This window comes from Chanos chanos, chromosome 12 (genome assembly GCF_902362185.1).
Source record: "Chanos chanos chromosome 12, fChaCha1.1, whole genome shotgun sequence".
NCBI classification, from domain to species: domain Eukaryota; kingdom Metazoa; phylum Chordata; class Actinopteri; order Gonorynchiformes; family Chanidae; genus Chanos; species Chanos chanos.
In genome coordinates this window covers 14,300,381-14,435,350 of record NC_044506.1, presented here as the reverse complement: position 1 = coordinate 14,435,350, position 134,970 = coordinate 14,300,381, and the positions used below count along the sequence as shown (strand labels likewise).

Genomic DNA, 134,970 nt, shown 5'->3' with positions numbered 1-134,970 from the left:
CTTGACTGAAAAAAGCAGAACCCTCGTCACTTCACAAAAAGCATTCGGTCAGTGGACTAGACTGACGCTCTTAAATCATGGGGACGAGCATAAAAGACATCCACAAGATCGCACCGAACAATACTTGTATAGATATGTAGGTTAAACGCGCTCAGAATCGTAGATTTATCATGACCGCCAGTCACAAACGCAATCTCAATCTCTGCCTCGTGACGGTTGTTAGGGTACTTTGTTGCTAGGGAAAACTGTGAGAGGGAGGAGGAGGAGAAGAGGGTGAGGGGTTGGCCTTGCTTAATGAGTCAATCCGGAAGTGGTGTGAAACGCTGTATACATTCAGCGGTGTCAAATGAAGATTACCGTCGGGAAGCAGTCAAAATACCCATACTGAAGTGCAGGGGATTTGGGAGTGCAATTTGTAACGGGCACCTTTTGTCTGTTTGAGTAGCTGTATCGGTGCTAAGGTAGCTACATTGCACATATCCAGATGGCGGATCCCAGATAGAGAGAGGTAAAAGAGGGGATATGGGAGATAGTAGGGGTGGAAAACAGGAATGTTGACTCCGATGAAGGGGGACTAATGAAGAAAAGTCGAAAGTGAGAGTGAGGACGGACAGTCTGAATCACCTTGCCACGGCAAAGCGATTTTGCAGGTTTGTTCTCGAGACTACATGGTCGGCGGAAAATGAAAGGTGAGGACAAAATCATGGTTGTGGTCGTCCGCATGACTGCATTCGTGGTAGCTTACATTAGCCGGTAGGACAGATGTTAGATCACATAGCGGGTTGCTAATTAGCACCCTTTGAGACCTTTTACGAAGTTATGTTGTAGTAGCAATGCTAGTTATAATGGCTCGAGATAAAGGGATTAATATAAAGAAGTACCCTATGCTGGGTCATGAGTATAGAGATCAAGGTAAGTTGTTCGGCGCTTCAGTGAATATCGTAATGTAAGTTAAAATAATAAAACGGTCAGCTCGAACCAGGTGACTTCTTTAATCAAAGTCAATATACACATCACAACTGGGTCCTGACATCTGGAATATCGATTTAGTATTTTATCTGTGTGAGGAGACACGTTGTACCTGCCTTCACATTACGATTGTTGATGACCGGTTATGCCACTCGTAATGATCCATGTGGCCATTCCTATCTGAAGCCAGTGCCACGTCATTTAATGTAGCCGCAAATGTATTTAATCTCTGATAAACAAATGGTGTTTCGAAGGTCTCTCTTTAAAAAGAGAAATAGACATTTTCAGATGAATAACTGGCCCTACTGTTTCCCATCCATTGTATTTCACGTGATGACCGATTAAGAATTAACTTGTCACAGTAAAGCAGATTAAACAGATATTTGTTCGTTTTGGGCCACTCCAATAACCGACACATGTGATACTAACACCCCCCCCCCCCCCCCCCAAAAAAAAACATGAACTTCGACCTTTTGTCTCTGGAGCACTAACCTACCAGTCTGTCACACGTTATCAGAGAAGGGGTGAGCATGAGAGAAGGAGGGGGTTAAAAGAGGTTGGAGTTTTAACTGGCAGTGGAACTTCGCATGGGTGCAATATTTCCCTCCCCTTTCTTTCGTCCTCCTCCCCCTCTCTCTGTGTTGTTTCTCGCTGGTCAGTTTCGTGAGAGTATGTGGAGAGAAGTGGAAAATCAGACTGTCTTGAGACCAGGTACTATAGAACAATAATTCTTGTGCTTTAGAGCTGTTCCTTCCATCCTAAGCCTTTGTACTGTTGTATTTTTTGCATTCTGTGCTTTGTTATAATGAAAGTTTTCTTGCTTGCCTCTTAGAACTTTGCAGAATGTGCTTGTAGTTTCCACCATAACTCATCTAAATCTGCTTCTGTTACCTCGTTCTCCTGTGGGTTTCTCTTTTCTCGCTCTCGTAGAATTCTTTCATCATCTGCTCATTTTCCACTGTGAAGGTGATTTACACATACATGTTAGAAACCATATGTTCCTGAGTCTGAACCTTTTCTGTGTGGGAACAAATGTAGAATGGGTATGTTCTTTGTCTTATAAGAGCCATAAACGGTCGATGGCAGAATGTTGGCCTTACTTGTCTGTAAAAAACAAAAAAAACAAAAAACCTTTTTCATCTCAAGTATCTCGCAAAAGCCAAGGTTATTCTGAATGAACTGTCTCTACTCTGTCATTTCACTAATGTTATAGGACATTAATAATGTTTTTCTCGTCACAGAACAGTTAGAGAGCATACCAACATAGTAAATGGCATCTAAATTAGACATGACAACTAACAAGAAAGCATAGAGATTAGTAAAGCAGACTAAAAGATTATTGTTGGTATTATTATCAGGGCTAATTAGTTCCGACACCTCTCCTGTGCAAAGTATCTTACGAGAGGATACCAAGGATTCTGTGACCTGTCTTCGTTTTCCAATCCCCCTCCTTTGTTTCCTGTGTGACGTCCTTTTTCTCACCCCATTATCATTTCTGTAACCTGTCACTCACCCTTTTTTGTTCTTTCTCGCAGACTCTCACTCCTAATCTTGTATTTCATTTTCTTACCCCACGCTTACACTCCTTCCTGTTGGTTATTTAATAATGCAACAGCAATAGTTAGGCTTCAGAGCTGATGCGCTGGTAGTTATTGCAGGCTATGTTCTCACATGATGAGAATGTTCATGAAGAGAGAAGATCTCTCTTCTACAAGTACTCAGCTTTCATGTGCTAATATAGACAACAAAGTAGGTGAGTGGCAGAAATTTGACTTGATTTTGACTTACTGGTACAGGCCAGAGTATGTCACAGGGAATGATGGACTTTGTCATTTCAAGGTTGTTGTTGTTGTTTTGGGTTTTTTTTTTTTCAGCCAAAAAGTAGTCTAGTCACTTTCAAAGTAGCAGAGGAGACAGGGTTTTGACAGTTTATATGGTATGTGAAAATAAGAAGTATCATCGAATAATGTCTTTAAAAATACTCTGTTTTGTGAGGAATGGTTTCTAATTAGTTTGTCCTTTCTTCACTGGAATGAGAGATGCGTCATTTACTTTTAATCACTCTTCCTGCATTTTTATAAACCATAAACTGTTTAAGTTTCTAAAGCCTTTGTTCTGTGACTTCCCACTGCATGTCATAAATTGGAAGTACAGTTTTGCTTCGACTTATAATCAAGTTCTTTGTGATCTTTTCAGGGCCAAAGTCCGTGTCGGTGAGCTGAGTTTCTTGTGTGTGATAGTTTTGTAACCCAGACAGATGTTTACCCATAATGTGAACTTTTGTTCGGTGATGGCTTTACATTAGTAATTAGTGTTTTCATTCTCAGATTATTGTCAGCATGGTGCGCGCTGTCATGTAGAGGCTGCCTGATTCGTTTTTTATTTTTTATTTTTTTTGTCTTTGTAGCTGTTGGGAGGAAAAAGTGCTTACACTGAGAATATTTACGAGTCTGTAAATCCTCACAGGAAAGAGGTGCCAGTGCCACGTTACTGTTTCAGGATGAGGGAGGGTTCAGATGTTACTTTAGTTTCACCGTAGTTTTAACTATAGTCTGTTGAAATGCAGACACTGCTGTATTCAGTCACATGTAGGGCCTACATGATTCTATTTAAAATGGCACAGAGCTGAGGCCGGGAAAACTGGCAGCAAGTTTTTGACTGCTGCTCTTCCAATTGTAGACAGTGATTTAAGAACATCTCATATTTAGGCCCGTGCTGTACGCAAACCATGTAGGCCTGGCCTACATAGAAGAAAAAAAAAATAGGCTGGCACTTGTTGAGAGTAGACAAACCCCTTTGTAAAGAGATGAATTAATCATAAAGTGTATAATTGGATATTTCTTAAAAGAACACATAATTTTTCGCAAATCTGCTGGTGCATTGTAACAAGAGGTCTCTTAATTCAACTTCTATGTCTTGGGGGGGAAAAAAAGTACCATTCACTGTCACAGTAATTACAGAGTTCACTTTCAGTGTGATAGCAAGAGGCAGTCTGATCAAACTGTCACTTTTAATTACTTTAGTGTGCGACGAGACTGCCAAGAAGTGGGTTTGCTATGTATTCACCAGTGCACGCTGAGAAGTTTGTGCTTCCAAAAGCCCTCCCATGGAGCTGGGTGAATGAAATAATTTGCATGACATACAGTGTGTTTGTTTTTTGGGGTTTTTTTTTTTTCTCTCTAAATGACTCTGAGGGAGTTCTTGGCTTAAATAAATGTTTATGAAGGCTGCGGTAATATATTTGTATGCAGAACAAAACAAAACCATAGTCTAGATGTGTTTCGTTAAAAAGATCTATTTGACATTATCCTGGAGGAACAGTGCCTTGAATTTTATTCACTTTTTTTTTTTTACACCTGGGTCTAGAGGCCTCTGTTCCTGTTGCAGTTGAAGAAGAACACGACTTTTACTGCAGCCTCTATTAAAGACTGAATGGCAGCCGTGTTGTACTGTCATACCGTACACAAATAAACTTGTTTTTTTTTTATTCTGTGGTAAATATAAGGAAATGGTGAAATATAAGAAGGGAATCGTAAATCTACCCTGCTGAGTCGAATTTATTATAATGACGTCAGATTTTTTTTTTGGTGCCTGTTTGCCAGAGCCAGTTCATTCACTTTCCCTTTTATTTCTGTTTTGTCTCTTTTGTCTCTTCAGGGTCATGGCAGAGGGATAATGTTACGGATTTTCATCCCCCTACACCCCAAAGTTACCCACGCAGTCCCTTTTTAAACTGGACCTAAACTCTCTCACCTCTGGGGTGGGGCAACGGAGGCGCTTTTATTATCCTTCACTTCCCTCAAACTCAGCCCTCTCTCTCAAGACACATTTTCACAAAGGATATCTTGTCCTGCTCTAGAAGATGTAAGGACCAATAGTAACTTGTCTAGGCGTGCACTCTGTCTATAGTGGGGGGGTGTGTGTTGAGGTCTATCATGTTTCTTAACTACAATTATCTATTCCTGCTTGTCACCAACCCCTCCTGTCTTTCACATGCTTCATCTGATAGTATTTTGACCAGTTTATTTCCTCTGGCTTGACTGTCTCTATTGTCCTGCTTAGTGGATTATCTTTGTGTATGGGTTTTAGGTATATGTCTGACTTCTCACTGTTTCTCCTCCCTTACTGTAGTCTTTTCTTCACTTCAGTCCCTCATGTGGTGTCATTGGGCTATGGTTCGTAAGAAAGGCTCCCTTATCCTGTGTGGAGCTTTTCTATTTGTTGCTTGGAATGCCCTGCTGCTTCTGTTTCTGTGGGGGCGGCCTCCCATTGGTCGACTAGGAGATGGAGGTGGAGCTGAACCAGGGGGGAGAGAGGAATGGGGAGTTAGGAAAGGGGGAAAGGAGGATTTAGCTGGAGAAGTGTTCAGATTGGCAGAGGAGGTTGAATCAGAATTAGAGACTCAGAAACAACTCCTCAAACAGATACAGAGTCACAGATCGCTATGGGAACAGCAGAAAGCTCTTGGAAAAAGAGAAACAGAAGACATTAAGGATGAGAACAATGATCTTGAGCATAAAAAACCTCAGCAGTTGCCTCAGTTACCTCCACAAAAAGATGTCTTAGAGAAAAGTAACGAGAAAAACGCAGAGGATGTCGCACACCCTTCAGACACAAAACTTGAGGGTGACAAAGAATTGCCTAAAAGTCAGCTGGACAGTACTAACCCTAGTCCTCAAGTGGTTATACCAATCTTGGTCATTGCCTGTGACAGAGTGACAGTAAAAAGGAGTCTGGACAAGTTAATACAGTACCGCCCCTCTGAAGAACTATATCCAATCATTGTCAGCCAGGATTGTGGCCATGCAGAAACAGCCCGGGTAATTGGCTCCTATGGCAGTCAGGTGACCCACCTTAGCCAACCAGATATCTCGGATATTCCAGTGCGGCCAGAACACCGGAAGTTCCAGGGCTACTACAAGATCGCTAGGCACTACCGTTGGGCTCTTAACCAAGTCTTCAGCACCTTTGCCTACTCCACTGTGGTGATAGTGGAGGATGACTTAGAGGTAAGCATATGCATGTTACATGCACAACATTTATCATAAATGAAGAGGGATTACTGGGTAACTCAAAGCCTACGAACTCACTTGTCTGAAATGGAAGTCCAAGCTTTGAAGCACATCTGAAAGATATTCAAAAAGTTTCTTTTCCTCCTCATTTATTGGGGGGGGAATGAAAGGAGTTGTCACAGTCACAGAGGACCGTCTTTCATCTATAACATTTTGAGTCCTGTTCCTTTGAAACATTTTACCGCTCAGCTTATTACAAAGTCAAATTTATGCCTGAGAAACAAACGACAGGTCTACTATAAAGATCCAGTGGCACAGACTCAAGTGTCTGGTAGGGTGTCCAAGCTTTATTATGGAGACAAAAGAAGGAGCCTGTACTGTTTGGCCGTTAGTTGCTTTCTGTCCATATCATTTCAACTTGTTTTGTTTTAGAGTTTTCTTAGATCAGTCATTCTACATGTTCAATCTCTTAGTGATCCTCAGGATGCATTGTCATGTTATTTTATGTCAAAGCACAATAAGAATGAATTTAAAAACGAACATCACATTTTAAGGCCTCGACGTGTGTTTCTACCATTTAACACTGTAATGTTCAATACAGAGCAGAGTCACTATGAAGGAGAGTTTCTCTGTTAAATGTGTATTCTTTTCATGTGGCCTCAGGTCTTGTGGTGACTTGTGGAGGAAGCCAAAGAAGTGAGAGTGTTGTTCAGTATGGAGGGATAATTTTTAAATCCCATTCTGTAATCCTGCTGACAGCTGTAATCTGGGTTTGCTCCCCCAGATTAACACATTTAAGTCATCAGTGGATTTACCCCATTGGCACCTTTGGAAGTAGAGAGCCATTTGGGAATCCCAAAAGCACTTTTCAACCCAAATTTGATATCAAATTAAAAAAAAAAATGTCCAGCTGGTTGAACAAATGGCCATCATTTCAGGGATTTAACAGAAACGAACAGGGTCACCCTCAGGAGGCTTCCACTGTTTGCTTAGAGTATAATATTCCTGTTGTGTTCTTGTGAGTGTGAATCAGAGAAGTCTAGACAAGAGAAGATAATCATACAGTTGGAAACATTCTTTCAGTATCTACAATTGTGTTCAGCTGGTTGTAAATTACAAACCTTCTTCAATGTCCTTTTAGGTTGCACCAGACTTTTTTGAATATTTCCGTGCCCTTTACCCCATTCTACGGGCTGACCCGACTCTTTGGTGCGTCTCGGCCTGGAACGATAACGGACGAGATGGGCTCGTGGACCCGGGCAAGGCAGACCTTCTGTACAGGACTGATTTCTTCCCTGGATTGGGCTGGATGCTGCTAAAGGAGGTGTGGGCGGAACTAGAGCCTAAATGGCCCAAAGCGTTCTGGGATGACTGGATGCGTCAGCCAGAGCAGCGGAAAGACCGCTCGTGCATCAGGCCTGAGATCTCTAGGACCATGACGTTTGGCCGGAAGGGCGTTAGCTTGGGTCAATTTTTTGACCAGTACCTACGCTACATTAAACTCAACACTGAATTTGTGCCTTTCACCAAAAAGGATTTATCTTATTTGTTCAGGGAGAGGTATGATGAAAACTTCGTGAAGGAGGTTTACAGTGCCCCTTTGGTAAAGTTGGAAGAACTACAGCAAGGAGGTTTGAAAGGATCGGGGCCGTTCCGGGTGCAGTACTCAAGCAGGGACAGTTTTAAAGTGCTGGCCCGTAATCTGGGGGTGATGGATGACTTAAAGTCAGGCGTCCCTCGTGCGGGTTACAGGGGTGTGGTCAGCTTTCTGTCTCGTGGTCGAAGAGTCTACTTGGCACCCCCTGAAGGTTGGACAAAGTATGACAGCACCTGGAGCTGAAAAGGACCTGGGGGGGGGGGGGGGGGGGGGGGGCTCATGAGAAAATGGACTGACAACTCCGATAACTACATAGGAAGAGAGGAAAGTCCTCTCAAACCAAAGAATTTAGAAGCAGAACTGAGACAAATAACTGGTCTGTTTTTAAGAAGTGTTTTTAGAGCACAGCAAGTGGTTCAGTGAAGTTCGAAGACTGAGGATGGGAGCATTATTGTCTTAAAATGATATATAACCACAGGGAACAACATAAAAGGTAAAACTTGGCACACACACACAATAATTTATCTCTTGTTAAAGACATTAACAAGCCCACGCTGCTTCAGTTTCTCACTGCTGGTGAGAATGACCTTTGATAAGGTTTTATTCCATAATGTTACTTCAGATTTGATGAATAGCTGGAAAGAAATGCCTTTTGTGTTGTTTCTCGTGGTGAATTTCAGTGATGGGAGTGGTGGTTTGTTTAACCCATCTGTTTTTTCTCTGACAAAGAACAGTGTGACAGGTGATCTTGTTTCAAAACTGACAGGTCTTGAAAGGTTTTACCGGTTATCGACCCAATGATGAACAATGTCACTGACATTTCTGTAAATGAAGTATTCTGAATATAATTGTTGTCTAATTTGATTGATGCATTGAAATTAGATACCTGTTTTCTTTCTTTTTTTTTTTAATGAATTCTACCTTTTACGTAGATCCCTTTTATTCTATTAAAATCACTTTTGTGCCAGGAAAGATTTCAAGTTCACTCATCAAGAAGTACCAAAACATAAAACTCATACCCTGTGACATCATATTGAAAAAATGTACTTGAACTTTTCTTTGCTCTCCCAAGACTGGGATATAAATTTTCTGAAATTCCATTGCACTAGATGGTCATAAATGTTTGGTTTGTTGCAAAACCACTAGGAACTAGTGTCTCTTTTAATTCACATGGTGGATATTCAGTAGGCAAGATAAGAAGGAAAATTATAATATAATAAATTGTACTGTATTGAGATTCTGGGAGAAGAAATGATCTGATGAAGTATAAAGAAACCACTGCCCAATGTGTTTATAACTTTATTACATTGAGAATAAAACAGACTATTTTGATATTTGTCCATATACCTTTGTTGCCTCTTGCTTCTGCGTGTCACTGAAGCCAACATCAAACATAACTTGCTCATGACAGTAATACGAGAGGGATGTTATTTCCCAATGTTCAAAATATTTGAATGTTTGAAGAGATAAACAAACCAGTAATCGCTGGAGGGCAGAACACAAAATTCAATTACACCGAAATGCTTTAAGACGTTATTACATGCTAGTTTTATTGTAATGAGGTGTACATTCTTTGGTCATTTTGTTCTCAAAACCAGCTTTGGCTGAAATGTTCGTCATGTTTCAGTGAAAGAAACATTTTTCAACCATTTTCTATTTGCCCTTCTCTGTGACAGCTGCACCGGATACGTTCCGGATACTTCACAGTCCTCTCTTTTCCTGTTGACCCCCCTGTTTTACTCATTTCCTCTTTTCTCCACACACTGTCTACTTTCACACTTTGCAAACCGATTGACAAGCACCCGAAAATTAGCCTTGTGGACCAGTCAAAAATGTTGTTGATAAAGAGAAAAAAGGGTAATCAAAATCTTGAATAGTGACTAAGAGCAGAAAGGGGGGGGGGGGGTGGGGGGTGGACCTGGGCTGAGAATATCAACTATGTCGTTTAAAAGCACTGTAAACCATCATCAACCTCAGGTAACTGCCAAAATAACAGCAAAATGCCAAAAAAAACCCCAGCAAATTAAATGGTCTTAATTGGCTACTGGGCCACCAGGAGCTATCAGAATACCTTCAGTGTGCTTTGGAAAAGAGCATCAGGGGAATGAAATAGCATTCTTCTGTGAGAAATCCGCTTTTTTGTGTGTGTTTTGTTAAAGGCGGTGGAAAAAGACTCTTTCGGGCATCGTCCCACAATTCCAACACATGTTCAGTTGGGTTGAGATCCAATGGCTGACGTGATATGGTTTACATTTTCATGCTCACCAAACCTTTCAGTGCCCTGTAGGTGACCCCTCCCATCATGATAGAAATGCTTGACAACAGGATGAATGGCCTAGTATTGATTGGCGTTTACCTTGCCATGGAAGGTGGAGAGTGAACTTCAGAAATATCAGGAAAATACATCCCACACTGAGACAGAGCTGCCAGCACACTTCACTGATACCCCTTTTCCACCAGCAGTGAACGGGGTCTTGCACCATTCAGGATTATTTGAATCTTAGTGCCTTCTAGCGAACCAGCCCGCGTTTCCACCAGTTTTGAGTGGAACCATTGCAATCAAGGACGCGTCATCAACGGAGGACGTTGCACAATGTACAACGGCAGTAAAGAACAGCTCGCACTGGAAAAATCAGCTATCTTTTGGTTCCATTTATGGCCGAAATGCTCCTACTGGTTCCAAATTTGGAGCATGAACCAGAATGGAACCCGTTCGCTGTTGGTGGAGAAGGGGTGTGAGGGGAGTTCACACTCAGATCCATAGGTTTCTTAAATGATCTAGCATATATGCTTGTGGAGGACATGGTGAAGGTGGCTGGTCTTTTTTAGTTCTTCAGCAGACCACTACACCTTTGTTCTTTGCATCCATTTATTTAGGAACATCCATGTTTTAGGAATAAAGTTTATTCATTACAAAATAAACCATGATTTGATTTATCTTGGTTAAACTGCTGGCTAATTCCCTAGACATCATACCTTAGGTATGACTTCCATTGTCTTGTCTCACATACTGCTCCTCGTAGATCAGCAATGTGTGCAGTCATCATCAATGAAACCCCTGTTCGTCCTTCTTCACCCACTGGCACTTTCTGAAGGATCAGAGAGCTCTCCTCCAACAGAGATGACAGCTAAATGAATGGATGACTGGACACGCCCAGCATTTTCACACATGATCCTAAGCCTGACAGGATGTTGCTTTCTTATTTAACTTAGCCCACTCACCTGTGTGGAAGCACCTGCTTTCAGTATAGATTGCAGCCCTCATCTATATTACTGTTTAATTCATTATGATAGATAGTCTGTATCCAGATGAGCTAAACATAGATGGGACTTCACAGCTGTGAATGATCAGTTACTGAACTGTAAGCCTAAATGACACAAATCATTGCACAGCACTGCACAAGAGCAATTCAACTGAAAAGGCAGTTCTAGAAATAAGGCCCATGTGCATGAGTTAATTCCATGTGGAACATACGAGTACGATAATAAACCACTTTATTTCCTTTTTCATGCAGTTAAGGGGCAGGGGAGTGCCTTCCTTTCTTGTTCAACTAGACGTCAGAACTCCTTCTACCTGCTGAATAAAAACACAAAGCTTTGTCTGTCTTACCCAGGAGCAAAAAACCAGTTGATCAGATCAAACAAATACCTTTTATTTATTATCCAACAAGCACTGAACGCAAAACCACATTTAGTGTCTAACTCTACCAAACAACTGTCCCAGATCCATCGACTCTTCCCGTTCTACTGATCTCTGCTACCAAAACAACTATTGTTTGTAACTAGTGAACTATTATACATCGATGTGCTGTTGCATTCACAATCCAAACAACAAGAGCTATCCCCACTCCAATCCCAAGCAAAAAAAGCATACTCTACGACTCCACTTAAACAACAAAAACCCAACAAAACATGTGTTACACATCAAAAACAAACTGTCGCTGGAAAAAGGCATCAAAAAACGGTAAGTCCTTGACAGTTACACTTATTGTTTTGACATATTTGCACCAAATCTAAAAATAAACTTCAATGTTTCTTTCAGTAGGACAGCATCGTAGTGATTGCACAACCTAGGGATTATTCTTGGAAAGTCTCCAGTGGTCTGGGATCTGGATATCACTGCACTCTGAGAGATTGAAATGAATACTTCCAATACTATCAGAAAACAATAAGTGTGAAATTCAAGATCTCAGTTGCTACTGTATACTAATCTTCCATGCATTCTCCACAGTTAAAGACTTCTTTCCCTCTTTTCTCCGTGTTCGCCTTATCGGGTCTGTTCAACTGAAAAGAGCAAGATGTAGAGGAAGAAAAAAAAAACATCAGCTAAGGGGTTAATGCAAAACAATAAATACCACATGCAAAATAGCAATTCAGACCAAGAGAACAGGCAACATCTGATGTATATCAAGTGAAACAGAAACAGAGAGCATTTTCATGCAGAGGAGCTAGAGAACACACAAAGCGGGGAGAACACTCACTGTAGGACGAGATGTCGATCTCCTCAGGAAGCTCGCTGATGTTCACCTCAAATCTGTCCTGCACGTCATTCAGGGTTCGAGCATCGCTCTCGTCCGACACAAACGTGATGGCCAGGCCTTTTGTTCCGAACCTTCCTGCTCTTGCGACCTGAGAGACAAAGCAATCAAAAGAGAGGGAGAGTTAAAGAAAAAGAGAGAGAGGAAGATGTATAGAGCAAGCAGCGGTGGACAAAGGAGGCCAGAGCTGCTCACATTTAAACAACACTGATTTTCAAAGCTTCAGTGCTGCTGAGCTGTAGATTTCAGTGAGGTATAAGCAGTCAAATCAGTGATCATGATTCTTTCTGGTTGGATGGGACTGACCCTGTGTAAGTATGTATCAGAGTCCTCAGGCATGTCGTAGTTGAAGGCAATGTTGACCCTCTCAATGTCCATCCCTCTGCCAAACAAGTTAGTGGCCACAAGGATGCGTCTCTGGAAGTCCTTAAACTGCTGGTAGCGAGCCAGTCTGGAGAAAACAAAAGATCAAAACATGACACTTCTAATCACAATCTCTCTTTCTGCTGGAGACACTATAACTACACACATAATAAAAACAGTTTTATTAAAAAGGCGCACACACACACACACACTCTAATACCGTTCTTCCTGTGGCATAGCTCTGTGGATAGCGATGGCCGGAAAGTTTTGCTCCACCAATAGCTGAGCCAGAGCAATGCAGCGTTGGACTGACTTCACAAAGATCACCACCTTCAGAAAACAAACATCTATTTACGTACGAGGGTTCTAAGGTTCCACAAATAAAAGAACAAACCGACAGGCCATACTACAAGCTGCGTAAAGGTCTGGCATTTGTGATGTTATTATGCTGGGACTGACTTACCTGGTTGAACTCCAGCACGTCCAGCAGGTCAAACAGCTTCCTGTTTTTCTCATTGTCCTTCAACTTCACATAGTACTGCTGTAGCCCATGCAACGTCAGCTTGGTCTCATCATCCACAAAAATTTCCATCGGCTAAGGCGGCCAGCGGACAGAGGGGACGGGAGGGATGACGGTGAGGGGGTGGGAAGGGGTGAGTGTTGTGAAATGTGGGGGTGAGTTCAAAGGGGATGTGGAGGGGTTAGGGGGAGTGTCATAAGACAGGGTGAGGAGAAGGGACTCAGGAAAAAGGGAGGGGTTTGTGATGTCGTAAGGAAAAATGAGGACCAAGCAGAGATTGCGATGAGCATTTGGTGAGGTTAATACAGGCAGGGGGTATGATGGGGGGGGGGGGGGGGGGTTTGGGGTGTGGAGGTGCGGGGTGGGAGGTAGGGGAGCATGGCGAGATGTCAGGAAAGAGTGCAAAGAAATAGGGAAGAAAAAAATGAGAGAGAGAGAGGAAAGCAAGAGAAGGGATGGGGGTTAGATACACCCTCCCCACCCATCCCACACGACTGAAGTTACAGACACACATGCACACTCTTCCACACAACATATTCTACAGCTCTAGACTCTCTACAACGACACCAAGACTAAACGCCCACTTATAACAAACTGATTCTATAAACAGACACTATAAACAATGAAATTCAAATTATGGTCATAATATTATAATTATTACACAACCTACAAACTGTGATTCCTCTCCTGAAGTTTGTCCAGTCAATATAAGTTAATAACTAGTCAGCTCCCATAAAAATGCTACAGTTCACAACTATGGTTTTTCTCAAAAATACTTTCAAAATCTATCTGAGCAACTGCAGTGCTAATTAACTCACACACCAGCACACTTTCTACTCTTCGCAAATATATCAGATTTAACGAGAAGTGAACAGTCTCTCATTTGTACGTAAAAAAAAACAAAACAAAAAAACATCTTCATTGCTCAACTCTTTCTAGCTGCTATACGGAAAGCTGACCATTTGAACTGAATCAGTTATCTTTCTTTTGCCAAATGAGATTAGTCACAGCTCCAAGCTACTAACGTCAAGAGTACTGTCCACTGCATCGCCAAATACTGACAATTACACTTACCTTTCCAGTCAAAACTATGCATGTTGACTATCTCACAGAAAACCTAGGACTTAATCTATCATTTAGCTCTGCAGCTAAGAGGTGCAAAATTGGCCCGAGGCCTGATGACATCCAAACTCCTCTCCTTGAGCCGCACTGACTGCAAGTAAATGTTCAGCACGTGAACACAGACTGGAGATCAGTGTTTTTCAAGAGAGAGTGGCATTACACGGAAAGGCTCTGAACTGCACCCGTGTCTGATGTTAACAAGCTATCCTTATGTGTTGGCAAAGGTGTAGGGTGGATAAAAGTCTGATGGTATGTTGGCAAGTGTGCGTGACTGGGTTTGTGGGCTACTGTCCGTGCGTGAGTGTGTATCAGTTTGTTTGTGCATATTATGCCTAAAGACTAAAGAGGACCGGAGCCAAATATGATTGAGTGTTGTGCATAAGGATTTACTCAATTAGATCTCGAAGGTCCTACAGGAATTGCAGGAAAGTAGTTATTTTCTTATTTATTAACTGTAGTATCTATATTGGGTTGGGCTAAATTACCTTTTTAAAACAGCGCGACGGCTAACGATGTCTCTGCCTACACTCGCGCGTCTCTCTTCTTCTCCCTCTTTCTAAGCTTCTTCATCATCTCGTCCCTCCCGCTCCAATCTTCCGCAACTTAATCCTCCCTCGCTATCTTTTCTTTTGTTTTTTTTCTTCACACCCGCGCGTTCTCTATCTTTTGGTTTGGTTTGGTTTGTTTTGTTTTTTTATCAAGTCTTCATTATTTAATGTAGCATCATTAAACTTCTCTTGGACTTCTCCTAAGGGCCGGTAGCCACCGTTTTCTATTGACTGATGAAAGACGTCAGCAAGTTGGACGACGCCGGTCTGTCTTGAGGAATCCGTCCCTAACTCATTAGCTTTGCCAAGGGGTCAAAAAGTAAAAGAGGCCGTTTTTTTTTTTGTTTTTTTTTCACAAAAAGAATTTGGGCAGCGCTCAGCCTACAGCAGATCATTTTCTCTGTTCTCATCTGCACTGTTGAGAATGTAATTAACTACAGGGGCCCCCGAGAGCCAATTTCTGACACTCTCTTGTCTCAGCTCACCTCCCTATCCGTTATTCAACCTTGTCTGCTTTGTTTGTTTGAGGTACATTATATATTTCACTTAATTAGCTTCCCCCTCAGGAGTCTCACAAAATTGCCAACCGAGCGCGTATGGTTCTTTTGAGAACTTGCTCTATTAATTACTTGGCAGCAGGTTTTGAGTGGTGAGGAATATGAACCAGGCTGAGTCCTCCAGCTGATGGAAAGCCTAACAGGAAATAAATTGGACATTTTTAGATTTTCTGAGACTTAGTTAAAACTGATGTAACACCATCTTGGTGAGTCTCTGAAATCCTTTTTTACTCGGTGGTTTGCTTTTGGTGACCTCACGCCATGAACAGAGGAGGTTCTGATAGATGGGCTTTGAACACCAACCATTTTAAATACTGTGAGACTCCCTCTAATACTGAAGACTTAAAACTTAAAAGCTTTACTGTGGTTTTCTACCCATCTATCATAACTATGGACTAATCTTGATGACTGAGCTTCTTCGAAAGAAACATTATCTGTTCTGTTAGGGACCCTCAACTTTACTGGCTATTTTGTGCCAATACAATCGCACGGGTAAGTGGCACGCCCAAACTGTGCTGAGATCTGTGGACTAGTCATCGACGACTTGGAATGTGCGCTTGTTGTTTAGTGGACATCTGACTGTAGATACACCTCTGTAGGTGTTGTCACTTTGAATTCTTCTGATTGGCCAGTGACTGGTGATGCAACAAGATCAAGAGGTTGGTAGCCCATCTCTCTCTCTCTCCCTCACATCTCTGTATCAGGGAGGCCGTGAGAGAGCCCCAGCCCTGGCCCCACTCCGTCTGTTGTGTAGAGTGGGGTTTGTCGATAAGGGAAGGAGCAGTGGGAGGAGTAGTGGGCATGGTAGAAGGAGGAGGAGGAGAGGCGTAATTACATCTTGCATGAATTTGCGGCAGACGGGACGTATCTCTTTGCTCAGGGTGGCGCTGAACATCATGACCTGTTTCTCGTGAGGGGTCATGCGGAATATTTCTTGGACGTCCCGGCGCATGTCTGACGGAGGAAAGGATAAAATAAATAAAAAACAATATTGTGAAACTACCGACGAAAAATGAACTGTGGTCAAAGCATCATGTGGTATCAAGGTTACCAAAAATCTGAAAGCTTGAAACTGGTTGTTTTCAGCTATTTATATGAAAGCCTCCATACCGAGCTGCTCCAGCATCTTGTCACACTCATCTAGGATGAAGTGTTTGATGTGGCGAAGGTTGAGGCTTTTGTTGCGTGACAGGGCCAGAATGCGACCCGGGGTCCCGACCACCACATGGGGGCTCTCTCTCTTCAACACCTCCTCGTCTTTCTTTATCGACAGACCACCGAAGAACACTGCCACCTGGGGGAAGGAGAGAGAGAGAGAGAGAAGAGAGAGAGAGAGAGGTTCAGCAATATACAACAGAGGAAAAGAGAGAATTGTAATACGCTCGAAACATGATGTTAATCAATAATGGACAGGACAAAAACAGACTGAAGTACCTTGACAGTAGGCATGTACTTGGAAAAACGTTCATATTCCTTGCTGATCTGAAATGCTAGCTCCCTAGTATGGCACATCACCAACACGGATACCTGATGGGGTACAGAAGAATGGTATTATGTAAGCCACTTTGAGGAAAGGCATTTTACAAATGAGTTTACATAAATATAAATCCATTAGCAAATCCTCAGAAAAGATCTCTGCTGTCATTAGAGCAGACAAAGACAAAGGGTTTACCTGCCCAGTTACTGGCTCCAGTTGCTGTAGTGTAGCCAACACAAAGACAGCTGTCTTCCCCATGCCAGACTTAGCCTGACACAACACATCCATGCCCAGGATGGCCTGGGGAATACATTCATGCTGAACTATACATGTTAAACAGAAAGAGAGAGAGAGAGAGAGAGAGAGAGAGATTGATTCAAGTCATAATATCGTTTAATGTACTGAAAAACATATATAAACTGTACACTCCATTTCTTAAGAAAACTATTTTTTTTTTTTTTTGCAACATCTTCAACTTACACATTAACTCCCACTACCTCGTGAGTGATTTTGAAAACACTGTGGGCCTTTTTCTCATATCAGATGAAAGGGACAATTCTGACAGTCCAGACCTAACATCTACTGGACTGGCATTAATCACTAATGCATTAGTCTCAATGTCTCACACCCTCGTTCTGAAAAGCTATAGATGTGAGCTTTTCTTCCTGCCCGAGAAAAACACACCTGGTTCAGCTTACCTAGGTCTCGATAAACATATGACTGTGAGTAGAATCAGCTGTGTCATACTGGGACTGTGAGAACATTAGTGAGCTACACACTCCTGTCCTGAATCTCTGAGATGGGTTTCCACGACTCTGAATTTCTTACTGAAAACTGTCAGATCAGCTCCTCACCCTCAGATGGATGCTCAAAGCCACAGTCCACAATAGCCCTCAGGAGCTCAGGTTTCAGGAGAAAGTCCCGGAATCCTGACGAGTGGATGGACACGTAGGAGCCTTTCACCCCTTCCTTTCTAATGGACATGACATCTCCACCGCCTCCAAGCCCTCCATCTCCCACTCCACCCGCTGTGTCCACCTCATCCTCTTCATAGTCTAAGAGCTCGTTTTCGACGTCGTTTTCGGTCATCGTGCTGAATGAGAGCAGATGACAAGTTGGTGAGGGTTAGTTTTACTTACACTGCATTACCCAGTGACACATTAGTGCTTTGAACTACAACTTAGATTTTCTTAAATCTAAGACAGTTCTTAAGACAGAATGCCATGAACAACCTTTCTAACCTCCACATTCTTGAGGCAATAAAACACTTGTTTACAGCCGAAGCCAGTTATTAAACCCAAGCTGGGTAAAATGCTTTGCTTACTCTGGAAAATCAATACCCTAGAAACAGGCCGAAAGTGATGACAATATACACAACGAAAACATAACGTACAAATGAACAACTTGCATGTAAGATTTAGTAGAATGACAGTCTCGCTAGCCAAGTAACTGAATAACTGACGCTGCCATACTCGCCACAGAAGGGCGGGGTGCATCACTGGTGGAATTTAATGTAAATTGGGTGACATATTGTTACTGTATTTTCTGTGACCACTCTTGACACTGCTAACAACTACAATTAGATCGTATGATATAATATCGAGCACAACCATGCACCTAGCTAGTTTAGCATATGGCTATGGTTAGCTGTATGCTTCTCTTGCAAGTTAGCAAGATGAAAGCTCTAGAAAGGGACCACGTGAACGTCCAAACAACGCAAAAACGCATTAGGGTTTCAAATCTGTTATACATTTTCCAATTTCAAAATGGTACTTTCAACATTTACCTCTAAGTTGTTATTACTGTCACTAAAGAGGATTGCTACAGTTGCTCAGCCCGTTCAGTCTTCGTCATAAATCTGCGAAGCAACACTGAAAGGACCCAACAAGTAGCCCCAAGGCTTGCCTGTGAAAGCATGACATATGACATGCGTTTGTCTTGATGCAGTTGGGGAGCTACAAAGCTTGAAACAGCCACGACTCACAAATAAATAGTCTTCAGCGCTTTAAGTCGGTGAGATAAAGGAAACGACCTCATTATTTGGTTTGCTCCTTAGACACTCTAGAATACTTGATACGTAGCTAAACACGTGTGATACTTAGGATAGAACAAGTTACCTTAAATGCAAGTTAACTGACCTGAGACCACTCGGGCTAGCTTGACATAACAAACAAGTATCGATGTAGTAAGCATGATAAGTACCTATGTTTTAAAGTACTGTTTTAAATCAAGCGAGTGTTGATGTAAACAACTACTGCTTGTAATGAGCACAATAGTCGTTTATCATAGCTTACTCGTTTCGGTCATTGTGTCTACACAGTGCTATTAACTGAATCGATTGTGTCATTGCAGTTATGTCTTGTTTCTGCGGAGACCCAAATTTCTGTCCAGAGTGCGGTAACGTGCTCCCGTTACCTGGCCTACAGGACACTGTAACCTGTCCCCGCTGTTCCTTCAACATCCCAATACGAGGTGGGTTCAGTTATCCCAGCTGAACAATTGCAAACAGTGTTTTGTTCTTTGGCTGCTTACAAGAATAGAGACACATACAAATGAAACAAATTAGGCAGCTGGTCAGCTGAACCTTTCCAACTAAAGGTTTTTGTGGTCTTTCCAGAATTCCTAGGTCAAGTTATTACCTCATCAGTGGTGTTCAATCCATTAGAACAAAGCTCTACTGCTGCAGACCAAACAGAAGACTCAGAACTCAAAGGACCAGTGGTAAGTCCTGTGAATACATATACATTTCAGAAGAATGACTGGCTCAGAAAACAACGGCTGTAGTCCATATATGGATTGTTGTTGTGAATGTGAACATCCCTCAAATTCTCCCTTCCCTTAACACCCCTTCTTCGAAACTCTCTTAACCCGTTAGATTGACAGGCGGTGTTCACGCTGCAATAAAGAGGGAATGGTTTATCACACAAGACAGATGAGGTCTGCTGATGAAGGCCAGACAGTTTTCTTCACATGTATACACTGCAGGTAATATAAACAGTGTTTTGCAGGAGAAGATGTGTTGAACTAAGAACACCCTTCACTTCGCTCAAATATATGCTTTATCAAATTTTATTGTTAGCAAAAAAAAAAAAGAAAGAAAATTTTAGTTAATTGCATTGTATTGTAAAGATAGGCTGTAGGTGTCAAGATTTTTAATTTCTGTTTGGATTTGAGAATTAACAATGTTATTTGACTTCTTTACATCTCAGATACCAAGAGAAGGAGGACTCATGAGAAGAATTTTTGCAGAATGCCCCACTTTATCTGGTCTACTGTGTTTGATGTCTGAGGACTTTTGTATTGTCCAAAAAAAAAAAATCTGTATTCTTGCAACAGTTTATTTTTTCCATCATGTAGCTTCATCTTGCCAAATGAGATGATCTGAATACTGCAGTTCTGTTTATTTTATCATTAAAATGTGAATAGGACCTCTTGTCTGTTGTGATTTTATGACAGCTGTAGAGCAGGATAAATTAATATTGACTGTTGCATTCTGCAGTGGCAGTAACCTTGAAGGAATGGTATGCAAGAATGTTGACAGTTCAAATAAATAAGGACGTGCACTATTGTGTCTCTCAGGACTTACAACAACCTACAAAAACCATATTTAAGCGTTATAAATAGTCAAAGACGAATACATCATAATAAACGCAAACCCACGTAACCATGAAAAAATAATGTTACCAAATGAAACAATACTATACAAGAGGTAATATATAGGAATGTTGGCCCAACGTTTTGTCACACATGAAACAAACAGAAAACGAGATTATTGTTTTGTCCTGTCTTGTGTCACACTCTGCCTCTAAACGCCGTCTGGGAATGGTGAACGCAGCAAGTGACGCAGCTACATCTCAACCAATGAAGTCAATCTCTTCATATCACATGATCGTGCAACATGGCTCTTTCCGAAATACTGTTCATTATCGCAATGAACAATAAGTAGAATACTGCATGTTTTTTTTCATATGGGTAATAGTATACACCTCAAGGACTTAAGGTAAGACTTCGCAACAGTCGTCAAATAAATGCTCTAACAATACCAGTATAGAGTTCTGTTTGTATTAATAGCGAGTGGATGCTGAACTGAACGCTAGTTAAATCAGCTGGAACACCATGCTGTACATTTTATCATTAGCTGGCTAGCGGACGGCGTATTACATATACATAAGAACATAGCACACATTTAGATATTTTCAGTAATGGTTGCTTTCGGCGAAGTATAATAACCCTAAAAACAAGTACTTGATTTCCTGACTGGAAGATAGAACAGTACTATAAGTCACCTTTTAATCAGAGAAGTGTATGCATGCAGTGTGATAAAGCAGTCTAACTTAAAGTTTTTTAGTACACTGTTTGTTTTAGGGCCCAGTAAATGTGACTCGGAGCTTAAACGTCCGTTTCAGATACTTTTTTTCCATTGGGTTTTCAGCATTGTATTCAGCATCTGTTTATGAGTTGTATTTGGTATCTTGTGTTCAAGTTTCTTAAGCATGTTCGGAAGAAGCGCATAAACCCTTCTAATTTTCTGTACAGATGAAGCTTCGGGTGCAGTTGCAGTGTAAAAACCTTCATGAATACCTGAAGGAACTGAGCCCAGACATTCTTGACAGATTATACAACCATCCAGCAACATGCCTTGCTGTCTACAGGTACATCATCCTACATTGTATATATATAATCAGACTGGTGTTGTTTCCTGTGTAATTCTCTTAGAGCGGAATCATGTCTTTATACTATAAAGCATACAGTATTGATGTGACATGCAGTTTGCTCAGCACAATATTTACTGAGGCCTACGCACTATTTCCATTGTAAACTTGACTTTTCACCTTCCTTTGCTAGGGAGCTCATGCCTTTGGCAAAGATCTATGTAATGCGCATGCTGTTCCTTGATCATCCCCTCCCTCAGGCAGCTGTTGCTCTCTGGGTGAAAAAGGACAATCAGAAGTGAGTAAACAAACAATTTAATCCAAATATAGGAGCAGTAGATGTATTTTTGTCCTCATCACTGTTCACATGCTTCATTTTTTTTCTTTGTCTAAAGTAAAGATAAACAGCTTAGCTCTCACAGTTGGATGTCATGAAAAATTATAATCAGAATAATGGGGGTTTTATCTGGAACCTACAGATGGTAACCAACACTTAGATACTGTATCATTTATGTGGGCTGAAGCATCTTTGAACATTTGAACATGTTGTTCTTACTGTGAATGCTGTGAAAACACAGCATTCACAGTAAGAACACTTTTTTCACAGCCCCCCCCTTTCCACCTGGAGGGGTTATTTTATGTATATATGTGTGTGGGTGGGTGTGTTTCTGTGAAGTATCGCTTCTTTCTCTCCTTCTCCATCAGAGACAATGACCAGTGTGTCTCTGTGTTGATGGGACTACGGTTATGGCACAGTCAGCAGCTTCAGGGTGGCCTTCAAGGCATTGTGCTGAACCCTGTCTTTAAGGAAAACCTGAGAATAGCACTGTTAGGAGGGTGAGAGAAACATTCTTATTAGAGATGCATTTCAAAGAGAGAAACAGATATCTGCAATATATACATTTAGTGAATTGCAGTGTATTCTTTTCAAAATTCAGTTATCCTCTTCCACCCCACCATTGTCTATGCATCTACAGCTCTGTCCAGCCCCTCTTGTGCTCTCTCACCCTCTCTCTCTCTGTCTTTGTCTTAACAGTGGTAAAGCTTGGGCAGACGAGGGCAGCAGCCTTGGTCCAGATCGTCATGCGAGAGATGTGGAGAGTTTGGACCGCTATGCCATGGAGCGATGGGAGGTCATCTTGCACTTTATGGTGGGCTCTCCCAGTGCAGCCGTCAGCCAGGACCTGGCTCAGCTCCTCATACAGGCAGGACTCATGAGGAGGTGCTTCCCTAGACTGAGTTTTAAACACCCTGTCTCAGTGAAAACCTATTGTACCCTGTCTTTAGTCATTATTTGATTCTCTTTGTACTTGGTTAATGCAATGCTCACTGCACCCAGGTTAACTGATTCATCTCTCTAAGATCCACCGAACTTTAAACGTTTCTCGTTTGAAACTATTTCTTCACTTTTGTATTTTATCCCTTTCTCACGTTTTCTTTTTTTTCCCGCTCTCAGTGAAGCAGGAGATGCTCCCTGTATCACTTCAGCGGGGTTTCAGTTTCTGCTACTGGACACAGCCTCCCAGCTCTGGTACTTAACATTACAGTACCTTAACACCGCACAGGTCAGTGTCAATGGCACGTGCTCACGGTTTAGAGTTCACTCCTGTGGTACTCTTTGCATTTTAATGTGGTATCATTCTTTCCTGTCTTTTTTTTTTTAGTAACAAACAAAATATCACAATACTTTTTTCTTTTTCTTTCTTCCCCTAGTCTAGAGGAATGGACCTAGTGGAGATTCTTTCCTTCTTATTCCAACTAAGTTTCTCTACACTGGGAAGAGTGAGTACCTTAAAAAAAGAAACATTCTGAACAGCAACATTTGTATGAAATAAATTAAATGGATGAAAACTGCAGGTGACATTTGTTAAAGTGTGGGTGATGCAGTTTGTTACACATTGCGCCCAAGCGACTTGTTTATCATTGCAGGATTACTCTGTGGAGGGCATGAGCGAGTCTCTGCTCACCTTTCTGCAGCATCTACGAGAGTTTGGCCTCGTTTTCCAGAGGAAGGTCAGACACTTGGAAAGGGCACAACCATAGACTTTTAAAATATTTTTAGAGTCCTTATTAAAAGCTTAGCTTGCATAATTTATATCTAACTCAAAGTCTGATTTTTTTTTTTTTTTCTTGGAGAATTACAAAAAGAGATGTACCAACACATGTAAATTTATGCTTGCTTGTGCCTGCCTTTTCAACTGCTTATGTCGACAGAGGAAGTCTAGGAGGTATTATCCCACCAGGTTAGCAATAACTCTGGCAGCAGGCGTCGCAGAAAACTCCACCTCTCACGTCAATCCCACCTCGTCTGCTGTGGGTTCCACTCCAGGGACTGGTGATTCAGGCTTCATTGTTGTGGAAACTAACTATCGCCTATATGCTTACACAAGTATGTAATTCAGAGTACCAGTCGATATTGAGTGCATACAAACTTTAAAGTAATTACATGTTGATCCCTGGGTGATTAGGGTGTATGTTGTTATATCACAATTCTCAAAATCCTCCTATTTTGTTAGACCTAAGCCACCATGCTGGTTCTTATCGTTCTTTCCATCTCTCTCTCTCTCTCTCTCTCTCTCTCTCTCTCTCTCTCTCTCTCTCTCTCTCTCTCTATCACTCTCTCTCTCTCTCTCTCTCTCGTGTGCTCTTGCTCCCCCTCCCTCTCTCTCCCTCCCTCTCCCTCCCTCACAGACTCTGAGCTGCAGATTGCCCTAGTGGCCTTGTTCAGTGAGATGTTGTACCGTTTTCCTAATGTAGTGGTGGCTCAGATCACCAGGGAGTCTGTACAGCAGGCCATCACTAACGGTATCACAGCACAGCAGGTACTGCAACATGCTGTGGACGCACATCTGTGTCATATTCGCCATTGTGTTCAAGGGCCATAGTGTAAAACAAGACTTTTTTTTTTTTTTTTTTACCACGTACCCCTAGTAATTGCTTGATTTTTCTCCCCTCATGTCAGTACTGGATTTGATAGACTGTTTTCTTTGTGTGACCTTTAGATTATCCACTTCCTGAGGACCAGGGCACATCCAGTCATGCTTAAACAGGTCGCTGTATAGAACTGTGTATCCTTTTTCCTCTAGTTCTCTTATTGATGGCACGTTGATGTCTCCTCTGTCTCCAAAAAAATAAGAATATATCTCTGAATTTTCCTGTCCTTCTGTTATTTCTAGACACCTGTTCTTCCACCAACCATTACAGACCAAATTAGGCTGTGGGAACTTGAGAAAGATCGTCTGCAGTTCACGGAGGGTGAGAGAGAGAGAGAGAGAGGATGTGTGCATTTGTGTGTTTGTGAGAATAGTTATTTCTTTGAATCTGTGAAAAGCCCTGTCATAACTAAATAAGATGAGACGTATTGCTGGAGCATATGCTAATAAGAAGATGAAGATGCCAGCAATTATTTTTGCCTTTGGGGTTACGACTCCACAACCTCCCACACAGTTGAAGGTGAACAGGCTTCTGCACATATACACCTACCAGTGTGAGAGTGAGCACTTGTCTTATTAAAACAGCTTGATTCAATTATGTGTAATTATCATAAATTCACTAACACTGAATAACAAATGCTGAGGAGAATTACAATATCTCTCATATATTTGTAATATTAATACAATGTTTAGGGCTGGCATCTGTCATAAAAATTCAGTACAGTTATCTATGTAATTGTGTGATGTGAATGCTCCTATAGCAATCCTCTGATCACACACTTTCTCTCAGTGCTGCAAGTGCCATTTTTATCTCACAAATACAGGGGAAAGTAATTCAGGGGAATTTAAAATGAATCGCGTGTTTGGGCAAAGGTTGTCTGAGCCTTGGAATGAAGTCTGACCCAAAGGTGACCTGAACGGCAGATTAATGTGTCCGTTTGACCTCTTTTTTTGGCGCTCTTACTTTTTTAAATACACAAGCTGACCCAAGGGCATTCCATGCAGAAGGATTTCTCTGTTATTACTTTCCGAATAACTTGTGTATGAAGACTGAGCGGTCCAATAAGGGAACAGCTCTGGAAGATGTCTGTTGGACATTATACCACCCTGGACACACTCAGTGTTGCCAATGCCCATAAGATGTTTAATACATATTCTTATGCATGTGGTTTTAATGTCAATAAAATCATCTAGTCTTTCTCTTCCGCTCCTTTACATCACTTCGACCACTTCTAAATGAACTGTGTTTCATTCTCTCTTTCTCTCTCTTTTCTCCAGGAGTGTTGTATAACCAGTTCCTCTCTCAGGCTGACTTTGAGGTACTGCGGGATAGAGCTCAGGTTAGTAACTATGCTTTTTGCCCTGCCCTTCCTGCTATAGATGTAATGACATACTTTCCTATCAAATACCTGTCCATAACCTGCTGTTACCTTTTAAAAAAATTTTTCATTAACATGGAGAACGTGGGGTTCAAACTGTGTTCTGTGCTAGAACTTATTAGTAAGTGCTGTTTAGTAAAGTACTGAGGGCACGCTGTGTGAGAGTGTGCGTGTGTGTGCGTGTGTGTGTGTGTTAGCTCACTGTTGACTTTTTCTTCCCTGTACAGGGCTTAGGTGTTCTTGTGTGGCAGAATGCCCCACACAGGGTTATGGTGGTCACTCCGCAGGGACACTCCGAGGTCAAGAGGTTCTGGAAAAGACAGAAGAGTCACAATTAACACAAAAAGAAATGCAGTGCAGTCAAGATGGGAGGACAGTCTGTTCAGAATGATATAGAAAATGTTGATGGAGTATTCTGGCTCCAGGGCACCAGGACTAATGCGAACATGCCAGTTTGGAGAGTATGTGACATTTGACATGCAAATGAAAAGCAACTCGTTAAGAAATCCTTGCTGATTTAGCAAAAAAAAAAAGAGAGAGAGAGAGAGAGAAAGCTTATAATTGCATTTTCTGTGATATCCAACAAAGAGCTTAAAATGTATCAGATATTCAGTGGAGACTTTAACAGTGTAGAAGTCCACGGTTTATTCTGCCATCCTGATTACCAGCTGCTGGTTGTTGGGTTTTTTGGGGTTTTTTTTTTTTTTTTGACATTTTATGCCTGTTTTGCTTACTTTTCAGAAAACGACGCAAAAAATAAATATATTACGATTGTCATCTGTGTTGATTTCCTTCCTTTATTTATTTTCTTTAAGAAATGACTGAAATTACAGCCTTTTATTTACCCAGAAGTACAAGAAAGCGAGAGCATGAACTGCTGCTACTGCTCTTCACTTCACTAGAGCATACCGTTATTTTTGAAAGGCAAGCACCAACTTGAGGGGAGAGCAGGAGCAGGGTGGGCAAGAGGGGAGGGAAAGGGAGAAGATTCTCTAAATACAGTAACCATCAACATATCAGTACTAATTGCTGGTTTTTATTGCTTTTAAATATAGTAATATTCCCTGAACTGTTTAATTTAACGCTTTGGCGACGATAGCGTTTTACAGAGACCGTAATAACAATTAATAGCCCGCCTTGCGTCCTGTAGTTAGCAAATGCCGAACTGCTAACATTAGCTTGCTCTTTTCATTAGCTTCGCTAACGTTTGCCAGCTCGCAGCATATTGAGCTGGATCAGTTTTACAGCTTATTGCCGGTTTGTTCTGGAACTCTCAGCGAATGATTGACTTTCATTAGACATATACATGTTACAGTGAGGTATTTATGTATATTGCACATTTCAACACCGTATCTGTGATCGAGCAACCTGCTCATTACCAAGGCCACGTATGGAACCAGGGAGTCTACGTGAAAACCCCCCTGGTTCAGGAGACCCTGAGTCAGTAGATTGGAGAGAAGAGACCCCCGGAGTTGAGGCGGAGGAAAAGGATGGGGAGCTCAAAGATCGAGGCGGAGATGGAGGCAACGAGATAAATGATAAATCGAAGGTGGAGTGTGCGGGCAGTGGACTTGTGCAAGAGAATAGGGCAGAAGAAGATGAAGAGGATGATAACCAATATGAAGAAGAACTGGATCCGAGAATTCAGGTAGGTTAAATATCTAATTTGAAAACCTAATTCAGTCTCTGGTGGTCCCAAATTTGCCTGATAAATAAGGCGCCTCATTACTTCATCAGATTTTGATTGAATCGGTCTAACTATCATCTGTTTTTCTAAGCTGAATTCATGATGCGCGATCTAAACAATGATTCATGTTTATTCAGGAGGAACTTGAACATCTTAACCAGGCCAGTGACGAAATCAACAGACTTGAGCTCCAGCTGGATGTGAGTGTCCCTCCCTGTTTATAACCGGCAAGACCCTTAGAGTTCACTTCAGCTGCCTTTACAGATAAATTTACTTAGCAATACATACACAACTGGCTCTGTCTTTCTTAATTACAACACTTGTCTGGGTTGCAGTGCGTCTAAACGTAGAACATGTTACCATGCCCAATAGAAAAAAAAAAGAATGTTTTGTTATTTACTTCTGTTTAATTAGAAGAAGTAAAAGTGAGTACGCCGTACACAAATGTATGGATAACTCTGTTTTTACCATTACATTTAAATATAATGCAGCGATCACACTTTTTTAACTGTGTAGGCATAACAGCGCCCATTCCCTGTGCCACTGGTTTATTATTGATCAGACCATTTGTTCTTTCTCATATTCCACTACTGTGTCTGTCTCTCCCACTATTTTAGGATGCGAGGTCTAGCTACAGGAGGATCCTCACCGACTCAGCGCGGAAGCTAAATGCCCAGGGCTCCCAGCTTGGTGCCTGCATTGAAAAAGCCAGGCCTTACTATGAAGCCCGAAGACTGGCCAAAGAGGTTTGTCTATGAGATAGAGAGAGAGAGAGAATGCTTGACCTTCCTATGGATTCAAAGATGTGTCCTTGTACAAAAATTGGTCATTAACTCATTGGGATTGAGCCTAGCAACTCACCATTCATGAATGCCAATAAGGTGTGCCTGTGGCTAAAATGGCCCTGAAAATACCCTCGTAGGCCAACGGCCATTATAGAGCAACAAAGAAAGAGCTAATTAACCCTGATAACGAAAGGCATGGTTTAGCCATCACTTTTCATTTGCGTTATTAACGCCTAATCTCAAATTATAATTGAACTGATCGAAATCATTAAGTTGAGGCCAGGGGAGTGTAATTGAAAACAGTTGAACCGATTTTGAATTGAAAGGTTAACCCGGTATCGTGGTCTTTCACCCATTGTAATGTGAATGCATTTTTGCAGAGGCTGAGTAGAGGCCAAATAATATGTCCACTTCAAATAACTGATGGTTTTCGTGTCAGCCCCTCCACAAGTATAGCCAGTATTCTTGGGCAGCAGGGAATTAACATTCTGGCCACACGACTGTTTACCCCCTGCATGTTTGACTGGTGCTGGGGTGAGACGGTCAAGGCGTAGCATCCCGAAAATTATACCTGCTCTCAAACAGAAGCTGCCATCAATCTTTTAGCGACGACCTTAAACTTTGGGCAACCTTGTCTGTCCATTATGTCCCTCCCTCTGCTGCCTTTCGGTTGTATTTCTCTCCCCTTCGGTGATTCTGAATCAATCTTCATCAAGAAAGTGTCTTGTCCACAAAAAGTTTGACATCACCCTTGACAACAGTGATATATTCTCAGCGTGTTACTCCTCCAGCTTCCACTGATTGCTTGATTTGATCTGTATGGGGCATCTTTCTCTTGTGTTGTTAGACTTCCTACATGCTGCCTCATTGGCTCCAACATTTTCAGTTTACATTTTATAGGATTTCCCACTCTGTGTATGAGTTTAGCTATCGATTTGAAATGCTTTATTGTGTGGAATCACTCCACTGTCATAATTAGTACCTGTTTGAGAGATAATGAATAACAGTATATTTGTAACTGACTTATGATTGATATGAAGGCCCAACAGGAGACTCAGAAAGCTGCCCTGAGGTATGAGAGGGCTGTCTCTATGCATACTGCTGCTAGAGAGATGGTGTACGTGGCTGAACAGGGGCTTTTGGCCGATAGGAACACACTGGACCCCACCTGGCAGGAAATGCTTAACCACGCAACAGCAAAGGTACAACTGAACACTCCCTCCCCTCTGCATGTCATTAGAGTCAATGAGCAGTCACGATCCAATGAACCCATGTTCTCTAGCTCTGAATTTAAAACCAATCTTTACTGTGAATGTAACTGCAGTTACAATTATGAATTCATTACTCATAGAACCTTTAAGAGTGTGCATGCTTTGTCTGGTGTGAGTGTTTAATGTGTAACTTTTAAATTGAGATAAATACAGGTTAAGTGTTGTGTAGCATTTCATTACCCATCTGTTATGGATTCTAAAGACACGCTGTGGCTTCAGTCGCTGCTCTTAGTGACTAATCAATGATAGTGATTAATGTGCAGAGACTCTGAAAGATCAAGGTTACATGTCTCTGTTTGGATTCAGTTCAAGCAACGCTGTTGTGCTGTGCCCAAATTGCAACTCTTAAAGAACATTGCCGAAGTTTAAATGTCTACCAAGCAGTTTTGCTAAATAATAACTCGGCGTCCTTTCTTTAAATTATAACTGTGTCAGCACTCAGTAAAATAAAATGTCAGAGAAGAATTGCAGACACATTTCAAGTACCCACGTGCGTGATGAACGTAGGCCAGGAGTGATTGTGGTTTCGATGAGAGTTTAATGCTAAGGATGGGACCGTCGGAGACGCTGGCTGATTGACACCACACTTTTGTCAGGTAAACGAGGCAGAAGAGGAGCGTTTGAGGAGCGAGAGAGAGCATCAGCGCGTCACTCAGTTATGCCAGGAGGCAGAGGCCCGTGTTCAGACTCTGCAGAAGGCTCTTAAGAGAGTTATCATCAAATCCAAACCTTACTTTGAGCTCAAAGCCCAATTCAATCATATCCTGGAGGTAAGAGACGTGCAGCCAGATGTGTGCTGGGAAACTGTTTGTCATTTGATAGCGATAGCTGATATACAGCGGTATCAAATGTGCTGAGTTTTCATCTGCCCAGAGAAACGGCGCCTGTCCTAGATGCTGGAGATGAAAAACGTATTTATTCTCCCAAGGAATGAAAGTAAAAGTTGAATTCTTGATGCAAATTCTTGATGTGCTGTGACAGATACGCTTCTAGCTTTGGAACGTCTCGGTGTAAAACAGTCGAAGCATAGCAACAAGCTGATAGAATTTACATTAATATGTAACAACAGTACACATTACATTGTAATTACAGTCGTAATGCATCAATGCACACAGCACTGAGCTATGCTAATGCCATATTGAATTGTAATTTGTATTCATATATATATTTACAGGAGTTCAAATTGAATTGTAATTGGTATTCGTGTGTATATTTACAGGAGCACAAGTCAAAAGTAGTCCAGTTGGAGGAGCGCGTAGCTAAGGTGAAGACCCGCTATTCTGTCGCCCTGCGCAATCTGGAACAAATCAGCGAGCAGATCCACGCCCAAAGGGGGCGTGTCCGTGCCGCCCGAGAGCGGAACAGAGCCCGTGGAGGTCGGAGTTCTCCCGTGGGGGCGGAGTCCGAGGGCATCATTCAAGCCGGGGCTTACGGCGGGGTCGGGGTGAGTTTGATGGATAACGATTGGGCGGACCAGGAGAAGACCAGGCAGTGGGTGGAGAAGCACAGGGAGACCGGGTGGGGCCAGAGGGAGAGAGCCGAGCAGGCGGGGTCCGACTCCATGTCCGTCATCAGCCTCCAGACTATCGCGTCCGACCTGGAGAAGTGCGACTCTGTGGAGCACCTGGGGGACCTGAGCGATGTAGGCAGCCTGATAGGGGAGGAGAAAGAGGAGGAGAGAGAAAGACCAGTGAGAGCAGAGGAAAGAGCGACGGGGAGGGAGATGGTTGCCACGTCCAGGCAGGATAGAGCGGAGGGCGAGACAGGTACCTCAGGGACAGACAGACAACAGAGAGACAGAGAAAGCTTTGTCAAGCAGCATCACAGGAGCGTAAGCTTGTGAAACACAGAAGCGAGAAGCTGGGTACTCAGTCCCAAGCTGTCTCTGTACACTTTTTCCATCAGTCTCCCAGCCACCTACAAATCGTTATTACACGCTTAAACATCCTGACCGTCACTTCACACACAAACTCATCCTCCCTGCTCTGTCACTAGCAGTGTTAAAACAGCCTCACAACAGTACCAACTAGAGCCTGAAACTGAACAGAGTTAAGCTATTCCAGTGCTTTGGGTATTGTAGCATGCCGGTTGAAGCTGAACTAGAGGGACTATTTTTTACTTAGTTATTGACGTAATGAAAGAAGAAAGACGGTGGTAAGGCGGGAGAGGGAAGAGTACATGAGTAGTTTTGTGCGACGCTGACACTGATTGACACCGCATCACTGTAACTCTGCACTCAAGCCCGGAGGGATCCAATACTTTCTGCACATAAATGAATTACAATGAGGACACGAAAGGGGGGGGGGGGTGGCTGTACGGCGTGTCCTTTGGGAATTGTAGGTCTCAGACTCTGATTTACCTTTTTTCACGCAGTTAACCATCGGTCAGGAGGAGAGAAAGACAGGGGGGAAGAGACTTTTTTTTTTTCCTTCCATTTTTTTTTTTTTTTTTAACTTACTAGTTAGAGAAGGAAAAAACAGGACCAAGATGGCCTGAAAACTGAAAAGTAGATACTGGTATGCATCATAGATTAGCTGATAAGAATAGCATCGGCTGCATTGACCGTCTCATCTTCTCTGTAATTAATGGCTCCGTGTGTATGTGAATGAGTGTATTAGATGACTAATCTGCTCTCTCTCTCTCTATATATATATATATGTATATGTATATATATATATATAGAGGGTTTTTTTTCTTTGAAGAAATATGCTTTATCTGTGTGATGTGCACTCCAGAATTATTGGATTCACTTTGTCTGTTTCATGTTGAACAAAGCAGACTTCCTGTTGGATGAATGGAATAATAGTCTCCTGACTGAATGTGATACAGTTACTCACTGTTTGTTCTTCCGCAGAGACACACTGTAAAGACATGTTTCACAAGGCTAATGGAAAATGGATCAGAGTGCCTTTGTTTACATTTTCAATCAAAATAATAAGCTGTAACTGACATTGCTGAGTATCTTAATCTGTATGAGTATCAAATATCAATATACAGTCTCTAGTACTTTTCTTTTTTTTTAAATTCTCAGTCTTATGATTTTTTAAAAATGTATTTATTTATTTATTTATCGGCGTTGAATACTTGAGAGATCTGACATTGCTGTAGTGTTCTGGCCCTCTTTTTCATGCTAACGGAGGTTATCCTGAAAAGACAGTAAATACATGTTTACAAGATGTTTTATGTGCTGGGTTGTTTTCAGAGGCGAAGAAAGAGAAAGAATGAGTGAAATGGTGTAAACAATAAAAAAAGGATGTCAGTTTAGTTCTCATTTTGCGTTTTCGTGCTATTTAATGGATTCAGTTTTAAATGCTAGCTATTCAAACCAACTGTACCACGTAGTGCAGTGTTGTTACCTCAGTCCAACCCCTGTTTTAGTACTGGTTTTTGTTGTTGTTTTGTTTTGTCTGTTTTTCCAAACCCCATATTAAATCTGCTCTTTATGCTGTTATATGCTCCCCATTTCTCTGAGACAAAAAGCATTTGTCCTAAAGGCCTGATCTAGAGTCTGTAAAATCCTGCTTTGTCTGCATATTCCTCACGAAATCTCTCTCTGTATATATACATGTGTGGATGTGTGTGTGTGTGTGTGGGTGGGTGGGTGAAATATGTCTGACGATGATAAAAAATAACATTGATCATACGACTGAGAACTTATCGATGTTGTAAATGTTAATTTATTGGCTAACTGAAGTTATTAAAACTTTTATTTGACATTATCCCTGAGCGCTGTCTGAATGTGTTTGCGTTTTTGTCCACTTTATTTTATAAGTCTCAGACTTCATTTTCTGAGGTTTATTCATTTCTTTCAAAATGTACTGCGTGGAACCTGTTATCATCACGCAAAAAGAGTTCAAAATCCAGTCATCCCAAAGAAACATTAACCAGTTCCCTAAAAACGTCCTTAGAGGACGGACACAGTCATGAGCCATGGAATATTCCACAGTTTTTTTTATAGAAGTGCTACTTTGTACAGTGAAGGAATAACAAACAAACAAACAAAAAGTGGAATGGTTTGTAAATTTAAAAAATTTCAAACTGTTGATACAGAGTATTAGACATAGATTGAGAGGTTTGTATAAGGGAGCCAGCCTGTGGAACCCAGACTTTCTGGTTCTTTATGGACTGATGAAGGTCTATTAAGCTGGTTGAATGGTTGGGCTATTGTGGCTGACTGAGATTGATCGGATAATGCATTGGTGAGGAGCAGACACATGGTTAATGAAAAGACGGAGAAAGGGAAGATTATCCTCCGTCTCTGAGCTTCAATTATTCAACGGCGATATAAATATAGAGAAGAGTGCACTTAGAACCAGCCATGGGGGGAGACTGGGAAGGAGGAGGAGGTGGAGGGGAGTACAGAGAAGGAAAGAAAGATGGAGAAGTGTGATAATTGTAGTAGTGAAAGGGAGCAAAAAGGGTAGAGGAGCTGTTTGAGGTGAGAAAATTGGCGCCAGACTACTATTTTTCACAGGCCTCAGAGAGTGAAGGTGACGTTAGATATGGGAGGTTATTTGAAAGAGTAAAGATGATGACAGCTCTGCTTTGATTGCAAACCAAAGACCACCAACCCCCCCCCCCCCCCCCCCCCCCCCCCCCCCCCCCACCCCACCCCACCCCCAAACCCTTCTTTTGTTAGGTTCTAGCGCTGAACTTTCTGCTTTATTATTTCTGTTATGTGGAAGAAGCTCACCATCGGTTTTTATAATTGACTGAAGCATGGTGGTGGGGGGTGGGGGGTGGGGGTGGGGGCGGGGTTGATTGGTAGCTATTGGTGACACACAAAAAAAGAGAGCATCTCCACTGGCGTACAGCACTAGAGCATGTCGTTAGAGTCTCTTTATCTTCTTTCCCTGTCTTTGATTCATTCACCTTCATTTTGTCTTTTTCCCTCTCACTTCCTCTGCACTTAGCTGTACCTGGACAACCTTTACGCAGATTGACTCCAGCTGAGGGCTTTGTTTTTTCGTTAACATATGGATATTAGGCAGGGAGTAAGAGAAATGAGATAAGTGGAAAGAGAAAAAGGAGATGAAGAGAGGTGCTGCTGATTAAAGAGATGTGTAAAGGAGACGTTTAAAAAGTGATGTTTAAAAGGTGCGATGTTAGGTTCAGCAGAGCAGACAGGCTAATGGAAGACCATTCATCAAAACGGATTAAAGACACTGAAGTGGTCGGAGAATTTTTTTGAATGATGGAGTTAACATCAGAATAGTTTGGTAATTTACAATATGCAGGATCTGTATGGACACAAACTTCATTTGTGCTTGTTCGGGGTGGGGGTGGGGGGGGGGGGGGGGGGGGGGGGGGGGGTGCTGGAAGCTGTGTTGAAAATATGAGATCAGTTGAAGTAAGTGATAAGACAAAAATCATTAGTGAGTAAACATATTTTTGCAGAAGTTGCACATTTGGTAATACTGCTGATGAACAGATGTTGAGCTATTTTAGATTAATTATTTTTATAAAGCTGTTCTTGGAGCCAAAGCCCAAAGCACAACAAAGTAATTGAAACTGACTCAGCTTTGAGTAACACAGTGAATCTGTGAGTAATAGTGTGAGTGAAACTTAATAATCATTTGATTAATTCAAAATAGCTCCCACTCTGTGAATAAATATCATTTAATTACTATACTGAAAGAGAATATGTGAGAATTTTACAATTCTGGATCTAAATTTTTGTTAGACACTTGTATAACAGTCTCAATCATTATAATATAGTTTACATAACATCAGCCATATTTATGGTAATATACACTTCCTGGCTGTGGTGTATGCATCTGACTTAGTACATAAGAATCCCTTCATATTAAAAGAGAACAGTTATTTATAGAGAACAGTATGTTGCATTTTGTTCTACGGAACTCCACTATTTTGACTGAATAAAGACAATGCAATTATCATTTAAAACTGGGACCACTGAGCATTGGTCTTACCCTTATTTTAACCATAATTTTCAGACAAAATTGAATGTACCAAATTGAACAGTATTTGAGGAAATGTCTCTACTTGACTAATGGAAGCCTGACATATTTTTGGAGATTTGGCCTTTTTATGATGGGCACATTCTGTAAAAAAGAAAAGTAAATTGCGTAGAGAAAATAATACTATACTTAACTCAAATAGCCTTAATGAGTGTTTTGTTGTCTCATGGAAGATTTTCTCCTGATTTCTGTTCTGAAATCTCCACACCCACTTAAAATGTTTGTAAGATTAGTTCTCAGTGAAGTCCTGTGGGAACGCAGGGTCCAGGCCTTGCTTTAATCTTGTGGTCCAGTTAATCCCAAATTTGTTCATCTGAGTTGAAATTCTGTGGCCAGACACAATAAGGGCTTTGTGTTACTGAACATTATTAAGTCAAGACCAGAATTATTAAAATTATCATTACTGAGCCGACAGAATTACTCAGATATAAGCGTTAGACTCTTGCAAATTTGTGTATGAAGATTCAAGCTCATTTTAAAATCATGATAACTAACAATGGGGTTGTTTTATGATTAACCAGTGACGCACTTTGAGATTGCCATGTTGGTGTCATCAGAAGTTTGGACAAAGATAGTTTTGCAAACTATATCTGTTCCTTTCATATTTTAACCAGTTCATTCATAGGTCAGTTGAAAGCCTTTACTTATACTCCATGTATCCAAGCCGTTTCAGTATCACATGCTAAACGCTGGTCTAATTGAATACTGAGATATATCCATTTCAGCTTGCATGACTCATCCACTCTGCTTTCACTGCCAAGAACAGAGCCATGGGATTTAGTGCAGTGCTCTCGCTGTGGATGACTTTTATAGCCCAAACTAGAGAAATAATGAATAATAAACTGGATAATCCTTACAATGACAATAGCGGTCCAGCACTGATGAGCCTTGTCGTTCATGATAATGGGATTTAATAGGGAACCACAGGCAGCATCAAGCCGACAAAGAACAAGTATATTATACTCATAGAATGACTACATACATCAAACTGACACTACATGAAGGCAGAGAACAAGAGACGGTGAGCTTTCATTGGTTGGTCCCTCTAAGCCATCAACTCGGCGTAGGGAGGAGGTCTGCACTATTTATCTAGGATGTGAGCGCACCATCTGTCTTTCCGTCAGCCAATGAGCGTTCTACTTCTCGCTATACTACCGGTGCTGTCTTCATGTAGTGTACCTTATGGGCTCCCAAGCGCGAGGACTGCAGATGAGAGCAAAAGAGAGAGGGGAAGAGTTAACGTTGCGTCTCGCTGTGTGACGTCGTGAGTGAGGGAGAGAGTGGAGAGCGAGAAGAAGGAAGGAAGAGAGGGAGGGAGGTACCGTTGATCTGTCGTCGTCGTCCGTGTGTAGCTATCGTGTGTGTGTGTGTGTATTTTTTTTCAAATCGCAATTTCCACCAGATAGTCTAAACATTGCATTAGATCTTTATCATTCCAAGCAGTTTTGCGCACATACCTATTTTCGTGTACATCTATCAACAACAATTTAGTCAAAATACATTAAAACCAACATTTTCTTTGCTGTCGATAGACCTTATTTATTTTTTTCCTGCAACTCCTAAGCGTCGGAAACATGGCATTAGCAGTGGCGTCTAGTATTTGTGAGTATGATTCCTAGCGGGCATAACAGTCTGTCCAGCGTCTGGTCGTACGCGAACGTTGGCTTTTAATTCAACTCAAAACGGCTTTTCTGTTTGCATATGCTCTGAATTATATGTTGTTAATCGTGAGCCGCTGAAATTGAGCAATATATTTACCGAAGCACAACTGTATGCTCTGCACATAGGAACTGAAACTTGGTTGTCAAAAGATTCGACTGTTAATGATTTATATGAATGTTTGATAGCAATTGTACAAGGATAATCTTTGCACTTTGAGCCGCTACATTTTAATACGCAATATTAATTGTATCAGAGCAATTTTACGCACAGACCCAGTTTGCACAGTTCCGAAGTTTATCAGCCAGTAATCGGACCGTAGATTGCGCCAATAAGTATCTGCGTGTTCATTTTTTCTTTAATTCTTTTGGCTTTGGCCACACGCAAGTATACACACACTCCCGCATACACATACACACGTTGGATATACAAAGCCTCTCCTGGAGACCATCCACATACATAGACAGTCCAGATCCAGAAGCTAAACATCACAGTAAGTTGAAAAATGTTTGCATTTCGATATTTTACTTATCTGAATCTCTAATCTCAGATGTTTGTCATGTTTTGCACTGTAATTTAAGTGTTAAGGCCATTTTAACTGATAGGGTTGCAGTGGTGTCACCGTAAGCTACCGCTGAATTTTCACACCAACACACTGACAAGAGATACCAGCTCTGTGCATAGTAGAATCCATATAGCACTCTAAGGTTGCTTTAATCTACAGAATGACTCTATTAAAAGATTGATCAGGGCCTAAGGGGAGAGCCATAACTCAGCCTGAAATAATTCGCCAGTGGAACCGATTTTCCATAATTTGGCTGAAATAGAATAATTTACCAATGCTCTTAATGTAACATGTTTGGGGATCACCTCAACGACCGTTACGACAACACTATACATGTTCTGCACCTGTAGCGCGGTTTCCTTGTGCGTAAATAATCTGTTGACAGGTTTGCCATCGCCCCGTGCGTGACCCTGTCCATGGTCCTGAAACCGAAATCGTTGCGATTGTTAGTTGTAGTAAAAGGTAATAATAGAGGTATTTGTGATTAAAATTTGTGGCACTCAGCAGTGGCACAGTTTTACACATTTTTGTGTACATGTGTGGGTGGCTGGGTGGGGGTGAGGTGGGGGGTGGCAGGGAATAAGCGTGCTAATGGCTATATGTTTCTTCCCTTAAGTCAATGAAAACCCACAAAGTGTACACTTGAGGATACAGTATATTTTTTGCATGTTTATGTGGGCCTGGTTGAGTTGAGATCTTTTTTTTATGTTAATGAAGACATATGTGTGTGAGAGTGTATGTTTATTAACAGGTGAGGGAGTTTGGTGTACTAACACAGCCCTGATGGGCTATATCCTGACTGCGTGTTTTAGTGATGAATTATTTCCGTAGTGTGTATTGTTTTGTATTATCTAATGCTGTATAGAAGAAGTAGTTCAGCTGTTTAGCCTTAACTACATGAAGTGATCATATAAGTCATGTGTCATTTTATTTAATTTATGCATGTTTAAGTATATAACTTGCATATTTCATTGAAATTGCTTGAGCTTTCATGTGCTCATGTCTGTGTCTGTGAGAATTGTGATGGTAGGATATGCGTGAGTGTTTTTGTGTGTATGCATATGGGTTACATGAGCGTGTATGAGTTGATCTGCTATAGCCACTATTCATATTGCCTATAGCAGTACATAATTCATGTTTCATTACAACTTTGCTTCACTGGAGTTGCTTCTTATGTCTGCACATGCTCCTGATATCAGGTATCTGGAGTCTTAAAGTATCCTTTGTACCAAGTGTCTGTCAGTGACTGCAGGTATTCTGGTTGCATAGAATCGGTTTATGCAGGTGCATGGTGGCTGTGAGTGTAAATGGGGTTAATTGGCGTTTCCGTGGTGAAGCAATGTGTTTATTCCTCAGCAAGAGAAACTCCCCAGGGAAAATGGAGTGTGCTAACGAACTCTCTTAATTAGGGGAATAATGAATCATGGGGTATTTCGCAGTGTCTGTGTATGTTTGCTGATGGAGCAATATATATTTGGATCTGATCAAGAGATGCACACAGAGAAAGATTAATTTAGCATACACACAGCCATTGTCTCAGCACTGAGATAGAGAGAGAGAGTGAGAGAGAAAGAGAGAGAGAGAGAGAGAGAGAGAAGTTCATTTGCATAATGTTCTGAGGCAGGAGGTTTGGAATGCACTGCCTGAAAACCCATAAAGCTTTCACAGACACAGAGTTTGTGATGAGATTCCCCATCAATGAATTCTAGGTGGGGAAAAAATGGCTGTAGTATGTTCACAGTATACTGAGAGAATACAGTAAGAAACATGACAATGACACATCTTGCAAACAGAAGAAAATGTGTTTCAGTTATAGCCAAAAATCTATATATTTACAAATTGTTCCCCTTCACAATGACATAAACTATGCATAACTACACTTATGTCTGAACACGTAGTATAATTAATAAATGACAAGTTTACTGTGAGCATCTTAAAATGGATATTTCTCAACAAAAATATATTTAAAAGATTGATAAGCTCCTGAAGTACAATTGATTTTTCATTTCATATATTCATAATTAAATAAAATGTACCATTTTAAAGGCCAATTTGTTGTTTGACAGTGAAGTCTGGAATTGATTGTGTCCAGCAGACACTGAATGAACAACAAATGGCCAAATACAACTTCACTTTGATGCACTGAATCATCACTCTTCCATTCTCTCAAAGTCTTCCAGACTAAATAAAGAGAGGCTCATTGCTGAGACACACACACACACACACACACACGAACACACACACTGTATTGAATGACAAGATAACCCAGGACAGTGAGCGAGATCAGCAAAGGTTGTTCACGAAAAAATCACTGGACTCTAAAAGGAGACACTAGAGAGGTTGATATAGTGAGGGAATTCAGAAGGTGATTCGTCTAACACGGGCCATTACAATAACATTGGTCTGGGAGCTGTGTCCTGATGGACAGGCTAATTGACTCCTTCTTCACCTCCCTACTTTGAGCCTGTAAGTGATGCAGTTCCGCAGAGAGGTACGAGGTGCGTATAAATTGTTCGTGATTGACAAACGGAACTGCTTTAGGTAGAGGTGTGCGCACAGTGGGTTGGCGGATGGACTCCCTGATTGACACGCTGGCCCTTGGCTGCAACCCTGTGAGGTTGTAAAACAGACAATGCTCTGATGAGCCCATCACCTCTTCTTCCTTCTCTCTCTCTCTCTCTCTCTCTCTCTCTCTCTCTCTGTCTGTCTGTCCCTCTCTGTCTCTCTCTCTCTCTCAAAGGCACAGATGCTCATAAAGGACACTGGCGACCGCTCATAAAGATTCATTTCTCTCTCTCTCTCTCTCTCTCTCTCTCTCTCTCTTTCTCTCTCTTTCTCTCTCTTAGCTTCTGATTCCAGCTCAGTAAGCTCTAATGAATGACTACACATGACTGATGCAATTTAACGAAAGCAATGAATAGCAATACCAACAGTTGTTTGAATTTCATTACAACTCAAATATCCTATCCACCAGAACAAACTCCCTGGCAAATTCCAACATGATATAATTACACATTATTTTGCGATAATTACACATTTTAACATGATTATTTTACACACATTACGTACTTCCAGGACAGGAGAGCAGCTTTAGGATGAAAATTAAAAGGACTTAGTATCACACGGATGTAGGAGAGGATAATTGGACAGATTCTGACAATTTTCGTTCACGATTCTTTGATTTCGTTCCAGTCACATTTGGACATGATTAAGTAAAAACAGAAATGGAACTATTTAAAAGTGGTACAGTTGGCAGTGTGAGTTGAATCAGAAGCTGAGAAGCAGCTCTGTTGGAATGATGTATCTAACTCCGTGTTGATGGACAGAGCTTTGCAGGAACACGTCTTGCTCTGTACTGAATCATAACCATCCAGGGAAGAGGCCATGCTGCTTTGCTGGCCAGAGTTACTGTTTTCTTCACTATTGTGGTGTTGACTTTTGACGTTGACATCTAAACCCCATGCTGCAGTCATTATCATAGTGGGTGGGATCTCTTTCTATCATACAGGAGTGGAAAGCAGTTTGTGTCAATAAAGCAGCAGCTTACATTACACTTCTTTTTTCTTCCACACATGTCTCTCTCTCTCTCTCTCTCTCTCTCTGTGTCTTTTCATCTTTTTTCTCACAGAGCAGCATATAGTATTTGTAGATAAGGAATGACAAATCGTCATTTGAATAAATAGGAAAATTTCATCATTCAGTGCGTTCGTGTTTTGTTTTGTTGTTTTTCCACGAAGCTGCCTGTTCAAATACAGACAACTAGGAATGCTACACGCAAACTTCCCTATATTGTTTTATGCTTTGCAAGTTTTCCCCTTCTGAAGGGAAAAAAAAAAAAATATTTTATTGTGTTTGAGAGTTTTATTATGTTTGAGAGTAAATAACGGTAAACAATAGAAAGATTAAATTCAAAAATCAATGAGAAGGAACAGCGTTAGTGGGTAAATTGATTGGACTCCATCAGCTGTGTTGAAGTGTTGCACGCTGTCTAGGACGTGCCTCCTCTCAAGGCGCAGTCCAGAGAAAGGACTTTTTTTCACGGTGACATTTCACCATTCTGTGGGAAGTGAGAGGGCAGCAATTTGCACCCAGCCCCGAGACTGTTCCTCTTTTCTGGCCGCTCTTTAATAGCATTTTGGTGTATTTTATTTGAGAGAGTAGCTCTGTCCACATCGATATCAAATGCATCTTATACCCTATAGACGCTGCTCTACATTACAAAATTCATTACGCTGTTGCAAACAAAACGATATGAAGAACTCAGACATTCAAAAGGGGCTTTGTACATGATTGATAACGCTTTGAAAGTCCATTTAACCCTGGTATGTAACCCTGGTGTGTAACCTGTCTGGAGTCACATAGCACAGGTTTGTTCAGTGTCTGCTTTTCATTAGTATGCCTGACCAGTGAGATTCACTCATCGGTGATGCTTCTCTTATCGGTGCTGTACACCGAGCTGCGAAGGATTGTTCTGCATTATGCTTTCAACATGGCAGATAATAGGCTTTGGTGTGTTTTCCCAACCTAACCATTTTGATTTATGGCAGGTTAAAACATAGGCTGTTTTTCATTTTCTTTGTTACAGGATGACTTTAATGCAGCATCTTAACAAAAACAGCATGTCCACTGAGCTAGTTTGGCATGCTAATTGTCAAGGCATTTTCTTTAGATGTGTTGTTTTAAAACAATGGGGCTCATGGCATTAGCTGGCTGTTAAATTCAGAGCCAACGGCTGACACTAAGAACTCTGAGCCAGATGGAGATCAGCAGCAATGGGTGAAAGAAAAAACGACTTAAGGAACCAGAGAGTGAGCGTATGACTGACATACAGTGTGCTATAATCAGTCAGGCTGAGATATGCTAGCTCTGAAGGACCATAAGACTTTGCCAGCTATTGTCAGAACAAAGTGTAGTAATGACCCATAATGCCTAGGGTACAAATAGTGAAGAATGAGACCAACAATGACTATAAGTAGGCTACTGGAGTGACTGTTCACTCAATTTGTATTAACCTCAAAGCCAGGGAGTGAAGAGAAAGTACTGGTGAATTGTTTAAGTTTGACCCCAAAGGACTAAGAGAGGAGAAGAGATTGCGTGAAAGAGGGAGACAATGAGATGTGAGTGTGGGAACAATGGACTGAGTGAGTCAGTGCTGTAATGAAGGAGAGAATAAACAAGAGTTAGAGACTGAGGGTGTACATGGGTCTTGACATGGGTCTTTGTCGAAGCATGACGGTATCTTGGCAATTCAGAGGTAAAAATGAGAGTGAATCATCTCTCTCTCTCTCTCCCTCTCTCTCTGTCTCTCTCTCTCCCTCTCTCTCCCTCTCTCTCTGTCTCTTTCACTCTTTCACACCGTTTACAGACGGGGTGCCTTCAGCTTTGGTCCTAACACCCTCTTGTCCAGTTACAGAACCTTTGCTCTGCCATTTTTTTCTGTCTAATCTGTGGAGAATCCAGAGATGTTAATCCAGCGAAATGGTAGCTGTTAACAGAAGTGGTGGTCTCGTCAACAGCTGCCTGGGTGGCTCTTTGAATCGCTCTCCCCAATCCGAGGGGACCTCATCTGAGACACGGCCAGGATTCGAGCGTTCTCCTCCAAATGCTCATTATCAATGGCTCCCGGCCTAATTCTGCGCTGAATTAATTAGCTCATGTTTGCTGTTTGTGCTGCATGTGTGTACTCTTTTTTTTTTTCTCCCTTTATTTGTGTGTATACGTGTGCGTGTGTGTGCGCATGTGTGTTTCTGTGTGTTTGTGTGAGAGAGAGAGAGAGGGAGAGAGGAATCTTTGTGGGCAGAATTTCTCTTAGATCCTGTTACTATAGCTCCTCCGTTGCTGACGGAGTGGACCCTATTTCCTCATCTACATGGCACACAATAGCGTTGATGGCAGTGCTGGAGTGTTTAAAGCACACCGTAAGCGCTGCATTTATGTCTTTGTGTGAAGTGGAAAGTGAAGGCTCTCTCTCTCTTTCTATCAACGCTACAAAGCTGTGAACGCACAGCTGTACGACGAGCAAAGCTCTTGTCCTGCCCGGGGGAATCGGACCGAGCCACATTTGGTTTCCAGAAAACTGTTTCTGAAAAAGCACAGGCTCTTGGCAAAGATTGAATCCTCATCACCTCTGGCCCTCTGGACTCTAAAAGCCACCAACAAGAGCTTTTGAAGGATTTCGGTGGCCAACAAAAGAGCCCCTCTTAGGGCCGAGCAGCAGCGGGGAGGGGCTTCCGTCAGGTGCTTTTGTTCGGGCTGACCCAGCATAAAGGGAGCTGGGGCAAGCATTGAACAGCCAGGGCTGAAATGGGAGGAGGAGAGCTCATGACAGCACAGCTGCTACCTGAGTAATGCACAGTCCGTGCTGAGACAGTGTAACTTCAGACTCTTTCGCTCTCTCTATCTGTCTGTCTCTGCCTCTGTCTATGTCTCTGTCTCACTCTCTCTTCCTCTCTCTCCACACACACACACACACACACGCACAGTGGAAGCAGGGGCACAGGAACCAAGGTCTTTAACAGTATATACACAGATTAGATTCTCAATATTTGATGTTATATGATCAATATTTGATGCTAATTGTTCCTAGGAAAATTGGAAATATAACTAAACCAGCCCGAGTATTTGTGTGCCCCATGGCTACTTAACACCTGTTATAGATATAGTTGTAGCTGGAGTCTCAGTTATTAAATAAATGTTACCGTTTGTGTATTGGCATTTTTTTTCTTTCTCGTGCGCTTTCTCTTGATGAATTTCAGTGCCTTCATTTTTCAGTCATCTAAATTTAAATATACAGAAATGAAAGGTTGAGTTAACAGTAGAGTTAGTGTATGCCCTGTGTGTGTGTGTGTGTGTGTGTGTGAATACATAGTCAAAGAAAGGACTTAAATGGCAGCTAAGCCGCAGGCTCCAGGCCTGTGTGAAAAACACTGTCAATAAGCTGTCTGTTACTTTTCACTCTCTCTTCACTGCATCGATTTAAGAATTATGACAGAGAATCTGCTCCTCCTCTCTCTCCCTTCCTCCATACCTCCCCCTCTATACCTCTCTCTATTTCTAACTCTCTCTCTCTCTCTCTCTCCCTCTGTCTCTTTCTCTCCCACATAGTGCTCTCTCTCTCTTTTCTCAGCAGTCTGTCTATCTGTCTTTGATCTCTCTGAGAGTTTATCACAGCATGCGTCTGTGGTGTCCCTGTGTGTTATTTTTGCCTCTTTGTGTGTTTCAGTGTATCTTTGTGCTATAGTGTTTCACAGTGTTACATATAGAGAATGTACTCATATTTCAGATTACTCATATGTGCTTCTCTGCGTGGTTTAGTCCTGGTGTGTGTTTGTGTTTTTTGCCTGCATTTTACGTGTAAATGTGGCATTGCGTGTTTACTATCGACTATTGCGTATATGCATTTTGTTGTTTGATGTATTAATGCTATGTAATTATTTGTTTTTGGGTTTTTTTGGAGTCTGTCACCTTTGCTCCACTCTTTGTTTTTCTTTCTCTAAAGTGCCTCCACACACACACACACACACGCATGCACACACACATACACACACACATACACACACACACACACACACACACACACACACACGCACGCATGCACACTACTCTCTGTCTCCCCCCAGAAAGCTCTGTTTTCATCGTCCTTTTTTGTTGGAATATCATTTTGAAAAGAAAATGGCATTCGGTTTTGTCCTCTGTAAAATGAGCTTTTTCTGAGGGTTCAGCGGATCAGGAGCAGTGTGCTTTAGAATGTCAGGGGCTCATGGGATTTTGAGTTCATTTTCTAAAATGTACAATAGAGCACTGGGAAGATGAGAGAGAGCCTGATTCTTTTGAAGTGTAAACTTCATAGAGTGTATGAGTATGCGATTGTGTGAGTCTGTGTCTGGGTGAGTCTGTACACTATTGTATGTGTACAGTAAGAAACAGATGAGTGTTTTATGTGTGTGTATACTGAAATTTTTTAAAGGTTTTCTTTATGTGTATACGAGCGTCCAAACTCAATGTCCCATGAATGTTTTGGGTGCGCCACAGACGGATGTTCCTGAGTTTACGTGCTTTCCCGAATGTATGTGCCTTCATGAAAGTGTATTTTTGTGAGTTAACGTGTGAGACAGAGAGAGGGAGAGAGAGAGGAGGGGGGAAGAAGTTGTCGGTTTTATAAGTGGGGAGAATCCTGTCTCTGAATGATTAGTGGCTGTGTAATATGTGTGAGCTCGCTGGATTCACGTTTGGCCAGCTTGCATTGCATCCACTGACGTCTGGTCACGTACCGTATCAGCCCACTCCCTTCAAAGGCAGACGTCTCCTGCGATTTTTAGGCCGAGAATTAGAATTGACGTCTCCGAATTTCCTTTTGAATCCTTAGATTTAGTCACATTAGAAGAGAAGGGAGAGAGGGCGTACGTAGAGAAATCAGACTTAACAGAGAGGGGCGGGGGGGGGGGGGCCCAACCTACAGCTCCACAGCTCTGGTTTCAGCTTCTCAAATGACTCTGTTAGCAAATACACCACAATCCTCTGGAGACTAAATGTCCTTCATTAGAGAACAGAGACACACAAACACTCACTGGGAGGTTCCTGTGCTCCTCCCTCGGAATCTCTGAGTGACACAGAGAGAGAGAGAGAGAGAGAGAGAGAGAGAGATTTAGATCAGTCTTGCCACCAACTGTTCTGTCAGCATTTTGATTGGTCAGTCAGCAAATCATGTGACTAATGCCAGACACAGATTTTTTAAATATTTTTTTTTTAATTGTTAAAAAAGGTTCTGCAAGAGAACCCTTTCTTTTGGTTGTGTTATATTTAAAAAATATTTGGGGGCGGGGGTGTAAAGGATTGGATGAGGTGATTTCTCTTAGAGCTGTTAGCTTCTCAGCGGATTGGGGAAGTTGATTTGGGGAGACAGGCAGGAGACGAGGTGTCGTCAGGGGTTAAAATGCGAGAAAAGTCTTAGACCAGTCAAAGACACGCAGGAAAGCGGGAAGAGAACAACGATACATGAATGGTTGCCTGGCAACAGAATTAGGTTTTCAGCTTTGGTTACAGTCAAAAGGAGCTGCGACTGCCTTCTTTTATGTGTCCATACACAAAATGTCACCTGTCACTGTAAGCTGGTGTGTGATCCTCAACAGTATGGAAATACGTGTTTCAGACTGTATACAAGTTTACCTGTGTGTGTGTGTATGTTTGTGTATGCCGTGTGTATGTGTGTGTGCGTGTGTGCGCGCATGTGCATGTGCATTGAATGTGCACATTCATCATACTGTGTACTGTATGTTAATGTTTTCTCTCAGTGCCTCATTTAGATTCTCTCCATAAAAACATTTTCTAATCCGTGGGCACTGTAGCTGTGTGTATGAGAGGGAATTTGAGTGACATCTCCATTGTTTTTAAGAGGCATGCTAACAACAGTGCGAAAGAGCTAGTGAAAGAGACAAGGGATGGTTATGAAAGTGAGGAAAGATTTAAAGTGTGTGTGTGTGTGTGTGTGTTTGTGTGTGAGTGTGTGTATATGAGAAAGAGAGAGAGACAGAGATAGAGAGAGAGAGAGAGAAGGAGCGGAGGAGAGAAAAGGAGCTGTCATCAGTGGTGAGTATGGTGCCTCAGGTATAGACTGACTCTTCATGCTTGCATGCCCACATGAGTGTGTGAATTCCGTGTGTGGGTTTCTCTGTGCAGTTTGTGTGTGTGCTTATATGCTTTTGTTAACCCTGCACTGCAGTAAAGCATTTCCATTAGCCACCACACAACAAAAACAGCGGTTCCATCCCTACAGGCATTCCCATTTACCTGATGATGACAGGGGAGCGGAGCCAGAGAACAGAAAAATATTCCACTATCACAACTCCCTGGTGCTCCCACGTCGCTTTGGTCAGGTTAATCTTCACACATGCACACAACGCGCGCGCGCGCACGCACACACACACACACACACACGCGCGCGCGCACACACACACGCGCGCGCACACACACACACAGAGCAGGCTTCTGGCACCTCATGTTATCTGTCTTTAAATGAACAATCCACGCTGAGCCGTCAGCAGAGCCGTTACCGAAAGCCTCATCCACCTTAAGTGTTGGAGATTGTGTTATGTGTGTGTTATGACTCTGTCATTCTCCGTGCGCTGAGCAGTGAAAGTTTGTGGAAATTGCTTTTCGTTGCGAATACAGTGTCAGCCTGACAGGTTAGCAGTGCTAAGAGCTTGTTACATACAACTGCACAATCAGATAAGAGAGCATTCAAAATGTGAATGAATTCAACCCTTTCTCAGCATTGTCCGTAAATAAATTCTTTGAGTTTTTTTTTTTTTTTTTTAAGTGTGCAGTAATACAACTGTCCTGAGATGATTGTGTGTGTGTATCTGTGTGTGTGTGTGTGTGTGTGTTTTGCACAGTACATATCTTTGTGGATGTGTACGAATACTACATTCCTGTAGTTGTGATGCAGCTTTGAGAGCATTGAGAGCAGGCCTCGTTGTCTCTTTCTTGTCTGTGTCCCAGATTCTCCAGGTTTGTTGATGTCGTCTTCCTCCTCACACTAACATTCTTTTCTCCCTCCCTCTCTCTGTCTCTCCCTGTCTCCCTCTCTCTCTCTTTCTCTAGTCTCGACAGTTTAAGCGCTCCACTGCCTTTCCTCACTGCTACACTTTCCTTTCATTCCCATCCTCACGTACACACACACACACACACACACACACAAAAAGAAACCAGCAACAAAAGTGCAGTCCCTGAAAATCACTCAACCTGTCCACCCCCTCTCCGTGAAGCCTGTGGAATACGCGTACAGTAGACACGGCCTAGCGCGTCTGAGTCACAAAGCAGTCTGTCGTAAAGTGCATATTGATGAGGAGGGTGGTTGGGCTGTGCTATCACCTTGATGCTAATACGAAGCAGAATCTCTAGGCTAAATGAGTGAGCGCTCCCATGCTGAGGGTGACTCATTTTGGTGGGTAGTGCGAGACTGAAAATCTGGGAAAAAAAGGAAGCGACTGTTCTAGGATTTTCAAAAAGGGCATCTGTCCATAAACGAAGCCTTGTTAATGTTCCCCTCTTTTTACTCTTTCTTTCTTTCTATCTCTCTCTCTCACACTCTCACACACACTTTATTTCTGTGTCCTCTTTCTTCTCTCTTTTGTTCTCTATCCCTCTTTTTTTTCCTCTTGTACTCTGCATACTCTGTCTCTCCCACCCTCCTCTGCCCTCTGTCTGTCTTCTTCTTTTTTTTTTATTTGCTTTCCCTCCCACTCTGTCCCTCTCCATATCCATCAAAACTATTATTCTCTCTCCTCTCCCTTCACGAAACTATCGTTCCTCCCTGTCTCCCGTTCTGCACTCATTCTCTCTCTCTCTCTCTCTCTCTCTCTCTCTCTCTCTCTCTCTCTCTCTCTCTCTCTCTCTCTCTCTCTCTCTCTCTCTCTCTGCAGGTGGAGGAATGGCACTGTCATTTGTTCTTTTGGTACCCTTCCTGTTTCCTGTTTTCACTTGGGCCACACACAATAAAACTGCAGGTAAAGAGTGATTGTAGGTGTATACACACATCTGTTTGTACATGGAATTCTTGTGTGTGTGTATGTGTCTGTGTCTGTGTGAGTGTTCTCTTGTTTGTGTGTAATAATGTATTCTTCTATTCTCCCCGTCTCTCTCTTTCTCTCTCTCTCTCTCTCTCTCTCTCTCTCTCTGTGCGTGTAGTGGTGTTTGTTTGCTTTGAGCTCCTCTCTCTGTTTGAGTCACTCTGTGTTTGTATTCTGTAAAAGTCTGAGGTCTTCTTTCACCGGGCACATCAGTCAGTTAGTCTTACACTGGGATGTGTGTCACGTCCAGTCGGAGCAGCACTAATTGGCCCTGTCCTATCTGAGACATGGCTTGTCTGCTTTGGCCAAATGTTCAAAACACAGCATCTTGTCAAGAGTTTCAAAGTTATATAACTGAACTATCTCATCAAAAATCTCTGGACAGTTGTAGTTAGGAGTTCATTTTGATACAAATATTTTAAAACAAATATTTCAGCCTGTCTTTGGTTTGTGTGACTACCTTGAGGCCTCATACATTCTGCGAAAGACCTGACGAAAATCTCATTGTTTTGCAAGCCATTGTCTTTTTCATTAGCATTAACGCTGAGTAGAGTTCATTTTGGGCCTTGCCCCAATTCTGTATTTCAATTCGTCCAAAATACTGTCCATTTGAGATCTCAGGTCTGTGCCGGTCACAAACCGGTATCTTTCAGCAGCCACTTTGCATTCATCAGGATTTGTGGTATGGTGTGTTATGTAACCATAAAATTGCCACGTAATAGTGAGATCCACAGAATTCAGAACATCAACACAGATTTCAGCATTCATGTCTGTTTCCCATGTGACTACGCTAGGCCTCACAGACTGACCAATCAGCAATGTTGCTGACTGTTTTTAGTGTGACAGGATATAGTAGTCATACATTATCACCTTCAGCTTGGTTGTCCAAGTCCACTGTAAAGCAAATGTGTGCAGTGTGTGTGTGTGTGTGTGTGTGTGTGTGTGGTTTTTATGATGTTTCTTGTGGAGGTTGTTTTGCACACACGCGGCTTCTTTAATTGAATTCTACCCATATCTATAATGTAAAATCTTCACGGAAATGTCAGAAGTCTCTTAATTTATTTTTAGTGTTGACATTTATAGCAGAGCAAGACAGATTGTTTCATTTAGAATAACTGTCATGTGAGAGCATTTGTGTGTTGAACATGTGAATTAATGCACGAATGTGTGTGTGTGTGTGTGTGTGTGTGTGTGTGACTTTCATGATTGACATCCCCTGTGCTGTTCATACACACTACACAAACACACTACACACACACACACACACACACACACACACATACACACACGTGCACAAAACCAGACTCACTCACCCTCTCTCTTTCTTGGCCCCTCGGCGCTGGATTTGGTGATGACTGTAATTAGCTGCTGACACTGAGAGTGAACTCAGCAGTAATAGCAGGGCTAAAGCAGCGCTACCCTGCCAGTCCAACACAAACTCACAGAGGAAAAACCTGAGAGCCTCAGGGGAGATTCAGATTTAGACATTTAACAATGATTGGAAACACTTCAGACAAACACATTTGTGAGGTGATATTGAACAGCGTTGCTCTTTGTGTAGCCGTTCAGATTGCTCCGCTGAATGCCTCAGGAACGTAATTTTTTTAAGAACCTGGGGTTAAAACACATCTTTTCCATTCAATTATACAAGCAGGCAATATGTCTAGAGGATTAAAGTCTTGACCAATTTGATTCAGTGCCTTTTGTAAAAAGCCCAATGGACCACCCCTTATAGCTTTCACTGTTAGTCTTTTATGGACTTGCTCTCCATACGTTGAAATGGAAAGTTCTCCACCTGCTGGCCATAAATAGTACTGCAGCACTGTCCTTGTCCAGGCCAACAGCCTGTCAGCTAAATTAAGGTAGAGACAAACAAGGCATGACACTACAATCGTTGCGTTGCTTATTGGCGTGTCTTGTTCCTCAGGCTGTGCCATAATTCGCCCACCCAGAGAAGGAGGGATACGATACAGAGGCTTGACTCAGGAGCAGGTATGAGCCTGTGTGAACATGCAGTGTGTGTGTGTCTGTGTCTGTGTCTGTGTCTGTGTCTGTGTGTGTGTGTGTGTGTGTGTGTGTGCGCGTGCGCGTGCGTGCTTGTATGTGTGTGTGTGTGCATGTGTGTGCGTGTACGCAAGCACTGACATGCATTTATTTCTCTGTGTGCTTGTGTGTTTGTACATATGCTGAAATAGTTGAAGTAGTCCTTTCTAACTCTTTCTCTCTCTCTCTCTCTCCTTCCCTCTCTCTCTCTCCCTCTCTCTCTCTCCCTCTCCCTCTCTCTCTCCCTCACTCTCTCTGTCTGTCTCTCTGTTTCTCTCTCTCTCTCTTTCTCTCTGTCTTTTTTCTCTCTGTCTCTCTATAGATCCGCAGTGTCCAGGTCTTGCCTGTTGACTATGAGATTGAGTATATCTGTAGACAGAACAGGGTTATCGTGGGGCCAAAGGTCAGGAAATGTCTCCCAAATGGAACCTGGACGGACTTAGACCAGCGCAGCCAATGCTGTAAGTCATGTGCTCTCTTTCTTTCTTTCTTTCTTTCTTTCTTCCTTCCACATAGTCATTACCTCACTTGCTCAATAACCCTAATCACTCTTTCATTTTTTACTCATATATTCAGTCTCCATCAATGCTTTTCCTTTTAAGGCAATGAAAGGTTCGGGCTCTGCTGGCTCATGGGAAACTGCTTAATGAATCACTTGTGAATTACTTTGCCCTCGTCAAAAAGTTTCACCTTGACCATAAAAGGTATAGGAAGTGAATCATACAGGGACTGAAACATAAATGGAAAGTTTGTAAATGGCACATATGGAAATGATGTAAGGACGTTTTGATCCCTGGGTTTTACAAGTCTGTCACAACTTGTTCCTTCCTCAGTCACATGTTCATCATATCCTTCCCTCTTTATGTTTGCTTGTTTGATGATGTTTTGGCTCAGCGTGTCAGTGCTACTGCGTAGTTCATTGTAAACGTTTGGATGGTAAATAACATAGAATTTCACGCAGCAATGAAACAAGAGACAACCCTCACATAAAACCAAGCGCATGTACATGACGGTGCATGTGGACAGATGCGTGTGTGCATGCATATATACATGCATGCACACAAACATGCGCACATATGCCACACACACAGACAAACACACACACACATCCTGGTTGTAATTCTGTTGTAATTCTGTGTGTTTGTCAGTGTTGCCGTGTCCACGCGTGTGGACGTCTCTGGAGAACGGACGTGTGACTGTGTGGCCGCCTGGGCCCCCGGTGGAGGGGACGGTGCTGCAGTATGGCTGCCAGACCGGTTTCATCCTCATGGGCCGAAACAGCACACACTGCACCAAGCTGGGCAAATGGGACTCACCCAAACCAGTCTGCCACTGTGAGTGGGACCCCCTCTAGCCTTTCTCTTAATCTCTCTCTCTCTCCCTCTTTCTCTCTCTACCTCTTTCTCTCTCTGTCCCTTTCTCTCTCTCTCTCTCTCTCTCTCTCTCCCCTCCCCCCCACTTGTGTGTGTATTTCTATGCCTGTGTGTGTATTTGCTTGATTCAAATAAAAAATGAAAAAGACGAAATTTGTAATGTTATTTCGTTTTTCTCTTTGTGCATTCAAAGATGACAGGAATAGCACAGGTAAGAATGCGCTCTTTTCTACTGCATGTTACAAGTAGTAAAACCTGTGAAATATCGTATTCATGGAATATGCATTATGTCACCATTCTCAGAATTGTGTGATGTAACCAAAAAGCTTTTTGACCCACAGCTGATCCTCCCAACCGTAAGGGGGCAGTGTTACATTATACCACAGGACCAATGGCATTTCCCAAAGTTAACACAAGGTGGCAGCATAACATTCCAAAGAATAAAGGGCCTCCTTTTTCATCCCTAAGGAACAGCGTTCCACAAAATCATAACAATCCTCGGTTTACTTCCTCAACTCTTGGTGGTGCTATAAAGCAAAGAGATGTGAAAGATGCAGTAATAACGTGTTGCCAAAGAGAGGCAGTATTGAGCAAACAGCGAAGGACTCACTGCTGATACCTCCCTGTAACTGGAGGTGTCAGTAGATTCCTGTTAGATCCAAAGCTCTCTACATCCTTTTGATTAGGAGTGTGAATGTAAAACGCTAGATGGTGCAGTTGAATTACCTGTGGGAGAGCTCAATGTCAGAGGAGAAAAAAAAAAAAAGAAAAAACCTTACAGAAGCGAAAGCTAAGTATTTCATTAATGGAACGCAACAGACAAAGGCTTAAAGGAAAAGACGGGATGTGACGTTGTTTGTTCTGGAGCACGCGGCTGTGTAATGAGGGTCTGGATGGAGATGAATGTGTTTTTGCATGTCCTCTGTGTTCTGGTATCTGCGCTGCATTCTCCGTGTCAACCTTTCACTGTTTACTAAATTGATTAATGACAGTGCCTGTGTCTCAATATGGCAGTGACGTCCTTACCCAGTCAACGCCTAGCAGAGCAGGGGAGAGGACGGGGAGGGGTCAGAGAATGGGGAATGAAAGATTGAGAGGGAAGGAAAGAGACAGAGAGAGAGAGAGAGAGAAAGGAACAGGAACGATGGCAAGCTGTAGAGATGGAGAGAGAGAGAGAGAGAGTACAAATGGCTGGAGGTAGGATAGATGGTGGAAGGGAGAAAAATGATTGAAGGTTAGGAGAGAAATCGTATAGGATAACAGAACCCAGAGAGTAATGAGAGAAAGAGCCTGAGTGGATGGCGGGGAGGAGAGGAGATACTCGGAGAAAAATGGAGGGAGAGCAAGAGACAGAGAGACGGAGAAAGGAGGGGTAACGGGAGAGAGATTTATGCTCTTCATCCTTTCAGTAAATGGTTTGCAGTAGCTGTTCTTACCTGGCTGAAAATTGTTTCTTTAGGTCTTATTACATTCTTGTCCAACTGCCCCCCCGTGTCTCCCATGTGCGCCTCCACAACATCTTTCGCATTTTTACATTTGCATTTTTTTTTTTGCAGTGTTATTGGAGATGTAGTTAATAAGGTTATTATATACAGCGTTTTTTAAGCTCAAATCTTTAGGAGTAAGTACAAAGCACATTTTGAAGATTTTCATCATTAAAACCACTCACCAATAAGTGGTTTCACTGAATTTCAAAGAATAAAAGGAATCAAGTTTGTGTTATCAGGTCAATCAGGTCAAATGGTGTCGACCCTCATTATTGTATCGTTATTGATGCGAATGTTTTGGCTCCATTCAGGAGTCCAAAAATATGGATTATTGATTCAGGCACAGACTCAAAACGCTTCCCTAATGTCCTTTAAACTTCCACTGCAGTGCTGTGCTCCGCACGTCAAAGAATAAAGAAGCTCTGAATATGTTTTTTTGTGAAGCAACATTATTTTGTTGATTTGAAATTGCCCCCACTGACACAGAATATTCATAACACTGTTGTAACGCTCTCTACTGGGGAAGGTCTATAGAGGAATGCATTCACTATGAATAAGTGTTTACACTGACCCCAAGGTTCCGCACACACACAGAAACACACGGGCTCACACAGCACAGGCTCACACACACACATACACTTTTGAGAGGTAAATTGTTAGTCTGTTCATTTCTGTCTAAGACACGGCTTAATGTGGTAATAGAAGGCAGTCTTGTGTTGGTGTGGCTGAATGAGTTGATGACTGTTGGCTGGCAAACAGTTGAACTTGTCTCCCAGGGACAGCATTAGGTGCTGCTGCTTGGTATTCTGCTTTTGTTGAGCGAAGGACTAAGATTGGTTAACTCCCAACAAGCAGCAGGAGGCATTAGAGGATTTTAATTAAAAAAGGACACATAGTGGGTGCCCCCCACCTTCCTTCTCTCTTTCTGTGTTGTGGTCTATCTCTACCTCCTACCTGTGGCACTCACAGCATGGAAAAGGTCATTAGAACGGATAAACGCATGTATGTGAGTGTGTATGATTTTAGAGCCGTGTGTAAGTGTGTGTGTGTGTGTGTGCGCGTGTGTATGGTGATCTCATGGGGTTCCAGAAAGGTCTCCCTCAGGATCAAAATGCCATCTGGCATTTCTATGACATTCTGCACTGCCCACACAAATCTACTATTGATATGTGCATCAGAGGACCTCATCTCATTTTCAGCGGAGCAGCTAATGAGTGTGTAATTGTGTGCCAGAGAGTTAGAGCAATAGAGAGAGGGAGAGAGAGAGAGAGAGAGAGAGAGAGAGAGGAGGGAGCGAAAATTAATAAGGATGAAATATAATCTTGAAATAAGACTGCCTTTAAATAATAAATCATTTTCATCTCAGAGAAGATGGATGGGAAAGGTTGTGAGTTAAAAGGCACTATTACATATATTAGCATTGAAATATAAGACACTACTTACTCTATTCATTCTCACACTGTTCAGTTTCACCAACTAACACCCACTGGAGCTGCTGTAACCTCAATTTCCATCTCTCATAAACACAAACAGCAACTCCCACCAACATGTTCATGAGCCAAACACATCTGGAAAGTCACACACATTGCCAGTGTTGTCTGAAAATAAGACTATGCACACACACACACACACACACATGCACGCACACACGATATCCACATCTGTGGAGTGTGTGTATCAATCAAATATCGAGCAACACCCAACCAGCTGGCGCAAATTCTTCATACCGCTCTGAGCTCTCCACAAGTGTTCTACCACCAGAAAACACACACACACACCCACACACACATACAGACATATCCAAATCTTGTACTCACCTGTTGACGTTTGTGTGGTGCGTCGGTTACGTCCCATGCTGATGACCTCACGGGTCAGGCTGTCTGATAGTGAAGGGGTGAAGGGTTCTGTCGGTGCTGTGGTGCAGCTGTGGTGCTGGTGTCATTAGCTCAGTGATTTATTGGTCTGTCAGCTGACCCCCTCCACCTCCATCATACTACTACCTCGTCAGCTCAGCCCAGGTTAAGTGTTTCGCCTGAGGGACTGAGAGAAAACGATCCACACAACATCCTAATCCCCCACGCCTGGCTCTGCCTGCCTGCCTGCCTGCCTGCCCTGCCCTGCCTCCCTCTCACTCTCTCTCTCTCTCTCTCTCTCTCTCCCCCTCTCTTTCTCCTCTGTCCTTCTTCTCTCCCCCTTTTTTATTTCTCTCTCTCTCTCTACCTTCTCTCTCTCTCTCTCTCTCTCTCTCTCTCTCCCCTCTCTCTCTCTCTCTCTCTCTCTCTCTCTCTGTTCTCTCTCTCTCTCTCTCTCTCTCTCTCTGTCTCTCTCTCTATCTTCTCTGTGCACATGTGTAATTGCCAGGGCTTTGACCGTAGATTTGAATACATGTATTCTTTGCCTGTGAGGGAGCTATATGGTAATAGGGACTTACTGTGCAGTGAAGGCTTGGCTGTTACACAAAGTTGTGAATGATTGGATTAGTCTCCGGTACGCCATCAGCATCGTTTATGAAGTCATTTATATGCCTTCCCTGTTCCAATACTTGGTGGAGCAAGTCTGTAATAGAACTATTCAAAGGTTTAGTTTCTTTCTGACCCTATCTAATAGACTTTACAGCCAACCCAGCATTGCACATTTACTGCAGCCGTGTGAGGAGAGAAGATGCTGATGCTACCAGATCTGACTTCTCGCATGTTTCATCAACGTCTTCGCTCTGTTTCTCACCCTGTTTTCTACCTCATTCCTTTTTTGCTGTTGTTCTTTTTCATTTTTTCTTTTTCTTTTTTTTTTTTTTTTCATGAGCACCTGGAAAATGACTGAGCATCAATCCCTCTAATCTATTTACCCTCCATTCATCAGAGGGACAAAAGTGTGAAAGGGAAATCGCTTTCAAACAAAGAAATAAGCGCTCCAATGACAACAGAATCATAAGAAATGCATCATAAACATGAGAGATGGCACAGCCAGAAATAGCAGAGTGGGCTCAACTCCTCTCTTAGACAGCCAGGCAGATTAGAGTGTGTTTTATGGACATGCTGCAGATCACATTAACATTATTACATTGAACGGGAATGAGCGGTGAGAGGGAGGAGGGAAACAGGGGAGACAGAGAGAGAGACAGAGAGAGAGAGAGGAAAAGGTAGGCACAGGTTGTATGGTGGAAATATAGAAAAAAAAACAGAGAGAGAGAGAAAAGAGAGACAGTGAGGGGGAAGATGGAAGAATAGGGAGAAGGTAGCAGAATAAGGCAGAGGCTGAATCACAGATTTTTGTGCGGAACCAAATTCTGCAACCTCTTGTAAGCATTGTGGTTTAACCACTGCAGATCCAGACAGAACTTTGATACACTCATAACTCTGTGTAAAGACTCTGTATTCATTTTTAATTTGTGACCAATGAACTCACGTCAAAGAGAAACTGAGCTATGTGTGATGGGCCAACCAAAGAGCCTGAACCTTTCTTTGTTTCTAAATTAACAACAGTAGTTCAGCTCAAAAATAATTACTAAGCCAGTAAACAGATGAAGCAGCAGATGCGCAGATGAACAGGGAAGCAAGAAATTAGTAATAACGCCTACTGTTCTGCATTGACTCCAATGCCAGCTAATAGTACTCTCTGCACTGGCCTGCTGGTAATTAGGGTGTGGAGTGAGAGTTATAGCTTTTTTGTTCCTGCCTTCTCTTTTCTCCGTACAGGTTCACTCTACACAGTGCCCTAAGGAATTAAATGAACGCTAAACAGTAGAACGTGGATTTACCGAATGAAGAGGGTCGAACGACATCGCAGACGATGAAAAGTTTCAGCGTAGTGAAGGATAAAACGTTGTAGCTCAGGTAGAGTTTAAGTATAAATATTCAACAAAGTGATTCGAGCAAAGAGGGTTAAACGTTGACGTGCTGGTGTGGGATTTAGAGGGACAGACGCTCTTAACAGCAGGTGTGTTATTAAGCAACGTTTGGTCTTATTTCACACTCCAGTTCAGCAGAGCACGGTGAAAAGCAGAGAGAGAGACAGAGAGAGAGAGAGAGAGAGAAAGCAGCTCTCCATTCATTGTTCTCCACCACTGACATGGTCTTTTGTTGCTCTGCTGTTGTCTCTCATATACGAGACAAATCAAGAGATGCTTTTATATCTGTCAAAGTGCAGAAAACAGCAGCCCCCCCAACCCCCCACATCCCCACCACCCCCCCTTTGATTTTTCTCTTTGCTGTCATTTCTCTCAACAGGTAATTTGTTCTCTCACCCTGCATATGCATCCATGCTGCATTCTGTCAATTACCTTTGGGAGGGCTCAGAAACGGGCGCCGATGCAATTTTGTATCCAGGAATTTAGCAACAAATGAAATTTGGTGTCAAATTGAGCAAATCTGCCTGGAGAATGTAGTCCACGCTAGGCAAATAAAAGGATTACGGCAGTGATGAGATGAGAAGTGTGCGGTTAGCAGCAGAAATCACACCAAGGCAACTCTGAGGAGGAGTGGGTAGGAGGAGGGCGTCAAATTCGACAACTGCTTTATTTGTGCAGCTGATGTTCCTTTTTTCATCCACCAACAAACATCAATGCTCCTTTTTATTTACATAATTATTTACTTAGAAAATGGCCTAGTTTGGATGAAGTGAGAAATAAGGCAACTTGTTCTTCTTCATGCTCCCGAATTGTTAATGCTCATCGCTATGCCTCAGTGTGAGGTCTGTGGTTCTTTCAACCCCCCCCCTTCCACACCCCACCCCACCCCACTGTGACCTGGCACTCTGAACAGACAGTTGCACTGCCCAGCTGTGACCGAGCAACCTGTGTAGCCAATCACGGTACCCCTGCTGTTATCTGGCAACCTGCTGGGCCAATCACGCAACCTTATGCAACTTGGCAACCTGTTCAGCATTTTCCACATTTCTGAGTGGTATGAACACCAGATAATATTCACCTGGCACTCCATGTATGTTGGTCAAGCCAACTGAAGACAACTATTCAGAAAATTAAACAAAAGATTCCAGACATAAATCCATATCTTTAAAAATTGTGTCTTTGAGACTACAAAACAACATGCAAATGGTGTTGTGGTTTTTAAAGGGTTCTTTAGCCAAACAAAATGATGAAGTTAGAACAGTTTGGCACCACTCAATCTTATTATACTTGATATATTAACTTATACTTATATACTTGTACCTTTATAAATTTGTTTCTACCAAAAGGAGTTTATATATCGGAGATAACGACAGAGTCTCTTTAGATACTAGATTAGCTAGATAATCTAACATCCTGTTCATGCTTGTTTCATATCTCTAGTTTCTGGGGGGTAACACAGACACTTTGTCTGCTTTTTATAAAATGCTGTTACTTCCTGCAAGACTCCCAACAAAATCCTGTAATTAAGGCTTCGTCTTAGTGCCAGCGTCCCCTTTGGCAAGATGATAATGCCTCTTAAATGGTTGGGGTGGTGCCATTGGCTGAGCCCATGATTGGTGTCAGGTGTCTCAGTCTGGTAAAAGGAGCCAGGCTGGCTGACTGACTCCCCAGTCAGAGGTCTGCCTTTTCCAGGAGCAGTGGTGTGGTGAACACTGGCATTTGGGTGTAAATGTTTTCCTTGTAACTGCCTCAGCAGACTATCTCTGTCTGCGTTTGAGGACTGAATTTGAATGCGCCGAAGAGCCTTGCTGTTTGCTTTCGAAACCTTTGCCATCGTATGTGGTAGACCCTCAGGATAGGTTAATATGGACTGAAAGGATAATCGAGTCCTTCTCTAATTAGCATTTGAAAATGGATTAGTGTCTTTATGCCGGAGTATATGGTATTTGAGCTATAGCCAGGGCATGTCTCAGCATGTCTACAGATGCTATTTCTGATCCAGTTAGAAGAGATGTACAACCCTAAATATATGGGAAGGGATTTGTATGGTCCCTTGAAAGCTTCAACGGCATGAGTCAAATATTTAAATACTTGGTCAAGAAGGAAACATGTCCCTGATGTTGGCTGTTTGTGGGTGTAAACGGAGGATGGGATGACCCTGCTGTATACGTCTCTTTCACAAAGCTACACGTGACGGTGGATGGATTTCTCTAGAGAGCCTGTTTGGCTTCGTATTTTCTCCCAGTCCCCGTCAACCTTGACATTCCTCTCAAAAAGCCATGTGTGGATATCCATACTAATTTTCATCACATGCAGCCTTGTGTGACGTGATCCCTCTTTGAGAGGCAGGAGGAAGTGTGTTCTGTTCTGTGCTTCAAATGCAAATAGAGAGAGAGAGAGAGAGAAAGAGAGAGAAAGAGAGAGAAAGAGAGTGAGAGAGAGAGAGAGAGAGAGAAAGAGAGAGAGAAAGAGAGAGAGAGAGAGAGAGAGAGAGAGAGAGAGAAAGAGAGAGAGAGAGAGAGTGAGAGAGAGAGAGAGAGAGAGAGAGAGAGAGTGAGAGAGAGAGAAAGAGAGAGAGAGAGAGAGAGAGAGAGAGAGAGAGAGAGAGAGAGAGAGAGAGAGAGAGAAAGAGAGAGAGAGAGAGAGTGAGAGAGAGAGAGAGAGAGAGAGAGAGAGAGAGAGAGAGAGAGAGAGAGAGAGAGAGTGAGAGAGAGAGAAAGAGAGAGAGAGAGAGAGAGAGAGAGAGAGAGAGAGAGAGAGTGAGAGAGAGAGAAAGAGAGAGAGAGAGAGAGAGAGAGAGAGAGAGAGAGAGAGAGAGAAAGAGAGAGAGAGAGAGAGAGAGAGAGAAAGAGAGAGAGAGAGAGAGAGAGAGAGAGAGAGAGAAAGAGAGAGAGAGAGAGAGAGAGAGAGAGAGAGAGAAAGAGAGAGAGAGAATGAGAATAAGCAAGATACAAGGGAGAGACAGAGAAAGCACTGTTAAGCAGTGCGATCGAATCAGATTTTTTTATTAATCAAATTTTCTTAAATCATTGAGTCATATTAAGTGGAGATGTGAATTAATAAGCACAGTCTTCGGTGGATAATGTAGACTTAGTGAACTGAATGACAGCTGAGAGAGTCAAGCCATTTGCTGGCAATGAACCGAGGCAATGAGTGCCGCTCTAGTGGCTGATTCTTGCTCTGCACAGAAGAGTTTCTGGAACAAGGCTGAGGCCAGAAATTTGTCGACACATTGTCCCTGGGTACAGCAAGGTGGGCATGGGTTTATAATTCTTTGTCAAATGCGTGCAAAATAAGTCAGTTTGCGATGTTGTAACTCTAGCACTGCAGGATGCTAACCTGTGTAGTGTTCCTGTGTGGCTGCGAATCTTAGCAGTTTCAGTGAAGTAGGTGGCCTGTCAACAGAGGACAGGTCAGTCCTTTCTCACCTGACACTCATGCAGACACGACAGTATGAGATTTCTCGTAGCCACTGGGGATAAGATGTCCTGGCAGATTAAGTTTACATTGCTACCTTGCTGTGGCTCAGAATACTTGGCTAAAGAAGGGATTTTTTTTCTCCAGTCCTGGTTTCTTGAAATATTGACCAACTGAGCTCTACTGTGTCATTAAACTGAGCTGATTCACAAACCGGGGCCACACCTCTTTCAGGACTGTATTCTAATAACATCATTTTTTACAATCTTGAAGGAGGCATAAGCTTAAAAAATAGAAATCCTTTGGAAGTGATTCACTTGCCCTGAAGAAAACCTTTTTGTTGCTGGATGTTGACTGTTTATTTGTTGACGTTTAACTTGATTTGATTTGATCTGGTTGATTTTTTTTGGATATGCCAAGATAAAAAATACTTTTTGAATGCACAGTTTTGCTCTTCCACCCTCTCTCTAAAAGAGTGCCTTGATCACTGGCAGTAAGCTCCGTTTTGCACTTTCCAAGCTATTCCTTCATATATTTTTGACCTTAAACTTCTTTCTACTGTGTTATCTTTTAATTCCTCGAGTTCAAAGAGTACCTTGACCATTTTTTTCTTAATGGGGTTTGATCCAGGAGAGCACACAGTGTTCCTTTAAGCAGTTTTCTCAGCATCACATAAGTGATGTTAGGAAGAAATATCGGAGGACGTTATGATTCACCAAACCAAACAGATCATACAGATATGCAAACATATACACAACAAATGTTTCTGATTGGGTGGACCACATCACCATATGGGTGGGACTGGACTCACCCAGGTCCGTAGCTTTGCTCCTGGTCCAAAGTATGTGCGCCTCTTCTGGCCCAACTCCAGACCACTGGCAGGAGCAGCAGCTGGTCTGATATGAACAGTATAATATATGAGCTGGGCCTTTGAGCTTTTATATTAGAGAGTATGTTGAAATTTTAAGTATTCACGACACAGGGAGTGTGTGGGGATGAAGTCATGGAGAGAGAGAGAGAGAGAGACAGAAGGGAGGGGAGGTGGTCGGGCTGAGGTTTTTGTAGCTATTCCTTTCCAGCGAAGCACTTCACCTAAAGTGCTCCACTTACAAAATTAGCCCGTTGTTTAAAACGGAGTCTAGAATTGCTGATCCGCTTTGCACCAAAATGTCGCCTGACTTTACAGAGCCGCGTTTCATCGCATGCTTCACGAAGAAAAAAAAAAAAAAAAAAAAGAAGCACAGCACCTGATCACAATAACACAGTAATGCATTCCCTCATGATCTGTAACTTGGACCAAGTAGAAACGTCATGATTCTATTGGCAGTTAGACTGATTTAGAAGTTAATCATTGTTATTTCATTTCTCTCCAGCGTAATGGCTTCGTATTCCTCTGTGAATGAGCCAGGGCTGAATAAGGGGAAGAAGGAATGCAAAATCATTCGATAGTGTGAGTCAGTAAAGGAACCGGAGATAGAAAAACAGATATGTAGAGAGATTTTCATCAAGCCCTAGGAACGAAATTGGAGTGAGCTTCTAGATATAAAAAGAGGACTGGATGAAGAGATGGAGGGAGATAAGAAGTAATGCCTTGTATTCCAAAATGAGCAAAGAAGAAAAAACAGAGGAGAGAAAAGAGATGAGAGAGATAGAGGGAGCAAAACAAGAGGAGGGTAGGATCGGTGTCAGCCCATCAGTTTTCAGATACATTATTAAAGACACACTTAGACGCACATACAGAGAACACACGCGCACGCACACGCACACACACACACACACACACAGGCGCATGCACACACACACACACACACACACACGCAGACACGCACACACACATACCGTGCAGCTTTTACAGGGATTAACAAGCATGTTTTCTCTCTGCAGCATATATCCACAATGCGTGAGGATTAGTGAGAATTGTGACTGGAGATTGGAAGGAAACAGTGGAGTAGTGATGAAGATGTGTGGGAGTATGTGGGAGAGAAAGGCAGTGCATGATTCATGATACAGTGTACAGCAGTGCTCAGATCTGCTTAATGATTCCAGCCTGATGAAATGCTTTCATTGATTGGCAGATGGAGACACAAGGCAGAAGGAAAAAGTGAGAGTTAGGAGAGATTGGAGATGATTAGAAATAAGTAAAAGTGATTTGTACATCCATGCAGAAAGACTGGAGTGGTATGTGTGTACATGTGTCTTTTGTATGAAAGGGAGAGGGAGCGAGAGAGAGAGTTATGTGGTCTGCTATGATGACTAAATGATGTTCATAATTAATATGATTTCTTATGAAAGAGGGAGGTAGAAGTAAGGATAGAGGGTGTGCAAAGCTCCAGTTGAAAGGTTGAGGGAAGGAGGTAGCGTGTAGTTGGTGGAGAAAATACAGGGAGGGGGAGATAAATGAGAGAGGCTGTGTTAAGGGATTGCAAATTCAAAGTGGTTTGTGAAATGGAGAGGGATAGAGCGCAAAGGCACCCCCCCTCTCCACACACACACACACACACACACTCACTCCTTCCAGCACTCTCATAGCTCCTGCTCTCTCTCTCTCTCTCTCTGTCTCTCTCTCTCTGAAAACCTGGCACATTCTGTTTCTCTCACACAGTCTCAGTGCTGCAGTCCGCGAAAATACCGTTAAGACCTGTTCGTTGCACATTTGTCACACCGTTACTATTGTTCCGTTTTCTCTGGAGGACACAGGGATTATATCCACATCAAGACCTCGGGAACCTGTATTTACCACTGCTCCATCGGTCGTTAAATAACGACTTAATTCAGCGCTCGTTTTACGATGAGGCATTACGAGGGATATTAGCTTTAGCAGACAGTACTGTTCTTGTTATTTTAAGCAAAAATGTAACGTGCGTTGGTTTGTAATAATTCCGTTGGGACAATTGGTCAGGAAAGACGTGAGTATGTAGCAATGCTGTCCATAGGTAAACTGAGTAGAACCGTCTGATATATTACGCACAAGGGCTCTTGAGTTTAGGTCTTTTTCAATATTTCTTTTTTATTATTTCTATTGAAGAGTCCATCGCCGTTTATTCTTCGGCTGTCTTTCCGTTAACTGGCAGAACTTTATTTTCAGACGACGTAGTTTTAAATTTATAAATATCTCGTCTCCAGTCCTTCTAAATAATACATCAGATATTATTGTAGACCAATGAACAAGTGTTCAAGTTTTAGATCTGCGTCCAAATGTACGATTTTCGCTCTGCTCTTTTGGCTATAATAGATACCGAGCGGCCAAATCTAATTAACCGACTTTGTAACTCGCGCCTGTCTTGATTGACCTGATTAGCCCTTAGTATTTTTCTTAACTTCTGTTCTCTCGTCGGCTATATACATCTCTTGATTCCGTTGAAGAAAGATTAATCCCCTTCTTAATCAAAGGAGATCGTGGTCTAGTATCCACTGAGTTGACTATTTACATCTGGTCTTTTGACCAACGTGTATTGAACAGTGAACAAATTAAACTTTAAATTAAACCGCCGCTCTTTAAAGATGATCTGCGTTGAAGCTTTCTCTGGGTATCTCTCTCCTCATAGAGAAACTCAAGCTGTTATATCTTAAAATTTTCGAAATAATTTACTACAACATTTTGACAAACATTCAGAACAATTTTGTTAATTCCAACTCTTGGGCAAAAAAAAAAAGTTACCAATCATCTGTCCAATTCAGTCGAATTCGTGAAAACCCTCTTTGAGCCATGGAGGTCTCCTGTTTGCAGATCGGCGGCGGCGGACGGCGCCTCAAAGCTGGTTACACGCTTATCTTTACCTCAGTTATTTTATTACTCTCATGGTCCTGTCCGGCCCTAGGCAAGAAGAAACTCTACATTGGTGCCCTCTTTCCCATGAGTGGAGGGTGGCCCGGCGGACAGGCTTGTCTCCCTGCTGCTCAAATGGCCCTCGACTTGGTGAACAACAGGACGGATATACTGCCCGATTACGAGCTTGAATTGATCCACTATGATAGTAGGGTAAGTGAACGGACAAATTGCATGCCAACATGTGAACTGTGTGTGTTGAGTGTGTTAAAGAGAACTAATAAATATCTGTCTGTGCAGTGGTTTCATACAGGCATTGAAAGATCCACTTGCTTACTCCTGAAGTGTTTACTTGCTGGTTGATATTAATAATTTAAACATTATGTGAATGCCATTATTTGTAGTATTTAAGCCATTCTGTTCAAAAGCCTTTCCTCACAAGATTTTTCTTCCCTTTTTATTTAAACTGTTGTTTAAATTGAGGTTTTATAAATTCTTATTCCTTTTTTTAATCACATTTGTTTGGCACCGCCAAGTGGATATTTCCACTATGAAAAAAATATGAATGACTTCATGACCTTTTTTTTTTGATAACATGCAATTACGTGTACTGTAATCAGACACAATCAAAGCAAATTAGAGGAGAGTGTGGGAATGTTTACTCTGCATGGAGTCTACTTTCCTTTATTTGTCTTTCCTTGCCTGCTTTTACTGTAGAAATTACGTAGTTCTGTTCACATATCGTGATTTCATTTCCACATTCTTCTTTCTACTGGTCTCTCTTCATCTCCTTCTCCCTCTCTCACTTTCTCACTCTCTACATGTTTTCCCACCTGCGTCTCTCCTCCCCCGCACCCGAGATGCCAACACACGAAAGCTCACACACACACAAACACACATGCACTCACATGCACACTCATATACAGAGAGAGAGAGAGAGAGAGAGAAAGAGATTCGGACAGACAACAAATAGTTAAAGCTCTGTGACTGGTTGGTATTGCTAAGAGCTTTGCGGTGATTGGTTGAAACAGCTCTGCATTGGAACTCCACTTCAAAGACACAGAAGGAGGAGGAGGAGAGAGATTGGGGGTGGAGGTTGGCATGACAACAGTTACCTAGACAACTACAGTTCAAACAAACACATAACTTCACAGATTTCCCCCACAAGAGAGAAAGAAAGAGAGAGAATGAGAGTGAGAATGAGAAAGAAAGAGAGCGAGAGAGAGAGAGAGAGGGAGAAATGAAGCGAGAGGGAGCACAACAGAGAGAGAGAGAGAGATCATGCCCTTTACAATTATTGCATAAACAGAGACAGATGAATCAATAGATAAGGTGAGCTAGTCAGTGTAAGAATGTCAGAATGCCTGCAGTTAACCAAATCTATGAACTGCTAGTGAGAAGCAGCCATGCATCAGAAACACTTAGGAAGTTACAGTGCAGTGCAGCAGAGTCAGTCCTTCTGATCTCCTGCAGTGGCAAACAACACTGTCAAGCCCTGTAGGCTCTGAGTAAACTCACCCTGATAGAGCTGACCCTCATTACAATTCAGCACCACGGAGAGCTACATGGGAAAGAAAAGGGGGAAAAAAAAAAAGCCTGTGTCATCAAGAGGCAAACCAAGCTGCAATTCTCTACAGAAGTCTAGCTTTAGATATTCTAACCTGAATTTTCTCTGCGGAGCTGAGAAGGACAAAAGGAGCCTCATTACGTGCTGGTCCAGTCTGGTCCAGACCTCATGTTGATTGGAGCTGAGAGCAGTTCTCAGGTTGTGGATGACAAGGGGGCTGAAAGAGAAAGAAGTGAGTCTGTCTGATTACCATGCGGTGGACTTTGCCGTGATGTCTCCAGAGAGGGACGGTTAGATCAATGAGGCACTTGCCATGCGTTCTCCTGGAGCATTACCGTGTTTTGTTTGTTTTGTCTACACGCTGGTTTAAATTATGAAGGAGTAAAGGGACTCAAATATTCCCCAGTTCCTTCTGTGCTGTCTTCCCCAGAGGTTTGTAGCGGTCAATATTAATGAATAACTGCCTAAACATAGCCAGCAAAGGATGGATGATACACCATGGGGCTGACCCATAGGTTTTTTTCTTTTTCTTTTTTTTTTCCCTATTGATGTGGGTCCTTGATTTTTTTTTTTTTTTTTACTCTTCTTTTGTTGTGAGCATGCTCTCAGTTGACTGTCAAAGCTCCTATTTTTCAAATGATCTTCCGCTACCCACTTTCCCACAGTATAATTTATACACTTTAAATAAGTCACATTTTGTATTTTTATAGATGTAAATGCAATAATGTCATTAGTGTACAGCCCATCCCTCTTCATTATGTCTCAGGATTGTCAAAAAAACCCCCATAATTCTAAAAAAAATGCCAAAAATATTCAGTATTTTAAGCGGCTGGGTTTTGTAAGCTGTTTTCAGTTGATTGGGCACAGCGGGCCCCAGCTGCACTGTTGGAGCAGGAGGCTCATGCATGGCTTCCCTCTCGGGCAGGAGAAACAGGACCAGGAGTGGGGGGCGGGGGGGGCAGAGTGGAACAGAGAGAGAGGGGACAGAATTGTGCTTGCAACCTCCAGGGAGTCTAGAGAGAGCCTTCACCAGCAGTGACTCGAATGTTTCAGATACAGGATTCACAGAGAGAGAGAGAGAAAGAGAGAGAGAGAGAGAGAGTGCATGTCAGACCTCATTACACGAAGAAGAGAGAACACACGTGTATTTTTTTTTTAGAAGTTTTGTAATTAAAAAAAAAACAAACATGCGGATGAATGGCTGTAGCTTCCGTACAGCCCAGATAGCCGATTGGCCCATTTCACTTAACTGAGCCCAGTGTCATATTCCCTGTGTGCCCCTTGTGAGAGAATCATTTTAATTTTAACAAAGGGAGCATTTCCCTGCTAAAAGCTTCCCCTTTTGTTGTGATTGGAATGATTGGACAATTCGGCTCTCTGTTTAGAGGATATTAAATGCAGTGAGAATGTAGTGTGTGGTGGTGAGGCTGTCAGATTAGACACAGTTAAGTAAAGAGGAGTCTGTTGCTGAAGGGCTGTGCAGATTTAATTTGACTGATTGCAACCAATCAAACAGAGTCAGGTTTCCAAGCTCTAATCAGTTTAAAGTTGTCTTTTTTCCCCCCGTTTCCATTATGTACCTTTTATGCTTTTTTCTTTTTTTCTTTTTTCTTTTTGTATGTAAAATAACAAGACTTGAACCAAAGCCCAAATACTGCTCTGCAATCAGCTTCACCCCTACGAGAGCTATAGTAGTACTCCTGGCCGTAAACTGGGGCTTAGCTTTCTGAACGAATGATCAATGACGGCTTTACTCGACTATTATCATTTTAATTAAATATTGATTTTTCATTGACTGTAAGTTTCAGACAAATGGGAAACACAGCAGCGCAGAGTTTGTAAGGCTTGAACCAAAGACAGATGAAAGTGACTGATTCACAAATGTTGTCTTTGCATTTGGAAAAACCAGGGGACAAATCCAGGTGCCCTTGGCATGTGCATTCCATACCTTCCATCTGTGTTTTTGTTCCTTGATGTTATTAAGAACACAATAAAATCTATTTCTTTCCCTCTCTCTCTCTCTCTCTCTCTCTCTCTCTCTCTCTCTCTCTCTCTCTCTCTCTCTCTCTGAGCGTCTTTGTGTAGGTGTGACAGAGTGAGACTAAGCGAGAGAGTAAATGAAATGCATTACTCTGTTATGGTGCATTCCTTCATGCAGGATCACATCTGTCATACAGTCTTATTCCCCATACAGAGAGAATGCATAACACTGAAACCACTGTGGTGCACAGAATTTGATTATCTTTCTTTCTCTCTTTCTTCCCCCCTTTCATACCCTCCCTTCTTCATCTCCTCTTCACCCTCTCTCTCTCTCTCTCTCTCTCTCAGTGTGACCCAGGTGAGGCCACCAAGCTGCTATATGACCTGCTGTATACAGAGCCTATAAAGATTGTGCTGATGCCGGGATGCAGCTCTGTGTCTACACTGGTAGCTGAGGCTGCTCGAATGTGGAACCTCATAGTGGTGTGTGTCTGGTTCATTATGCTATATCCATCATATTTCCTCTTTCATTTTCACTTCTGCTGCAGTCTCTGCATTTCCTTTTTTCAAAGCAAGAATTCCTGGCACAATGTGCATCTGTTCAAAATGCTAAGCTTTATGTCTTGTAAATGAGGTAGGGGTAGAAAATATAAGAGTATAAAGAACAGAATTACTGGGCAAAAAATGGCTTGTCTTAAAGGTTATGAAGAGGTTAGAGTCATATGAATGGATCTGCAGAGAGCAAATTTACTTGGCTTAAGAGCAAAGAACTACCCTAATGGGAGTCATTTCAGTGTCCATCTGCTGTGAACTTCTGCTTTAGAATGAAAATTGGCCAGTAGAGCCTCAATGTTAATCTGGGGTAGAGGAGCATCCATGACAATGATGTTAACACTCTCATATCTTTTAAAAACATCTTAAAACAGAAAAACAAAAAAGTGTTTGAAGATATTTTTAATCAGAAAATGTCGTGCAGGTACTCTAGAGCTGCAGTGTTTCTGTCATTTCTTTCCTTTCAGTGTAGTGAAAGTGCTCTGCCATAGTTTTTTTTTTTTTGGTTGAAAATCACTCCCTCCATTTTTCATGCTCAAATTCTATTTTTATGTCTGAAAAAGCTTTTTCCCCCACTATATGTGTTTTGACCCATATTTCTGTCTGCTGGCCTTGGAATGGTTCATTTGATAATTTTCCACCCTCTCGCTGTAAGTGCCAGTCAGTGGAAATTCAGTGAATCAGGTAATTAGTTTGTGTTATCTCTCCAAAAAAAAAAAAAAGGAAAAAAAAGGGAAAAGTAAAATAAGATTTTAAGCAAATCGTGTTGCCAAGGCAAACCAAACAAAACCCTTACAGCTGGCGGGGATATCTAATTATAAAATCATAATCCTACACTTCATTTCCTACCCCCCTTTGCAGCCATTTTTTCCTCTTTTCACCTCTTTAGACGACTGTTTTCTCTCTCTCTCTCTGTCTCTGTGTTCTCTGATTAGTTTCATGGAGTTTCACTACACAGACTGCATACCGGTTTATTGTGGCCGTGTGGTTGAATATGTTTGGGTTTTTTTTTTTTTTTTGCCTTCGATGTCTCTTAGCTGTCCTACGGCTCCAGCTCTCCAGCTCTGTCCAACCGCCAACGTTTCCCCACCTTCTTCCGCACACACCCCTCAGCTACGCTGCACAACCCGACCCGAGTGCAGCTTTTCCAGAAATGGAAGTGGACCAAGATTGCCACCATTCAACAGACCACTGAGGTCTTCACCTCTGTGAGTGACCCTTAAGATTACTTAAACAACACAGATTTACTTAAACGCAGCGATTCTCCTCTTACCAAACCACAGTGCCCTCACACACACACACACACATACACACACACATTCTTACTGTGGTTTTTACTGCAGCAATCAGACTCCCTTTGAAAGTAGTCTTTAGATAGTAAGTAGTACATATTTGCTAATTGCACAGACCAAAGTCAGTGCTAAGTAGCATTCAAGGATGTGAATGTTTTAGAGAATGCTGTCTAGGATGAATGGAATACATTCATACATTTTCTAAACTAATCTCAATACCTCAAAATACTTTGTTTAAATTCAGCGTGACAATAAAAAGGACCCAAGACTATAAGCTACAGTTCATATTTGACATGGATTTGGCTTCAGTCTGACTGCAGTGCCTCTCTAAACACACCCTGCAGCCTGCAGCCATACAAAGTCTGTATTAAAATTCACACTCATTTTTATTGGCAGGGTGAAGACTGTAAACAGTAAACAACTCATAGAAAAGAAAATTAAATCTGCCACTCTATTTCTAATTTTCACTCTCATTTCCTTTTTCTGTGCCTTTCTTATCTCATGCCTCCTGCCATATCAAATTTCCCCCTTTCTCTCCCTCTCCCTCTCCCTCTTTTTCTCACTCTCTCTTTCTCTCTCTCTCTCCTCTCTGACACCACCTGTCTATCCCTGGATGTCTGCCTTTATTTTTCCTTCACATGCTTTTTATCTTTGTCCCCATTTCTCTCTCTCTCTCTCTCTCTCTGGCTCTCTCTGGCTCTCTCTCTCTCAGACTCTGGATGATCTGGAGCAGCGGGTGAAAGAAGCAGGCATAGAGATCAGTGTGAGACAGAGCTTCCTCACAGACCCTGCTGTGGCCGTCAAGAACCTCAAGGTGCCTTCACTTCGTATTCTCTTCCCTGCTCTCATTTAATGCCATGCTGCCATGGCAACGGACAGGTGCTCCTGTGCAACTTGAGAGAGGAGTCAGATCATGTCACCTTCTTGAAAAATGCCAGAATCCACCCATAGAGATATCAGCATGCAAACAGACACACAAACACAAACACCTACACACAGACACACAAAAGACCCACACACGAAGACACACACACACGCACGCGAGCGCACGCGCACCCACATATCAACATTAGTTCAGCTGCACAGAAGTGATGTGTCATGTCAGAGTCATCTCTAAGGTGCTGTGTAAATAGCATGGAGCAGTCCTGGAAGCTGTGGTTTTATTTTTTGAGACAAATTGCTCTAATTGGACCATAGGTCTTTTTTGGTATACTGCTCCCCGCCCCTCGCGGCTCTGTTCTCTTCCTCTCCACCCCTGTGTGTTTAACATAACTTCACAGTGCCTGTATCGGCCTAGTTTTGGTGCAGGAGATTAATTGGCTATCAGTGTAGGAGCCATGGTAACCTGGAACATAGCACACCCAAGAGAGGAACACGGCAGAGCTCGGAGTGGTCTGCAGTCCCAGCACACGCAAGCCTGAGTGCTGCAGCACCAGTAGAACCATTAGCTGTCTCTCTCTACATCTCTCACATTCTCACTCTCTACCTTTTTCCTTTCTGCTCTCCCTCTGTACCTGTCAGTCACTTTCCTTTTCTGCTGCCTTTTCCCCTTGTTCTCTGTGTGTTACTTTTTCCCCTTATTGTTACCCTCTCTCACTCTTCTCTGTCCCTCTCACGCACACAGACACACACACACACGCACCTCCTCTCTGTTTCATCTTGACTTTAACTATCTGTCCATTCCTGCTATTTTTGTAGCGTCAAGACGCCCGTATCATCGTTGGCCTGTTCTATGAGACGGAGGCACGAAAGGTTTTCTGTGAGGTCAGTTTCCAGGCTTTCAAAACAGCGGTGATTAATGGTGGTTCCTGTCAAACACACAGTACACACTTAGTCCCCCCTACCCCCCCCCCCCCCCCCCCCCGTCTCCCCATTCTCTTCCGTTTCATCTACTTGATTTGTATGTTTACCAAATTCTCGCCTATTTTCTTGCTTCAGGTCTATAAGGAGAAACTGTACGGGAAAAAATACGTGTGGTTTCTCATTGGTTGGTACGCCGACAACTGGTATAAGATCAAAGACCCGTCAATCAACTGCACGGTGGAAAACATGAAGGAGGCTGTGGAGGGCCATGTTACCACGGAAATTGTCATGCTTAACCCAGAGACAGTGCGGGGGGCTTCGAACCTGGTGAGTGGGTGACAGCATTCTACACAGCAGTCTCACGAATTTACTTCTATCAGGACAATTTTCTGCCCCTGCATATTTTTCCTTGTGCTCTGTTTTTCTCTCTCTCTTTTTTTTTTTTTCTTTTGGAACTGCTGCATATAATCATCATCATCTGGGCTAACAAGGCTGTCTCGGATTTGACACATATCCAAACATTTTCCTTTTTGCTTGATTGTCCTTGTGCTTATGTAGTCCCCCCCTGTCAGTAACTGTGGTTTAGATCAATGTGGTACATTGAAGAGCTCTTGGGCTTTTTTTTTTTTTGAACTGCCAATGCTTTAGTGTTGAGAGATCTGAAGCGGGTCTCCGGAGCCAAAAGCATCAGGTCCAACCGTATCTCCCCGTGGAGAAATCGGGGGGACAGGTGTGAGCTGTTGGATGACTTGTGTCCCCAGGGGAGCCGTGTCTGGCCCCGGCCCAGCTTTAGTGCTTCATGCTGGAAGTGGGCATGCATACATATGCCCTTGCTGAGTCCTGGAGACAGTTCAGTCTGGGCGCTTATCCAGACAGCTATGCTTCGCACCTGATCCAAAAAAAAAAAAAACCAACAACAACAACAAAAAAAAAACCAAATTAAAAAAAGGGAAAAAGAAAAAAACAAAAACGCCACCGCCAAACAAAATTGTCATATTGGACAGGCCAATTTGTGATAAGATCCCTGTGCTAAATTGGGTCCATACCGATGTAATTTATTCGCTCTTTCTCCTTTAGAGTGCTCTTTGATGCAGTGCTTTTAAAAGGATTGGAACGATTTTTGACAGCGCTGTCCTCTGTCATATTCTCAAACTGCCCTCTGCCCTTTCTCTTTTTCTCTCTCATATTTTCTCTCATTTTGTTTTTCATACACGTCCACACACACACGCACACACACACGCACACACACACACACAGATGCATACTCATACATATCATATCAGAAATTCTGGATTTCCATTAGTTGCTGGGCTAATTTTCCTAGTGCACCTGTTTTAAGCAGTAAAGGTGCCACTGTCACCATTGCCGTAGATGCAAAGAAAGTGGAATCAATTTCCTCATGGCACTGTGATAAAGGATGAAATTAGCACTCCATCTAGATTTTTTTTTTCCCTCAGCCATTGGCGATCTTTAATGATGAGGATATCTTCAGAGCGCCTCCCCCCAGTGAAAGAGACTGTCTGATACTCGACGTGTTAATTTTCTGCACTTCAGGCTTGGTTTCTATGCATGTGAGAATGACGATTTCACAGCCAGGAGAAAAAGAACCTCCATCTGCATAATGTAGTCCCACAGGGATAGACTGTAACTTCAGCGCACTACGTTTGACCCACTAAGATAAAGTCGGAGCTCTTGAGCTTTTAATCGATTCCTTTTTAAAGCCTTAGCTTGTGCTGTTATGTTGGGGCAAGGTGTTATGTTGAATCGCGGTATCGTACCATGGACTTGTTTGTTGACCTTACTTTTTTTTCTTCATCCATTTCATTCGTCTACATGCTGCACCTGGTTTGAATTCACTTCTCCTTTTCTCCTCTGGTGTTTTTCAGACTTCTCAGGAGTTCTTGGCTCAGCTGATGTCTAAGTTGGGTGGGAAGAACCCAGAGGAGACAGGGGGTTTCCAAGAAGCTCCTCTGGCTTATGATGCGGTTTGGGCCCTTGCGCTGGCCCTTAACAAGACAGTTGGTCCCCTGAAGGCCAAAGGTCACAGGCTGGAGGATTTCAACTACAACAACAAGGAGATCACAGCAGAGATCTACCGGGCCCTCAACACCAGCTCTTTTGAGGGAGTGTCTGTGAGTATCTCTAACGAGAGATTAATAGACAGAAGGGTGAATATTATTACCTCTCTTTTAGAGAGAGAGAGCGAGAATTTGATTTGTAAGCCAGAATTCCCCTCAGCCTTCTTCTCTTGTGTCTTTTTCTTGAGTCTTTGTGATGAGAGCTTGAAGGTGAGGAGAGAGCCTGTGTGTGTGTGAGATGTGTTAAGAGGAGGAATGTGAAAAAGTCAGTGACAGGAAAAGGAGGATGACTGTGTGTAGAAAAGAACTGAAGGGTGTGAAAATGTCTCAGAAGCACTTAGTCTCATATCTCTATTTTTTTTTTCTCTTCTAGGGACATGTTGTGTTTGATGCCCAGGGTTCTAGAATGGCTTGGACCCTTATTGAGCAGCTACAAGGTACGGACTTCCAAAATATATCCAAAACATCTGCTCCCTCATCTTCAAGAGTTTCCATCTGCCTTCAGCTTTTGACCCTCACACTCTTTAAGAGTTCAGTGTCTCATTGCCAGTTCATATGAACATCAGAAAAATGAAAGGTAGATTAGCATGCTTCATTTCTCTTGCTGCTTTTACGGTATTGTAATCAAGTTCACCCCTACTGGATAGAACAGGTGCCTGATGTACCACTGCCCAATTTACATGCTCTAAAGCTACTCTAATATTCCCAAGCTACTTTAATATTCCCAAAAGAGAAATGTAAACTGAGCATGTTTTATTAGATCTCAGTATTTACAATCAGCTCAGTTATATTTTCTCATGATAATATTGTAAGGGAAAAAATAACATGTGTGAGAAAACTTTATGTAAATTCCTGAATATTTCATTGAATCTTGAAGGGTTTAACAGAAAGGCACTTTCATGTTCTTGCCAAATGAGCTTTCATTGAAATGCAGCACTTGTTTAGTGATTCTAGCGAACCAAAGCCATCCCGAAGCGTGGTCTCTCCCGAGCGTAAGGGGAAATCGCAGTCATGTTTTAAAAATCAAAGACTCAAAAGAGCGCGTCTTACTGGTGTCACCACTTTGAGAGTAAATGGAAGTGTGCCGTTCCTTTCTCCTTATTCAGTCGCTAGTCCGTTTTGTTTAATGTTTTGTGTTTTTTTTGTGGATGAGCTCAAATTACTGACATTTTAACAATACACAAATTTTTGCCATAGCAACAGCAATAGAAATGGGAAAAGAGAGTGTTTGGAAAAAAAAATTTACAAAGGAAATTGTTGTGCAGATTCTCTTTAGGGTGAAGCCCCCGAAGTCAAACGCCGGTCTTTGTTATCGTGGTCTAGCCAGCGGGCGCGCGGTAACAACCAGCCGCCTGAAAATAATTAGTCCAATTCCGCTCGTGACATTCTCAATTCAAAGCCTGAAGCCGAGCCATACTTTTCCATTGGGCAACTGTTGATCCCCTCTCTTTTGCGCATTCACTTCACTGTGGTACACGACACATTGTTTCTCCTACCTCTGCTGTCACACTCTGATTGCATCCTCTTATCTCTCCTGGCGTTTGGTTTTTTTTTTTTTTTTGGCGGCGTCGCTCCAATTCAGAGCGTCCCCCTTTTTTTCTCTTTTTTTTGATCAGCGCCTCTGTGTTCTCGTGTTCAATCTGTCGGCTCGCTTTGTTTGTCTGACGGCGTTAGGATCTGCCGCTCGGGTTGCGTCACGAGCGCTTTATTTGGCGCCGTTAAAATTACATTTGTTGGATAATTCGTTTTGCAGTTTGTGATCCTTGCTCCGCTCGCCTGAAAAAAAAAAGAAAGAAAGAGAGCTTTAAAAACCCTGTTTAATACGCAATTTTGTCTTTTTTGGCTGGTTTGAAACCTAAATCTGCCTCACGCGGATTTGTGCTTGGGCTCTGAATAGTTTTACCTGTGATCAGAGCTCTTGTGTAACGTGGGTTTTGACTATCTGACATTACTCATCTATAACAGATGTGATCCATATTCGGCTGTTGATGCAAAGCCGCGGAGAGCTCCGTCTGCGCTGCTCTCACTCATGTTGTACTCAATCAAACACCTCCCATGGGAAAAGGCTGGGCCCAGTGAAGTAATTATGCTTAATGATCACCTGATAATTATAATGGCTCTCACTTAAGCTAATTTCTTGTTGTGAATGGGTGTTGAAGCCTTTGGAGCTCTGGAAGGCCTTGTCTGCCCCTTTGCGTATATGTGTGTGTATTTGTGTGTGTGTGTGTGTCACAGACACTGCTGCCCCATGGTGGAGCTGATTCTGTCATTCAGTGATATATGGGACGTTGACTGCGTGAATATGATTTGAAATGGTGGAGACTTTTAGGCTGGTACAGCATCATATCGCTGGTGTTTTGCTCCCTTAACGCTGATTTTCAGTGTATTGATTCTCTTTCCTCTTTCTTTCCCTCACTCTCCTGCCTACTTTCTCAGTCATTCACATGCTCTCTCCTTCTCTTTCCTAATATGTGACATGCCTGCTCTTTTCTGTCTCCTGCAGGAGGAAGTTATAAGAAGATTGGATACTATGACATGACCAAAGGCAATCTCTCCTGGTTCCACAATGACAAGTGGATAGGTATGACACATCTCTCTTTCTTATCTTTCATGTATTCCTTCATTTGTTCTACTTCACACACACAGTCACTCAAACCGTTGCTTATACCCTGTCCTATGTCCTACTTTTCTCTTTCATCTTAGGCATGCACACTCCGAAATTCACTCACACATACACACCGACCCACACACACACACTCACACACACGCATGCACACACACTGCAGGCAGGGTTGGCAGCCACTGTTAATCAATCAGACAGTCAAGTTTTGTTTAGCATTCTGTCCCTGACAGTAGTGTCACCTCAGAGAGGTTGTGGCTGCTCATCACGAAAAAAAAGGAAAACAAGAAAAAAAAAAAAAGAAAAAGAATAGCGTCGGAAAATCGCCGCTGGTTCATTCGAAAACATAAATTGAGCGAAACCCAGTAATAAAAAGAAGCCTTATGTAACATGAGTGATGGTTTCATTTAATTTCCTAATCGAATTTGATGACCACTTCAGGATTACGGCGACGGGAGGTGTGCGAGGAGAAGATGCCACATGACAGCTAAAACAAAACAAATCAGCGCCAGACAGCCATTCAGCTGCATTTCCGCCTCCTGACCTTGACTTTGAGCAAATGAATAGTCCAATCACTACCAACTGCACTCTATGCACGAGCTCTCCCCAAATTGTCTTTGTCAGTCATTTACACCCCCGTGGACACAAAATGGACGCCGCAATTTAAAAAAAAAAAAAATCGTGTTTGAGGTCCTTAGCAGAAGGCATGTGAGTTATTTATTATTAATGCTGTAGGTGAAATGCTGTAGCACACTGCTCATTAAGCAACTGCCGTTTACGTCCCTCATGTATCCCCAAGATATGGCGTTTATGCTTATTCGCTTTTGAATTAGCTTATTATTTTATTCTGAGCCCACTGAACCAGTGAGCTCCATAGCAACAGTGCTGAGCTGTCATCAGGATATTGGCTAATTGCGAAATTCTCAGGTTCTTCTCAAAGCCGTCCTCAGCGGACCATCATATGGCTACATTCTATTTTTGTAGAGTGAACAATAGGGAATACCTTTGACAGCAGAGTGATATGAACACCCCCACACAGACACAGACACAAACACACACACACACACACACACACACACACCCCTCCCCACCTCAGGGATACTTCAGAGCCTGTACCTCTAGCATTAACGCTGGTTTTCGACACAAGCTCTTTTCCAAGGTCAACACAGTAAACAAAGACCCTTGCCCTCCACCAGACTACGTTTGAGTGTAATTTTCAGGCCTCGTCTGAGGGCTGCATCAATGGAGCAGAAAAAAAGTCCTCTAGCTGTTATGTTTAGAGGCGTCGTCGGACATCAGTATGCTAGACACGCGCCAAGGTTAGCATGTGTCATGTCTCAGCGGTGAGGAGCACGCCTGCGAGTATTAGCATTAGCGGCGGGGGCATCGATGACCCTTCTGATCCGGGCCAAGTGCTGTTTGGTCACGCCACCCACAAAGCGGCGAGGCCATGCCATCTGCAAGAACAGAGACTCGCACATGTGTCACCTAATGCCGCCGAGACACTCGAACTGTCCTGGGCCGCTGTCCTGTGCCATTGGGCATTTGAGGGAGCGCGATGCCCTTGTTACCCTGTCGTCATGGTCACTGGCACCCAACAACGCTCCTCCACGCCACATCGTTCTGGGCAGACAGCGGCGCGCTCTAAAAATAATCACGCCTGCCGCACGGCAGAATAAGAGGCCCTTGAAGGAGAGCGTGACTTTGCTCCAGATTGGACACCACGTGTTGACCGATCACAGTGCTTCATTTGGCTCGCCCTCTGCGAGGCTTCTGCTTACTCACCCCCCCCCCCCCCCCCCCCCCCCCAAAAAAAAAACGCACACACATACACCCCACCCCCTTTTGTTTTCTATCTCTTGCTTCCTATATCTCCTGTTTCTACTTCTAAGTCCGTGTCTTGCTGGCTTGTTTGTAACGGGGCCAGAGGCTCCTAAAGAGGAAATTGACCCCCCGCCCACAGTCTAATTTTCTTCTATTTTTCTGTGTTATCCACCCTCTCTACTTCCCTTACTCATTCTCTCATTCGCTCTTTCTCAGTCGCCCCTGACAACCACTGCATCGCTGCCTTCTTTTCCTATCGCCGTGGCAACCATTATGGGGCTTGGTCGTCATGGTAACACACTGTCCCGATTCCACCATCAAGGGCAAGGAAAGGTTTTAAGCTGTGAGAGCACAGTGGCCCAAAAGGACAGAAAATAAGCACACGTTGACAGAGCACAAAGTGATGTAGTATTTACAGAAGTAAACAGAACAAAACACACCCAAGTGTGAGATTAGTTTGTCTACTGTGTCAATGCAGTGTTTGTTATCTAGGGGTGCATGTGTATGTGTTTTATTTGTGCTTTATGTGTACTTTGCTGTTTTTCTGCCTTTCACTCATTTTGCTCAGTACGCATACTCGCTCTCTCTTTTCATGTAACTCTCTCATACTCTCTCTGTCCCTCTCTTTCTCTCTCTCTTTCTCTCTCTCTCTCTTTCACTCTCTTTCTCTCTCTCTCTCTCTCTCTCTCTTTTGCTCTCTTTCTCTCTCTCTCTCTCTCTCTCTCTCTCATACTCACACGCACACACAAACGCACTTGGTTTGATCTTTAATTCCTATGCAATGCATTCGAGTATCTGGAGTGGCTAAGCACTAGACTCTCTAAATGTAGTAAGTCCATCAAAACATGAAGCAGTTATACACGGACTCTCCATCAAAGCACAAATAGCCTCTCCCTTGCCATCCGAATTTAATGTTCCTACGCTCCAGCTCCATAGCAACACCACACTGTTAACTTGCTGACCTTAGACTCCATAGCAACCATCGCTTATTCTCACAGATCACTCAAACAGGTGTGCTGGATTGCACTCTGAACCCTAGTCTAGTTCTTATTCTAGCACCTGAAGCTATTTGAACATTGTTATAGCATCAAACACTCTGAATCTGTCAGTTTAACAGGATCCTCCTGTTGTGGGTTTTTGTTCTATTTGGAGTCTAATCCAGTTGCTCATCCTCTAATGAATATTAGTGAGAATCACTGACGTTGGTCCGTAACAATAAGATAGAGAAAGGCTGTTTATAGAAAGTATCTCTATGTTTCGTGACTGGGTTAAGATATGAAACGCTGATAAACAGAAACTTAAAAAAAAAAACCCTTTTTTAAAATGCCGACACAATAAACATCAAAAACCTTTGTGTCCTGAAGACCGCGTCCAGACAGCCTCCTGCAGAAAGACTCATGCTGACCTCCCTGGTTCTGGGCTAGTGACCGACTAGCAATCCTGCAGTTAAGTCTGTAATAGCTTGTGATGATATCGGTGCATGCTATCGCCGGGCGGAGCAGGAGGGGAGAGGCTTTAGTCAAACGTTACAGAGATGAAACTTGATAGCCATCTCTTCCCCACTGCGCAAGATGCACACTCTGATACCCAGATATGCGATCCGTTTGTCATGAGAGAGAGAGAGAGAGAAACTTGGCCTGCTCATTACTACTGGCACAGAGGGGGGCAGAATTGGGCTACTTCTCTCTCTCTCTCTCTCTCTCTCTCTCTCTGTCTCTCACTCTCTCTCCTTCTCTCTCTCTTTCTGTCATTTTGAATCAAGGTCTCTTTTCTTGCTGAACCCTGTTACTGATGCTGGCCTGTATGTGGCCCTGGTTGTCTATGCATGTGAGCACAGGGGCTGTGTAATGGAGAGAGTAGTGCTTAGTATTCATAATCATTCTCTTTTTAAAAATGCATTGAGAAAATGTGAGTTGGGGTGGGAGCTTAATGTAGCAATTTGTGGTAATTTTATGTTCTGTCAACAAAATTAATTTCGGAGCTGAAGTTTCTGTCTCGGTTTCACTCTCTGTTCTGTAATATTGCCTCTTGTTTTTATCAGCGTGCTTTAGCAGAAGCCATTCAGTTCAGTTTGCTTTTGTATATCAGTAAATAATTAAACTCTCCATACAAACTCACCATCTCTCTTTTGCCCCTTTAGGTCCTGGTCCGCCTGCTGATCAGACAGTGGTCATTCAGAAGTTGCGTTTTCTCTCTCAGAAGCTCTTTGTTTCGGTGTCTGTGTTTGCTGGACTGGGTATCCTATTGGGAATAGTGTGCCTCACATTCAACATATACAACAGCAACGTCAGGTGTGGTGGAGTTTTGTACACTCTGTGTGTGTGTGTGTGTGTGTGTGTGTGTGTGTGTATGTTGGTGAAAGAGAGGGAGATATGAAGTTAAAAAGGGGGAGAGAGAGATTTAATTTAAAGAGTCACATACCTACAGTGTGATGTGCTATATGTTTTGCATCAGATACTTTTGAATGACTCTGGCAGTCTGTGCATTTGCTTAAAGATGCCGTGTGCACAGAACTGTGAGTATGTTTCTGATTGGCCCGTCAAGAGCCAAGTAAGTGTAGCTGATGGATTCTGAATATCAAGCGCGTGACACAAATATCAAATATTCAGTGCGTTTGTGATAAGCACATCCATATCTCTGGGTGGGAGTATGACAGCTATATTCTCAACTTTCTGCAAACCTGACAGATACTGCTAAGACCCCGAACCCTGGTTGACAGCATATATTGTATATGTGTGTGTGTGTGTGTGTGTGTGTGTGTTTCGCTGACAAAAAGACGACAGCTTAAACCACGAATGCTTGTTAGAGATTAACGTATTAAACCAAGATGTGTTATTTAACATGGGTGTGCATGTGTGTGCGTATCAGTGCATATGTGTGTGTGTGTGTGTGTGTGTGTGTGTGTGTGTGTGTGTGTGTGAGCGAACGAGAAAGAGAAATTCTGTGCACACATAGAGATTAGCATCTGTTTTATAACTCTCTCTGTCCGTATAGCTTGTTTATGTATTCTGACAGCAGTTGAATGCTGAGCTTTGCATTTCAGTCAGAGCGAACAAACGAGCATATTAGAGATGTCAGCATATATGCCGATTGTGTATTTGTGTCCATATGTTGCAGGTACATCCAGAACTCTCAGCCCTACCTGAATAATATGACAGCAGTGGGCTGCATGATGGCACTGGCCGCCGTCTTCCCCTTGGGGATCGACGGGCGCCACGTCCGCAGGTCGCAGTTCCCCGTCGTCTGTCAGGTTAGTGCTGTGCACCTTAGTCGCTCAGTCCCCGGGACGTTGAATTTTTGATGTTGATCGAAAATATTGACAAATCCTTCAGTTCAGGTGCAAAATTTTCACACAGAAAAGGAGTTTAGAAGTGAAACATGTCTAAAAATCATGACGTAATATTTGTAACGCTGTCTAATTTGAATACTGAATGTTGTACTTTTTTTTTTTTTTTTTTTTTTTAGTTTCGTTTGTGGCTGCTTGGCCTTGGTTTCAGTCTCGCCTATGGAAGCATGTTCACAAAGATCTGGTGGGTACACACCGTTTTCACTAAGAAGGATGAGAAGAAAGACAAGAGAAAGGTAAATGAAAAAGAAAGATGCTACTGTATATTTTGTGTGTGTTAAACTGTGTCGTGGGTGCAGATGTTGTAGTCCGTTTGGCAGCTGTGGGGAGGCTATCCTGTGCTGATTTGAAACGGATCCCTTTAGGACTGTACACTGCTGCTCTGCTGGATTTATCTTGATTCCCTTCAAGGGCATCGTGTGAGCTTTAAAAATGATCAATCCGTAGTAGTAGAATTGTCATATTTCATTTCGAATGTATACCTCTCATCCCTTCTCTCTCTCTCTCTCTCTCTCTCTCTCTCTCTCTCTTTTCCTTGCGCTCTCCATCTGTCTTTTTTCTTTCTCCGCCTCTGTCTCTCTCGCTTTCTGACCTCCGAGAAATAGTCCTCTGGTGCCCTTGTAGATTTCTAAATGGTTCATTTATCGTATTGCCAAACTCAATGAACCCTCAATACAGCCCCTTCCATCATTGCGCACACTCACACACACACACACACACACACACACATTCTGTTTATGCCATTTACTCTCTCTCTCACACACATACACACACACGTTCTGTTCATGCTGCTCACGCTCACACATGCGTGCGCACACACACACACACAAACCCACACTAGACCATCGAGTGTACATGTCAGCCATCATGTTTTAATGCAAGTCCAATACAGAGATGAAACCAAAAAAAGACAAGCAGTTATAGTGTGTGTGTGTGAGAGAGAGAGAGAGAGAGAGAGAAAGGCATTTCCAGGGATAAGGAGATAAAGCACATTACTGAATATGTATGAACATTCACCCAGCAGGAGGGTCCATCTTTTGGGGGGATTATATTATGGAGAGCTGCGTCAGAACTGATTGAGTTCACTTTGAGTCACTTAATGCCTGCATTGCCAGTGCCTTATCCAGGCGCTCGGAGCCACCGGCGAGAGCCTGTACAAAAACTGACAGGTGCTTTTAACTGTTAAAAGATGGAGACAATCCATGTCACACTATGTGGGATGGAGCTGATGGTACCGCCATTGCTTATTGTTCCTTGATTCCCATTGTCAAATGCTGTGGTGTTGAAGAACCCCACTGCTAAAAAAGAAAATACCATTTTTCTCCTTCCAATTTTAAAAGGATTTTTTTTTTTCCTCCATTGCATAAGGAGGAAGCCGTAGGAATAGGAGAAGACAAATTGAATGGAGTACTTTTCGTCATGTTGAAAGAGGATATGATACTAAAAATTGTAACTGGGACAAAACGTGTGGTCTTTTCGGGTGGAAAACATGTCGTTTTATAGTGTGCTGACTTGTGTGAGGATGTCATTCTTGGGAAGCGTGAGACATGTGATGGCTTTAAATGAGGTAACACTCAGTTGACATGGCGCTGTGTGAAAAAATCGTGGCTGACAAATGGAAATGCACGTGATGGGCATTTTCGTGCTAGCTTTTTCAAAAAAGTCCCGTATTTAGAGCAGACCGAAAAAAAACGCAAGTCATTCATCCTCAGGAATTGCAATACATCATTACTAATGTCTCCAGTGTTTCTTTCTTTTTCTTTTTTTTTTTAATTGTTATAATCTAGGTGCTTTTTCTTTCTCACAAAAACAAGTGTACAAAGTCAGGAAAAATAAAGAGGTAGTGCTGTATATAATGCTGTAGAATAATGCTTTCAAGCGAAATCTGATACACACACACACACACACACACATTTTCTCTCCAGTGCCATAAACACCGAGCGTTATGTGGCAGATTGAATCGACTAGCAGTAATGGTCCATTGTTTTGGCCTCACACAGTAGTTATACTATTTATGGTCTTATAAATTGTGTAAAAAGGTAACATGTTGGTCCTCCTGTATCCCAGCAGCATCTTGAACCCTGGAAACTCTATGCCACTGTTGGGGTGCTGCTGGTTATTGACATCCTGTCGCTTATGATCTGGCAAATCGTAGATCCCTTGCACATCACCGTTGAGGTAAGATATAACTCATCCTGTCTCTGTTTTATGTTTTTTTTATGAGTCTGCTCTTCTGTGTATTTGATTTCCCAGAAACGGAACTGAACTTTGTTGGATTTGTATTTACTGGTTTGGCCTTGGAGGCTGCTCTGGTGCATCCAAGCATCTTCACCAAATTAACCACAAAAGACTCTCCTTGAACACTCTCTCTCTCTCTCTCTCTCTCTCTCTCTGTCTTTATCCTTTTCTCGCCTCATCTTTCGTTTTCGCTCCCTTGGTTTCATTCCACGGCTTTTTTTACATTTTTCTTTCTCGGTCTGTCTATTTGTCTCGAGTAGAAGTTCACAAAGGAAGCACCTAAAGAGGACATTGACGTGCTGATTGAACCTCTGCTGGAACACTGCAGTTCAGAGAAGATGAATACATGGCTTGGTAAACCCAATATCCACATAACTCTCCATCTGTATGATCTTCATTCATTCATCTGTCTGTCCAGCATATTACAGAGTTAACCACTGAAATCTACCACCGGCTGCAATTTTCTTTTTTTTTTTTCCTGCTCTTAGGGATACTTCTTGGGTCGCTCTCTCTCAGATAATTAGCTCATTAAAGTATTTAACTAATTAAACAGATTAATTACTTCCTTAATAAAACCAGATAAAGCCAGGCGTGTCTTCTCTTATATACTGAGTCATTAAAATAAGCCTCGAAAACATCCTTCAGGCACCGTTGTCCCTAACAACAAGTGGCAGCCAGCCCCGCTCCCCACCGAAAACGGCAAAGCAGAACATTGTGCCTGTTCTATCTCAGGGCTTTGTGCTGCATTTATGTCTGCATTTAAATAATGTTTGTTGTGTCTTCCCACTGTTCACTGAGTTTATTGTTTGAGTGCAGCCCCTTAAGTTTTATTGGAACAGCAGAAATATAGCTCTCTTAAAGCTGGTTTTGTATTCTTGCAGAGCTTCACTGAGTTGTCCATAGGGAATTGATGTATATCGGTGTGTCACGGTGAGCGTCCTCTCTGTGCTGTCTGTCCTATAGGGGTGGTGTATGGCTATAAGGGTTTGCTGTTGCTGCTGGGCATTTTCCTGGCCTATGAAACCAAGTCTGTGTCCACTGAGAAGATCAATGATCACCGAGCCGTGGGGATGGCTATCTACAACGTCTCTGTGAGTCTGCTCTTCTGTGTGTGTGTGTGTGTGTGTGTGTGTAGGGGGGTGAGGTTGGGGTATGTATGTTAGTGTGTGTGTGTGTGTAAGTGTGTGTGTGTGTGTAAGTGTGTGTATGTGTGTAAGTGTGTGTTTGCCTTTGTGTTGAACTGAATCCTCACTGTTATTTTTGTGTCATCGTGTCAACAAATCCTCGCCTGTTTTCTGGTGATAGTCTGTCATTCCCTGGAGGACTGAGTGTGAAGCTGCATGCAACCTGCAAAATTCTGAAAAAAAAAATTTCGTGTTGTTTTTGTTATCTGACTTTTGTTAGCTTGTTTAAAAATAAGGCTTACCCTCGTTAGGGAAACTGTCCTTTAAATAAAAGTACTTCTTTGGAATCCAGTGACACCTAACAAGAAGTTATTTATTGAATTAATAAGGATGTCCTCAAAATGTAAGAAGGTCTGTCTAGCCCTGGGCCACAAGCTCCCCAAACCCATTTATATTTGAATGTCAGCCTGTTAATGAGGATTCAGTGTGTGTGTGTGTGTGTGTGTGTGTGTGTGTGTGTGTGTGTGCGCGTGCGTGTCTGATACACACCACAGTAAAAAGTTATTGTGATAGCTGTCTGTGGCTTCTGCATTCACATTCATGTGATGTAGCATCTCAAACGAGCAGGCAGCTCAGGGGGTAATTTGGTTGAATGTGGCCATTGATGTCTTAGCACCCCTCATCTCAAGCACTGAATCTCCACCGCAGCGATGAGCAGGCGGAACATGCCAGAAGCTCTTTTAGCGTGGGGTTACGTCTTAAAGAGCGAGCTGGAGTGTGTGTGTGTGTCTGTGTGTGTGTGTCTGTGTGTGTGTATGTGCGCTTCTGAGTGCTGATACCAGAGAGATGAGAGACAACTGTAAGAGGATGTGAGATACTGAACCTTTCCCCCTCATCACTAAGAATAAAGTCACCCATAAAAAGAGAAACCTCCAACCACTCAAACTCGCCTCTTACTTCCCTCAGAAAAGTGTTTAGGACGGCAGAGCTACAGCTCTCTTGAGGGCTTAGACACAGTGCATGTGAAGATGCCAGGGTTCTTTCTCCTCCTCCATGATCATTCAGAATTGCGTTTTTATCTTCCATTTCCCATTTTTTTTTGTCTTAATGTGCCTTTGGTGTGGGCTGTGATTTTAGGGGGAGCTTTAGATAGCCTCACCACAGCAGTTGTATAGTTTTTGTGTTGTTTGAATGTTTTGGCCTTGAGCCACAGTAGACTAGTTCTAATGAATTTAAATTGACTTGGCTTTGGAATAGAAAAAAAAAAGCTATGGTCATTTTGCCAACTTGGACCTCTTAAATAGAATTTCTGTAATTGTTCTGGGAAATGTGAAGCTTTGGTCGAAGAGCCATTTCACAAACGTTTTTTACTTTGGAAGTGTCTCCAGAATGGTAGCCCTGTTTTTCCCCCTTTTTTTTTTTTATTCTCAAATTCTACTTGATCTCTGAGGAATATCCATTATACATTAAACCCAATTCAAGATGAAGTTGAGGGATAGAATTTCTGATCAGTGAAAGACATTTGCATGCTAGTCTTTTTTTTTTTTTTAATATTTGGCTCTCTCTTGTTTCTTCCCTGTTGTTAGTTCACACATGGCCCTTAGCAAATGCCATTTCTTTTAAATAAATGATTATGATCTCTCTTTCACCATCTGCCAAAGTTATCATCCAAATGGAGCTCTTTTTGGGCTATAAACTCCAGGAATAACAAGTGGAGTTGTCCACCTGTTCTGTCTGGGTCAAGAAAGGACGATGAAATTAATTAAAGATTAATTAAACTAGAGACAGTAAAAAATTGAAAGCTTATCAGGCCCCAAAAATAGGCAACCTATGGGGAGAGATGATTATGTAAACCGAGCGAGATAAAGTCCGCTGATTCTGTTTGGCTCTGTTTAGTCAGTAAACAGTAGAACTAAAACCTATTCACTGTATGTGTGTATGTGAGCCAAGACAACTCATGCAGGCACGGTTATGAAACTTAGATACAGCTATGATCATGTTTTTATGGACTTGAGGGCTGCTGCCTAATGCAGATTTGTAGTTTATTGTTGGCGTGAGGAGATGCCCTGTAATAAACTCTGATGATTTAGAGATGCTGTCCCATGCTCCCATGCGCCCATCCAAATAACTAATGATCCAGCAGAGAAAAGATCCCCTCTGATGATGTCAGGTCAATTTTTCTTTTTGCCGGCATAGATGAGATTTTGCCGGTTTTGAGGGAGATGACTGACTACTGGTCAATATTTATTGATTCTCACCCCCGTGTTTCCTCTTCTGCTTCTCTCTCGCTCTTTCTCTCTCTCTCTCTGTCTCTCTCTCTCTCTCTCTCTCTCTCAGGTGTTGTGTATGATTACTGCGCCTGTCACCATGATTCTGTCGTCGAAGCAGGACGCCTCTTTCGCTTTTGCCTCCCTGGCCATTGTCTTTTCTGTTTACATCACTTTGGTCGTGCTCTTTGTACCCAAGGTAACGCAAAGGACATTTTTCCATTCTCTCACAGAAACATCAAACAATAATCTCTATTCATCACGTGTCACTGAATCCTTCAACTGATGGAAGGAAACAGTGTGCTTACAGACAATATGTCTAACTCTCTTTGTTCGGCTGAGAAATATTCATGGCCTTAAAGAATCATTCATTAGCTCTGCTTTTCCAGCAGAGTGTCACTTAGAGTCATGTTATTCTGTTTTGTTTTGTTTTTTTGGGTTTTTTTTTCTGTGCTAGCAGTCAGCTTTGAGTGGAAAGGGTATCATTACTTTTAGCTTCTCTAGGTCGTTTGCTTAAAGTGCCCCCTATGGTTTGTCTGTGGAACTGTAGATGCGTAGGTTGATCACCCGTGGAGAATGGCAGTCTGATCAGCAGGAGACTATGAAAACCGGCTCGTCCACGAATAATAACGACGAGGAGAAATCTCGCCAGCTAGAGCGAGAAAACAAAGAGCTTCAGAAGATTATTCAGGAGGTCTGGTGTCTTTCTCCCCCCAACCTTTTCTTTTATTAAACTTTTGATAAATTGTTCACATAAGGCTGTTAAAATGTCAGAAAAATGTGTAGAGAAATTTTTACCTTGGTTTCTCCCATAAAACAACTAACCAACGACCATTCCCACCAAAACGTTTAAGAAGATGTAAGATATGTGAATTTATTCATCGCTTTTTTTTTTTAACTAACAGAAAGAAGAGCGGGTGTCAGAACTGAGGAACCAGCTCTCAGAAAGACAGGCTCTGCGTTCCAGGAGACGGCCTTCGACTACCAATCAAAATCACAGTTCCCCTCCACTGCCCACTCCTCAGAATGACCCAAAGTCTCTTCTCCCTCCGCCGGGCTACCCACTCCCTGCCTCTGATAATCACTCCCTCCCTCCGTCCTTCTCCAACTCCTCCAACCTGTACCAGCCCGACGGAAAGATTAGCCGCAACAACTGCCACACCAGCCGCCTCCAGCTCCTCTATAAATGAGCCAAGGACCGGACAGATGAGGAGAATGAGAGAGAGAGAGAATAGGACTGGATGGGGCATGTGTGAAAAAAAAACGGCGAGAAAACATACACAAGAGAGGAGAAAAGCTTGTCTTTTGTTTTATCTCCTCTGTTTTTCTTCTCTCCATCTTCTTTTTATGGAGGGGGGAGGGTTGGCTTTGGTTTCACAAGCCTTGACTTGACTTGCAGTAGGTTTTTTTGCACACAATTTCAGAGATGTCATCTGGAATTAGTCAGACCATGTGGTGTGTCATTCACATGAACCCACACATACACACACACACACGCACGCACACACACAATATTAATCGCAAAAGGGAATTTCACGATTGTAGTCTCGTGGTTTTTTTAACACATTGACTGATACAGGAACATAACTTTATGTGTCATGTGTGTTAATGACAAATGACTTCAGGTTTTAAATTTGCATCTCAATGGTCTTGCCACATACTGGATGACTTTAATCCTACAGGATGTTCATAACATATATACATATATATTTCACCCTAACAATCTTTGATGTTACAAATGTACTTTATATGAGTGTAACTCAAATGACACAAATGTGATTCAGCCTCTTCTGATCTTGTACACACCCCTCCCATCCAGTCTGAGGGGTGTAATAGACTCTCATCAGTGATGTGGAAAATAACAAATAAGCAACATAGCGGGTGTCGATTTTATTTTTAGAGAACATAGGAGTACTTGTCTTATATAAGATGTATATCACAGAAGGCATACTTTAAACAGTATTTTTTTTTGGGGGGGGGCATCATTTGGGGGTTTACTTTTTATAACGTACATGTTTGACCTTGAACTGATATTGAATGTTGTAGAATTTTATTTATGTATTTATTTATTTATTTTGGTCTCTGACGTAAAAGCTACGACAAACTGCTGTAAGTGATTTTTTTTTTTTTTGCTTCATTCCCTCCTCCTTTTATGTCTCTCTCCTCTCTCTCTCTCTCTCTCTCTCTCTCCTCTCTCTCTCTTTCTCTCTTCCCTCCCTGCTCTTTGAGGGCTCTCACCCAATGGGGAAACTCTTTTTTACAGTGACATAATCCCTGTCAGACCCTCTGGCCTGCTGCTGATAGTATTGTACAATTATCTCAGTGGAGAGCAAATTTATTGGCTGCTCTCATCTTTTTTTATTGGCCTGCAGAGCTTGTTCTCCCACGTGTTTCTGACGCTCTTTTTTTTTCTTTTTTTTTTTTTCCAAGAAGCAAGAACCACTTCGTACTCAAGGAGACTAAACTGTTCACTCAGTCTACCAAGGACCAGCTGTCTGCATTTTGTGGCGTTTAACAGCATTTTTAATTGATTCTTTCTGTCACTTTGTGTTTTTGTTAAGTCGACTGATGCTATGCTTGCTGGTTATGTGCTAGCTGTGAGTGGGGGTTTATGGGTAGTTGAGTTTCTTTCCCATCTAGAGCTTACTAGTCCCTGACAACAGAGGTGCAGCACCACTATTCACACTGTAAAAATCCACATAGCTGACTTGACTGGAAGACATTATGCAAACACACTACTTTGCCTGAACCAAGCCCTTGTTATTAATACAACTCTTGTTATGTTTATCCTTGCATAGACTTCACTTGAGTTAAGTTTTTTATCTCCTCCCCCCTCTTTCTCCTGTGTGGAATGCCTGGGTACCTGCAGTCCTGTCAGTAAGTCCCCACATTTCTCTCTCTTGATCACATATGAAAACAGGTATCTGTTTTCCCAGGCTGTTTGCTCATTGTTGTCAAGTGATATGGCATTTGCATCATTTTTAATTGTATCGTCAGTGACCACCTCTGAGAGAAAGAACAAGGGCCTGATACATTCATCCACCAGAGGAAACACAGTCTCACCCATCTGTTTATTTTGTTCGATGCAATGTTCTTACATAATCCTTTCAAGTGAAGTGAACTGTCAGATACAGCACATGTCAGATACAGTACATGTGATGGTGTTTTATGGACAGATTAAGGTCACCTTAACACAGTGTTTCCCCATTCTGTTCCTGGGAGTCCATAGCCTGAACCTTTGAGATCTCTCTCTCTCTCTCTCTCTCTCTCTCTCTCTCTCTCCCTCTCTTTGCTCTAGTACGTCTGATTCAACTCATCAGCTCATCATCAAGCTTTTGATTAGCTGAAGCGGTCACGTTAGATGTGAGACCTCAAATGTATAGAGCTGTGAGAATCTGAAGAGCAGGACTGGAAAACACTGCCTTAAAAGACGTTAGTTTTCACCATGAGGAACAGACTGAGACAGTGTGGTAACACTTTGGTCTAAGCACAAGCTCCATTCACACATGGGCATGTGCTATTCACTCCTGTTAGAACGTCATTAAGAATACTGATTTTTTTTTCTGGATGAAGCTGAAATAGTATCTTAAACAGAAGGGTAAGGATTATTGTGTTGTGTGCATTTTTGAAGTGTGTTTTCTGAAAAGAGACACATGAGCCCGGTAAGAGGCATCCTCAAGGAGCAGGCAGATGTAATGCAATATTGAGTTTTTGATTGTTGTGCAGTTAAGCATTCTGTTGGCTGTTTGGGAGGCAAGTATGTAATTTCGTTATTGATTTTTCTTCCTTTCTTCTCCCCAGCAGAAAGGTCTAGATTGAATCTTTCATCTGTTGTAATCCGGTTAGCTCTTTAGTGACACCTGCCATGGTGGTGATGCCACCTCAGCATGCTTCTCCGCAATGCAAATTCTTTCAACTACATTCCCCCGCAAGCGGTTGGAGAGGAAAATATTCGACATATTCAGAAAAAAAGGTTAAAAAGAGTGGTTTGTGTGGTTTACTCACTGCATGACTTTGCTGTGACTTACTGCATCACGTCATCTTTTTTTTTTTTTTTTTTTTCTAGGCCTCCTGCTTTCTGTTAGTGTCAGTCTCACTTCATGGTAAAATTTAGTGCGCTGCTCTGTGCTTTGGCCATGAGCTTTGGGGAATAAATGCTAATGTAAATTTCGAACATTTCATGTTTGATATCTAAAGGAATAGTCATGGGTTATGTGACAGAGCGATGTTATCTTGAAACCCAAAGCAGCTGTGCAAAACCTTCTTTTTGCTTGTGGTTTGCATTGGCAACTACACACACACACACACACACACACATAAGCCCACTCCACACACACTCTCTCTATCGCTCTCTCTCCCTAGATCTCTATCTGTCTCTCCTCCTCCCCCAGTTTGGGGTTTTTTTTTAGTTTTTGTTTTTTTTTTTTTCTGTCCATAAATGATTATGGAAAGGAACGCATTACCTCATTCCCCGCCACTTGCCCGAACACGCTTTAAGGTGCTCCACTACGCAGATATACATAATCCAGCATATGCTAAACATCAGATGTAGAAAAATGGATGTGGGGAGACCACTCAGAATATAAAAAGTGTAAAATACTGAGGAATTCCTCAAATCGGATTCAAAAACACAAACTCTTCAGAACTTTTTTTTTTTTTTTAAATAAATGTTTCTCTGTTTCCGTCTAGTCCATGACAATGATAGCAGTGATAATGTTTATTCAGACCATCATATGCACAAATATTGACTGTAAATACTATATGTACATGATAAATGTGTTATCTTGCACATACAATATACATATATACATGGTATAAATTGTATTCTTGTGTGGTATTGAAATTATATTTATACTTACCATTATAGATGTCAGATTTTTGAGACGTGAGACGAGATGTGAGCTACAACAGGAATGGTGTCTAAATAAAATTGTTTCCATGACCCATTTTGTCAGCAGTGCATCTTTCACTGTGCCCCTGGGGCTGAGGACAAGTCAATGTTATTAGAGAAGAGGGTGTATTTGGTGCCCTGCGATGGACTGGCGACCTGTCCGGGGTGTTTCACCGCCTTTCGCCCTGTTAGCGCTGGGATAGGCTCCAGCACCCCCTGCAACCCTGATTAGGATAAGCGGCTTAGATAATGAGTGAGTGAGAGTGAGTGAGTGTATTTGGATTGTCAGGTTAAGTTAACAAGTGTTTATAAATGAAAAGGAATTGTGTGTTAGGCCACATCTGCTGGTGTTTGCAGGACCAACTCAGTCTGGGTTGTCTAGAATTAAGCTAGTGTGCTCTCCAGCTGTACAGAAAATCATGCAAATCTCCTTTATTTAAAACTCATTTGTGGTGATTCACAAGAAGTTTAAAAAGGCTGAAAAGGAACACTTTCTGCCAGTAGCATAATTCTCTCAGTGGCATGTAAATACATTCCCTGTGGATGGACATATGATGTAATCACCTTTAATTTATTTAGTTATCAACTTAGAAATTACTTTATGAGGTCAGCAAAAGCAGCACTACAGACAGAGTTCATTCATATTCATATTCTATTCTGACTGGCCATGGTCTATATACAGCTATTTCACGGGAATCAGCCTGTGAATATGTGATGATGTTGAAAAATGCTCGGACTCTATGCTAGGCTGTCGAGGACCAGACCTAAACACCTAAAGGCTGAACTGAGAGCAGGTCTCTCACGGGCAGAGATAAAGAGAAACTGTATTATCCAGGGTAACTGTACCTTTCAGTCCCATGGAAGATCACCAAGACATCCTCCCAGCGACTGATTATCAGGAGTCACATGCCTCTGTATTACAGGTGGCAAGGGTTTCAGTGGGAAAATGATGCCACTGACCGCAACTGGCCCACATCAGTCAAGCCCAGCCACATAAAAAAAGGAGTACCGTGGTTTCTCCGTGATGATTCAGCCGTCATCGTGTCACCGCTGGGTTTTGTGAATTCTTCGCCTTTTCCACCTACAGACCTCCCCACTCTCCTTTCTCACCACAGATACCAGAGTTATCTTTTCGGAGGACATAGGCAGCGTTTGTATGTTTGTGTGTGTGCGTGAGTGTGTGTGAGAGAGAGAGAGAGAGAAAGAGAAAGAAAGAGACAGAGACAGAGACAGAAAGAGAAAGGCAGAGGAGGGGGTTGTCTGGATTTACCAAGAAAAGCCCAGGACTGTGTGTCTGTCTCTGTGTGTGTGTGTGTGTGTGTGTGTGTGTGTGTGTGTGTGTGAGGCTCTGTCACCGGACGTGGTGAAGGGCTGAGTGTTGCAGATCAGGGAGTTCCCCTCATCATTGTGGCTGCTTTATGAGGAAGTATTTGAGTAAATGGAAATATGCTATACGTAGCGTCAAAAAAAAGCAAACTGCAAATTCATGTAAAGTGACATAGGTCTGGCAAACATTGACTCTTTAAGATAATGCAGTCTAACCCTTTCTACTTTTTCCTCTGATGAATATTTCAACTTGGCGTAGACATAAAGATTGTTTACAGAAACGGGGCCGGCATTGTTTCAGGTTCACATTATTTTTTTCTGTTCCACTTTTTCAAGCTTTTCAAGAAGTTGAGATCACTGTAAAAAATCAACTGACATTTCCCATGTTGTTCCTACGGAACATGAAAATGGAAATTCAGAACCTATTTGTAGATTTTCATCCCTTCTAAAAATGACCAGTGTGGTTTTGATGTAGTTCTAAAAATAATCTCTATATATGGTCAGGAAATCAATAAAATAAAAAGCTTATAAGGTTAACCTTATATGATCCAATTCTAAAAATGAAGAGTTTCTTTTTTGTGCTAGCGGGTCAACCATGTATGTGGATTCTAACATCTCAGGCCTTCCTCTGGTTCACTCTAATAACCCAGGCCTTCCTCTGGTTCACTCTGCTGTAATAACCCTGACCATCCTCTGGTTCACTCTAATAACCCAGGCCTTCCTCTGGTTCACTCTACTGTAATAACCCTGACCATCCTCTGGTTCACTCTGCTGTAATAACCCTGACCATCCTCTGGTTCACTCTACTGTAATAACCCTGGCCTTCCTCTGGTTCACTCTAATAACCCAGGCCTTCCTCTCATTGACTCTAATGACCCTGACCTTCCTCTGGTTGGCTCTAATAATCCTGACCTTCCTCTGGTTCACTCTGATTTCTCTGGTTGACTTCAGTATCTTTGGCCTTCCTCTGGTTGGCTCTAATAATCCTGACCTTCCTCTGGTTCACTTTGATTTCTCTGGTTGACTTCAGTATCTTTGGCCTTCCTCTGGTTGGCTCTAATAATCCTGACCTTCCTCTGGTTCACTCTGATTTCTCTGGTTGACTTCAGTATCTTTGGCCTCTTCCTCTGGTTGCTGCTGTTGTGATCTTTATCCAACCACTTGATCCCATGTTGCTCAAGTGGAACGGTGCAGCGCAGGCTTGATGGCCCTGCCGTGATTAAATAAGGAGATGAATCTATGGCTAATAGACCTGAAGATTTTTTACATGATTTTAACATTTGTGCTACATTCTGCTGTAAACACGGGCGCATACTTATTAACTGGAAATGGAAACGTCTTTAATATAACAGCTTTTATTGCACTGAATAGACTTTCAGAAACAATAAACAATCATACAATGTCACTTAAATAAATAAATAATCACAGTGAAAATAAATACAAGTACTTAGTTTAACAAATAAATATTAAATACATTAAATAGTTTCTTTGAGAGCAGTAAAGTCTTAAATGTTCTTACATTCATTCTGCCAAGATAGTTACCCTGTAGTGAAATTAAAACCACTGAAATACAACTATCTCGTACAATAGTGCAATTCACTCGGCTACTCAAGAGCTAGCCTACACAGACTTTTAAAGTTTACATTTGTTTTAATATAAAACAAACTCATTTGTTTCGATCTAGAACAAATTTCGGTCGAATGAGCAGAACACCTTACGGTGAAATAAATGTTGGTTATCAAATGTAACTCGACTCTTAACATTCCCTTCATAGATGTTACTTTTCTTTACTGTCCATCCCAAATTATCTTTCCCGCCTTTACAAAGAAAACACACCAAAGAAGTTTTTGCCATCATCTGTTTCCAAATTAGGCAGAAACTCCTCTACTGTTTCAGTGCGTAGCCTATCCTTGGCATGCAGCTTGAAGACCGCTCCAAGATATACGGCACTATGCCATCTCTCTCCATCGTCTTCACCCTCGACCCGTTTGCAGACTGACTTCAGCCCGTTCAGCAGCGGTTTATAGCTTCCGTAAGAATCAGACCAGCGCGACACCGTGTGGCTCAGCCTAACGATGTCTAGGTCATCAGAGTTGGCTGTGTCGACCTTGCAGTTGACGCTGAAAGAAACTTGGGTGTAGACGAAGTAGAGGCCATCGTGAGGGATAATGATTTCATTGTCGTGCAGTTTTAGATGGCCCTTTGAGAATGACTGTCCCTCGTTATCCCTCCACTGAACGGAGCTGTGTGAGAAGTCAGGATTGTAATCACCTGAAAGGAAAATATGGGAATAGTCAGATTCCATTGCAAAAGACTCAAAGCAGATACAAATGAAACTAAATACGGTTGATTTCTCTCCTACATCTCAAACATGGTAAGATAAATACTCTAATTATCCACGAAATGTGTGTGTTTTTTTTTTGTTTTTTTTAGAACGGCAACAGCCTTCGCCAACACACTTAACTCGAGATATTTTTGGAGCAATGTTTATCCTCAGGTGTCACTGAGGGGTGAACACAAATCAACGCTGAATGAAATAATATATAAAAATATGCTCCAGTCTTTGAAATTACGCTCAAATGTGGCAGATCCTTAGTAGTCATTTGTTTTCTTTGCGGCAACTTCACCGCTAATGCACAGCTAATTCCCCCATTCATTACAACTCACTTCTGAATCAGCATGAAGCTCTGGGACTGGTCTTACCTGCTAAATGAATGGCATCTTTGGAACTTGCAGAGACTTGTCTGAGAGAGAGATGCAAGCCTACAGAGGAAAAGAACATCTTTTTAAATACGTAGCCTATGAAAGGAGAGCCCTTGATGAATTACAGCTGAAAATTGAAGAACTGAAACAATTGTGGAAATGAGCTTACCTTCTCCTTCCTGTTGAATATTCTTCTTCTGGACAGACAAAAAAAAAAAGAAGAAGAAACAAAGGAAGTTAGATTATTCAGACTTAACCGTGGCTATATTGTCTAATGCATGCTTTTATTTCTATACAGTGACATCTTAATGAATGCCAATTCAGTGAATGTCATTCGATCTGGCTTTAGCTACTATGACTCACCAATAATAGTACAGTTTGGAGTCTTGTAATATCTCAAACAGAGAAACCAAAGAGATGTGATATTGAAATACAATGGCGGCTTTCTCACCTGGTGCTGCATGGTGAAGCCTGCAGCAGCAACACATAAAGCCACAGCCAGCAGGGCTGCACAGAGCTTCCAGCTGTTTGAGCACATTGATGACTTCTTTTGCCGTACCACCAACACTTGTTCTGTGGGTAAAACACCGCTCTCCACGTCCAACGTAGTCTGGGTGGTGCTGCTCATTGTAAATGTTTGGTTATGTAGTCCAAATATTAGAACAGAACAGAAGTTTATCAGCAATTCTTTCTATGTCTTCTTCACGCAGGCTGTGAGTATTTTATCGCGAGTGAAATCCTTTGTGTGTATGTTTTCACTCCTCAGGTCTGTTGATTGACTGACTGACTGAGTGACTGAGGGCAGCCATTTAAAAGCAGAAACAGAGAGGGGAAACTCCAGTGATGTCACGCAGAGTGGAGAAAGTGTGAGTGTTAGAGAGAGAGAGAGAGAGATGGAGAGGGGGAAACCATGAAGTTTTTGTATTTGTTAAAACGCAAAAAACACAAGTTCGCGGGTGATTATCCACACAAAAAAACCACAAGCCCATTATCTCTCCACGTCTTTGGGGAAAAGAGACCATGCTCCCTGAAAGTTCATGTTCCTAATCGTAGTTTCCCTCAGCACTTTATTTTCCCTTTTTAGTTGAAGATGTAATATACAAAACTACGGTCATTCTATCCCTTTTCAGGGTTTATCACCGACCTCAAATATTGTGATTTTCTCCCCTGGTTTACTAGCTGGGCCCAATAATAAGTTTTTTTTTATTAAGTTTATTTTTATGTACATGTGAATATATTTGTTTGTTTGTTTGTTTGTTTCAATGTTTACATAGATTAATTATATTATTTAGTCATTAATTATTTATCAATGTGTCATTACCTGGCGGTAAATTGTACAAAAACTTGTATGTAACGTGGTTTCGTTTCTACGTTAAATCCAATTACTAATACATTTTCACGAAATTGTCATTTGAGTGTATTTCAAGCTTTAATTACTATTGGTGGCATTCACAGCATTAATACCGATTCAGTTTTTAAAAAAACTAATTCCAAAATAACAAAACTGCTTTTCCCAGTGATCAGTAGTCTAATGAAAAGCAGAATTTGATTAATCAATTAGTGTAGGACCTGTTTAATTGTTTATTTCTAATTTATGTCCCTTTGCTTTTTATTTGTGCAGTTATTGGGCCTGTGGTTTCTACGTATCATTCTATCTCTATCTATCTCATTTCCTTCCGTCTACTAAATATAGGACAGCCATACTAGTGGCAGTCTTCTCACCCAAATGCAGCCCTCAATCTTTCCCCTCACTACTACAACACTCTCTCAAAATGTACAGTGCCAAAGTAAAATCTTTTCTTTTCAATGCGTTTTATTTCTTTTCATTCTTCACTATATTCCAGATTTTTTTTTCTTTGGAACTGGAAGTGGTTGTCACATCTAAAATGTTTGTGTTCCCATTTCACAAACAGTCAGAGACAAGCATGTTTGTCATGGCCAAACTTCCTGTGTTGCCATGTAAGCTGACACTATGATCAGAACTCTGCTTACCATCGTCCAACTCTAAAAAGACAAATTTACGACAACAAAACTTCCTAGAGGATTTCAATAATCATAGATGAGTAATAATGACTCTAGTATCCTTATGTGTATAAATAGTTCACTGTAAGACAAATATATGCTTAAACATCAGTTAGTCATTCATAAGTCAGTGTGCTTTAGACGGTATCCTTAGTTTTTCATTCACAATAAGATGACTCAGGGATCTCCACAACCTGCCCAGGGGGTAATGCCCACATGACTACATTCATGTTATCATACACAAGATCATATTACAATATCATAGGCTCAGACTCGGCTTAGAAAAGTATTTGTTTATTCTTCTATCATAACTACGATAATATTTACGACTCTACCGTTAGTTATGGGAGAGTTCACTGAAAACATAAGCGAAAACTAATTGCTTCTGATATCGTGTCCTTCATAAAACAACCGCAACAAAACACACCAAGGGGGTAAGAAAAAAAAACCTTGTGAATTCGTTCAACTCAATTTAACTCGTTTTAATACATTAAATGTCCAAATATTGTTCAGAGGAGCTTATCTTGCAATCTAAAATATTCAACAAATGAACATGTAATGTAAGAATTATCATGCAGTGCCCTAATTGTATTACTTGTTGATGATGCATCAAGGATCATTGGTGTGACCAGACGCATGCATATACACAGTAGCACAAATTCAGATGGAAATGATTCATTGGGAAAATAATCTTCATCTCATTTTGACATTATGGTGGAACGATGTAATCATTTTGCTCACTGAAATATTTCCTCAAATTATAAATTACATCTGCTATACAACACTATCACATATCTACTTGCACATAAATAAAACCTGTTTTTTTTTCAGTTTGAAAAATCTGAAATGATCAAAAAGGACCAAGGAAATACCAAAGGACCATGGTCTTTTTGGATGAGACAAAAATGAAGTAGACACGCTTGCTGAAGTAATGAAAGGGCAACAGGCCACGTTGTCATGATCCATAAATAGTAACGCATATTGAAATGTGGGACGACAAAGCAGAGAACATGAAGGCAAACAGGGTCTTGTTTACATGAAGTAGTACCACTGTATTTGTTTATCAGTATACATGAACTTCTCTTCAGGTTTGCCCCAGTCGTGTTACCTCTGTGACCTGGCAGCACAGGAATCCACCACTGCGCTGACTGACTCAGTACCAAAGTGTCTTATGTGGGGGTTGTGGTTGTGTGCAAGGAAAGCTTTTTTTTTTTTTTTTTTTTCTTTTCCAGTGAACTGACTCAAGTGAGTAGTTTAGTGAAGTCATCTTATAAGAATGATCTGAATTAACTGCTGGAAATAGATTACAGTATGGGCATTCAAAGCATTGTTATGGTGATGCTAGGGTGAAGACAAAACAAGGAACACCCCCCGCCCCCCCCCAAAAAAAAGACCAAAAAAGAAAAAGAAAAAGAACCCCCACTAAATTGCAGTTTAAAAAAATCGACATCAGATTCTACATACATTTCATTCCAATACTGACATGTTTCTGCTGTAAATCATCTTAAAATAAACAAGTGCATTTTATGTGAATTTCTAAAGAAAGAAATCAAATGATTGATGCCTGAATTGCGGGTGCAGCGGTCACAAAAACAGTGAGAAAAGGGGGTCAGTGTTTAAAACCATGAGGACATATTCCAAACAAGGGAAAAAAAACTCCTAAGGATAAGAAGCAGTGATAAATCAAAGCTCACTTCACAGGGACAGACAAACACTAAATAGCACAGTTAAAATTCATAAAACAACATCCTGACAGTTGAAGAACTGAATATACTATTCTGTAACCAACTCTTCCAGGGAGAGCGTCACAGAGCTGATGGTAGGCCTGATACTCAGAAACAGTTTGTGGCCAGGGCCAATGAGTAACAGAAGATAACTTGGCATACTGAGTTCAAAAACTGGACTTTCAATCATTGAAATAAAGTATATGACATTCTGAGTCATGTTTTACAATATGTTTGTTTGTTGGGAAACAGCCAACGGACGTCTTAAAGTTATGTTGCTCGTTCTCAGCTGTTTAACATAGTAGTAAATCTGTTATGGTTTCAGTGACCATCCTGCAGGATCCCAAGGAATACACAGTAATTTTCAGCAACCAGACACATCCTAAGGAGCAGTTGCTTCTTCAAACATTCAAGAAAGGATTCTGAAACACTTGAAGTCAAAAAGCCCTCTCTGGTCTGTCCACTCACCATATCTAAACATCATTGAATCTATTTGGGATGTCCATTATCCTGCCATGCATAGTTTAAAGCTTAAATTCCAGTTTTCAAAGAATATTTGAAGCTATGCTAAAGGCAATGGACATCCTAATTAGACAATGAATATTCAACCATTATTGGGTGTTTTCAGTACTTTACCTATCCCTTTACTCCATTCTTTTAAAAAACATGGTCAGAAGCATTGTCTGTTGGTAGTAAGTAACCACAAACCAGTCCGTAAGCACTGGTGAATATAAGGCTTCACACTGAAGTAACACATTAGCTCTCATCATTTCCTCCAAGTGCAGTGATTACGGGGAACCCTATTTCAAACCACCCTGTGATGCTGTTGTCCTCTTCTGCCACTCAGAGAAGAGGCACTGGCGCCCACACACCCATCTTGTTCTTGGACCAACTGCCATTGAAAATTTGCTGTTTTCTGATATGTGAAATTTATTTTTGGAGTGGAAACCTCTCATCCCAGAAAAAAAAATATATATGTACATGGTCTTTTGGCTTTTCTCACCCCCTGAATGTATTCCACTGGTCAGTGGATAGTTACTGCCACCATCAGTTGTAAAGATGTATGTAAACAGAAGTATATTTTTGACATTTGGAGGAGGATCAAGAAACAAAAGCGCAGAAGAATGCAAAATTGCATCATTTGTTTAAAAATGTTAAAATCTTACAGTGGAATTTAGAAATCAGCCAAACAAACAAACAAACAAAAAATATTTAAATAGCACAAAGCACATAACAACCAGGTAGAAGCAAAACACTGAAATGGCTTTGCCAGAGAAACTTCTATGCAAGAAGGCACGAAGTATCATGCTGGAGGGTGTTGTCCTGTTATTTGACAGATACATTTGAAAACAGATAAATGCTATTAAGGGGTCAAGTTAAGGTTGTTCACAAAATTCCACACCCAGTGTTTCGTACAGAGCGTAGTTCAGCACAGAGAGCTACTGGCTGTACTGTAAGACTCTTCAACCGCTTTATTGTAACCTGTAGGCTGGAGAGAAAAGAAAATGTGTGGGCTAGGAGGTGACTACGTGCATACAATATTTTTGGTACACACTGATTTTTTTTTTTTTTTCGAACAGGACTCCCCCAACATTTTACCTGTCATTTGCGGGCTTGAAACCAAAGGTAGGTTACCTGCCCATGTGTTGATGGAATCGGTAGTGAAGTCCCTGATATGAAAGTTGTGGTATGCTCTCATTACATTAATATGCAAAACTGTTTAAGGAAATGGCTGCACTTTCCAGTGCAGCGGCAGAAAACACATCATTTCATGAAGTCACTGGCAAACCACATAAAAGTGCCTTTGAGTTGAGATGTGTGGGGGAACTGAGGAGGTGTGACTGCAACGTATGCTTCATCAGAATAGTTGGGACCTGAAAGTAGGCCATTCAAAAATAGCCAGGCAGATCCATGTTCATCTTTAAACGTGGGTCGATTTGTGAGTATTGGTTAGAGATTTGGGGCTGAAAAGGGGAGAATCCCCATAAAACACGTTACCTTGATTCACCTGTCTCCTTTACTAGTCTATAACAGGTACAGCAAACACAGCAAGCCTATGCTAAATTACAACAAGGTGTTTTTTTCAAACACTCAATACACAAATGATTTTCATAAATTTCACCAACTAGTTTCACCATCTTTTCACTTCTTCTTCCAAATATTAAATGAGAGCATGTTATGAGAGAGTGCGGTCTCGGAGCATGGTAAGTGAAACTTGATTTCTGTCCCAGGGAGAAACATCAAGTTCAACGGGAAAGGGAAAATTCAGATCTGATGCAATATTAGCTTTCTACTCTCAGGTCACAAGTCTGAATTTTTATCCTTGGGTTACGAAGGATAATAGAATGATTAAGATCTAAACATAGCAAAAACACCATATGATCAGCAGTTCCTTATACTAATGAAGCTAACCATGAGTGAAATGAATGACCATTTTCTGAGGAATCAGTGTTAGACGGTGTTGTAGTACTGGCTAGAGTGCTAACAAAGGTGTTCACAGATGTAAGACAGGGCTAAAGGGGAATTTAGATTTCTGACTCATCTGAAAATGAACCAAGAGCTTCCTGTTTTCATAGGTAACCGCAGTTTCAGGGTCTCTGGGGAAAAATGCCTAGGTTCTACGCTTCAGGTTGGGACTTCACAATGACAGTTTTGATCTTTTGTTTGTTTGTTTGTTTTTTTACCCTTTTGAATTCAAGAAATTTTGGTTCCCAAGCTTTTCTTCTCTGTGTTAAGGTAAAAAGTTCACAATCATATGCTATTTTTAAATTAAAAAGTTTTTTTACATCATAGTCCATCTCATATATAAAGTAATGTATTCACTTTCACCTCTGAATTGAGATCGAAAATTGAGTCACCATCCCTAATAATAACTGAACACCCTTGTTTGAAAGAGTGAAGCTGAGGATGAAAATGAAAATGAGATTTGAAGACTGAGTTGGTGAGACAATGGGCATGTGACATCTCTGTTTATGATGCCACCATGTGGTCAGAAAGTCAACAGAGGCAAGCACAGTATACCTTTTTTTCCCCCTTATACTGTACAAATAAATACTCAAAGAACCAGCCTAGCGAAAGAGATATTCAGAGGTATTCAGGATGGTCTATCTGTAGTTGACCCATAAGTCAGGTCTAGCTGAACAGTTTGATTCACTCTGTCTGAAAGTACCATCTCTGTTTATTTTTATTTTAAGCACATAGTAAGATTCTAGGTATTAGTTTCTACTTGCTTTGCTATCTTTGGGGACTTTCCACCCACCTGAGGATTAATTGGGCTTGGCCTGACTCATACTTGCTTATTGGGTGGAGGAAGAAAAAGAACAGGATTCAGAGTGAAAAATGCTCTTCATATTCAGTTGCTGAGGGGGAATTTCATAATCATTTTTGAAAATCTTGAAATGGGAAAACTGAGCACTGATCTACCAGCCCCTACCCCTCCCACATGCTCTGAGATATAAGTTCTTTAAAAAAAAAGTGTTAATGTTGTCCTCATCATAGTTGGAGGGGACTCTATCCAACTGTGCTATTCAAATAAATTTCAACTGAAACAAGGGTGTCAGGGTTCACAAAAATAGACACTCCAGTCACATACCAATTTAGGCTGTGATAGCAACTTAGACTGTGATAGCGAGCCCTTTACAGTTACACCCTTTCAAAGAACTATCGGTATGTTCCTATTAAGACTTTAGCTGGCCATAAACCAATAGCTAATATAAACATGTAAAAGATTCTTAACATAAATTTTTTAATTTTGGGGTTATTAGAAGGGCAGCTGATTAACCTTTTGTGAAACAGGTAGTGAATATTACAAGTTACATAATAACCAAAGTAACAGCCTTTATGTGGACTATCAAAATAATCCAAGCACCCAACACCTTATATATGGATATTGTAAGTAAATGAAATATCACATATAAACATTAACTATTAAAATGTGCTGTCATTGTTTTTTATCTGCTGTATTGAAATGTGGAAGAGATAAATGTGAGTTACAATATGACTTGTCGCAACCACAAACTGCCCAAACTCATTACTCAGTGTGTCCGAATGCCACATTAACTTCCTGTCATGTCATACCCTTTTTTTCAGGAATCTGAACTCATAATCAGCTTCACAGAACACATACCACTGACCCACATGACATTAACAGCATTATAGACAGGGTTTCTTTTTCAGCCTTCTTTAGTTTGATTTTTTTTTCTAGTGCCCCTTGATATTGTCCATTTTAACATAACTTAGAACCACGAAACAGTTAGCCTTGATGAGCCTCTATGTCTCTGAAATAGCTTTGCAGTCTTGCTAGGGAAGGCTCTGAGGCATGGCTGGGCTGGCATCCCTTTCTTGCGTGTTGTTTTGAGTGTTCCGTTCATTTGTTTCAAAACCACTTTCTGTTTCAGCCACAGACCTGACCAGTAGGTGTTTGGACAACATGGGTCTGTCTTAAAAACTAATGAGCAGCCTTGCTCCCTACCGCCTATATAGGCAGCTCACTAGGTAGTCAGCATTTTAACGAAAAGATGTACGAAACCTTATTGAGACACTCTAATTAGATAGCAATTGCATAACCAATTGTGCCTACCCCTTAAATGTGACTGGTGTTTACTCATCTGAGCAATGATCATGAATAGCCATAGAACCTCTCCTTACAGTTTTCACTGGCATTTATAGGAGTACAAAGCAATGGCCATAAATCTTAGCTAATTATCCAAGACTACCTCATGTAGCTGGGACAGTAAGTATTGTTACCCCACCAATGATTTTTGGCAAAATGATTGTAATAACCCAGGGCTAACTTCAATGTGCTCCATTAGGATATTTCTAAGATTCAGCTGAGGGAGGTAAGCATCTTTTCCATCAGCCTTATCCCTTACAAGCATTAGCTTGACACCCTGTACTCTCCCCCCAGCCATACCAAGCTAAACTGTGGCCCGTTATCTGAGATTAGTGTTTCAGTAATTTCACACTTATCATATTGTGATTTGAGATGAATAATTATGGTACTTCCTGTTTTTTTTAGCCATTCTTTCATTCATTCATACTGTCATGAACTTTGATTGGTAGTCCACTAAAATGAGATAATCCTCCTGGTCAAAAGTGAACAGGTCAGCATCTATCTTCTGCCACATCCTTTCCAGAACACTGTATGAACACTTGTCATGAGATGGCTCCAGGACCACTTTTACATGTGTCTATAGAAACTGTCACTGGTAAGCTTATATCATAGTGCCTGACTATGTAGGCCTCAGTGAGTGTCGTTTTCAGTTTGTTGAATGCCCACTAATGATATACTTGCCACTGCCCCAAGTCATCGTCTCAGGCGAGTCCACTTAATGACTCGGTGGGCTGAGACAGTTATGGAATGAACTTGATAAGTATTGTGACCATCCCTAGGAATCTTTCCACATCTTTTTTGCATTCTGAGCATTTTTCTGATTGCCTCTACTTTGCTCTGATCAGGTTTTAAGCTGTCTTTTGAGAACATGACTGAGATATTTGATTTCCCAATGCCAGTTTTACATTTCTCTTTGTCCAGTCAATAATTCTTTCCCCTAGCTCTCTCTAACACTTGCCTTAGTCTCTGATCATGCTGTTCTTTTGTCTCTCCCTAGATGAGTCTGTTATTACCGTAGGTTTCGACACCTTTGATGCCTCTAAAACAGCTGTTTCACCGTCCTGTGGAAAACGCCTGGTGTGGAATTTATCCCAAATGAAAAGAAGAAATCTATGGCAGTCAGAGGTATTTTTACAGAGCTGGCATCATCTAGCTTGAGCTGTCAAAGCCCTGAACTTACATCATGTATTGAAACGTATTTTGCTTTAACAAATCTCTGTTATTTCCCCCACTGAGGGCAGCTAGAGATGTCCACTCATCACCATTGTGCTGGGATCATGAGGGCCTGTACAGGCACTTAAGTTCCAGTTAGACTTCTCTACGATCATAAAACGAGTTGTTTTTCTCTCAAAATGACTGGTATCTGTCTTGCTCAGAGAACTTTTGGAACCTCATGCTCATTTAACTGAATTGTGTGCTTTCCCTCAAGACAATTTATAGCTTCAGACACATCTGCATATTCAGTGAAAATGTCCATTTTGTTACTTTGTTCTGTGCCTCTGGAAAGGCCATTTCCCCCACATACTTGAACTCGACCTTTACCTCTTTCCTCATCACAATGAATGTCACTATATGTCCTTTGTTCTTGTATCTCACTGTTAAGTTACACTTTCCTTTTACAGGTATTGTGTCTGTTTCACCTATGTCTGTGTAAGTGAGCAATTTCACATTTGTTACTTGGTAGGTGCTTTTTATTGAGTCTCTGTAACAGGCCACAGGTAGCTATATTTGCCTGTGCACCAGTGTCCAGGTCGAAGCTAACCCTTGCATCCTATTTTCAGATCTGACGCCCATTGTTTCTTCTTTTGGAGTGTTTGCATGACACTAGAAAACAGGCAGGATCTGTGGTCTGTGGTGCGTGCACGTTCTTTGATCTGCACATACTTGCAAAATGATTCATTTTGTTCACAGCTCTTCAAAGACTGTTAACCATATATCAGATAACTACGTGATGCATGCTCAGTTCCACAAAATTTACAATTAAACTTGCTTACTTTGTCCTTTTCACTTATTTATTTTGTTTCTATGGTGTCTCCTTAAGCTTCACAGTATCGACGTGTCGTGAGCAGACGCTGGTGCATTTTGTTCCTTGCAATGCGTCTGCTAAATGAGAGCTTTTGTAGTTTCGAACGCAATGCATATTTTCGTACCTTTGTCGAGAGTGATGTCGACTTCTCTTAGCAGTCTTTCTCTCAATGCATTTGACGGAATCGCACAGCCAGCATTGTCTCTATTAAGAACTCTGGCAATTGTCCAAACTCCAATTACTTTATCCCTTTTTCGAGGTTTCGATCTATAACATACTGACTGATCGACAGGTCTCTGAACAGCCGTGAAAAATGTGTACCTCTCCTAGCTCATGTTTTTTTTAGAGTTACAGTACCAACTGAATTTCTCTCGTGATAAATGTCATATCATCACAGTCACCCTTAATCGTGAGTATTAAAAAGTTAAAAGTTCATGTGATACATTGAACGACATTTCAGGTCCCTCTCCTTCTAGATGGGCTACTGAACTCTTTGACATTGCAGGCTCTGCAGCCTGCTCCACCCTCTCTTTCTCTCTTTACCTGGGAATGAGATGTGGTGACACTGTGGCCAACTGACTATATAATCTGCCAATTAATAGTTCACATTTGAAAGAAAAAAACCCCAGAACCGAACCGAATTTGAGGTAATGTGGAGATTCCTTCTGGATGTGACGTCAAAACCGCAAACCGCACCCTCTTCTGCAGGAGCTCAACTATACGTCACGGAGGTCAGCGAGTGACAGGAAGTAGACATGGCGACTGCCTACGGAAGATTCAATCTGTAAGTAGTTGTTTTACTTTTAATGAGAGAGGAACTGCGACACTACTGTCACAAATACTTAACATCGATTAAGTTCAATACACGCCTTTAACTGCCGCAGTTCGGCGACCAACGCAGTTTAGAAAATGGAGGTTGTGTCTTTTCGGGCATTCTACTTGGCAGTAGGCTACAGTAAGCAGTCAGGTACCATCTCCATTCAAAGTCATCTAACCCGGAATTTCGCCTTCTGACAAAACCCATCAACACATAGGTGGTTTACATTTCTCCTCAGTTACATTTTTAAAAATTCGAAATATTTTGTCAGCTATTGCAAGCACCGTCAGCTGGCAGGCCAGTGTGGTAGTGTAAATACCTGCAGGCGGTTTAGGTGCGGATGTCAGCTAGAACGCAGTATTAAGGCTTTTGCGGTTGCGACAATATGCTGCAACAGAAATATCATCACCAATAACAAGTCTGTTCCTAAAATACAGATGTGTTACCATGAAATGATCATCACAACTGATTGGTAACAGATAATAATTCAGCCAGTGCACAGTGCATTTGAAACGCTAGGCAGTTGAGAAACTGTTATTTAACCGTTCATCTTTACACCGCCTTAGTGTAGTCGCTGGTCTGGATTGCTTATGGCACTATTGTTACTGGTTGAAAGTCAAAATAAAGTTATCTACAAAACTTAACAGAGATGTTGGCGACTCCCTGCCGTTTTACTGTCATTGTGCGGTCTCAACTGAGGAGCTCACCTAAGTAACGTTTTGACCGTGTACACTTCCAACTTTACCCTGACGGACATAAGTCAGAATGAGCAAAAAAAAAATCGTGCTTATGTCTATGCTCATTGCGGCTGATTAATAGTTTGCATCATTTAGGAGTAAATGAAATGTCCACGAAAAGATCTGTTGTCTTAACCCAGTCAAAATCTTTCTCCTCTCTTTTCTGCCGCAAGCCACTCTCTCATATAGATGCTGTTCTGCTCAGTTAGGCCTGAGGGAGCTCAGGTGTGGGAGAGTTTAGATTGGAATGCTGTAGGATCACACCCATGAACAGTGCATTATTGTGTGGACCTGTAGTTTCATTGTATTATGTCTTCTTCGTCAAGAATTTAAATAGATATGCATGAAGACGATTAAGTTAGTTTAAAATCTTGAACTTCTTAAGAATCTTAATCTTAATCACGGCGGTCTTAATCACCACGAAGATGAGATTTGCGCACTGCCTAATAGACATAATTCACAGAGCTGCTTATTGAAGGGCGTTGCAGTGATACAAACTGTAACATATAATATTTATAGTTATGAAATTATTGACAGCCTGACATTTCCATGATGACATCCAATCCTTAATGTTTCTAAGCATCTAGGCTTACATTGTGCTTTGAGGTACTGAGATAAGCCTGGGACAGTGGTCCCTTTGTCTTACGTCATTAAGGAGTTTACTTAGCGTTGTGAATTAAGCTTACACTCATATTGTAACTAGTGATGGCTGCATTGCTGTGATGTAATATTTTTTTAAAAAAGGGGTACTGAAGAGAGAGTATGAGGGATCCAAAATCGAATGTGGAAACTACGTGACTGTAGGACGGAGAAGTGAAATAACAGACTTTCTCAAAGGACAGACAAAAATGAACAGGACTCCCCCACTGTGAAACCTTGACCTTTAACTCAAAAGGAAATTCAGAAGAGAAAGGGATGACATTTATCAGTATCAACCAATGAACAAAGAGAAACACGTTCATTTACATAACAAAACAGGTGGGGGAAAAAGAAGAGAGAGAGAAGAAAGGACATGTAAAATATTACGCCACTGTCAGTACATTATGATTTAAGGTGTTAAAATCAACTTTTTTTCCGTCTCCCTATGCCGCTTCAGTATTTTTTCAGGAAAATTAAATCAAGGCCATCTTGGCCAATATTCCCACTTCTTCAAGGTCTGGAATGCAGCAAGCCGAATGGGAATATTGATCTTCTGCTCTCTTACAACTGGTTAAGGCGTTGATTCAGCCTGATACATGGTCACTCACCAGATGGGACTGTCATCCCATCTGGTGAAATTATGTGCTCTAGATCCAAACAATCCGCTGCTTTATAGTTGATTAAATAGATTAAATATGAGTAGAGAGCTTCTGTCAGGAATTAAGTAGACAGCATTTAACAGAAGAGTCATTGCACTGCAAATCTAATGGAACCGAACCTGTCGTTTCTTAGGATTGTTTAAATTTTCATAGACACATTCAATATTCAGTGGTGTGAATGTCTTATGGGACTTCACTTAATAGCCTAGGTTGTAAATTTCTCAGAAAACAATCGTCAGAAAAGTCTGTCATTTTTTTTTTTTATTCTAGGTCAACTAAGATAAACAGTTGGGACACATTCATGAGAAGGTTTAAACTCTTAAATATGTAGGCCTATTTGTCTAAAGTGTTCTCTTCAGTGGAAGCTTCACTCATATTATGCCACTGTACAACTGTATTAGTTAAGCCTAAGTTTAATTTTAAGTAAGTAATTTTTTTTCCCTGATTGAAGTATGTAGTTACCTTGTTAGATTCATATTTCCACAACGAAGCATCTGAGGCTCTCTTTTATTCATAAACAGTTTGGAATTATGGCATATTTTTGTGGTATGTGAAAGCGTTAGCTTTCAAAACAGAACGTTTTTGTATATTGCTTTTGCCTGAATACTGGGCAATTATATGAAAACGTAGTCCAGGTTTTTGGACTTTCAATGGGTGCCTGTAAAGAATATTGCAAAATCATGTCAAATTTGTTCTAAAAAGGTACTCAACTTTAGGCACAAAAAAGTTGGGTAGGGATCTGAGATGGATGAAATAAGTATCTGATATCAAATTGGATGTTATTAATAAAGAACATGTCAAAGTGTGTCAAATGCATATTATGTCTTTGGTTGTTTTCTGGCTGCTTTTTTTTTTCAGATTATTTTTTCAGATTGCACTCAGATTAATTCTGAGGTTGGAATTTAAATTTAGAGAAGATTCAATTTGAAGACAAAAACAGCATCTGAAATGATTGTTCCGTTGCCCTGTTAAATCAATCATTTTAGGTGTCCTCTCTTGATTGAACACAAGGCTCTCATTCATAACCTCTTCAACTTTTTCACTGTTTCTATAGGCACACAACTCCTGAGAAGTTTTATATTGAGGCCTGTGATGAAGGAGCCAATGATGTCCTTGCGATTGATAGGGTTTCCACGGAGATGACCCTCACAGGTATGTCTTGAAACAGTCGGTATCACACTGTGTTCTTTTAGTATTCGTAAATAACAACTTCAGTCTATGGCGCTGTTGATATTTTAATTGAGTCGACTAAACGTTCGATTGCCAAATGCACTGCTAAACAGTTTCGGTACAGTGTGGTTGTCAGTCTTTGTTGAATGACCCATTCTCCTCCTGCCCAAAAGGTAGAGTAAATTACCAGTTGTTATTGTCACGATTTTGAATTTATAAAGGAACTGTTCAATATTTTATGCTGCTTTTCGGGTTGACGACGTAGCTGTGGGGCTGGGTAACGTATGTAATTCAGCTCATTGTGTAACTCTGAATTCTGTGACACGAAGCACAGTGGCGATTTGCCATGAGATCTGCAGTTTTTCATAAACGTTACATTTCAAAGAATTCTAACGCCTTTTGTGGTTGACAGGTTGACAGAACTGGATGCCTGCCTGTTTTTTTTTTTTCGGGGGTTTTGTTATTTAGATTTTTTTTTTTTTCTCTGCAGGCAAGAAGGACATCCCACCATCAGCAGCAACCAAGCCCATCTTTGGCGTAATGGGAACAATTCGTCTGGTGGCTGGTAAGTGACGGTTTTGCTCATGACCATGACGTGCCGCGCCCACTCTTTTTTTGACGATATTCCGGACCAGCGTTCCAATGACGCTGCAATACAGTAGTTTCAAGCGCGCAGTCGTTCCCATTGCATTAGGCCCTTCAGTGTGTGTGTCGGGCATATTTCTGATCATCACTTCCTGAAACTGCCCCCAGTGAGACTTAACCCTTAATCCTTTGTGAGTGTATGACTCTAATGTTGTTGACCTTGTGACTCAGTGATTGTGTTCCTGGCTTGAATACCAGGTGGTTTTGATACACACCGTTCATTGTTTAGCTGTTAAAGACAGTTTTTGATTGTCCTACAGGAATGTACCTAATCGTCATCGATAGGAGAAGGAAAGTGGGTGAGCTTTGCGGCCACGCCGTGTGGAAAGCTGTGGAGTTTGATGTAATCTCCTATAAGAAGTCTGTGCTTCACCTCACAGATGACCAGGTGACTAATGCTCCATATCACATCGATGTGGATATGAGATTTATGGCTCATAGGACCAGTCCAGACTGACAATCTCAAATACTTCCCTTAGCCTAAAAGACAACGCTCTTTCAACCTGTCAGTTACCCTTTCTACTGTGTGCAGAGAGAGCAAGTTTCCTGTACTGATCTTAATCATAAATAAAGGGTAAAAAAAAGAAAGATACAGACTTTTTGTCTATTTCTCTCGTAGCTCAACAGGAAGGAAGTGGTACAGGTTTTTATGTTATCATATGTGTCTCTGAGAGATGGAGGGCACACAAACAACAAGCCAGCAGTCTGAGTCCAGTTACGCGCAGTGTCTTATTTCAGTTTAGCAGACAGTGTGCATAATTTATCAAGCCTGTGGCTCTAGTAGAAATGCTGGCCTTGGCTACAGAGCCTGTGGATTTTTCTCTTTCAGGAGTGGAAACGGTTGTTGAACAACACACAGTGAGGCTATAACCCCCACACCCCACAGGAGTGGAAAGCCCCCACGGTTAGACTGAAGGGCATGAAACAATGGCGGTTGATGACTTCAGTTAGAGGGCTTTACTAATAACTAACATGCATCACGGAGTAACTTCAGTCATTTCGCCGAGGCTGCAATTGCGTGTTTGTATGAGAAACATGTTTTTACGTGTAGCCTACAAGAGGCAGTCAGACAACTGTAATAAATGATGTAGTATATGTTTTGAAATTTCTTAGAAAAAAAAAATCTGTCATTTTTAGAAGTTCTTTTAAACTTAAGGTCATATAGACCAATGGAAAGGAGAGGGGTGGAATAAAGGAGAGAAGTGGTTACGTGTCAAAACGGGACCTTGGTTTACCGACTTCACTGCCTAGCATGCCGTCAGCACCACAGCTTTGCGTGCGTTTGTGTGTGTGTGTCGTGTGTGCGTGTGTGCGTGTGCGTGTGCGTGCGTGCGTGTTTGTGTTTTCGGAGTCACGTCAGGTTGTTCCTCTCCCACTACTCAATCAGCGCTAACTGTCTTAACACACAGATCTTATTAGTGCGGCAGGGACACAGAGAGGCCCAAACCCTTGGTAATGGCCAACAGCTTAGCACTGCTAAGAGCTTAGAGCAGCCCCGGGGTTTGACTGCCCTCCTCACAAGCTGCACAGCCTTGATTGTTTTTTTTTTTTCCCCCCACTTTGCTCACACTGAATGGGACTTTGCCGTGGAACCGGATTAACTTGACTGTTGCGTGGTGTACTAGAGTGGATTACATCATATGTTGTACATGGCCCCTCTGTGAGATGCCCCAGTTCTGTCTAAACCTTATTTCTTAATAAATACTTTTTGACGTATTTCGTCGGGGTTTTTTTGTCTACAACACCATGTTATAGTTTGTTTAAGAGTGTTGTGTTGAGGATGCTTTGGAACCGCGGGGGGCATGTGATACATTTGATGGTTTCACCTCACATTTCAGCATGACTCGCGCTATATTTAGTAATGCTTTAAAAATTTAGCGACGCTTTTACAAATGTAATCTTAACCCCCGACCGTAACATATAAAGTCTTTTAATCCATCATCGTCCAAAAAAAAACCCCAAACTACCCTCTCTTCACAGATGCAGGATAACAAGACTTTCCTGTCCATGATCAACAGTGTGCTGAGCACTGATGGCTTCTACTTCTGCACAGACTACGACCTTACCCACACCCAGCAGCGCTTGGCCAACACCAGCCCTGACTTCCAGGAGATGAGCTTGTTGGAAAGGGTAAGGAGATAGATGTGTGAGAGAGCCAAGGAGGGATAGAACAGGGAACTGCGTTCAGACCTTAAGCCAGAGCGGGGTTTTTTTTTTTGGGGGGGGGGGGGGGGGGGGGGGAATTTGCAGCTTTGATTTTAGATTGTGTCTTTCATTTATATCAGTTTCAGAGGAGCTACTGCATTTGATATCTCACTAACCATCTATGTGAACTGAGTCTCAAACTTCAAATATTACTCACAGACCTGGCCACACATAATCTGTTTTGAGCTGTGTCGAAAAAAAAAAAAAAGTTACTGTGAAAAATTACCACTCATATAGTTACAATCTTTCTCTTTGATCAAACAAAAAACAACGTTATCTTGCGGTTAACGGTTTTATAATCTCATGTAACACATAGTTTGGATATTCATACACAGTCTTCACCACTGTCTCTCCCTCTCTTTTAGCCCCACTTTTTTCCAACTCTCTGTTTCTTTCTATCTTTCTTTCTTTCTTTCTTTCCTCCACCCACTGTTTCTTGTTCATGTCCATGTTGGTTCGCCCAGCGCGTTTGACTTGTTTGATCTGTGGGAGTTGTTTTTAAAGTAGAAGTAATGTTGTTGTGAGGTGAAATGATTACTGCTCCAAAGGAATTGTAACTGTAACACCTTTTGAGTCATTGGTCCTGAGAGGTGATTGATCGATGGCTGTGTTTACTCTGGTTTCACTCTCTGTATATAGGCAGATCAGAGGTTTGTGTGGAACGGAAACCTTTTAAGAGAGATCACTGCACAGCCTGAGGTAAAGGGAAAATCACTTCTGAAAAAAAAAAAAAAAAAAGACAAGAAATCTCAGATATGCTCTTCATTATGTTTTTTCAGTAAAATTTTAACTGAAATACCTAATCTCGGATCTTCCAACCTTTGTTTCATGTAGCTCCATAAGTTTGCATTCCCTGTCATACATGGATGTATCCTTTCAATCGCTCTACATTTTTCTTCAAGTCTTCTACAACCTTTTTTGTAAGACGAATCCCACAAATGCTTGCAATGAAGAAATTTTGTTTCTCTTTTGAACATGTTGAAGTGTAAAAAGGCTCTTAATGTTGTATAATCTAATACAGACAGACATAGATCTGGTTGTTTAGGCTCAGAGTCCTGCCGCTAATTCAGTTGTTGGCAGAAACAAAATCTTAACAGCACTCAGACTGTATGCCCATGGTGAAAGCAGAGAATAAATCATCGAACCTTATTACTGTCATCACTCATAACATTGATCGATAAAATGGCTTAGAATTGTGCATATTTTTGTGTAAGAATATGTTCAAAACAGGCCACTAGTAACACATATAGATAAAATAACTAGATATTGGCTGTTATCGGAGTCCGGGTTGTTTTTAGCCTTAACCTCATTGGTCAGTCATTGTGATGAAGCCGTGCTGTATCAATGGGAAAATCTTTGAATGGATCCTTATCTCCAGGAGGAGCTGTTTCAGAGCTGGAGTACGCTACTACGTTAGAGGTGAGACCTGGCACGTGCATGCACTCATACACACACACACACACACACACACACACACACACATATGTGTGTGTATTGTATGTTGGTCTATTGTCCTTTTTTGCTTGTTGACATAGAATAGAATAGAATTGTATGGAGTAGAATAGAATGATCATTGTCCACAGTGTGGAAAGGTAGCATGCCACTCATACAGACGTGAACGCTTACATACGTGCTGTTGTCGCAGGCATCGACTCAGAAGGCCACGCTGCTAACTTTGTGGAGACGGAGCAGATCGTGCAGTACAGCAATGCGAGAGCCTCGTTCGTGCAGGTTTGGAAAAGTAGACATGAGAGAAACTTTTCACGTACACCACAGGAAGTGTAGCTCGACCAGACCTGAAGGCTGATGAAGTTTGTTTCCCTCTCTTTCTCTTCTCATAGACACGAGGCTCCATGCCTTTCTACTGGTCTCAGAGGCCCAATCTGAAATACAAGCCCAAACCTCAGATCAGTACAACCAGCAGTCACGTAAGGCTAAATTATTTATTTTACCAAGTTATGTTTTGCAGGAAGATCTGCTTTTTTTCTACTTACGATTTAAAAAAACAAAACACATGTTAAGTTCAGATAAGTTTCCACCCTTCTGGGGTTCCTGACAAGGCCTGTATTTCTCTTTTTATAGATGGATGGCTTCAAGAGGCACTTTGATTCTCAGATTCTCATATATGGGAAGCAAGTGATTCTGAATTTGGTAATTTTTTGGTCATTTACTGTTCACAACCTCTAAAATGATTGTCATGCACATATTTAAAATGTGTTCTTGGACTTTCATCAGTCTTGTACATGCTATGCACCTGGTTTTGTTTTACCGACAGGTCAACCAGAAGGGCTCGGAGAAGCCTTTGGAGCAGACGTTTGCCAAAATGGTGAACACCATGGAAAATGGGATGATCAAGTAAGAGCCAGATGTCTCTGATGGATGACTGGGTCTCATTGTTAATCTGGAATTTGACCTGGGTTGATTGTCTTTGTTTAAGGTACATAGCCTTTGACTTCCATAAGGAGTGCAGTAAGATGAGATGGGATCGCCTTCAGCTCTTGGTGGATGAAGTGGCAGAGATGCAGGATGAATATGGGTACACTGTTTTTTGTTGTTGTTGTTGTTGTTGTTGTTGTTGTTCAAATAGGTCTGTGCAGTCTGTCTTGAGGAGGCTGTTTGTATTATTACTTTTATATACTGTGTGTGTTTAAATGACTACACTGTAAATCACAGTACAGATTACTCATCATTTGAAATGCCTTTATGATTAGAAATGCCATTAAAACAAAATGTACAGACATGCAACTACTGTTAATCTGCATTTGTTTTACCTGTGTTGAGTTTAGCAGTGTTGTAATTTGTCCAGACTGTAACCTTTGCTCTGGGTGCAGGTACTTCATGGTGGGCTCTGATGGTAAGGTGGTCTGTCAACAGAGCGGCACCTTCCGTAGTAACTGCATGGACTGTCTGGACCGCACCAATGTCATTCAGAGCCTGCTGGCCCGACGCTCCCTCCAGAGCCAGCTGCAGGTCAGTCAGCCACACCAGGGTGAAAGGCTGAAATTGTGGAGAACCTAAGCTGTTGTCGGAGTTAATTGGAGTGTTGCTCTGCTTGTCCACTAGAGGGCGCCATTCTACTATTTTTGGTTGTTGCTGTGATGCAGTTGCATAATCTTGCTGCTTCATTAAACTACTTAATGACAATATGGACCTTGTCTTAACTTTTATTTTATTTACCACTCCAAACTCTACAGGCTGTTTTTTATCCTAATGTGTTTTGCCAAACAATTGATGAAGCTACATAACAGCCTCCAGAAAGGACAAAAATGTTTTCATCAATACTATACACGTCAGATATTGATGTTTTCAAATCAAATGTTTCATCCCGCTTTCTGAAAATGTGTGTTTATCAGAGGATGGGTGTCCTCCATGTGGGCCAGAGGATTGAGGAACAGGCTGATTTTGAGAAGATCTACAAGAATGGTGAGACTACACTGACCATGCTCTAACACACATCCCACGAGTGAATTACGAATGGCAATATTCCTCTCTGTTGACTGTTGACTCTCCCCACAGCCTGGGCAGACAATGCCAATGCGTGTGCTAAACAGTATGCAGGAACAGGTGCCCTGAAAACAGACTTCACTAGGTAACTGAAGGTCTTTCTCAGTACACTCTGTGCTGTTCAGTGAGTCAGTGTGTGACTGAATTCTGATGCCTTGTTCTCTGACTCGACCCCCAGGACTGGGAAGAGGACTCAGTGGGGTCTAGTGATGGACGGCTGGAACTCAATGATCCGCTATTACAAAAACAACTTCTCTGACGGATTCAGACAGGTGAGTGTAAACCTCATCTATTGTCTTTAACTTATATTTTATTGGGTTTGTTGAGGGGTGGCTGATTCCACTTAATCTGCCTTGAGCTAAAGACATACATTTATGTACAATTTTTTTCTTTTCTTTTCTTTTTTTTCTTTTTTTTTTTTTTTGGGTGTCTAGGACTCTATTGATCTCTTCCTCGGCAACTACACCGTGGATGAAGCTGATGGACCGACTCCACTCAGACTCCAGAAGGACTGGAAATATCTCACGGTTAGTTAATGTTCCCCAACTCTCCTAAGAGTTCAAATTAGCCTGCAAGAAATACAGTAAAAGAAGACAGCGAGGAGATGTAATGTATACCAGACAGTCCACACAGAAAGCTGTTCCTTTCATTTATAAGGGAGGGTCTTCTGAGTAGTAACATGTTTCTTTTTCTCTTGCAGTTGCCCATTATCATGCTGGTGGCTTTCTCCATGTGTATCATCTGCTTCCTCATGGCTGGTAAGAGTGCTTTAGAGTGATTCATGTGCTGTCTCTCTAAATGTGTCAAATGAAATGCAGTGTGTGGATCACAAGGTTAAAGCTTAGTCAAGGTCGTGAATCTTAGAGAGCCAGTAAACGTTGTCAAACAATATGGACTTGTTTTTAGCATGGTCTTTTATTCCCCATGAGACTATCTCTTACATCCTGCTGTACCCCCCCCCCCTTCTCCCCCCCCCCCAATCCTTCCCTCCCCAGGTGAAACCTGGACTGAGACGTTTGCCTACGTGATGTTCTGGGGAATGGCCAGTGCAGTGACAGGCGCGATCATCCTTTTCAACGGGCGGGAGTTTGTGGACGCACCCAAACTAGTCCAGAAAGAGAAGATGGACTGAATGCGTGTGTGGAAAGCAGCTTGGTCCTGCAGACTTCAATTCCTCCCCTCTCTCTCTCTCTCTCTCTCTCTCTCTCTCTCTCTCGCTCTCTCGCTCTCGCTCTCTCCTCCTCCCTCTTCTTCCTCCTCTTCTTTCTCCTCCGAGTTGCATCAGGCCTGGAGTCTACATTGATCTGCTCTCCACACTGTTCTTCATGTAGAGCAGGAGTGATGCCCATCCTGGTCCTGAGGGGTTACTGTGTGCAGGATCTCACCATAGAGAGACTGAATGAATTGATTATCACATTGAGTAGATTAGTGCCTGACTAAGAGGAAACCTGGTCACACTGTGTGTTAAGGTGCATATACCCCTGTTACAGTTCTTTTCCTGCTGCTATTTTGAGGAACATGTCTTCCCTCGTAATTACATTGCAGCTAAAAGTCCAAAAATAGTTTTAGTGATGTAATCGTGTGGTGAGTTCCAATTACCAGCAATTACCCTGTTTTGATAAAATAGCTGTAGTTGACTCTCTACATGTGTATAACTACCCCATGACAGGCATTAAATACTAGATTAAATGCATCATTAGGACTACAGTATAACTTGAATGTGGTATATGCAGCTTAATACATTGTGTTAGCACACACCCATGTGACAGTATTTGTCCAGGACCTGGATTGGTGGCCTTTGCTCAGTTTCCATTTAAGAGCATCTGACTCAGACTCACTGTATGATTGTTGATCTCACTGTTCTTTTCTCTCAGTATGTATGCAAGTTTTTTTGTTTGTTTGTTTGTATTTAGCTCATTTACTAACCAGGTTTTTAGTTTTGTGTTTTGCATGCATGGTTTAGCTGAATGGGGTTAAAAACTAAAGGAGGTTGAGGTAGAGGTTTTAGACACTGTTCTTTCCATGAATTTACCAACAATTGTTTTATTAAGCACTTTGGTGACTTGCTGCTCAATGATTTTTTTTTCTTTTTTTGTGTGTGAAAACAACTAAACACTTAAGGACATGCAGCCACTAGCATGAACACAAGTATAAATGGTTTCCATTTAGCTTCAGTCTTCAGTATCTGGTAAACTTGATATCAGAGAATATGGAAAGCAGGTTTGCACTTTGAAAGAAACAGTTTTAAAATGAGATCTGTTGTATGTCAGTTGGCAAAGATCTTTTTGGATTGCTCATGAATGTACTTACCATGACAATAGGAAATAATCTGCGGTTTAAGCACAAAACTTTTTTACCCTGCACTGTTACTGTATGTCTAATTATGGTTCTACTTTTGAAAGGGCTTCTTTTTCCTTGTGTGCTTGTTACTGTTGAGAATCGAAAGATTTTCAAATCTACTGGATCAATGTACTGAAACCGGTAAAAATTTCAGAACTACAGAGTTTTGCAGTATTTTGTCCATTTGAATTGTTAGTTCAGGTTTATGGCTCAGAATCAAAGGCATTTTAAGCAAGAGACACAGAATCATATCTTAGATTTCTGCCTTATGAACTCTGGCTACAGTACAGGACATAGGTGGTTAATGTAATCTGTACAACATGATATGAACATCTTTTAAATGTGATTCTTTATCACACAGTCATAGTCGGGAATGGTTCAGTGATGCCTTTTGTTTCCTTTCATTTTCCCTAAAATGTCCCAAGCTGCAGTGGTTTGCATATAAAGACATGATACACCATTCTCTGTTTGGCCAGTCATACAGTTTCCAGATGTTACGGACTACTCCGACTTGATAGTATGTTTTACCACGACTGTCTACACATAAAGAGTGTACTCACCAACTTCAACTGAAAAGAATAACCAAGTGTACTGTAAGAGCAATTAATGTGAGAATAAAAGAAATGAAAATTAAGTGATGACACTGATGTTTAATTTAGTGTAAAGACTTGAAGATTTAACTAGAGTTCATTTGATCATATCTGTATCATGTTGACTTGTACATTGTACATTATGGTTAAAGAATACACATGTATCACAATTATTTTCTTGTAATGATGTACTTTACTGTACAGTTTACAATTTGGATTAATAATTAATAGCACTTAATTGTGTAATTCAAATGATAAACTGATTTATATCCCAGTTACAAAAGACCACTGTATTCCATCATGGAAATTAAACATATGACCAGTATGGTTTGGCTGGTCTTTAACTTGTATTTTCTCAGAGTGGAACATGAGACTGGAAAAACTAATTGACTGTCCTTTTCAGATTAAATTGGGATTTGGAATCTTGTATGTGTTTTCATGTGAAGTTACTGAATTAACTTCTTTTCTTTATCGTTCTTCACAGAGAGGATATGTGTCTCCCTCAAATTTGTAATAAAATTTTAATTTCAGATCACAGTGTGTGCAGCTGTCTGGCATGTAATTAGCTCGCCTTGACTAACGATCATACCTAACCTTTTTCATTTCTCCTCTATGTAGGACGGTTAGAGAATAGCTTGTCACCAATGCATACCATAAGAACCCTAACGAGACTTAATTGACTGGGTAGCAATAACCATTTCTTCTGCCGAAAGATATTAAAAATCGATAGAATTCCGTAAGGGTTATGTCCAGGTTATTGTTGAAAAATATTTCAGGCGTAAATCTGAAACTTGTCAAATAAGCATATTTTCGCCATGATATTCCTGTAGTTGCTTATGAGTGTGAAAAAGACCATAACACTTGACAATATTTGAGCGGCCCCAGAGGAAAATTGGAAACGTACACAAAACAGGGTTAAACTAAACTAAACGAGCTCCGTGACTGTGGTGGCGCTGTCCATCACGATGATTTGGCTTTCAGGCCCCGCGTCACCAGTTGAACCGGATGTAGTTCAACCTCTGCAGTAGCGTCTGAACGCGTATTTGTCGTTAGCGCTACAATTTTTCTGCATCTGGTAGAGGATTTGCCTCTTAAATCCACTGCCAATATGAAACTCGTACGGTAAGTTGTGTTAAAATAATATGATAACATATATTCAAACATGCAGTATGTGTACAAGCTCAGTATTCCTAAGGATGGAATTAGATTTTCCATAGCGGCTACGAAGCTAACTAGCTCTGAGAGGCGGGAAGCCATGAATGAATGGGTGAACAGTGTCCGTGTTCTCAAAATTCAAGCAAACGAACAAATAAGCTTATACAAAATTTAAAAAATGGTGTGCAACTACTTAGCATCCCACACGAGTTGTGCATATATATTGTCTCTAGCATAGAGTTGCGCCAAGTTAGAGCGTGAATTGAATTGAACATTAGCTCGCTAAGAAGTAAACAAGGAAGAACACTTTATTCAATCTTTGCAAAGGATATTGTTTAATCTTGAGTATTTGAGAGCAGTGATGAGTTGTGCTATTCCCAATAATGCTAAAACCACGTGTGAAATACAAGACTTTTAACTTAAGTCGTCATCACGGCCCCTTTTGTTATTAATCAGCGAGGTAACTTAGCTTGCTTTTGAGTAGCGGAAAGATGTCTGTGATTGTCGGTCCTCCTCAGTTTTTTTTTTTTTTTGCACGAAAGACTGCAAGGCACATCTGTGCAGTCGTTATGCATCCTATCTAACATCACCTTTTTTCGTTCTAAGATTTCTGATGAAGCTGAGCCATGAAACAGTCACCATTGAGCTGAAGAATGGGACCCAGGTTCATGGCACGATCACAGGTATTTATCACAAACAGACTGACTTATCACCAGACTATGGGAGTGTAACTCTTAAACAATGACACTGATGACTTTTTTTCATTCCTAGGTGTTGATGTTAGTATGAACACTCATCTCAAAGCTGTTAAAATGACACTGAAAAACAGGGAGCCCACCCAGCTGGAGTCCCTCAGCATCCGTGGCAACAATATCCGCTACTTCATCCTACCAGACAGTCTACCCCTTGATACACTGCTGGTGGACATTGAGCCAAAAGTGAAGTCAAAGAAGAGAGAGGCTGGTAAGTGTGTGTGTGATCAAGGAAGAATGGCACAGTTAAGAGTTGGTTAGTGTCGTCACGTCTTATTAGTGCTCTGGAATAAAGAGAGGTGAGAGAGAAATTCAGGATTTTTAAAAATTTATTTCCAGAAATATCTTAAGAAGTACTGATTTGTAAATAGATTGACAAAACCTTCCATTTCTGGTCTGCAGCAGCGTTGCTCCACCAGTCATTTAGATTAGGATTAGGTTTATTTAATAGATAGAGGACAACTTAGAGTCCACTAGGCGTTTACTTTTCTCTCATGCTAGTGCACTACAAACAGTTTAGTTTAAAGCACTTTAGGTTCTTAGAGCACCTGTATAATATTTCTTGCACAGCATGGCTCTAAATGAACAAACTTCATATCATCTTTTGTGGTGTGTTGATCGCTTATCTCCTGGGTGGATTTTTTTTTTTTTTGCCTGAAACATTAGTGTGAAATTAACATTTGCAGTTTCCTTGAGGGTCTTCATTGCAAAAGCTTCTTTCTGCTGAAGTGTATTTAATTTCAGTATTTCTGCCATTCACTGCCTAGAGAACTAATAATGTTATTTGTCTAAGACACAATCTGTGTCTGTCAGAGCTGTGTTTCAGGGTTATTTGTAAATGCACACTACACTAGAATCAGAACAGTGAAAGTGCATGGAGTAGGTTGTAATTTCATTTTAGTTTTATATGACCAGACATGCTTGTTTTGAATAGGAATCAGGAGTGAGTTTATAAAAATGTGTTACACTTCATTACCGTTGCTCTGATATTCCTGTTCTTTCCCACAGTGGCTGGACGCGGACGAGGAAGAGGCAGAGGTCGTGGCAGAGGCCGTGGTCGTGGAAGGGGTGGTCCAAGAAGATGAACGCCCTGAACTGCTGTACTTTTTTCTGCTTGTACAGAATGTTTTTGGTTTTTTTTCTCTCTCTCTCTTTGCTTTTGGACATTGATTGTTACCCCATATAATTGTTTCCTCTTTCATTTTGTACATTAAACTATGTTCTATAAAAATGTTTTGTGTCTTATGTGCACTGGTGTTTCATTCAATAATTACAAGAACTAAGAGTAATATAGCTTTACTAATGAGCCACTCTGTTTAAGAAAATACATAAAATTGGCAGGGAATTAAATGTACTGACTGTGCATGTGTATTCTATGGGGGTATTTTTCAGGTCAAATGTTCATATTAAAGAATCAGGGCTTGGATGTGGAGCATTTTTGTGTATATTCATAAATAGAGTTTTCTTTATTACATTAGTTATTTTGGGGGATAGCATAAAGCCAGTTTTAAAACAGCTGGCGTGTTGATATCAACATGGTGGAACAATTTTGTCCGGTGTGAACTGGCTGTTTGCAGCATTTTTACGAATATTTTTGGAAAGGATTTGCTAAAGCAATGTTTCTGTGGTTGACTTTAAGCTTGTGTTGATAAACCCTAGTGGATTTTTACCGCGACAATAGTTATCCAAAATATTGTGTCATCAATATCATATTTAATAGCATATTTACTCAAGTTTTTCGGGGACTGCACTAACTTAGCAAAAATGGACTTGGTAATGGTGGCAGACCGTTACAAGTTACCGACATCAGTGAAAAGTACTGCGCACTCCACACAGTTCACTGAACTGTGCAGTGTTCTGTCCAGTTTCTACTTTTTTTGTTAATTTGGAATACAAGCACAAATTGGATGGAGTGCGATCTGTGAATAGTGTTGATATGAGTCGCTTGTTTTCCCCCCAGCATCTTTAATAGAATGACTCGGATGCGAAGTTCGAAATTTACTTCAAAGCCTACATTTGATGTTTTCCGGTGTACTTTTATTTTGACGAGTTTTTGAGTTCTGAACGAGCTGCAGAACAGGAAGCGATTATTCTCAAAACAGAAGAGGTATAAATGTGCAGTAGTTCTGAACCTAGAGGTAAAATAATAAAACGAAATAATTATTACATTTTGGATCATTTGTAGTTGTTAGTCAGAACTATGTCAAGCGCGGAACACTTCATGTATTTTGCGTTCGGGAGCAACTTGTTGAAAGAGAGGCTTCAACTGAAAAATCCCTCAGCAGTGTTTCATAGCACCGGTCGCCTACAGGTATAAGTTGCTGCAAGGTATAAATACCTAGCTCTGATTACACCTGCGTTTTTGGCATGTGGTTATATTTGATTTGCCTCAGTGATTTCAGTGCAACGTGAGTGTACATCGTGTACTTCTCAGAATTGTGCGAATGCTTCAAGCTACACTAGACCATTTGATTAAATCCAACTTTCCCCTTTGATCAAATAGCTGGAAACGGAGATGCGTGATGGGTTTAAATGGAATGATTCTTGATACCAAGAATTACAGGTTTTGTTTTACATTTACAATACATTGGAATAAAATTGAATTGTAATTGGACTAACGAAGGAAATCAAGAATTTAATTTCTACATGTTATGAACCGGAGGTCTAAAATAAGGAATTCCACTTTTACTACTGGCACTAAGAATACGGCAAACCCCAAACTGAATTTTAGAGAGTGTGTCGCTTGTTTCAGGAATGGGCTCTGATTGGTTGTCCCAGGATGTGACAAAATGGTGCATGATATCGGTCCGCGATTTGTTAGAATTACTTCTATTTCAGTCGCACAACCTACTTTGGCAGCGGGTTTAGTTGTAGACTAGATTTTGACAAACTGCATGTTAGTCTTGTTTGATTTATTATTACATCATTATGCCTGATACATGTTTTCAAGTCAACAAAAGGCTAGTCATCGGGTCGTCCATAACCTCCATTTTAGCTAAGCTCTGAAGTGTGCAGTGTATTTTGAGAACAGTTTCTGATCTGGAATAGACAGAGGGACCCCTGTCTTTCTAGTACTCGTTAATTCAGCAAGCAGGCTGCATAAATAAGTTTGGTTTCTCGCTTTATTAACCAGTAAATCCTATCTACTTGCAGGATTATGACCTGAAATTCGGTCTCTGGGGAGATGGCGTAAAGAACAGGTGGTACGGTGGTGTGGCTACGATAGAGGAGAGCCAGGGGAACGACGTCTGGGGAGTTGTTTGGAAACTGAGCAATGAACATTTGGCTAGCTTAGACGAGTACGTCAATAGAGCTTGCAAACCTGAGGCAACTTATATAATTAATAAAATGGAGAGGAACAACGTTATAATACCATATGTGTCTTTGATATACAGGCAGGAGGCTGTGAGCGATGGTGTGTATAGTCCACTGGAGGTGACCGTGCACACAGATGAAGGGCAGGTTCTGTGTCGGACATACAAAATGAACAATTTCAGAGCCAGCCCTCCTTCCCCACAGTACAAAGAGGTGGGACCAGTTGAAATACCATTAGAATGTTGTCCATGCGAATTACATAAACCACCTTTATTCATAAACAAATATTCTATCACAGGATGAATGGATGTGTTTTCATTGCACAACTGAATGAAATGTTAAAATGTAAGCCAATATGTTACGGGTAGACCTTGACTGAAATGTTAATTGTTAAACCTGCTTGCATTGGCTAAACATTATCCTGCCCTACTTATTCAAATGTGAAATTCAAAATTTTCTTGGAGAGATACCCAGCTGCTGTTCTATACACTTGTCCTCATGGTGTGGGCTTTTAAAAATAAAATGTAGACGTGTAAAAATGATAAACCCCTTCACTTTTTCTTTTCAGGTTGTGTGTCTAGGGGCCTTGCAGAATGGCCTACCACCAGAATACATAAAGAAACTGCAGGCTGTGGAGACGAATGACTACAGGGGGCCTTCGTTATTAGATGAAATTAAAGATGTCAAGTAATAAATGTATATGATCACCCATAAACCCTATGTGGTTAACTTCAGTGTTGCCCCAGGGCTGTAGAGGTGGTGAACAAGGAAGCTACATATGGGTCCCAGATTTTGCTGTTAAGGTTTTCATCAAAGTGAAATTTATGCTGCTATATGTCGAACTAAATGGATACATTTCTCCATATTTTTTTTTTAGGATGATCCGTTTTAATTTATACACATACTGTACATCAATCAAGTTAAGATGTGATTTCAAGTTTTATGCTTGCAACATTTTTGACAATCAAAAAAGAAATAAAAAATAACTAAATAATGACAAACTTTATACACAGTAAAGTTTTGACAGTGTGTGAAATCAGGTAAGCTTAGTACAGTCGTACAACACCTTTCCCAAATCTCTCACTCTCTCTCTAAAACAATTTTTTGTTTTTTGTATTCCAGTGTGATCAGTCAGTCCAAACAGTTACTACAAAGTCAAAGAAAGATCCTGCCTCTAATATTTGCTCTTCACACACTAAAGACATAACTAATAAAACATTTTAATAATACGTCAAACATTAAAGAAATATGCAGAGATTTGGGATTTCAAAGTCATCAAACAAGTGTACTCCTAAGCTGAAACATGCGCGCACACACGTGTGTGTATGTGTGTATTTTGGCTCAGATATGGCTAATCCCAAAGCAGCAATGAAAGTTAAAACTGTGTGATTGTGAAAAGGTGCTGTTACAATGCACTTGGGCATTTCTAGACCACATTTCATATTCCCAAATTTTAATACCCACAGTCACACAAACAAGTCACAATATCACAATAAAATCTTTGATTCTTTGGTTAAAAATATTTCATTTGTGAGTATTGCTTATATATTAGCAGCACGTTAACAAAATGGCACTTTTTGTACCATTTACTCTAAGATCTACAACGCTGAAAAATAGGCCGACATTCAGGAGACCCACCGAATGACTTTTTTTTAAAAAATGGAAACTTGAAAAAAGATTCCACAATTGTGCTTTGCAAGATATAAAAGGTTACAGGAGTGGTTGTCCTTTTGTACTGTTACTGAGTAATGTGAAAGTGAAAACGCACTTCCCTTAACGTACGTGTAAAAAACATCCTGAAGAAGAACCTAATAATTGGGACATCTTGGCTATCATAACATCAATGCCCTTAACACTATTTCCTACACTCCAGTTCTACGAATCACAGTCTTTGGTGAACATTATTCTGTCTGTTTCCTTCACTGAAGTCAGCCTGAAGGACAAGCTACGGCAGTCTAACACACACACACAGTATATATGGTGAGTATATAGTGGCCACTGATGTGTGTTTTTCCTTCACACAGAAGCAGTGCAAAGTAAAGAAAAGGATTCCTGAGATTTGATTTTAATAATCCTTTGGCATAGACGTGAGATGAGGAAGACTTGGGCCTGGACTGTGTTTAAAATGGATTGTCCTCAAACATGTTGTCAACCTATATGAAGGAAAAAAAATCGTCTTATGTTACATTTATTTGAAAGATTTTTCGCAAAACACATTATATGAATTTCTGAGCATTCACATCTATCATACACAAAGGACACACATACCTTACACAGCAATCTCTAGTTCTTTACTCCACACATACCTTACACAGCAATCTCTAGTTCTTTAATCCAGTGGGTGTTCTGGACAAGATCTGTTTACTTCAAACCACTCATCAATACACCTGAGAGATAAGAGGGGAAAAAACTTTTATACATTAAATCAAACTGATGTGTGTTTACATGCTGGAGATGGGCTACAGTGCGTTTTTTTTTTCTCTTACCCTTTGTGATAGATGCAAAGACAAGGCAATCTGGCGATGGTGTCCCCCTGGACCATATCATCCAAACATATCGAACATTCTCCAGAGTCTTTTGTCAAAACGTCATCTGTGACAACAAAGAATACAGATTAACCACTGTTGTACAACAAAATTAATATAATATTAATAACCACCAATGTATTTCTGGTAAGTTTCATATTTTGTCACATTGGTCAGTCATAAAATCTGATTTTCCATTCCCAAAATGGAATGTGTGGAGAATTTTATGATTTCTTTGTACGTGGATTAAACCTTACATCATTGCTTAGCAACACTGAACCATAAAATTCATCACTGAATATGGAGGTTTAGCTGTCGCTACATACAGTCTGAAAACTATTTTTGGGTTGCTATGGGCATAATCTTGTTTATGCTCCTAATCTTTCTCTTAACTGGTGCTCTTAGACCACAGAAGCCAACTGAATCAAGGACTGTAACACAGTGTAAACCGGAGGAGCAAGAGTCAGTGGATATGTTAATGATTGCATGCATGTGGGGGTGTAAGGGTGAGATAGAGGGACAAAGAGAAAGAGAGAGAGAGAGAGAGAGAGAGGCTGTAAAACACATTGACAGAGAGGGTGTAGCAGAAAAGTAAAGAATAGCATTGATCTATTTACATCTGGAAATTCTCAAGTGCTAATGTAATTGAAGAAATGTAATTCAAGTTTTATTAATAATTAACCAGAACCCAGAACTTCCAGATCAAATTTATTCTGTGGCATTTCCTTAAGCGGCAATATCTCACCGTTATACGTAAGTCTAGGTTTGGTGAGGCACATGATGAGATGTGAGTCCACTTCATTTGAGGAGACATACTTTGAGCATACAGGACAGTGGAAGCCAGCTGAACAATAGAGAACAGAGAGAACGGTCAGTATTTCTGTTGAACAAACAGGAGGAAACAAAAACTGAACTGTTACTAAACAATTACTTGTGTTTTGTTATGTTCCCAGTCTTGGTCAGCTTGTTGTGCAAAAAGATCTTGGACAACGTGTACGTGTGTAATATAATGTCACAAATTACGACACACACACAATTACACTATATCACATGGTGACCTTTCTGTACAAAATTTAAAGAACTTAATTGCTTAGCTGTACTCTTTTTTTGGGGGGGGGGGGAGTAGCACACAGAGATGAATTTAAGAAACATAAGCTACAGCCTGTTTGTGATATTTTGGCTTTAGAAACGGAGGGACATTGAGCCTGAGGGACCAGACAGTGAGGTTAACCAGGGCTTCCAAAGGGCTTACTGTTGTCCCAGCACGTCCCCCCACACACACATCATGTGGCCACGAGTACAGACCATGTTTATGGTTAACCTTGTTCTAGCTATTGCACCCACAAGGGACAGTAAAACTGAGCAAGCAAACATGACAAGAACCTAAATTTGTACAGTTTGTTACCATTGATGTAAACCATTTGTGAACACTTCATGTTTGCAGGCATAATGTTCAAATATCTTCCACGCCTAACTGAAACAATTTCTAATTTTTCATTGATGCAAATGTCTTTCAGCTCCAAAAAGAGAGTGGTAAGCACGTCTTGAATACAATGGCAGTAATGTCAGTATCCAAAGGCAGAGGAATACAGTGGTGCACTTTTTTGTTTCGTTCCTTTTAGGCCATACAGCTTTCCAAGAAATACGTTCACAAACCAGGAACTATATATGAACCAGGCAGCTTTAATAGGCGTCTTATGGCTTCATTCACATGGCCCAATCACTTTATACACTCTTCAAACTCACTTACTCTCTAACTAAATAAATAGGGCAGCTATGACACAGGAAGAAGCAGAGCGGTAATATCAATATGACATTCCCACACACCTGTTTTTATCAGTGGCAGGTTGCCGAGGGCCAAAGATTAGGAGGGAGAGGGAAAGCAGGTCACCTGAGTGTATGCGAAAGTGCAGCACTCAAACCCGTATCAAGATTAACCCTTGCGGGCAGATTACCACCTGGAGGCAATGGGGGCAGGTTAACATGTCAGTCCATGCACCAGTAAGCAAGACTGTGTGTTTGTATAAATATGTGTGACCTGTCAGGTCAGGGTCTAAAAGAGAAGCCAACATAACACATAGCTGTTTGTTATCACATGAGGTTAAATATTCCTGAGAAGAGAAAAATAGCAGCTCTGACGGTAATGGTGTTTTTAATCTCACATTCACCCGTCTAATTATTCCAAAATACACATACACACACACACGCACACACACACACACAGGCACACACACACACAGTACCCTATCTACAATGACTTAAATGGGCTGAGAGTAGAATAGTTTCATGATGTGATCAAGCTTATCCTCTTCCTTGACTCTTGACCATGGTCTTTGTGCGGCTGTTAACAACTGTATTTATTAATCATAAGTGTTCAGAAAACTATCCACTAACATTACAACACATAAAACAGATGACCCTGGTTGGGTGCACTATGAATGTTTATGGTTACAGAGCAACACAAAGCAGGGAGCCTGATTACATGGGATGTGTCTGCTCATACTCTTTTGCATGTCTGTTGTTATCTGGTGTTCTTTATGTAAAGAGCTGCAGATAACAGCAGACATGTAAGCCTGAATATACTGTATGCACTTGCCAAACAAACGTATAAACACAAAAGAGTTAAAAGGCCACAAAACAGATAAAAGGCTATGGAGGGTAATAAGATGGGGAGTTGTCTGTGATAAGAATAAGAGGTCAGTGACATGTATTCTGTCTCTTTCTCTCCACTTCACCTAAGGCACCTTCTCTATTTTTGTCAGTATGTGTTAATCCATCAGTGCCTACATCTTCCAACACTGACAAAAGACCCCTCGGGTCAAGTGTGTAGGCCAAAGACAAAACACACACACATGCAAACACGCCGGTAAATATCACCTCAGTGTCAACAGTTCACACTACAAATATTCAACATATATGGCCCCTAACCCCTGATCACTTTAAGCAGACACTCCTCTGGTTTACATTTACATTTAATATTCATTTAGGTTAAAAGCTCTGATAATAATGCATATTTAACAGCCACGGCTCTACTGAGATAGAGCAGCTTGATATGTCCATGTTAAGTTTTCAGTTAGGATGCCTACAACAAATTATAGTCTATCTATCTATCTACAAACAAAGCACATTTCAGGAGTCCCAGAGTGATAGACAGTACTGTGGACTATGACCTGGAACTAAAGATTATAGTCTAGAACAGTCACAAAATATTCCAACTCCATGGACTTACTGCTCCAGGAGGGGAAATAAATATCGGTAAACATAAACCAGTTGTGTTCAAACCGCACAGTGTCACCTAAATCATACACAAAAGTAGGTCAGGCAGCAGAAATGCTAACAAACAACTGATAATCAATGTCAGCTATAGTGTTTGACTTTGTTAATGCAATAAGTCAACTGCTGGTGCCCAAGTGGAACCATAAATGATTGACTAATATGATATGTGCCAGTTCATGTGTGGGAGTTTGGCTGGAAGTACTGCACCCCATCACTTCTTCCAGAAAAGTCACTGACAAATCTGTTTCCAAATAGCAACAGCCTTTGACTATCATAGGTGCTACCTATGAGTCATGTTTAAAGTAGTCAGTCATCAGTCTGTTTCTTTTAGTATTTTTTCATTTTAATTTTGTTTTAATTTCTATGAATGATTTATCCTCTCCATGTGATTAACACAACATTAAGTAAAACGTGCAAATGTGACAGTGTTCTTGACTGTAGTACACATTATATTCTGACCCACTGAAGAAAGACTGGAGACATTCTGTGTTTGTCTCTACACAGGCGTGTTTGGGGCAATTTAAAGTGTGTGTCAGTCTCTTGTTTTTTCTAAGTACATCACTCTGCCCATAAAATATCAGGTGTGATCAGTATATGACCATGAGCTCTTACAGACAGTTCTTACAGACAGTTCTCACAGACAGTTCTTACAGACAGTTTTCACAGACCGTTCTCACTGACAGTTCTCACAGACAGTTCTTAAAGACAGTTCTCACAGACAGTTCTTAATTACAGTTCTCACAGACAGTTCTTACAGACAGTTCTTTCAGCTTTGTTTGAAAGCACATGGTCGAGTGGAAATAATCATTGCTCTTCATCCATGTGACTGCCCCAGCCCTCTGTGCTCCACTTTGATAAACATGTCATATTCGGCCTGCAGACACCAAGTCACGACAGTTAAGGCCATGTGACTCGCTGTGTCTTACCCAATTGTTATCTAACTCTTATCTGTTTTGGATGAAAGTTTTAAGGCTATTTTACAGCCACAAATAGACCATCAGTGATATGCTTGGTGGCCTGGACATTGTTTCCTTATTGTTTTCCCGGATAAATATGAGAGAAATTATTACTGAATGGACATAATATTATAGTGCACTAATACAAGACTTGTGGAAAACCATTCAATCATTTTAACCACAGCCTATGACCTATGACGAACTCTGTGTGTGTGCGTGCGTGTGTGATGAGAGAGAGAGAGAGAGTGTGTGTGTCTGTGTGTGTGTGAGAGAGAGAGAGGGAGACGGAGAGAGAGAGAGAGAGAGAGAGAATGATTTAATAAGACATTCAATGTAATGAAAGATTTCCATATTGAGATGACGTCGGCATATTTCCCGTAACAGCCTGCCCCAGTTGTAAAACTGAATTAATTATTGTACTATTACCATGACCTTCGGGCCAAACGTTATCTAAGTGTGTCATTTGTTCCTGTCATGGAGGAAATTTCAGGCACTCCTAAGCAAGAGTCCTGATACTTACCTCCAAGCAGGTGAGGCGAGAGATGTGCTGGCAAAGACCCTATCAGGAGTCGAGGTTCCCCGTTTCTTTCTCCGTCTGAGTGATCGCGTTGGCTACGGCTCCCACGACTAGTCTGTATGACAGCTGACTGAACAAGTGAATTAGGTCTATTGCCAGCAGGGAATCGTCCCCCTGAATGAATTTGCTGATCTCCCGACGTGCGTCCATTATAGTACCTAAGCAAAGCAGGTCCATCCGATCCGTTACCGCGAGACGATGGGACATCTGAACTTGAATACGCCCTGACCCGACCACTCTCAGCTGGACAGCTCTGTTTTGGCCCCATGTCTTTGGTTTAATAGGATAAACTAACAGTCCGTACAATATCAGATGTTTCCAGTAAGATGAAAATGTCCCTGTGATGGTTAGTAAGCACTCAAATCAAATGACGCTGAAAAAAAATATTAAAAGATGACTCCAAAGTGCAAATCATAAAAAGTTGAGTGTTCAGGGACAACTCCAAAAACTTTTCCCGGGCGACGCAAGATATTCTGGCCGTCAGTCTGTCGCAGCTCATTTTGGGCATACTTGTCGCATTCCTCTTACTGGAGTCATGGCTGCTGATTTTCCGCTACTCTTACGCTAGTCTATTAAGTAACCTCCTTGGCCTTTTCTCTCCCTTTACAAAAGCCACAGTATCCTTTCAGAGCAAAACAAAATCAAGGGAGCTGGACCTCACGTTGAGATAATACGAGTTAAAGATTACAGCACCGTGTGAAAAGTAGGGATTGCCCTCCTACTTTATGCGCGTCAGGTGACGTCAGTGCCGGAGGACATCTAGTGCTCTGTAATATTAACAAGTGTGCGATTTACGCGGCTCCGGACAAAATTTTAAATAACTTCTAAGACCCGGTCATGTCATGTGATCAAACCATACTAAAGACTACTGTCAAATGATCGAATTCAGAATAGTTACCCAGACAAGTTTTGTTACATCTAGTCCACCCCCCAATTATTATCACATAATTTGAGATCATAAATAACTATTAATGACGATTCAAGTTAGAACCTGACAAGTCACAGAGCACACGAGTTGTCAAGGCAAATTAAGAAAACAGCAAGTTAACAAATAACAAAAAACAACTTCATAACATGAGATAAAGTTGCCTCCACATAGTTTTATTTAAGAATATTACACACTCTGGAGGACCAAACAAAACCACAATACATGAAAAACTCAATTCTGATTAAACAATTAAAATAGGCATGTTTGGGCAAAATATAACAAAAAAAGCATTCCAGTGTATTAATTTAACATAATACATACTCAAAACAAGATAATCAAATAAATAAATAGGGGAGCAGCTTTGACATATCTCACAATAGACTTCATTAGACATGAACCCCTTTTTCCTTATGCTTAATTTACACTGGGTATGAATAGGAAGACAATGTGGAAGTAGAGAGAAATAGAGGTTGACAGTGTTGTGTGAGTACAGACAGTATCAATTCAATAGGTTTTTCTATAAGTACCCAACACCGTTCTCATGGAAATGACCAACCAAGTGAGAAATGTCTGGAGAGAGGGCATTCACTGTTCATGCTGACTAACAGACATTCCTGAAGGACTGCCGTCGGCCCGAAATAATGTCATGGAAATTTTTGGGACCGCTTGCTTACAAGGGTGTGGCAAATGATGAGATCAAACTTTAAAATAGTTTTCACTGTGATTTCATCAGTACTGATCACATGAGGGTTTGTTATGCTGTTTTGAATACACTCAGCATCTGTTTTTAAATCAATCCCGATATGAAGTCTGTTTTTTTCTTTGTTTTTTTTAATCAAACTTGATTTATGCATTTGTCATATGGCTAACTGATGGGTGTGAATATCTACAAATACTAAATGCATCATCTCACAAGCAAACTCTTATGTGTTAAACCTTGCTTAATATAATCAGACAACTACGTAAGACCAGTCAGATTGTATCTGCAATGATCATCAGCAGACACATATCAGGACGGCTCTTTCAGCTTACAGCTCTACCCTTTTTAACAATGCAATCACACCGTCTTT

The 134,970-nt window shown here is 41.5% G+C and overlaps 11 protein-coding genes across 15 annotated transcripts; 8 read left to right on the top strand and 3 right to left on the bottom strand.

Annotated features, from left to right (window-relative positions):
• The first annotated feature begins 364 nt into the window (after positions 1–364).
• Positions 365–7,843, top strand: mgat1b (alpha-1,3-mannosyl-glycoprotein 2-beta-N-acetylglucosaminyltransferase b). 3 transcript variants are annotated; one of them, XM_030788873.1, is made up of 4 exons: positions 1,634–1,680; positions 4,627–4,833; positions 5,118–5,978; positions 7,123–7,843. In XM_030788873.1, the coding sequence occupies exons 3-4, from the start codon at positions 5,124–5,126 to the stop codon at positions 7,819–7,821; spliced, it is 1,554 nt and encodes a 517-aa protein (XP_030644733.1). In that variant the 5' UTR covers positions 1,634–1,680; positions 4,627–4,833; positions 5,118–5,123; the 3' UTR covers positions 7,822–7,843. The 3 variants fall into 3 exon arrangements, with proteins under 3 accessions (XP_030644732.1, XP_030644733.1, XP_030644731.1); XM_030788871.1 differs by having other exon boundaries at positions 5,101–5,978; XM_030788872.1 differs by lacking the exon at positions 1,634–1,680 and adding an exon at positions 365–689 and having other exon boundaries at positions 4,627–5,978.
• A 3,268-nt stretch (positions 7,844–11,111) lies between these two features.
• ddx39b (DEAD (Asp-Glu-Ala-Asp) box polypeptide 39B) lies at positions 11,112–18,553 on the bottom strand. Of its 2 annotated transcripts, XM_030788887.1 has the most exons (11): positions 18,490–18,553; positions 17,558–17,796; positions 16,899–17,026; positions 16,661–16,753; positions 16,337–16,520; positions 16,062–16,180; positions 12,943–13,074; positions 12,700–12,809; positions 12,423–12,567; positions 12,060–12,207; positions 11,112–11,862 (listed from the first exon to the last, which is right to left on the bottom strand). In XM_030788887.1, exons 2-11 carry the CDS (start codon positions 17,790–17,792, stop codon positions 11,846–11,848), a joined length of 1,311 nt encoding a protein of 436 aa, XP_030644747.1. In that variant the 5' UTR covers positions 17,793–17,796; positions 18,490–18,553; the 3' UTR covers positions 11,112–11,845. The 2 variants fall into 2 exon arrangements, with proteins under 2 accessions (XP_030644747.1, XP_030644748.1); XM_030788888.1 differs by lacking the exon at positions 18,490–18,553 and having other exon boundaries at positions 17,532–17,592.
• Positions 18,554–18,623: 70 nt separating this feature from the next.
• On the top strand, positions 18,624–20,083 carry polr1h (RNA polymerase I subunit H). Its single transcript, XM_030789446.1, has 5 exons — positions 18,624–18,716; positions 19,056–19,175; positions 19,321–19,424; positions 19,579–19,688; positions 19,913–20,083. Exons 2-5 carry the CDS (start codon positions 19,058–19,060, stop codon positions 19,935–19,937), a joined length of 357 nt encoding a protein of 118 aa, XP_030645306.1. The 5' UTR covers positions 18,624–18,716; positions 19,056–19,057; the 3' UTR covers positions 19,938–20,083.
• A 565-nt stretch (positions 20,084–20,648) lies between these two features.
• Positions 20,649–26,249, top strand: gtf2h4 (general transcription factor IIH, polypeptide 4). The gene is made up of 14 exons (XM_030789224.1): positions 20,649–20,703; positions 21,240–21,355; positions 21,549–21,653; positions 22,061–22,192; positions 22,392–22,577; positions 22,812–22,920; positions 23,069–23,137; positions 23,285–23,368; positions 23,570–23,744; positions 24,047–24,177; positions 24,358–24,405; positions 24,532–24,610; positions 25,567–25,628; positions 25,895–26,249. The coding sequence occupies exons 2-14, from the start codon at positions 21,240–21,242 to the stop codon at positions 26,003–26,005; spliced, it is 1,407 nt and encodes a 468-aa protein (XP_030645084.1). The 5' UTR covers positions 20,649–20,703; the 3' UTR covers positions 26,006–26,249.
• Positions 26,250–27,057: 808 nt separating this feature from the next.
• On the top strand, positions 27,058–31,358 carry sh3bp5lb (SH3-binding domain protein 5-like, b). The gene is made up of 6 exons (XM_030789380.1): positions 27,058–27,315; positions 27,492–27,554; positions 27,972–28,100; positions 29,180–29,341; positions 30,007–30,180; positions 30,630–31,358. Exons 1-6 carry the CDS (start codon positions 27,058–27,060, stop codon positions 31,251–31,253), a joined length of 1,410 nt encoding a protein of 469 aa, XP_030645240.1. The 3' UTR covers positions 31,254–31,358.
• Positions 31,359–65,187: 33,829 nt separating this feature from the next.
• Positions 65,188–88,996, top strand: gabbr1b (gamma-aminobutyric acid (GABA) B receptor, 1b). Its single transcript, XM_030789176.1, has 18 exons — positions 65,188–65,328; positions 69,011–69,145; positions 70,252–70,422; positions 71,219–71,320; positions 72,205–72,270; positions 72,445–72,636; positions 74,196–74,441; positions 74,761–74,824; positions 76,891–76,968; positions 80,972–81,122; positions 81,949–82,081; positions 82,297–82,413; positions 84,248–84,355; positions 84,676–84,769; positions 85,379–85,506; positions 87,877–88,005; positions 88,357–88,500; positions 88,712–88,996. Exons 1-18 carry the CDS (start codon positions 65,203–65,205, stop codon positions 88,994–88,996), a joined length of 2,469 nt encoding a protein of 822 aa, XP_030645036.1. The 5' UTR covers positions 65,188–65,202.
• A 6,846-nt stretch (positions 88,997–95,842) lies between these two features.
• On the bottom strand, positions 95,843–97,354 carry tnfa (tumor necrosis factor a (TNF superfamily, member 2)). Its single transcript, XM_030788513.1, has 4 exons — positions 97,178–97,354; positions 96,896–96,923; positions 96,727–96,786; positions 95,843–96,294 (listed from the first exon to the last, which is right to left on the bottom strand). The coding sequence occupies exons 1-4, from the start codon at positions 97,352–97,354 to the stop codon at positions 95,843–95,845; spliced, it is 717 nt and encodes a 238-aa protein (XP_030644373.1).
• A 10,503-nt stretch (positions 97,355–107,857) lies between these two features.
• sacm1la (SAC1 like phosphatidylinositide phosphatase a) lies at positions 107,858–120,865 on the top strand. Its single transcript, XM_030788775.1, has 20 exons — positions 107,858–107,894; positions 111,017–111,114; positions 111,623–111,697; positions 112,038–112,165; positions 113,758–113,907; positions 114,622–114,681; positions 114,817–114,850; positions 115,300–115,401; positions 115,628–115,713; positions 115,824–115,910; positions 116,065–116,133; positions 116,258–116,337; positions 116,420–116,518; positions 116,814–116,952; positions 117,336–117,405; positions 117,499–117,571; positions 117,665–117,758; positions 117,921–118,013; positions 118,187–118,244; positions 118,482–120,865. Exons 1-20 carry the CDS (start codon positions 107,866–107,868, stop codon positions 118,616–118,618), a joined length of 1,761 nt encoding a protein of 586 aa, XP_030644635.1. The 5' UTR covers positions 107,858–107,865; the 3' UTR covers positions 118,619–120,865.
• A 575-nt stretch (positions 120,866–121,440) lies between these two features.
• On the top strand, positions 121,441–123,554 carry snrpd1 (small nuclear ribonucleoprotein D1 polypeptide). 2 transcript variants are annotated; one of them, XM_030789393.1, is made up of 4 exons: positions 121,441–121,538; positions 122,178–122,254; positions 122,466–122,534; positions 123,332–123,554. In XM_030789393.1, the coding sequence occupies exons 1-4, from the start codon at positions 121,525–121,527 to the stop codon at positions 123,406–123,408; spliced, it is 237 nt and encodes a 78-aa protein (XP_030645253.1). In that variant the 5' UTR covers positions 121,441–121,524; the 3' UTR covers positions 123,409–123,554. The 2 variants fall into 2 exon arrangements, with proteins under 2 accessions (XP_030645253.1, XP_030645252.1); XM_030789392.1 differs by having other exon boundaries at positions 122,343–122,534.
• A 968-nt stretch (positions 123,555–124,522) lies between these two features.
• Positions 124,523–126,533, top strand: ggcta (gamma-glutamylcyclotransferase a). The gene is made up of 4 exons (XM_030788736.1): positions 124,523–124,634; positions 125,477–125,622; positions 125,719–125,851; positions 126,207–126,533. The coding sequence occupies exons 1-4, from the start codon at positions 124,524–124,526 to the stop codon at positions 126,327–126,329; spliced, it is 513 nt and encodes a 170-aa protein (XP_030644596.1). The 5' UTR covers position 124,523; the 3' UTR covers positions 126,330–126,533.
• Positions 126,534–126,558: 25 nt separating this feature from the next.
• On the bottom strand, positions 126,559–133,630 carry znrf2a (zinc and ring finger 2a). Its single transcript, XM_030788735.1, has 5 exons — positions 132,916–133,630; positions 128,909–129,007; positions 128,125–128,230; positions 127,945–128,025; positions 126,559–127,791 (listed from the first exon to the last, which is right to left on the bottom strand). The coding sequence occupies exons 1-4, from the start codon at positions 133,238–133,240 to the stop codon at positions 127,968–127,970; spliced, it is 588 nt and encodes a 195-aa protein (XP_030644595.1). The 5' UTR covers positions 133,241–133,630; the 3' UTR covers positions 126,559–127,791; positions 127,945–127,967.
• Positions 133,631–134,970: the final 1,340 nt, after the last annotated feature.

Excerpts from the sequence above, each read along its gene's own strand:
- mgat1b (XM_030788872.1), top strand. The coding sequence starts at position 5,124 with ATGTGGTGTCATTGGGCTATGGTTCGTAAGAAAGGCTCCCTTATCCTG. Across the intron at positions 5,979-7,122 it reads TAGTGGAGGATGACTTAGAG|GTTGCACCAGACTTTTTTGA; the intron begins GTAAGCATATGC and ends ATGTCCTTTTAG.
- ddx39b (XM_030788887.1), bottom strand. The coding sequence starts at position 17,792 with ATGACCGAAAACGACGTCGAAAACGAGCTCTTAGACTATGAAGAGGAT. Across the intron at positions 16,754-16,898 it reads TGGAGCCAGTAACTGGGCAG|GTATCCGTGTTGGTGATGTG; the intron begins GTAAACCCTTTG and ends GTACCCCATCAG. Across the intron at positions 16,181-16,336 it reads CAAGATGCTGGAGCAGCTCG|ACATGCGCCGGGACGTCCAA; the intron begins GTATGGAGGCTT and ends TTCCTCCGTCAG.
- polr1h (XM_030789446.1), top strand. The coding sequence starts at position 19,058 with ATGTCTTGTTTCTGCGGAGACCCAAATTTCTGTCCAGAGTGCGGTAAC. Across the intron at positions 19,425-19,578 it reads CAGAACTCAAAGGACCAGTG|ATTGACAGGCGGTGTTCACG; the intron begins GTAAGTCCTGTG and ends TTAACCCGTTAG. Across the intron at positions 19,689-19,912 it reads TTCACATGTATACACTGCAG|ATACCAAGAGAAGGAGGACT; the intron begins GTAATATAAACA and ends TTTACATCTCAG.
- gtf2h4 (XM_030789224.1), top strand. The coding sequence starts at position 21,240 with ATGAAGCTTCGGGTGCAGTTGCAGTGTAAAAACCTTCATGAATACCTG. Across the intron at positions 22,921-23,068 it reads AGTACCTTAACACCGCACAG|TCTAGAGGAATGGACCTAGT; the intron begins GTCAGTGTCAAT and ends TTCTTCCCCTAG. Across the intron at positions 23,745-24,046 it reads TCGCCTATATGCTTACACAA|ACTCTGAGCTGCAGATTGCC; the intron begins GTATGTAATTCA and ends CCTCCCTCACAG.
- sh3bp5lb (XM_030789380.1), top strand. The coding sequence starts at position 27,058 with ATGGAACCAGGGAGTCTACGTGAAAACCCCCCTGGTTCAGGAGACCCT. Across the intron at positions 27,316-27,491 it reads AACTGGATCCGAGAATTCAG|GAGGAACTTGAACATCTTAA; the intron begins GTAGGTTAAATA and ends ATGTTTATTCAG. Across the intron at positions 28,101-29,179 it reads CCCGAAGACTGGCCAAAGAG|GCCCAACAGGAGACTCAGAA; the intron begins GTTTGTCTATGA and ends ATTGATATGAAG.
- gabbr1b (XM_030789176.1), top strand. The coding sequence starts at position 65,203 with ATGAGTGGAGGGTGGCCCGGCGGACAGGCTTGTCTCCCTGCTGCTCAA. Across the intron at positions 81,123-81,948 it reads ATATACAACAGCAACGTCAG|GTACATCCAGAACTCTCAGC; the intron begins GTGTGGTGGAGT and ends CATATGTTGCAG. Across the intron at positions 85,507-87,876 it reads TGGCTATCTACAACGTCTCT|GTGTTGTGTATGATTACTGC; the intron begins GTGAGTCTGCTC and ends TCTCTCTCTCAG.
- tnfa (XM_030788513.1), bottom strand. The coding sequence starts at position 97,354 with ATGAGCAGCACCACCCAGACTACGTTGGACGTGGAGAGCGGTGTTTTA. Across the intron at positions 96,924-97,177 it reads GCTTCACCATGCAGCACCAG|AAGAAGAATATTCAACAGGA; the intron begins GTGAGAAAGCCG and ends TTGTCTGTCCAG. Across the intron at positions 96,787-96,895 it reads TATTCAACAGGAAGGAGAAG|GCTTGCATCTCTCTCTCAGA; the intron begins GTAAGCTCATTT and ends TTTCCTCTGTAG.
- sacm1la (XM_030788775.1), top strand. The coding sequence starts at position 107,866 with ATGGCGACTGCCTACGGAAGATTCAATCT. Across the intron at positions 112,166-113,757 it reads TTCACCTCACAGATGACCAG|ATGCAGGATAACAAGACTTT; the intron begins GTGACTAATGCT and ends CTCTCTTCACAG. Across the intron at positions 115,714-115,823 it reads CGAGAGCCTCGTTCGTGCAG|ACACGAGGCTCCATGCCTTT; the intron begins GTTTGGAAAAGT and ends CTCTTCTCATAG.
- snrpd1 (XM_030789392.1), top strand. Across the intron at positions 122,255-122,342 it reads GGTTCATGGCACGATCACAG|GTGTTGATGTTAGTATGAAC; the intron begins GTATTTATCACA and ends TTTCATTCCTAG. Across the intron at positions 122,535-123,331 it reads GTCAAAGAAGAGAGAGGCTG|TGGCTGGACGCGGACGAGGA; the intron begins GTAAGTGTGTGT and ends TCTTTCCCACAG.
- ggcta (XM_030788736.1), top strand. The coding sequence starts at position 124,524 with ATGTCAAGCGCGGAACACTTCATGTATTTTGCGTTCGGGAGCAACTTG. Across the intron at positions 125,623-125,718 it reads CATTTGGCTAGCTTAGACGA|GCAGGAGGCTGTGAGCGATG; the intron begins GTACGTCAATAG and ends TTTGATATACAG. Across the intron at positions 125,852-126,206 it reads CTTCCCCACAGTACAAAGAG|GTTGTGTGTCTAGGGGCCTT; the intron begins GTGGGACCAGTT and ends TTTTCTTTTCAG.
- znrf2a (XM_030788735.1), bottom strand. The coding sequence starts at position 133,240 with ATGGGGCCAAAACAGAGCTGTCCAGCTGAGAGTGGTCGGGTCAGGGCG. Across the intron at positions 129,008-132,915 it reads CTCGCCTCACCTGCTTGGAG|CTGGCTTCCACTGTCCTGTA; the intron begins GTAAGTATCAGG and ends TCTATTGTTCAG. Across the intron at positions 128,231-128,908 it reads ACCTAGACTTACGTATAACG|ATGACGTTTTGACAAAAGAC; the intron begins GTGAGATATTGC and ends TTGTTGTCACAG.